Source organism: Ursus maritimus, unplaced genomic scaffold, assembly GCF_017311325.1.
Source record: "Ursus maritimus isolate PB19 unplaced genomic scaffold, ASM1731132v1 scaffold_15, whole genome shotgun sequence".
NCBI lineage: Eukaryota > Metazoa > Chordata > Mammalia > Carnivora > Ursidae > Ursus > Ursus maritimus.
In genome coordinates this window covers 15190253-15334431 of record NW_024423897.1, presented here as the reverse complement: position 1 = coordinate 15334431, position 144179 = coordinate 15190253, and the positions used below count along the sequence as shown (strand labels likewise).

At 38.1% G+C, this 144179-nt stretch overlaps 2 protein-coding genes across 4 annotated transcripts; one reads left to right on the top strand and one right to left on the bottom strand.

Annotated features, from left to right (window-relative positions):
- Window positions 1-23107: 23107 nt before the first annotated feature.
- Window positions 23108-119828, bottom strand: RNF145 (ring finger protein 145). Of its 3 annotated transcripts, XM_040630351.1 has the most exons (12): window positions 76307-76501; window positions 74395-74432; window positions 70348-70550; window positions 62158-62266; window positions 51075-51166; window positions 43983-44218; window positions 41300-41475; window positions 37848-37988; window positions 34882-35064; window positions 28256-28403; window positions 26997-27353; window positions 23108-24730 (listed from the first exon to the last, which is right to left on the bottom strand). In XM_040630351.1, the coding sequence occupies exons 3-12, from the start codon at window positions 70529-70531 to the stop codon at window positions 24347-24349; spliced, it is 2010 nt and encodes a 669-aa protein (XP_040486285.1). In that variant the 5' UTR covers window positions 70532-70550; window positions 74395-74432; window positions 76307-76501; the 3' UTR covers window positions 23108-24346. The 3 variants fall into 3 exon arrangements, with proteins under 3 accessions (XP_040486285.1, XP_008690660.2, XP_040486286.1); XM_008692438.2 differs by lacking the exons at window positions 74395-74432; window positions 76307-76501 and adding an exon at window positions 119533-119828; XM_040630352.1 differs by lacking the exon at window positions 74395-74432 and having other exon boundaries at window positions 76307-76502.
- A 40-nt stretch (window positions 119829-119868) lies between these two features.
- UBLCP1 (ubiquitin like domain containing CTD phosphatase 1) lies at window positions 119869-138615 on the top strand. Its single transcript, XM_008692437.2, has 11 exons — window positions 119869-120018; window positions 123048-123245; window positions 124042-124133; window positions 124537-124622; window positions 124706-124821; window positions 125845-125943; window positions 128263-128300; window positions 128821-128919; window positions 132093-132209; window positions 135841-135968; window positions 137504-138615. Exons 2-11 carry the CDS (start codon window positions 123092-123094, stop codon window positions 137529-137531), a joined length of 957 nt encoding a protein of 318 aa, XP_008690659.1. The 5' UTR covers window positions 119869-120018; window positions 123048-123091; the 3' UTR covers window positions 137532-138615.
- The last annotated feature ends 5564 nt before the right edge of the window (window positions 138616-144179 follow it).

The window sequence follows — 144179 nt, the reverse complement described above, 5'->3', positions numbered from 1 at the left end:
CGGGTAGACCTGTGCCAGGCCCTGGTTATCCCTACAAATAACTTTGCAAAGGGAAAGAAGGCAAGCGATGCAAGATTAGCCGAAACACAAGGAAATGCTACGTAATGAAACCCAGCAGAGCCCACAGAAAACACAAACACAGCAGCACTCTGTTCAGACTAAAATATCACCAAAATGTCCATGCTTAAAGAAACAAATGACAAACTAATAACATCTGCAGGGAACAGGTATATTATTGAAAACATTATACTGTAGCAAACTATGAAATTTGTCATAGCAAACTTGAAAAAGAAGCAGAACTTTTATTAATAAATACTAAAATAGCAAATGTTAAATAGTAACGGTGTTTAACAGCAGATTGGATAAAACAGAGGAAGAAGTGATAAACTGATAAACTAGGGAGGTTTTAGATATAAGATTATATCTAATTATACACCTAAATTAAATACAACATGATATATAATATATTAGAGATAAATTAGAATAAACTATCCAGTGTGAAACATGGAGTAGTAGATAAAGAGAGAGGAAGACACAAGGGGGATATAATGAGAAATCTGACATACATTTGATTAAGGCCTTAGAAAGAAAGGAAAGAGAAGATGAGGTGGAGGAAACGTTCAGGAGAAAATCACTAGGAATCTTCCAGAGCTGAAGAAACACATTCATCTATAGATCGAAAAGATCTATGGAACCCCAAGATAAAAATTTTTTAAATCTGCTAAGAGAGTAAATCCTAGAAGGTCTCATCACAAAGAAAAAAATTTTGTAACTATATGAAACGACGGATGTTAGGTAAACTTATTGTGGAAGCCATTTTATAGCATGTAGGAATGCCAAGTCATTAGGCTGTACACTTAAATATATACAGTGCTATATGTCAGTGATATCTCAATAAAATGGAAGGAAGGAAGAGAGGGAGGGAGGAAAATAAACCTCCAAGTAGATGCATGATAGTGAAATTGCAGAGGAACAAAGGTAAAGAGAAAAACCGCAAGCAGCCAGAGAAAAAAAGACAAGATACCTTTAAAAGCACGGCGGTTAGACTGACCTCTAACAGACGCTAGCGGTCTTTCCACAGCGAGAATGGGAGGCAGAAGACAGTGGACTGGTATTTTCAACGTATCTAATGAACACAATCGCCATCATAAATCGAATTCTGCACCCAGTGAAAACCCAACGAAACCTTCGAGAAGTTGTCACCAGCAGGTTCTCACGCCAGGATCTCTGAGAATGTGCTTCCGGCAGAAAGACGATGGTCCTGGAAAAAAAGATCGGTGATGCCAGAAAGTTGGTGGAACAAGGGAAGTGGAGAATGCGGTTCAATGAAATGAGCATGGACAGTATAAAACAGTAATGAAAATTTCTAGTGGGGGAAAAGGGGATTAACTTAAGGTATTAGACAATAAAAGCATGTGAGTTGGATAAGGGGGAAGGGATGAAAAGTTCTGGTCTGCAGTTTCCTTGTGCTCCTTATTTGTCCAGGAGAGGGGGAGGGCTCTTGGGACTTCACAGGTACATTAGTTATGCAGGCTGTGATTTCTAGGATGTATTAGACTGGAAGGGCTGCCATAACAGCTACCCCATACTGACTGGCTTGAAACATCGGAAATTTATTTTCTCAGTTCCGAAGGCTGGAAATCCCAAATCATGGTGTTGGCTGAGCCAAGCGCCCTCTGAAGGCTCTTTCCTTCAGTCTTTCCTTGGGCAGCCCCAGGCTTGCAGTAGCACTCCTCTGATCTCACCTCTGCCTTCACGCGGCCGTCTCCCTCCTGTGACTTTCTGTCTCTCCTCCTTGAAAGGACACCAGTTGTACTGGATTAGCACCCCCTCTAATGACCTCATCTCAACTTGATGACATCTCCAAGATCCATTCACAAATCAGGTCACGTTCACAGGTCCCAGGGGTTAAGACTTCAGTGTAATCGGGGGGTGGGGGAACACAATCCAAGCCATAAATAATGTAACAATGAAAACTGTAGAACTAGAGGCTGTTACTTCCAAACCAGTAGAAGAAAATGAGTTGAAGACTAAAAATAACATTGATAGCAAAACCTAACAAGAACATCGTAAGAAAGGAATATTACAGATTAGTCTCATTCAGGGACATAGATTTTTTTTTTTTAAGATTTATTTATTTATTTTAGAGAGCATGAGTGGGGGGAGGGGCAGAGGGAGAGAAGCAGACTTCCTGCTGAGCAGGGAGCCCCCCTAGGGGCTCAATCCCACAACCCTGAGATCATGACCTAAGCCAAAACCAAGAGTCTGAGGCTCAACCGAATGAGTCACCCAGGCACCCCTTTGAACACAGGTTTTTAAAAAATGTTAACAAAATATTAACAAATTGAATTTGCGCTACATAGAAAGGATAATATTTCATCTACAAGTAGGATTTAGCCTTTGATTTTGAGGCCAACGCAACATAATGAAAATCAAGCAACAGGGTTCACCACATTGATAGATTAAAAGAGTGAAGTCATGTTATCATCATCACAAAAGAGAAAATAGACATCGATACAGCTAATAGTACCTACCTTCCAGAGCTGTTGTGATGTTAGAGTGACTCTATACCCAGCACTTAGAACAGTGCCTGGCACACAGCAAACTCTCAGTTAACAGGTGATCTGTGCTTGCTCGGCATCAGCTCCGGCAGGCATTTCACACGCACACACGCACACACAACATTGGAATGACCGATACATAGATAAAAAGCGCACCTTCATTACAATTCAGGCAAATACAAAATAAAACCAGAATAAAATACTATTATACTCACCCAATAGCAGAAAGCTAAAAAGTCTGCTGATACCAAACGTTGCCTAATACCTGTAGGAACTCTCCCACGCTGCTGATTATACGACCACTTTGGAAAGCAGTCTAGCTTTATCTACAAATCTTTTTACCCTAAAATCCAGAAATTCCACTTCCAGGAATATGCTCTATAGAGGTGAATGTTAAATCAACCTAACATTCCAGGGATAAATCCCGCTTCGTCATAACCTATAATCCTTTTTATATATTGCTAAATTTAACTTGTTACTATTTTGTTAAGAATTTTTGTATCTATGTTCACAAGGAAAAATGGTCTGCAGTTTTCTTTTTCTGTGAGGTCTTTGTCTCATTTTGCTAACAGTAGCCCCATAGAATGAACTGAGAAGTGTTCCCTCCTCCTCTATTTTTGGAACAAGGTTGTGAAGGATTTGTATTATTTCTTCTTTAAATATTTGATACAACTTACCAGTAAAAATCAGCCGTTCTGGACTTTTTCTCTGTGGGAATATCCTTACTTGCTAATTCAATTTCTTTACTTCTCTCTTCTGAAAAATTTTGGGGGGACACAGATACAGAGTGACAAGTGTTGAAGTCTTGTGCTGTCCAAGCAGGCTTCTTTTTTCTTTCTTTTTTTTTAAATTGCGCTAAAATATACATAACATAAAACTTACCACCTTAACCATTTTTCAGTGCACAATTCAGTAGTGTTAAGTATATTGACATTGCTATGCAACCAAACTCCAAAACTTTTTTTGTCTTGTAAAAAATTGAAACCCATTAAACAACACCCCTTCTTCCCTCTCCTGGCCTCTGGAAACTACCATTTCACTCTCCATCCCTATGACTTCGACTACTCTAGCACCTCATAGAAATGTCTTTTTATCACTGACTTATTTCACTTAGCATAACGTCCTCAAGTTTCACCCACGTTGTAGCGTGTATCAGAACGTCCTCTACTGCAAGGCTGAACGATGCATGTATATGCCACATCTTGCTTATCCGTTCATTTTGTTAGTGAATGCTTGAGTTACTTCCACTTTATGGCAAATGGGAATAAAGCTGCGATGGACGTGAATGTTCAATTTCTTTATTTCTAATAGGTCTATCCACAGGCTCTATTTTTTTTCTTCAGTTTGGCAGTTTGTGTCTGTCTAGGAATGTGTCCATTGTATCTACATCTTCCAACTGGCAGAAAGTTATGCATTGGGGGCGCCTGGGCGGCACAGCGGTTAAGCGTCTGCCTTGGGCTCAGGGCGTGATCCTGGCGTTATGGGATCGAGCCCCACATCGGGCTCCTCTGCTATGAGCCTGCTTCTTCCTCTCCCACTCCCCCTTCTTGTGTTCCCTCTCTCACTGGCTGTCTCTATCTCTGTCGAATAAATAAATAAAATCTTTAAAAAAAAAAAAGAAAGTTATGCATTATATTACCATATCATCCTCTTCGTTTGTTTTAGGATTGGTAGTGATGTCTATTCTTTGTTCCTGATTTTTGGTAGTTTGTATCTTCTCTTTTATTTGTCGGACTTGCAAAGAATTTGCCAATTTTACTAGTATTACCAAAAATCGAACTTTTTGGGTTTCATTGACTTTTCTCTATTTTCTCTATTCTACTACATTGATTTCTGCTCTAATCTTTACTACTTACCTCCTCCTGCTTACAGTTTCTTAAGAAGGAAGCTTAGGTTATTGATTGGAGGCATTTATTCTTTTCTCATATAGGCATTTAAAGTAAAAATTTCCCCCGTAGGTCTTTTTTAATACATCCCATAAGTCCCATACATCCCTTTGTTATATTGTGTTTTCATTCTCAATCAATTGAAAAAAATATTTTAACTTCCCTTGTGTTTTCTTCTTTGACCCAGGGGCTACTTGGAAGTGTGTTGCTTAATTTCCCAGTATTTGAGGTTTACCCAGAATTCTGGACTTTTGTGGATCCCTAATTCGATTCTTTTCTGGTCAGGGAACAAACTTTGTATGATTTCAATCTTTTAAAATGTATTGAACCCACAGCTAACATCAATCATATTCAATGGGGAAAAACTGAACGCTTTCCCGCTAAGGTCAGGAACAAGACAATGATGTCTGCTCTCACCACTTTCATCCAACATATTACTGGAAGTCCTAGCCACAGCACTCAAAAAAGAAAAAGGGAATAAAAGGCATCCAAATTGGTAAGAAAGAAGTAAAACTTTCATTATTTGCAGATGTCATGATAATCTACATAGAAAACCCTGAAGACTCCACCAAAAAACTACTAGGACTGGTAAATGAATTCGGTAAGGGCACAGGCTATAAAATCAATGTACAGAAATTCATTGCATTCCTATACACTAATAATGAAGCAATAGAAAGAGAAATTAAGAAAACAATCTCATTTACAATTGCACCAAAATTAATGAAATGCCTAGGAATAAACTTAACCAAGGAGGTGAAAGACCTGTAGTCTGAAAACTAGAAAACACTGATGAAAGACAGTCAAGACAACACAAACAAATGGAAAGATATTCCATGATCATGGATTGGAAGAACTGTTAAAATGTCTGTAGTACCCAAAAGCAATCTACAGATTTAATACAATGCCTAACAAAATACCAACAGCATTTTTCACAGAAATAAAAAAATAGTCCTTAAATTTGTATGGAACACAAAAAGACCCACAGTAGCTAAAACAAACTAGAAAAAGAAAAACAAAGCTGGAGGTATCACAATTCCAGATTTCAAGTTATACTACAAAGCTGTAGCAATCAAAACAGTACGGTACTGGCACAAAAACAGACACATAGATCAATAGAACAGGGTACGAAGCCCAGAAACAAACCCATGATTATATGGTCAATTAATCTTTGACAAAAGAGGCAAGAATATGCAATGGGAAAAAGACAGTCTCTTCAACAAATGGTGTTGGGAAAACTGGACAGCTACATGCAAAAGAATGAATCTGGACCACTTTCTTACACCATACTCAAAAATAAACTCAAAATGGATTAAGGACCTAAATGTGAGACCTGAAACCACAAAAATCCTAGAAGAGAGCCCAGGCAATAATTTTTCTGACATCAGCTGTAGCAACATTTTCTAACTATGTCTCCTGAGGCAGGGGAAACAAAAGCAAAAACAAGCTATTGGGACTACATCAAAATAAAAAGCTTCTGCACAGTGAAGGAAACAATGAACCAAACTAAAAGACAAGCTAACAAACGGGAAAAGATATGTGCAAATGACGTATCTGATAAAGAGTTAGTATCCGAAATATATTTAAAAAGTCTACCACTCAACACCAGAAAAAAAGAAAACCAAATAATCCAATTAAAAAATGGGCAGAACACATGAACAGACATTTCTCCAAAGAGGACATCCAGATGGGCAACGGACACATGAAAAGATGCTCGGCATCACTCATCAGCAGGGACATGCAAATCAAAACTACAATGAGATGTCACCTCACACCTGTGAGAACAGCTAAAATCAAAAACACAAGAAACAACAAGCATAGGCGAGGATGTGGAGAAAAAAGAATGCTCATGCACTGTTGGTGGGAATGCAAACTGGTGCAGCCTCTGTGGAAGACAGTGTGGCGGTTCCTCAAAAAGTAAAATAGAACTCCCTACGATCCAGTAATCTCACTACTGGGCATTCACCTACAGAACACAAAAACACAAATTCAAAGGGATACACGCACCCCTATGTTTGTTGCAACGTAATTTACAATAGTCAAAATATGGAAGTAGCCCAAGTGTCCACTGATAGATGAATGGATAAAGAAGATGTGAGGCTGCCAGGTGCACAGTTCACCACACTGTGAAGCTATATATATTCAGCCATTTAAAGAATGAAATCTGACCATGTGGAATGACATGGATGGAGCTAAAAGGTATAAAGCTAAGCAGAGTAAGTCATCGGAGAAAAACAAATGCCATATGATTTCATTCATACGGAATTTAAGAAACCAAACAAAGCGGGGGGGTGGGGGAGAGACAAACCAAGAAACAAAGTCTTAAGTATAGAGAACAAACAAACTGATGGTTACGGCAGGGTGGGGATGGGGAAAATAGGGGGTGAGGATTAAAGAGTGCATTTGTTGTGGTGAGCACTGAGTACTGTATGGAATTGTTGTATCACTATTTCGTACACATGAAACTAATATAACACCGTATGTTAACTACACTGAAATGAAAATTAAAAAATACAATAAAAATCTAAAGTAAAATAAAATGCACTGAGATTTATCTTGTGATTCACTCTAGGATCTATTCTGGAGAACTTACATGTGCCTTTGAACAACACCTGCATTCTGCCCCTGCGGCTGTCTCACATAGGGACATCCCTGTTAAATCCTGGGCAGCCTGTTACACGGTTGCTTACCTCACGTAGGGCCATAAGCTCAGGTTAGTGGCCTGCTGCTGGCTCTCCCTGTCTGCTTGGCACCAAGATTGCCGCTTTAACTGACAATGCTCCAAATCCAGGAGCCCATTCTGTTGGCAGCAATAATGCTGCTGGCTCTCCTGGTCTGCCCTTCACACACCACCCCTCCCCCTCCGTTGCAGGACGACCACAGAACTGGGGCTCAGGGAGGGGGTGGGAGCAACTCCTGCAACAATGTTGCAGATTCATAGGGCTGTTACCCTGAGTTCAAGGGATTTCATCAGTGTGTGGTATGTTTCTGATCAATTGCCAGAGCACTGCAATTGTTTTGAACTTTTAACCAACTTAACAGTTGTTTTGGAGGACAAGATTTGTCAACCTTTCTCACTCCAGCATGCCAGAAATTGGAAGTCTAAAAACAGAATCTTGAATGAAATAACTAAGATGTGGGAGAGTACATGCAGTATAATTCTGTACGTATTGATTTCTAAGTGCAGGCAAAACTAAACTACATGGTTTAGGGATGAGCGTATAAGTGCTAATACTATGAAGAAAAGTAGGCAGATGATTATCCTAGAAGGGAGGATAGTAGTTACCTCTAGGGGAGCAGGGGTCATGGGTGGAAATGGATAGATGGAGCACGGAGATAGTTTCTGGGAAGCCAAACTGTTCTATTTCTTGACTTGGATGGTGGTTAACGAAGTTCACTCTACAACCGTTTCCTAAAGAATATGTAGAGTTTATGCGTGTTTCTTTATGTATGTTACACTTTACAATAAAATTTGTATAAAACATACTATTAATTTGCTAATTTGTTCAATAAATATTTATTGAGCAACTTTGGTATGAAAGGCACTGCTCCATACAATCAGAATACAGTAATGGAAAGATACATTCTCCAATTCTTATGGGGCTTACAGTTTAGTGGGAAGATAGACAGCAAAAAGTAAGCCTCCCAAGAAGGTATTTTTAGATGACAATAAAGAGTCTGAAAAACAGGGTGGTGGGTAGAGGGGGGCATCGAGGATGAGGACCTTGAGCCGGATTATCAGAGCAGGTCTCTCTGAAGAGATGACATCTGAACCAAGAACTGAAGACCAAGAAGGAGCGGGCCATAGAAAGATTTGGAGCAAATGCCTCTCACAGAGAGATGAGTTCAGGCTCAGAGCTGTCTGGAGAAGGAGAGAGTGACATGAGAGGAACTTGCAAGCTGCCATCCATCATCTGAAGGATTCGCCCTGGAGAGACTCAAGGAAGTAGAGGGAGATTAAGTGAGTGAAAACCGAGGGAGGCCAAACTCTGCTCAAAGAAAGGCAGGACTTGGAACTGTCAGAACTCGAGCAGACCCATCATACTTCGAGGTGAGGCTGCTGGGGGCAAGAAGCATTTTTATAGTCATCATTTACACCATGTGAAAGCAATTCTACACCTCTTCTTTTTTGGAATGGCTCTTTGAAAAGCACGTTAACGTCAGGAATGTCGGCCAGAATGCGTCATCCCTCTCAGTAGAATGGTTCTTTGCATTTGACTGTACAATGTACTGCATCGCAGGGTTAGAAGCACCAAGGAAACCAAACGAGGAAGGGCTGCCCGGCCTTTAGGAATGAGTTTGGATGGGCGTGCTGTTTATGACCCGAAATCACAACTTTCTTCCGTAGAAAGGAAGATGCAGATTACATCTCAGAGTATTTTTAAATGTCTTTTTCACCATCATGTACCAGGTAACTAATTTCACACTAAACTGATTAAATAGTGCATGTATGATCTAGAACAGCTTGTACTTACAGTTTTTTGTAAATATAAACTCTAATTTGTTGTCTATTTTGTATTTAAGGAAAGATCAGCCAGACTTTTTTGTTTTATTTAGAAAGCATCATAATATAAGGCCACCTGGCTGGCTCTGTCAGCAGAGTTTATTTAGAAAGCATCATAATATAAGGCCACCTGGCTGGCTCTGTCAGCAGAGTATGCAACTCTTGACCTCAGGGTCGTGAGTTCAAGCCCCACGTTGGGGGTAGAGATTACTAAAAATAAATAAATAAATAAATAAATAAATAAATAAATAAATCATAATATAAACAAATTAAATTATACCACTGTAATTTTCTTTTTGTACAAGTCTCATGATGCAAAGCTGAAGCCATCCTTGAGGACTGTGCTTCTCTAGAAAGCTGGGGGTTTTGTTTGTTTGTTTGTTTTTAAGATCTATTTATTTATTTGAGAGAGAGCGAGCGCGTGAGGGGGTAGGGGCAGAGGGAGAGGGAGAGAAGCAGGCTCCCCACTGAGCACGGAGCCCAAGGAGGCTTGCTAGATCTCATATCCCTGAGATCAGGACCTGAGCTGAAATCAAGAGTCAGACACTTAAGTGACTGAGCCACCCAGGTGCCCCTAGAAAGCTAGGTTTTTATAAAGAGAACATGGTGAACCATACATGATTAATAAAGATTTCCTTTGAGGCAAGAAAAAAAAAAGCCTTTCCTCCCCAGATTAATAATTATACACACATATTTGTATATGTGTTATTTTCAATAGTCAAAAATAGGAAATAAGTCAAATGTCCATAAAGAGGTGAATGGATAAACTAAGAGTGGTATATCCAAAGAATGTTACTAAAGAAAACAAAACAAAAAAGAATGAGCTAACTCATAGAATATCATTGATGAATCTCAAAAATTTTGATGTTAAAAACATCAAAGAAACCACACAAAAAAACAGTAAACATTTTAGGATTCCATCATACAAATTGTGCAAATGCATCTATTGTAAGTGGCAGCCTTATCATTTCTGTGTAGAAAGGGTGGGGGTGGCAATGTGGGTGAGGGCAAGTTTGGGGAGACAATTTTAAACTACTTTTACATAGCCTTTTGAATCAATGTAAGAAATCTCAACTGCCCAGACTAAGAAATCTCAACTGCCCAGACTAAGAACTGTCGAGGGGAACTTAAAGCTCCCCCCAAAATACCCTTGGACTCACCAATAGGTAATTCCTAAAGACATTGCAGTACCTGGTACCTCGATCCCCAGAGTCAACACAGGCTCGGAATTTTCTGAGCTGGTTCTTCGGATTTTTTTTTTTTTATAAGCTACCTTGGATTCATAAAATAAATACGCTTTTTGCTTTAACTCACCCAGAGTTGGTTTCTATTACTTGCACAGAAGGCTGATACCATGAGGACCTGGGCACCAGAGGGGATGAAGGAATCTTGAAAGCCTCTTTTGATAGCGTGGTCCTAAGATAAGCACAAATCTAATGAGTCCTCTCTCATAGGAATCAATAGTTATAGATCAGGATCACAAACAGACATGTTGCTTCTAGACACTTTTAAACAATGAAATAAAGTATAATTTGCAGCCCTGGGGATATGGTTCCAGAAACTGGCTCAAAGTACACTGACTAGTGATACTCAGCAAAACTTGGAAGGAGACTCTGCCAGAATACCGTCATCCATTCCTTTGAGAGTGAGGTCAACACATAATAAAATAATTGACTGAATGTTGTGGGGGGCAGGAATCTGTAAACAGAAAGAGGATAATGGAACCATAAACATGAATCAGCATTAGGAACAAATGGGGCTACAGGAAACCTGAAGAATTCTTGAACAAAGCTCAAGTAACTCTCTCACCAGAAAATAACCATGCTTCGTATCTGATTATCATTAGTATGTTCAGTGTATCTTCTATATATTGGGAAATCTTCTAATATCTGCTCACCGTGGTTTGGATTTCCACTTTGGTACAGTAATGAACAGAGGGGGAAAAGCAGGATTTTACTCTGAATTGAGGTGAGTGGGTGGTAAGTTCTACCAAATTTGGCATAGAAAAAAAAGTTTCTGGGGCACCTGGGTGGCTCAGTCGGTAAGTGTCTGCCTTCAGCCCTGGTAATGATCCCGGGGTCCTGGGATCGAGCCCCATGCTGGGCTCCTTGCGCAGCGGGGCGTCTGCTTCTCCCTCTCCCTCTGTGTGCTTTCTATCTCTCTCTCAAATAAATATTTTTTAAAAAGATGTTTCTGTTGATTCAAAATCAACATTTTAATGAAAATTTGTTCTGAAAAGAAATCCCTCTAGGTTTTTTTGCAGATAGGAACAGGGTTTCATGCGAGACAAAAAGCATTCTGTTCTGTGCAACAGTGAAACTGACCTCTCAGCTTTTGGGTTTCTAATGGCAAATTAAACTCACATCACCAAGGAAATTAAATTATGAAAAAATAACTTTTGTAATGCGGGAAATACTTGGTGTATGATCTTTATGAATTTCCTGATTTTTTTTTTTTACCCTTTAATAGTTTTCCTTAATGGCAACACCAGCATTCAGAAAACAAAACACATTTGATAGAAATTCTTTGTCTTCCCCTTTTAAATTATTTAGTAACATTGGGTAGCTAAGAAATTGTCTCTGCTCCTATAAAACTCCCTATGCTAATTGTGGCCAGCAAATTGGTAATTATAACTGATTATACAAAGCAGGAAAGGGCTACACGAATGCCAGGGAGTAAAGCGTGCAATTAGGTGGCTCAGCTTTAGACGTCTTCACTCTGAATCTCTGTGAAGAATGAAGAAGAAAGCTCTGTACCAAAATTGAAGGGGACCAGTTTTCTGATTGTGTCCTAGGGGATTTGGATGAAGCTCAAGCAATTTGAAGCATACCCTCGGGTTGTACTCAGCAGAATTCCTGACCTCTGCCACATCCTATCTATCATAAGCCTTTATCAGGAGAAGATGCCAAATCACAAACCATTTGGTGGCATGTAATTGCTTCGACATTGACAGCAGAGGGGTATATATCATTTCCTCTGTTAAAAAGGGAGGGAGTGTTTCAAATGGAAGAAGACAGACTACAAAAGCAAATTTAAATAAACACAAAAAGGAAGCGAAACCAATAGTAAACGGAAAGGAATATCAAAATAAAATGAAAGCTTAAATACAGATTGAAAAAAAAACCCAATAATGTATGATTTCTTATCATACTTTTTAGGGCCTATTAGAAATATTGAAGAATCAAGAGTTGAAAGAAAGGAAAACACGAACCAACTTAGAATGGCTTATGGAAGCATGGGACTGGTTTTAGATGGTATATGAAATATTGTGGTTAGTTCACAGATAACAGAATTAAGTAATACTGAACCACACAGACAGAAAGATCTACTCAGTCTCAATTCTTTTGCTTACATCAAGAGGGAAGTCTCAGGGCTATTCTGTCTTCAACTTCTCTTTAACACCCCAAACCTCAAAGGAAAAACAGAGCAGGCTACAGGCTCTGAGGCTTTGGCAGACAATAATTAAATTATGCTGTTTTTATTATATTTATTTTTGTGGTTACCCTCTATTTATGGCAAGTGAACTGGTTTCCATTCGTAATCGGCCTATAAATTATTTCCTTTATTTACATTTTTAAAAACCAAGTCAACTTAAAGACAAACATTAGATAAATTAGAGTACTGAGTGGAAAACAATAACAAAAAACGAAAAACAGAAAAACCAGTAGTGGGTCCAACATGGTTGAGCAAAAATCCTGCGAGGGGCCCTGAAATTATTTTAGTTGAGAAAACATCAGCTTAAATTCATAAACTCTTAGAGCTAGAGGTGACTAGGAGCCAGCAATCCAAATCCCCTCATTTTACAGACAGAGACCAAGACTCAAAAAGATAAGGCAGGGCTTGCCAGGAACTGCCATCAGTTTGTCATGGCAGAGACAAGCTCTCATCTAAGCCTATGGCCTCCTCCTCCACTGCTTTGCCACTATTTAACTTGTAGCCTTCTCAAAAGCTATCTGTGTTGGAATTGGCTACATGTGTCCAGTGCACAATAGTGTCAAAGTAGAGAGGCAGGCCGCAAAGGAATTTGTATTTACTGAAACAGTGAAAACTTGTGCAACTTGCAAAGCTACAGTGACATCTAGTGGTTTTCTTTGATAATGCAACTCCCGATGCAGCCCTTGGTTTGGGCAGGCTTCTCGTTAAAAAGCAAACATTTTACAGAACATCCCTGCTTCGGTTTGTGTCCTCATGAATGGATTGATTTTTAACAGGAACGCAACAACGTAAGTGAAGTTACGCCCTCTTTATACATCATATCAAGAGGCACGTACTGATCGTCTGTCCTATCGCCGATGATGTTCATTTTGCCTGCTTGGCTAAGAAGCTAACTCCCAGTTACTGTCCTTTCCTTTGTAATTAATAAGTGATTTGTGGGGCAATATTTTGAGGCTATATAAATATCTTCTTCTTCTTCAAGCTTTCTTCCACTAGGTTTTGTATCCATTGATGATTCTTGCCTGGATTCTTCATTATTGTAATGGTTGCAAAATGGGACTTCTCTAGTTCTGTCGTGCTGCTCTGCAATTTTATTAGTTACCATTTTACTGAAAGAAGAGTTTTCCCTCTCTCTTATTTATTTATGTTTGTAGATATTTATTAGTATGGACTCATGAATTCTTACATCACCTATAATCTACACAATCGATTATATGTATAGATATCCAATGTGGCTACCACAATTAGAGAAGATATATAAAATCTCTTTAGGTTCCCAACCAACCATGTCCTCTCTTGCCTCTGGGTCTCTGCTCTTGCTGCTCCCTCTCTTTGAAGACCTCTTCCCAGTGCATTCATGTATGTATCATAGTAGATGTGGTATGTAAAATATTAGGTATAGATTATGTATTCATGTATAGGTTATAGACTATATATATAATCAATAGATTACAGATTATGTACAGGTTCATACTCTATATTATTTATCACTATTGTTATTTATTCTTTTCAAAAATACAAATGTCTTGAAAGTCAAAAAGTATGAGGAATTGTTCCATTGTAAGAGATGGGACAATTCAGTGTAATGCATAATCCTGGATTAGATTCTGCACAGTGAGGAAAGGAGTTGTAAACAGCTATAAAAGACATTAACGAGGGGCCCCTAGATGGTGCAGTGGGTTGAGCACCAGACTCTTGGGTTCGGTTCAGGGCATGATCTCAGGGTCATGAGAGGCACCCCTCCCCGTGGGGCTCGGCACTCAGCGCGGAGTCCGCTGAAGTTTCTCTCTCTCCCTCCTTCCGCGCTTGCTCACTCTCTCTAAAATCAATACATAAATCTTTTTTAAAAAGACATTAATGGTATAATTGATTTGAATAATCCTGTGAACTGGGTACTGTGGACTAAATACTACTACTATGCCAGTGTTAAATTTCCTCTTTTGATCATTTTACTCCGATTATATAAGAAAATGTTCTTGTCTTGGAAAATGCACACTAAAACATTTAGGGATAAAGCAGGATTATGTCTGCAGCTTATTCCTAAGTGGTTCAAAAAATTATGTGTGTGTATGTTGACAGAGAAAATGATAAGCCCATGTGGCAAAATGGCAATGATGATGAATCCAGGGGAAGGGTACAGAGAGGTTCTTTGTACTGTTCCAGAAACTTCCCTGTAAGTTTGAAATTATAACCAAAAGAAAAAAAAAGGGAAAATAAAGTTTTATGAGATTTTAAATGTCTTATTCATTGAAAAACAAATGAAAAAAGAGCAAAGCAAATCAGTAAATCCGCACCTAGAGGCTTGAGAATTTCAAAGCTCAGCTACTAAGTGTCTTCCCATTGCTGCACAAGTCTCTTCCCACTGCTGCAGTTTGAGGTAAAGCGCCGCTCTCTTCATTAGGGAATTATCATGCTAGTCAAGGAAATCTATTATAAATTACTCGTTTAAATTCCCCAGGTGTCTGAAGAGTTCCTCAAAGGCACACATATTTTTATAAAAGCTCCCACATTTAATACCACCACGTACAAAGGACTCTTATCCAGGTCGGGTTCTGGCACTGAACCAACCAGCTGCGATTACCCTTCATTTGGAATAGAAGAGGGTACGAAAGAAAAATTGCTCTGCAATATCATTCTCATCCTAAAAGGAACAGAAAAGGGTGAGGATGCAGGTGGAGAAAGCGACTCACTGGCTGGGGGGGGGGAAGTTGTTGCGAACGTCGTATAGAGAGAAAAATAGAAAATAATCTCAGGATTTGGAACTAAACAGCCACGGGTTAGAATCAACGGTTGTGGAACCTACCAGCTGTGTGGGCTGTGGGATTGATTTATTTAACCACTCTGAGCCCCAGCGTCTCGCCTGCAGAATTAGAGCTGTCTCGAGTGGGTAGTCTACACCTGGCACTGTAAGTAATGACTGCCTTCTAGGTCCGCGGCCCAGCGTGATGTAGTGTTAGATAAATGGAGACTGTCTCATGGCTGGGGCCTCCTCGTCTCTTCCCTGCACTGCCACAGCCTCCTAACAGGGGCTCTACCATCCACTTCTGTGAATTCTCCCAATCCATTCTCCACATGACAGCAGCATGACCTTCCTAAAAGAAAATCTTCATTCCAAGCCCACGCTTCCAACTGTGGGCCGCCAGCCCCCTTGTGACCTCGTGGCCTTGTCCCCGAATATCTCTCTAGCCTATCTCCGGTTTCTAAGCTCTCCTACTGTCTGTAGACCTTTGTGCAATGGTAGACATGTTCTATATCTCGAAGTTCCAATATGGTAGCCACTAGCTAGACATGGCTACTGAGTGCTTGAAATGTGGCTAATGTGACTGAGAAACTGAATTTTTCGTTTTTGATATTTCACTCAAATTTGAATGTAAATAGCCACATGTGGCTAGTGGCTACCATATTGGATAGAGCAGACACATGAAGCTTCCTGAGGTTCCTAGCCAACTACGTCCTCTCCTGCGTCTGGGCCTTTGCCCTTGCTGTTCCCGCCCATTCAAAGTCCTTCTCTTTGTCCTTTGTCTCAGCCTACCCTTTGCCTGTTAAATGCTTTTATAGGATAGGATGCATATAATCTTTGCCACTGACATAATTTCAACCAACTTTATTTGTGAAATGCTCTATCTCAGAGCAATAATAACACTTTAACTGTGTCTTTCTATTTCCACTGACAGATGTGCAAGGTGTTTTTCTCTTTGCCCTTGGCTGCCCATTAATCCAATGGGTGGAGGGCATCGATGGGTGGTTACAGGCCACAATTCATGCCATCAGTGTGCTTTGTTTGGCTTTCACATTTTAAAAATGGAGCCAAAATTTTAAATGGAAGAGATTTCATTAAAAATCTGGATTCCTGGATGCTCTGGAAAAAACAGAACATCTGTTCATACTGGCTCCGCATTCACTTCTGCTCAACAATAATCAGCTAGACTCATTTCAATATGGTTATCACTAGCCACATACGGCTATTTAAATTTAAATTAATAAAAATTAAATAAAATTTAATATTCAGTTCTTCAGTCACACTAGCCACTGTTCAAGTGCTCAAGCCACACCTGGTAAAGGCTACCACCCTGCTGGACAGGGGAGAGACAGAACATTTCCGTCATCATAGAATGTTCTATTGAGCTGCATTACCTAGAGGGTAGTTAGGGGGCGAGGAGTGGATGCCACTTTAAGGGGCAGGAGGTCCTAAGCTTCTATTGAATATCACAATGGGAATGGACTTAGATTTTCTGGTTTTTTCAGAGAACTCAAGAATCCAGATTTTTTTATGTGAAATCTCACAATTTTTAAATGTGAGCTCAGATTTTTTAGAAACATTGTCTAAAGCAAAACCAAGCATGTTTGCCAACCAGACTGATCCCCCTAGGCACCAGTTTGCCAACTCTGAGCCCGAACGTTGGCAGAGGCATCAAAGACCGGCTTGCCCAAGACTGAGAAGAGGGGGCATTGAGAATACAAAGGTTCAGGGTGGGGTGGGAACCACACGTGGCGCTTCAGAAATCAACCCTCCGCCGTCAGCAACACGGAAACACAGAGGCTCCCATCTTCCGAGTTCCCTTCTTTGCGAGTTGTACGATAAAGCTCATGAGAACAAAAATGTAAGCGCGCCTTAAATTTTCAGCTGTGCCTCATCTTCTCTAAGGGAGAGGGAAGAGTTTCAGAGTAATTTAGGGAAAACGAGTGGGTTTTGGAAAAGATACAATGAACGACCAGAAGAAAACAGGAATGTATAATTCTATCTATCCCTCACGTGCTGCCCCTCAGTGATGTAATACTGCTCTTGGGAAGGAAGTCATTTTTATATTTTAAAATTCTCTAAACCATGACTTGACTCCCCAGTCCCAAACACCGCCCATCTCTTCCTGCAGACAGTGGGATCGCATGGTCTGCACCATTTGTGGCCTCTAATGACACCAAGATCATTTTCCTAGTAGTGGTACAAGGGCATTTTAGAGCCAACAGTTTCCAACTTTCATGTCCCGATGGACTGTGGCTTGCCATAGATCAAGATTCACTCTGCAGCCTAAAGTTTATTAACTCTTTTTCCCTTTTTAAGCAATTTATTTAGAAATTGATCAGGTTGATAGTTTTAAATATTATGCTATCTCAGAAACTTTCACCGTTTCATCTTTTCACCAAAGCTCATGTATAATAGCTTTCCATTTAACAAAGCAGCTCTCTTGAATACGACCTAATACACACGGGTGTTTCAATATTTTTTCAAGGTGAGCAGAAATAATAGGAAGAGCCCTGGACTGGACTTCAGAGATCTAAGAACTATTCCCAGCTCAGCCGTCAGCTGCGTGTGGCCTTGGACAAGCTGAATAGTTTGCTCTCTTGTAGAATAAGGCAAGTGTTCTAGATTTCTTAAAGGCTGGTTTACTTCCAAAATTCTATGGTTCTTTAATTCTGTATGTTTTTTTTTGGGAAAAAATGACAATGTAAAACCGAAAATATAAATAGTTGCAGACATTTCTGGGTGGCTGATCAACCCCAATGGTTGGTAGACGAGGTCAGGTCTCACACGTGCACCTGCACTGACGTGCCCGCCAGGCTTTGCTGCTTCCCTGCAGGAGCCCTGGGCGCTGCTGGAATCCTCATCCACAAATGTTCCCCAGAGGCACACATCTCTAGGTGTATTTCTTCTTTAAGAAACTTCTTCCATAAAAGCAATAGTTCCAGAAATAAGCCCCCCCCCCCACCAAAGTAGCGGAAATATTTGCCCTAGGTCAAAGGCTCCCACATTTCAACGGATCAGAATCATCCGCAAAATTTATAAAAAGAACAAGTACTCAGGCTCCATCCCAATGTACCCAGTCAGAATCTATGGGGTTGGACCCAGCGTCTGTAGTTTTCACACGCTTCTCACTGGCTTCCAGTGCCCAACAAAGAGGGAGGAACACAGGCCGAGGTCCACGCAATCATGTGCTAATAGCACAAACTTCAAGTGCGGACTCAAACTGAAAATACATTCAAATGAAACACTTGGTCACTAATTTTTTTTTAATGACTACTATAATTAAAGAAAAGTGAAAATACAGATTCTACGCTTTCACAAGTGAACATCAAATTTATCCACAGTGCTCCTGGTTCTCTTCTATTTCTTGCTTTGATCAATACAGAATATGTGCACTCTACAATGTGATTAAATGAGAAGCCAAGCTTGCCAGGAATCTGAGCTGTCATCTCCTACTTGGACAGAAGTTTGATGATAACAACCTCATTTCCGAGAGCAGGGAGTGATGGGAGGGGGTCTGGGGTGAATGAGAAAGCCCACTCGACCCCCTTCAGCTTCTGCCAACTGTGGCCAGGCAGGAATGAGTAACCTCATGCAGCCAGCTCTTCCAATTTTCCAAGAAAAGCCAGAAATTGGATTTGTATGTATTGGCTTGCAATTTTTAAATGGTTGGCAACTAATTCAAATGTTTTTTAAGAAGTCATTTAAAAGTGCACCTTTGAGGCCAAACAATGAAACTAAGAAAAAATTCATCAGCCTGGATTTCACCTGAATGCCCCAGGTTTGTCATTTCTATTCTAGAAAGCTCTGAGTTCTGTATCTGAATTTAGCTGAATAATCAAAAACCACTCACAGAAATGATCTCATCTCGCTGGCACGTAATGTTATGCTCTCTGCCCCTAGAAGTAACAGAATTCTCTGCCATTTTTGAACTATGGGGTTTATACAAGGAGCCACGTATTAAGTTCTTTTGTTCACTCAGATATTTAGAGAGCTCCTGCTCTGTCCCAGGCACTGGAAACACAGTAGTAACCCGAACCTTAGTTAAGCTTAATATCTGCCATAGCACATTAAAAAAAAAAAAAAATACATGAAGCTTATCACTCAGTCCACAGAAAAGATTAAAAATACAGAGGGGCAAAATCATAAGAGCAGAACGATACCTCAGAGATCGTTTTGTCAGATGAAGCTGAAGCCCAGAAAAACAAAGTCTGGCCAAGGATCACACAACTCAAACAGGAATAAAAATTATAGCCCAGAGCTCGAGCCTTTAGTCAAGCCTCCTCTCACCTCTTCTGTGCCGATCTGCCTAAATCCAAGGTGACTGGTAAATGATTGTCAGAGAAAACTAGCAGGCTTGGTACCACTCAGAGAGATGACTTCAGTTTGGCAAGTTCTCATTTGGAAAGTAATAGAATATTCCATCTAGAATTGCCACAGAAGTTCTTCTAGATTCATGGGGATTATTCTTTCCAGCTAGTCAGAAGTCATTTTCTTTTACCTTAGAACATATGAAATAATAAAAAAGCAAGGAGTTACTTGTATCTATTAAGAATAGAAAGAAAAACTAAGGGTCAAACAGCCAACATTCGTAAAAATTAGATTAGGAGAAGAACAGTTTTAGTAAGAGCAAGGAACGTGGATAGGACTCTAGAAGCATGGTTGATAGCAGGGTTTACTTAGTCTTTACTAGGAATGCCCCAACTTCGCTCTGAACCACACTGCAACCGAATGTCATATCTACTGGAGAAGGAAGTCTTTTTCTGAGTGGCCACAGGAATAATTAGTTCTGTAAGCTGCCCCTAGTATTTTTTATTATTTTCCAAGCAAGTGCTATCTATTAAATGCAACTTTTAGTCATAGCATTCTGTACCTTCAAAGTTGGGAGAAACAGGTACCTTAACGGATGAATTACAGAATTGTTTGGAATGTGTTTGAATTGCAGAAGCTGAACGAGAGGCAGCAGACTTTAAAAATAGAAGTAAAAATGACTCCTGGGTGAGTGGGGGTGTACTTGTCAGGGAGGGAGTTCTGTTAGCACTGACTCTAAAAGCAATTTGAAAAGACTAATTCCAAAAGTGACATTGTGGGTGATTTTTATTCTTTTTAAATACTTTGCTTTCATTGGGATGCCTGGGTGGTTCAGTTGGTGAAGCGTCTGCCTTCGGCTCAGGTCATGACCCCAGGGTCCTGGGATCGAGTCCCACGTCGGGCTCCCTGCTCAATGGGGACTCTGCTTCTCCCTCTGCCTCTGCCCCTGGCTTGTGCTCTATCTCTCGCTCACTCTCTCTTTCTCAAATAAACAGAATCTTAAAAAAAAAAAAAACTTCGCTTTCCAAATCATAAGCAGTGTTAAAAAAATGAAGAAAAAGTATTTTTAAAAATCGTATAGGATTTAAAAAAATAATCGAAACCTTATAATTCCTACCTTCAACTTGCCATGATTCTAAAATTGGACTCTCTTTTTTAAATGAAAGCCAGAGTAGAAGCAACTGGAATGTAAAACTTATTTTCTTAAAGGTGTGTTTTTTTCCCCCAAAACAGCATACTCAGGTTATTAATACTTAAATCTCTGTAAGGCTCTTGTCCCATTACCAGAGCCATAGGAAAAAAGGCCTCCCTTTTAAACTTGGAAACTACAGATTTTTTCCTTCTCCACCAACCCATTAAATTCACAACTTGACATAACGTCAAAATCGTTAGAAAGCAGAATGTTTCTGATGTAAAGTGCTCGTGAGAACATGGCATACTTCAAGACACAACACGGGAGCCCTAATGAGGGCATCTCAGAGCCTCGTGTTCGGGCCAGCGTTTGAAAATCAGACCTCTCGGGACATACTCCGCCAATAGCATGGCTTAGATCACTGGAACCAGTTTCATAACATGAAAACACCACGAAGTGGAAATGCATGTTAATAGCTAGTATGAGGGTTTAGTTTAGATGGTTAAGTACTAACTTTGATCTCAAAGTTCATAAGGTGATAAAAAGCTTTTTAAGAGAAAACTGATACAAATGAATATATGTACCCATGGTCTGAAAAACAGTGGCATCAGTAAGTGGACACAAAAAGGGCCCCGAAAGAATGTAATATTTTCTCACTTAAATCTGATTTAAGATTTAAGGAAGAGAAACTGAATCTTTGTTTTCTGTTCAATAGTAGAGATGGTTAAACTTTGTCTTCTTTCAGTCAAAAGTCTGAGTTGGAAACTATTACAAAAATGATCGGGAAACAGAAGTCGGAAATACGGGTGGCATCACGCAACGGTACAACGCCAGCATATCAGAACAAGTAGCAAATTAAGTCGGAGGTTCCCGGGCGGTACGCCTGGACCGGGTGTGCTCCCAAGAGTGTGAATACTGTGTAGGTAAGATTAGGTGTGGTTTCGGCTGAGGTGTGGTCGTCCTCAGCACTGCTCACGTGCTCTGTGCAGGCCCGAGTGGAGCCTGAACTTCTGCAGCCTCCTGTGCCGGTGAGGCCACAGTTCAGGCCATGGCGGGATGCGTGGAGAAGCGGGAGTCCACTGAATGGCTGATGGGCGGTCTTCCCCAGCCCCTCGTCTTGGCCATGACCCCCAGGAAGGCTCCGCAGTGGCTGTTCCAGCAGCCTCGATCCAAGCGTCTGCACAGAACAGAGCACGCTGCCAACTCCAGTCACGTACGCAGCGTGCGCGGGAGACAGAAACTTCGTTGCTTTAAAGCCACGCGAGAGTTGGAGGGGATTTGTTACTACAACATAATACAGCCCTCCGGGACGAAACAAAAGGATATATACACTCAACAGAATGCTACTTGCCCACCAGGCTGCTGAATGGAGAGGCTCATGTGACCTGGTAAGTAGAGCCGGGGTCTCTGTGCTAGCAGGAGGTAAAAAGTGTATTACGATGTGAAACTGATGCCAAAGAAATCTCTACTTTTATTAAAACAGTTGAGTACTTTTCCTGTGGTCTATACAGAGTCCTTTGGTCAGAAGTGTAAACAATGTTAAAAATGGCCAAGTTCACTATGCCATAAATGATTTCAACTTTAACTGTAATTTTATTCCTTCAAACAAAGCACCAGAAAGTTTAATATTTGAACACGCACCTTTTCCTCAGAGGATAAAAATCAGTTTTAAATCCGAGATCACTACCAGCCTACCACTAGAGGGGGCCATCTGCCAACGACAGGGAGCCACATTCGCTACACCCAGGGAGAAATGCATCCTAGTCTAGCTTTTCTCAACATAAAACTGCTGGTATGACCCAGGAAGCTTTGAAAAGCACATCCTCAGACACCCCCAAAGCCTGATTCAGTAGGTCCGAAGTCGGGTTCAGATACGTGTAACTTTCTAAAGTGTTTGTGGAGTATAGACGACACACAATGTTTAATGGGTTTCAGGTGTGCCCGGGTGACTCGACATCTTTTCTGTACCTTCCACGGTGCTCCGCGCAAGTGGAGCTCCCATTTATCACCACACAACGCTATTACAGCACCATCGACTACGTTCCCTGTGCTGTACCTCTCAGCCCTGTGATTTATTCATTCCCAAACCGGAAGCCTGTGCCTCCCACTCCCCTTCCCCCATTTGGCCCATCTCCCTATCTCCCCACTGTCTGGCAACCATCAGTTCTCTGAATTTATAGGTCTGATTCTGCTTTTGTTTGCTTATTCGTGTTTTTTTTTTATTTCACATAAGTGAAATCATATGGCATTTATCTTTCTCAGTCTGATTGATTTCACTTAGCATAATACCCTCTAGGTCCATCCATGAAATGTGTACTTTTTTTAAAAAGCTCCCCAAATGTTCCTAATGCAAACCTAGGTTTGCTTCCACTAGTGTAGATTTCAAAGAGCTGGTCATTTTCAATCAAGAAGTTTTGCCATCTGCAGGGCATTTTTGAGAGGGATCAGGAGATAAGAAACCTGGCTGGATAAAAACAAAACATCCTAGGAACAGAATTTCAAACACTTTACAGTAATAATCATTGCAGGAACAAAACATAGTTATCTTCAAATTTAAATTTATTAAGACATTCAGCTATGTCTGTCAGTCTACATCCAAATTTGCTACTAAAAATAAAATAAAGTCACATCCCACGTTAGGAATATCGAGTCTGAAAAACACTTTTTGAGCCAAGCCTATTGTATAAATAAATGACTAGTTTCTTTTCATATCAAAATTCCCATAAAAAATTACATTCCCCCCTCCCCAGTTCTACCTGTAGCCATGATGAATGTAAAAATTTAAATATGACACATCCTTGTCAAAGAAAAGGTGCAAAGTCTATTAACAGCTTTAAAAGTGGCATTTGCAGAGTGTGATCATACAGGTATGTACTCATTCCCAAAGTGCAAATATTGCCATAATTTAACACTGTTTTGATTCAGTTGCAAGAATTAAACATTACACAGGATTGAAAAGTACACTTAGGGCCTTTATCAGTGCCCTAAAGCCCCTCCCACTTTGGTCTCCTACACTAACGTGGACCCCAAAGTGTTCATCAGAGTTTTAGTTTACTTCACACAGCCAACACAGTATACAATATATTAACAAAAGTTCCATATACATCAAAATATTGAAGACTCCATCATAAAGTTCAAGAGTCTCAGATTACATGAATGCACCCGCAAGGCCCAAGTGCCCACCCACCCCTCCCCTAAAGCACATACCAAGTACAAGCGCGCTTCAGTCTTGGACTACAATCAATGCTCTTACGTCTCTGATTTCATTTCAGTGCTGTACAAAACTCAATTATCACCTGACTGAGTTCCAATTAACTGAGGGAAAGGGGGGTGGTGAAAAGAGCTGGTCACTACTCATACTCTGTAATAAGAATGATCCTGTCCCATGGAAAGTGAAATGTCAGTTCCGCTTCTGCCTGCTTCTTCCCACGCTGTCCTGATGCGTTTATCCTCCTTTCTTAAGCCCCTTTCAAGCACTCAAATCTGATTTTATTTATCCCTTACAAATCAGGGGCAGTTTCTGAAGTTGAGGTTGAATTTTCTTGGCAAACCTCTACAAAATATCAGCATAGGACATATAAATACATTTTGATTAGCATACATTGTAAAATTTCTCCCACAATGTCAAGGGGATGAAAGCAAGCAGTCTCCACTGAGAGTACTTCCTGGATCAGATCCTTGGAATGTCAAGTTTCCTGCCTCATCATCTCACACATTCATTCCTCAAATCTGAGCTCGAATTTCATAGTGAGTTAACCCCTTCTCCAGACTATCAAAGCGTTACTTCTGCTTCTTTTCTTCTAGGCTGACCTCAACAGGACATGCTTCATCTTTTGCACTAAAAGGATATTCCTTAGGATCACAAGTCCCTTCCTGGCTATCTGATCTAGTGTCAATGCACTCATTATTGTCCCTAGAACCCTCCTGCATCCCAGTCCCTGGAGGATGCTCTTGATCTGGAGGTTCAGTTCCTTCCTGAAGCATGTTTTGCTCGACTCCAGCAGGAGGCTGTGGAACCAGCTCAGTTCCTAACCCTGGAAGCTGGGAGGAGTTTTTGAGGTGGCAGTGGCACAGGGGGCAGGTCTCCTGGACATACAGCCACTTCTTGAGACAGCCTGCATGGAAGAAATGACTGCAAGGTGTGATCACAGCAGATTTCATGTCCTAGAACAGGGGGAAAGACATCTCAATAAATGCCTATTATCAAAAATCTTTGCTGCTAATCCCAAAAGTTCTAGTTCCAACACTTCTTTCCCACAAATTCCCCAACAGAAAATTTGTAACACAGATTTTAGAATAAAACTCATTTTAGATTACAGTGATAATCCTCCTGCCTTCAGAGACCCCTTTATACCAACAACGCAAGATCCATTGGCTAAACAGTTAAAAAAAGAAGTAAAAACCAAAAATGAGAAAGAAATGAACGTCTGAACTGGCTTCTGCCTTCGTACAAAACACGAGGATCACACAACTACTGCGGTGTGATTACTGGGACCCCCGGCATGGCAGAGTGTACTCAGAACCTCAGAAAATCTGACGAAGACAGGACTTTCCACAGTGATGCTTCAACACAGCTCGAGAGATTATTCCATAATGAAATTACTGGCAAGGAGACAAAATCAGCCCCATACACCAGGGTATTGGCAAGGAAGTGGCAATTTCATTAGGGACAATGTATGTAACGCAGTCTTCAAGATACAGTCTGTATAAGCCAGGGCTTCTCAATGTGCGTCACAGCCACCCAGAGTGCTTGCTAACCACACACATTCCTGCCCCCCCCGAACTGGGATATCTGAAGATGGCATTCACAAACCATAGTTACAGCAAGCCACCCATGTAACTTTCATGCACACTCAAGTCTGATAACCACCGAATTAAGAAGTGGTATTACTTTCCATTAACGTTCCTTGCAGAAGATATACTTGGGGAGGGAAGGCTGAGGACATGAGTTAATTGTTAAGAATATACATTTGGTGATTCAACCATTAATTTTGTTTAAAGTCCCCAAACAAGGAGTTGTAGTTGTCACAGAAATTCCTTGCCAAGAACTGGTAACACCTGGGAGTCAACTTTTAAGCAGAAAGCCATCCAAGGAAAAGCAGCCAGCTGGGAAGTGAAGCAATTTGACTTTAATTTTCTGTGTGGTATCAGCAGGTAGTTCTAGCACCTCAAAAAAAGTGATGTGACAACAGGAAATACAAAAAGGAGACTCTTAAATCCCAGAGATGGAATATTTAGATATCGGCTGCTGAAGTGGATGTGCCCTGTCTTCGACGTGCTGTCCTGCGTACGACGATGCTACCAAGCGCAAAGGAAGCAGAACCAAGACAACGACCACTTCACTTGGGGGGGACCTACAATATTCCTTAGTCCCTCAAATGCAAAAATAACCTGGAAAACATTATTTTGTGAGTACCCAAAAGTATGTTCTAGTAACAATAAAAAAGTGGTAGTTGCATTTTATTCTTAGACAAAATTCTTATACTAGATAGTCTTTAACACAAATAGATACACACCCCCATCTAAACTGTAAAGCAGCCTTGGACAAAGAACATTCCCTCATATTCACTGACACTATCTATAGTTTTATTTCACCAGCTTACACTCTTTTAAGAGCAATTTTAAAGTTTGTTGTTGCCCTTAATTTCTATCCATACTTCCAACAGTACAGTTTAGCTATAAAAGCTGCTACTTAACCATCCGCCTGCACAGGTTACTGGTGACTAAACTGTAGGCCTGTTTTTTGTTGTGATATTCCCAAACTCATTTAAATACTATCTTTCAATTTTAATAGAAAGCAGATGTCAGCTATTCATAACACCCATGCCAAAGATGCCAGGAAGGCCAACTACAATGGCACATGGATTGGCTACCTCCACCATATCCTCCCGCCCCCACTTCCAAACACACAGGCTTGTATCCACCTCAGATATCCACCAACCCACAGGTAAACACATACTCTCTCTACCCATGTTAAGTAAATGAATACTTCTTCCCGATCCTGGAAATACCAGAAGGAAAAGCATCAGAATCTTGGCACACCACTTTTCAGAAGTTGCTGACTCCTGAATGATAGTATATATTTGACAGTACATATATATATATATGTGTGTGTGTGTGTGTGTTTGTGTGTGTATTTGGGAGTAAATATAAAATACACCTGACCTGTTTTTCCTTTATTTATGGGTGAGCAATGTTGAAAATAACAATCAATTAGAACTTGAGGGACTAAATTTAAAACTTAGTTCAGAAATAAAATGGAAATATTCTACATATTCTATCAGGTCTTTAATAATTTCTGAGACCTATTTTTTTTTTAACCAAGGAAATAATTCTGCCTAGAAATTTAACTTAAATTTGGTTAATATGGTTAAAGTCCCAAGGGATACACCAACCACCCACCCAAATGGATTCTTAGTGTGCTAGTTACCTGATAACAGATGGCACAAATATCGTTGTGTTTCTCCAGCTGCTCTTTTGTAGCAATGGGTAATGATTTAATCTTATTCACAGCATCCCTACGGAGAAGGAAGCTCTTCCACCCCAGCTGTGCCCGAAGCCACACATTGTAATAGGAATGGATGAAGATGATCATTGAGCCCATTACGGTCCATTCTCCAAAGATGGTCTCTGAGACACCATAGGCCACCACACAGAGGGCCACAAGAAACTCCAGAAGGCGGTAAGTGCCATTCACATAGTAGATGACATCATCCATGTTTTCCACTGGCTCTTTTCGGAATTCCTCAACCATAAATAAGACATAAATAAAAAGTGTTCCCAAAACCTGGGGGGAAAATACATGCATTTTAAAACAGAGTATGACCACTAAGAAAGGCTTTTCAGAGACTTTAAGCACTAACAACATTCCTGATACTTAAAGGATGCCATATTTAATATCAGAGGAAACCATGGTATAATTAAAATGTGAGCTATCTCAGTAATCCAGGCATTCGATACGAAAAAGCCATATCCTGAGACGTAACTTTCTTAAAATAATTCTGATTAGTCATCCTTTTTCTCTGCATTTTATTTATTTTATTCCCCAGATCAGCAAAACCCATTAAAATTCTATTTAAATTCCCTAATTCTGTAGTCATACATGTTCCTCAACTTTCAAAGAACTGTTACCTTTACAAGGAACAATGAATAAATCTTTGTTGCCAGTGTTTTATTTTCTTTTACTTCTTACTGATCAGGCAGCAAAGATCCACTTTCAAGTTACAATAAGCTTATTATTTCCAGGCAATATTCTCTCTTGTGTGTATCTATGTGTGTTTTACACAAATAGGTCATATATTCATACACATCATGAAACTAAGGATATTTTCGAGTGGGTATTTAAAAAATATGCTCCAAACAAGCTATACAATCTTTTTAATATTTTTTAGTTACTTATCAACTTAAGCTTTACACGATAGCTCTATATCATTTTAAGCATTTGCAAAGTTTAATTACCTTGATAAAAAAATACAGTGACATAGATAGGTGGTAGGTAGATTATTTTAATAACCTACCATCTAACTTATATGCTCATATCCATGTAATGTTTTTCTGATAAGTAAGGTAGGAAGTAATCACCAAAATAGGCTACTTATAATCATTTATCTCGAAAAAGTTTAATTCCTTTTATGGAAGGAAAAATACGAAAATCAGCTGTTACATAAAGTTAATTATTCCCAGGCTTACCTGAAGAGAGGTGAGAATGCTGCTAGAAATAATGATAAGCAGCCAAAAATCCATGTGGAAAAACTGGCAAATCATGTAAGCCATGTAAGCAGGGAACACTAGTAAAAATAAACAAAGGCTCACAGCACGGAAGTGTTTCCATAAACTCCTAGAAAAAGAAAAATATTCCTTTAAAGCGCCACTCACCCAGGACCACAACAATCACGTTAGCAACTGATAGGTTGTAGGCCATGCTGACATTTCCCACACACTTTACTAAGCATCCTTCTCCTTGCCAGTCACTATACTAGATTTCAGGACAAGGGTCACAGACCTGGTATTTCAAAGCCACCTGAGTCACCTTTTCTCTTCTCTCCGCTCAGTCAAAATTGTCAAGCACCATCAATTCTTTTTTTTTTTTCTTTTTCAATAGTTAGCTTTCAGTTCCATCTTCATTCCTACCAATTTCAAAGTGACTTCAGGCTTTTGGAGCATTAAGCCTTAACAATAATGTGTGATGTTAAGTCATGAGACATCTTCTTCCCATCCGTTGCACTGTGATGAAAATCTTCTGCTACTGTGAGCGCAGTATTACCAAAAGAAATGGTTCTCCAAGAGCTATATTAATCCTCACATCTGTCAGGAATGGGGGCGGAAAAACTATGAACCACTGTGTTGTAGGACCTACGAGCTGGTCTTCCTCCCCTAGTCCCAATCTATCCTGGACACTGCCTGCCTGATTAATCTTCCTAAAGCTCTACTACTCCCCGTAATATTGTCAATGCCTTCTCTAAACTTCCTAGCCTGGCATCTGAGCTCTTAGACTCCCAATTTTTTGGTCCAAACTTGTTAATACCTGTTCCTCACTATAAGCAAAGATGGTTAATTAACTGTACTCCCAGAAAAACACCAGCCTCTTACATCCCACTAGAAATGCCTCTGTCCCAGTCTCTCTTGTTCTAAACCCTTTAGGCTAGCTCAAGCTGAACAAATCAGGTAACATGAATCCTTTCTCCAGGAATCACTGATCTTCTCAGAATTCTTAACACTGGTACCAGCCAATCATACACTAAAATTGTAGTCTTGTTTCAATGATATAGATATTTATATGTTGTATGCCTAAACATTTTTATTTAGAGTTATCGAAATAATATATATGTACACACACATAAAAATGTCTTATCACCCAAATTTAAACTCCTTGAAAAAAAACAATTCCTTCTTCACGTAGCTCAGCTTTTAAAGCTAAAGGCTTGTTTGAAATGCCAAATAAAACTTGAAAATTTATTTCTGCTTGATATTTTTCAAATTATTTTCCATCTATTACTACTTTTTTTTTTAAAAGATTCTTTTTTTTTTTAAGATTTTATTTATTTATTTGACAGAGATAGAGACAGCCAGCGAGAGAGGGAACACAAGCAGGGGGAGTGGGAGAGGAAGAAGCAGGCTCATAGCGGAAGAGCCTGATGTGGGGCTCGATCCCATCACGCCGGGATCACGCCCTGAGCTGAAGGCAGACGCTTAACCGCTGTGCCACCCAGGCGCCCCTACTTTTTTTTTTTTTTTTTTAAACCTATCTATCTACCCAAATGCAAAGCCCTATGATAAAAGCAGGACAAAAGTTATCATGATTGTCTCATGGGGGAACACTATATATATAAGTATATATATAACTTCATATATATATATAGTTTAATGTATACATATACTTTATATATAGCTTAGTGTGTGTATATATTATCTATATACTTTTTACATATAATACTACTATGCTTTTAAGACACCCAACAGATCAAGAGACTTCTTAGACTTAGATTTCAGTTTCTGATCCCACTTGAACCCCACCTGCCAAGGGTGGAATACATACACAGAAGCAGTCCCATAGTTATGGCAAAAGGAGAAGGAACACAATTTTTTTCTTTTGTGTCTTCATACATCAAAATATTCTAACAAATCATTCCTTTAAATACACCCAATTTAAGATAGATTGTATATCAAGTTCTAAAAGAGAAACAAAAACCTTCCCCAACAAGTGCCTTAAGTAGAACTTCGGAAAATCTTTCTGTACAATAGGAAAAAAGTGATTTCCACCCCCTGTAAGTTTACATATAGTTACTTTATAGACCCAATTTACAAACAAATAAAGATAGAGGGCTGCCACAAAAGATTTAAAAAAAAAAAGATATTAGATATTTCCATTTCCTGGGTAAATAAAAGCCAAAGGTGGAGTAACTTTTTAACACCGTGATCACAAATCTAGAAGAAATCAGTGTGAACCCAAAACAGATTTCCTCTTAAAACATAAAACTCAATTACAATCTATGTAAACTGAGTATCAAGACTTAAAATTATTAGATTTCCTATAAAACATGTACATTTATTCATTTAATCATTGAGGAAATGCAGATTTCAACCCAAAATTGTTTAGAGCTCACGGCTACAAAAAAAATTAATCTGTCTTAATTTAAAATCATTATCTGTGATCTCAAATCCATGCAGTCTCAAGGAGACCAAAAAAAGTGGCATAAATCACCCTTTCTATATTTAACTATAATAATATAGGTGAGGAAGAAAAATAACCACACACAAAGTTAAATGCTAGACTGTATGTGACTTTCTAAAATTAGTAATTCAGAGAAGAATTATTATTATGGTAAAAATTAAAGCTAGGTACTTTGGAACTGTTTTACAGCTTTTCTTGCAAACATTTTCTACCTTCAAAGTTATGGGACAAACATAAACTTGCCAGTAGTTCTGATTTGAGATTCAAAACATAAAAAGTTTTATTTTTTTAAAGAAAGGCAGGCAGGAATTACTCTAACAACAGTTATACTTTATTAGATGTTAAATTATAGATCACTTTCTTTAATAGGGTAATTTGCCTTAAAGCTTGAAATATATTTTTCAAAATCAAGTTATGATCCATTTATATAAAATAGGTATATATTTACGTTATAGACACAAGTGTATATTTTTATATACATACACAGAGAACCATAAACCCCATTATATGCCAAGAGTTATAATCTAATTTTGGCATAAATGTGTATACACACACACCAATATATATACACAAGCACGGGTGTGTATATTATATACACAAGTATATGTATTCTTATTTAAGCAGTGAAAATTCAATAAAAATCTAATTTAAAATTAAATCTAAAACGAATAGCAGAAAACGACACTGAAATCTTATCCCATTAATAGGCTAAGCACTATAAAATTTTTAAAAAATTTACATTCACCCCAATCCATTTTTTTCAGAAGTTTGTCCCTTGAAAATCTATGTAATTTAAGTAGACCATTATCCTAAAATTCCTTGTTAAAAACTGAAATAAAATTTATAGATAAAGGCAACAATTATCTCTATAGCTAAAACTGAGACACCTTAGTAAGTTAAACACTAGAAATTACCTCTAGTCCAAGCAACTCCAAAACATGTGAGGCTTTTCTCCCCCTAATAATTATTTCTTCAATGAAAGAGAGAAGCAGTGTTATATGAACTATCGATAGTATCTCTTAATTATTTCTCTAATTTGAGAATTAAGATACTTTTCATTTCTTTTCTCAATCCCCAGTACTCTGAATTAGACATAATCCTTGACTCAGGATACACTGTCACCATTGGTCTGTGGGTGCCTCTCTTTTGACTGAGCTAGTAATCTAATTCCTATCTTAAATACTGTAACAAGCCTTTACGAACCCGTCTCGCCATACAAAAGTGAGGGCCCGGACGATAACCCACATTTAACCATATAGCAGGCCTGCCTATTCCACGTCCTGCTTCCCTGCACCCATTGAAAGCATTAACTTGAATCTGTGTTCTTTACTCTCTTGCTTGCTTTCCCTTTTATAGTTTTATTAATCTGTACGTATTAAGAGTCTATTTTAAATTTTTGTTTTTAACATAAAAATAACATAAAAATACTGTCTTTTGGAATTTACTTTTTAACTTTATAATGCTATGAATCATGCATACTGTCTTCTGTGTCACTGTATTTCTAACATTCCACGATGACTATTATCACATTTACTCACCCACTTTCCTGTTCGATTGTTATTTGGGTTGTTCCCAGATTTTTGCTACTGTGAACTGTGCTATGAACATTATTACACCACTTTATACTCCCACCAGAAACCAGGGATACCATGTCATCTAGACCGTCTTCCACTCTAGATAATCAGCTGACTTTCCTCTCTCTCCCTTCTTTCTTCCTTCCTTCATTTATTCCTTGCCAATCCCACAGGTTTAAAACAGTACCTCAGTGTGGTATTGATATACACTTCTTTGACCACTAAAGACGCTGAACTTCTCTTCATATTCATGTGTCTCCTCTTTCACTAAAAGCCTAAAGATAAAAATGTATTTCATCCATTTCTCTTGCTCATTTGAGCTGTTTGTATATGATACCAATTCTTGGGCAAGTGAAATACTATGAATATCTTCTCCCAGTTTATAAAGTTAACTTTAGGTCTAAAAAGTTATTAACTGTAATTGTGAGATTTATCACTCTTTCCTTTCATAATCATAGTCATTCTTAATTCTTAGTCTCGCTCTTCCATACCAGTTCTGTCAGTTTAATAAACTGTTTCCTACTTCAAAGTCCAAAATTTATTAGCCTATGTGAGTTTTAATTTTTTGTTTTTGACATTTTAGGTCTCTAACACTCCAGAGTTGATCCTTTGTTTATAGTGTGAGATAGGAACCCATTCCATCCTTTTCCAAATAGAAACCATTTTTTCCAGCAACATTACAGAAAAGTACCACCTGTCCCCACTTATTGGACATGCCACCCCTGTCATATACCAAAGTCCAACATATATGGGTCTGTTTAGGGGCTCTCTGTTCCACTGCTCAAGCTGTCTATACTCCACCCAATATTACAAATCTGCATAGTTCCTCCTACTATGAGTGAAATAAAAGAGTATCTTTCTCAAGTTGTCTGATTTCAATACAGGGATTATACTCGCCTCACAGAATGAGTTGGGCAGTATTCTTTTCATTGTCTCGAAGTGTGTGTGTTTCAAATAGGGATAATCTATTCCTTCAAAGTCTGAACTTGCCTGTAATACCACCTGGGTCGAGATGTTTGCCATTTGTTTCCACTACTTTAACAGCTACAGAACTATCCAAGTTTTTAAATTCTTCTTGAGTCAGTTTAATAAGTTATATTTTTCTCATACTCTTCCATTTCATTTGTTTTAAAAAGTACTGGCATATAGTTGTTGATAGTACCCTCTTACTTACCGTAGGCGATGGTAGGAGAGAAGAACCTAACCCTAATGATCCATCCCTTTTCCATCCTTTCACAGCCAAGAGCACCTCTCGGCCTTAGGCGAATGCCGCAGCAGACACCAGCAAGAACACTGACATAGATGCAAAATAACCACCCCACACCCACACACAGGACTTCTCAGTTTTGCTCCTTTCCTTCTATATTTCCTATTTGACCTTGGAGGAAAAAGCCAGTAATGAGGCCACTTCAACATCCTCGTGGGAATCAGAACTGATTTATTGGTTCTTACGGCAGTGGAATTATAGATTTCTTTCTTTTTTCTAATACTTTCTATAGTATTATATTAGTCTTATCAGTATATGCTAAATTAATTTGTATAAGTAATACTACTAAATGATACTGCCAGAAATGACAAAATAGTGTTGTACTTAGGTCAAAAACAACCCATTTAAATGGCTACTTAACTGAGTTCACCACTGAGTTCAACATCTTAAATGCTACCATTTGAGAAAAATTTCAGAATGTTCAGCAATGTGGGATATGGGGATAAAAAGATAAATCTGATGAATTGTAACTAAAATGTTAATTTGGAATGTTTTAAAAATCTGGTGTCAAAATTCTATCTCCCAAAAGATTGCCTGTTCCCTTACTCATAAAACTCTACCGAAGAAGCAATAAATTCAGGTATTTCAAAAATCACCAGAAGGTCAACAGACACTGGAAAGAAACAGTGACTCTGAATTTTTAGTAATTCTTTATAGAATGCCCTTGTATAAACTACAGTAAGTTTAATTCTATCTTAAAGAGCTAAATAATAACTTGACTTTTATTCCTTAAGAGAACATCTGTAATATGGCATGAACATGAATGCAGCTATTAATTTCGCCTGGTTCCATAAGATGTCAAGAATCCCCACTAAAACCTCAGTAAGTTGCAACTGTCTAAAGGCCATCAGATGAGGCCATTATTCCATAAATGCCTATCTTTATGACTGCCTGAGAGCCTTTGTTTCTCTCTCCTTCACATGATTTTTCTCCGTTCTCTCAATGCTTTCTCTGCTTTAGGATTACACAGAATAAAATTATATTTTTTACTATATTTCCTGGACTAAATCTGATGCTCTCCATTCTTCATTTTAAAACTGAACAAATATAAAAGGTATTAATTAAATTTCTCTGAAGAAAAAGTTGACTTGTAATTACATGGCCTTTGATGTGATTTCTAACTATAAGAATCTGAGAGGAAAAAACAGAAAAGTCAAACATATAGAAAAAATAAAAAGGTAAACTTGTTACCTTAAGCTAATACCAATTATTCATCCATTTTCGGTCTCTAAACATTATCTAAATCCTCAGACAACACACTCATAAAGAATATTACAAAAATTTCTTTTAGGAAGTTTCTTACTTGTCTCTAGATGCTCCCAGCGCCAAAACAATAGGATCTGCAATCTCTAACATAGACTGTAGAATAGAAGCGACGACAATGAAAAGGATAATACTGAGCAGGAATGCCCGGTGAACAACCTGCAGCTCTATCAGACCAGTCTGCACTGCCAGGATTAACAGCGTGACTCCTTCCGTCATGCCCCTAAATTAAGCACATGTTTTCAGAAAAATAAACAATCAGAATCTCATCTCATTGCAAGAGAAAATAGTCCAAAGACTTACACTGTTGTTACATATTGGTGATCTAGTCTGACTTAGACAAAAAACCTGATCAGAATATTAACTTATATAGAACATCGATGTAACAGTAATACAGAGTCACAATACACCATTATATGTGCGCAAAACATTAACAGCTATTATTTTAGCCCACAATGAGGAGATAAAAAGCAACTTCCAAGATAAATAAAAGTGTTCTAACCAGGCTTTGCTAATGAGCCAGACACTCTACCATTCTTAGATAGCCACTGAATTATACATATTTTAACATGAGATATATTTTGATTATAAAAAATAAAATCATAGGTGAATGTCTTCATAATTTTGGGAGTAGAAAAGGTCTCTTTAAGCAGACCATAAGAACTAGAAGACACACATAAACTTTTTTGAAATTCAGTTTCTATATGGAAAATATACACAAAATCCTGAGATCTTTTTCATCTTATTGACTTGATTTATAAAGAACTCTCACAAATAAATGAACGAAGGATAAGTCCAGTTTTCAAAACCACAAATGAGCAAATATTTCGAAGTTTGAGGACCCAACCACTGACACGAAATTTTGAGAAAAATGGGGACACTAATGTTGAGATAAAACAGATAAAACCTTTCTGCAGAAAAACTTGCTAGTAAATTTAAAAATGTGTATACCCTTCAACTCAATAACCTTACTTTGTAATAATTTACTCTATGGATGCGCTACAAAAAATTTAAATGTAAGAGAAAATATAGTGAATAACAATATGTTATGTGATATCACAGGGACAGAATTGGCAAAATCCAGACTCTGAAAAATTAAACAGGACAATCTGGTGTCTTCAACAAATAAAATTTTTAGAAAGGGAAAAAAATATAACACAGCAGGGACCTAAATATTAAGAGACTTAAAAAATATTAACCAATTGCAATATGGGCCTTATATGGATATGAAGTTGAGCAAACAAAATGTTAAAAAAAAAAAAAAAGTCAGGGAAATATGAACACCAACTGGGAATTTGATGTGAAGGAATTCTCTTACTGGGAATGAATGTGCTATTGTAGCTATGCTTTTTCAAATGAGACTAAAATATTTATGGATAAAATGTATTATATCTGGAATTTGCACCAAACAAATGCAGCTGGAGATAATGGAGGGGACAAAGTAAGTGGAGTAGATAGGGGCATTCATGACAGAAGACTGGCTGTATTACTGGAGATGGGTGGCAGATATATGGAGGTTCATTTTACTATTCTTTCAACTGTGTTAATTTGAAAGTTTCCTGATTAAGAGTTTAAAAAAAAAAAGACATATACAAGGGTACCATTTTTTAATAGCAAAAAATGAAAAAAACACATCCATATTTTGGAATACTATGCCTTTATCAAAAAAAGAGTGAGGAGGTCTTTGTGTTGACATAAAAAAACATCTAAAATATATTTAAGTGAAAAACTAAGGTGCAGAACCATGTACAGTATCTGGAAATGAAACAAAAACAACAGTAGCAAAAATATATATATATGCGTACTTTTCCCTGTAAGAAACTTTAACCATTATAAGCTGTTACCTTCAGGGAGAGGAAATGGCAAGCAGGGGGAGGAAGAATTGTCACTTCCCATTTCATATTTTCTGAATGGTATGAATTTTGTGAACTTATACATGAATTATTTTTCTTTCTTGCCCTCCTCCCTCTTTTGCCATTATAAAGGTGTTAGCTGGGACTAGCAGGAAGATTATAAAGCATACTTTTTCTTTTTTTCCTCTTCTATCATAAAAAAAATAATGTACACCAAAAAAAATGTTTCCTCCAATTTACAAGGTATGCACCATCTACCGATTCTGAAACATTCCATAAAGATTTAAAGATTTTTTTTTTAAAGATTTTATTTATTTATTTGACAGAGAGATAGCCTGCGAGAGCAGGAGCACAAGCAGAGGTAGTGGGAGAGGAAGAAGCAGGCTCCCAGCGGAGGAGCCCGATGTGGGGCTCGATCCCAGAACACCGGGATCAAGCCCTGAGCCGAAGGCAGACGCTTAACGACTGCACCACCCAGGCACCCCATAAAGATTTTGAGATTATATAAATTTATATAAATGAAACCATTAAAAATTCCTATTAACAGAAATCATTGACAAGCTCTAGAAATAGAGTTTCCCAATATCTAATCTTAGTGATTTAATAATCAGATTAACTACTCTGCATTCTCATTAATGCACCCTTTGAAACTTCAATCAGTATCAAAATTATGTCCACACACAAAAAATTTTTAAGTATCAAATACAGAAATTTGATTTTAACAGGGCTACACTTAAACTTCAAATGGGAAAAAGCACGCTATTAAAAATCTCTGGTGGCTCAGCTGGTTAAGTGTCCAACTCTTGATTTCAGCTCATGACTCATCTTGGGGTCGTGAGACTGAGCCCCGTGTCAGGCTCTATGCAGGGTGTGGGGCCTGTTTATGATTCTCTCTTCCTCTGCCCCTCCCCACCCCCCCCAATCTCTTAAATCTAAGAAAGTGTCCAATAAATACTGATATGTACATACAGTAAAAATCCATCTTTTACATATGGAAATTCAGTTATATTTTCATAGTATTTTAAATCCAAATAGTTGCAACCATTCAAAAAAATAAAATCTCAAAATTCCATTTCCTCTGAAATTCATCATTACTTCTTCAAGTTATATATAATATTTACAAGTCTAGAGACATCCATAGTCAAGAACTTACCGATTCATGGCAGGATCATTCATGAAAGCTCGGTAACCCTGCAAGTAAAACTTGCAGAGTGTCAGAACACCCAAGGCAACAAAGGAAACCGTGAAGACCAAACCCAAAAGCGAATAAGGAGTGCTGCAGCATTCAGCAATACTAGAAAAAGGGGGGTGGGGAAATATTGACAGATAAAAATTTTCCATTTGAAATAAAACCATCTTAAGCCTTCAAATAACCACCAACCTTGATCTGATTCTCATCAATTAAACCACCCCAAACCAAAATTTGAGGTAAAAAAATCACCTAAGCACTCCATTAATAATTTAAATCCATTCTATTATCCTAATCTGCATTTTTAAAATCTCTTTAGCAAATATTCAGTACATAGTACCATATCTGAAACAATGTCTTCTCTATTTTTATATATCTATCACCTCTTTCAAAAGCAGTAAGGACTCAAATTTTCTTCAAACCCTAAGAAACACATAATTAACATGCTGATAATATTCAAAAAAGACTCGTATAGTTGCCCACAGTTCCTTCTGAAAAATGTTGGCTGCACAAATTGTTCATAGTCCAATTTGTGCTAATATGATTACTTGTCAAAACTCCTTATTTGGCCAAACTATTATCAGGGAAGGCCCATATTGACTTTGCAGTCCCCAACTCCTCTCAATACAACAGTATTTTCCATATTATTGATACTTTATATTTTAATTTAATTTAGGTTTACACGACTGCATATTTTCTGGGTTGTTTCAAAAGCATATCCAAGAATACAGCCAAAGACCATTTAAAAATAATTTTAGTATCAATTTTTAACATAAAAGTTCGCTACGAATACCACTTACAAGAAGAACTGGAAGACCTTACACTAACTAAAGATTGTAAATACTTTGACATTTTATGGAAATACATTCGATACTTTCACTGAACATATTAGATACTAAATTATTAACAAGTATTTTACAAACATATGTAATATTATGTACTAATAATTTGGATTTAGCATTTATACAGCATTTAACAAATGTTCAGAGAAGTTTTAAAATTCCAGTTAAGAATTTCATTTGTACCCATGAGGAATTCATTCAGGCAAATCACCCCCTGTCCTTTACTATGTAGCTCTGTGCTTCTACTACATAGTTACCCTTTCTAAACAACTAATTGCTTTTAAGTTTTTAAGTGAAAACATCTACTTTTCCATAGATCAATGCACAGTATGATGAGAAAAAAATGTCTGGTTTTCTTTTAGGAGTCAAAATATCTATGAGTCATGGTGGTTGATAGCCGAAAGAATGATTTTATGGCATTCTTACAAATCTAATTTCTGAAATGTGACATTTTCTCAGAGAAATCCTTATGTTTAAATCCTTATGTTTAAACAAATTGTCTAGTAACTAAACAGTGATAATCATGGCTAAAAATATACTAAAAATTTTACTTCGTTCTCACTGGAAAAGTCTGAAAATTTAATGATGATCCGTACTATTTCTCTATTCTTGTCTCCAGATTTAAAGAAATCTTGTACATCCAAGCAGTATGATTTAATTACATTTTCAAGAGGATATTTTTCAAAAGAGAACATACTTAAGAAAGCAAAAGGTTTCAACCTAACTTTGAGGAAGTGAAAGAATTTGGAAATTTTATAAAACTTTTCTTCCTCTCTCTCTTCAGTGAGATGTTTTATACTGAATTTTAGTTTCTATTTTCTGGCTGCAAAAGCAAACCTTTGTTTGCATGTGCTTTTTTAGTTGGTTTGTTTAGTCAGGGTATGCTGATAAACTTGCAATCTTCCTTTTGTAAATAAGTTGTTCTTTGGCAAGGCAACACACCAATGTAACCTGGCACAAAGGAGCATCAAGGACAACAATGCTTACAGAGATAGAAATTAACAGAAGAGCCATATGGGAACTTCTCTGTTAAAAACCAAATTTAAACATTCCTATTTTGAGAAAGAGTAATCCATTCCATGTCTAAAAAGGAATAGAGAGAAAAATCATTTTGGCAAGACACCTAAACCTCATCTAAAAATCTCAGTATTACTTTCCTACTTTGTAAGTAAATCCAAATTCATTCATGGCTTACTGACTTGTTAAGCCTATTACACTATGCTACACTTGATCTGATTGTACTTTTTAATGGCTAATAATCTGGTTTAAAACATGACCAATCCCAGTCCCACACTTAGGTTATTATCCTAACCAAAGGATTCTATTTCTCTTTCTCTTAAAATTGAATTACTTTTCGGATCATTTTAAAATTCTTCATAAAACTTCCATAATATTTACATTAAAAAACAACAGCAATGAAACTTCACTAATAATGAACTATTAAAATGTATTTGGTATCAATTTATTGCATGCTTACAGAAGCTACTTATCAACTCAAAGTGTTATTTTTAGAAAATACAAAATCTGACTCAGTGCCAGTAAGTTTATTCTGCTTATTTACTAAAATACGTACTACCCTGTGACATTTTTACTGATATTTAACACTGTGTAACATTTTCCCTACACCCCTTACAACCTGATCCCTGCATAGTGCTCCGTCATTTGGTTGGCTGAGAAACAATGGCTCTATTAACTAAAACTCAACACTTCTTGCTTATATGTACTCTCCTGAAGGACAGAGTTTCATTCTTGCCTGTATGTGCCAGGGAATGAAGATAGATAGCCATGTGCTAGATTCTGAGGACTTGAGATTCAAACTCAAGAGTGGAAAAATGACAAATGTGGATGTAGCATAAGCTCACAACAAAGATACTTTAGCAGAAAAAGGACTCTGATGACTTAAGACTATTTTTTTAAAAAACTAAATCTTAAAAACCAAGTCTCAGAATTCCTTTGGGGCAAACAGCAAAGCATTATGATATACTCACTTCTCCACTTATTTGACTATATCTGAATAATGAAGTAAAACATGAAAAATAACAGGGCATTAGCTGCAAGAGTTAAGTCACAGGGTTTGAACTCAGATGGGCTCTGACAACAGCAAGGTTTCTTTCAGCAGTGTCACCTTGGGCAAGGTACTCTCGGTACAGTCTCCCCAGCTATTAAAATGGTAAATGATAATAAAGGCACCTATCTCTCAGGGTTGCTGTCAAGATTAAGTCTGAAGAAAAGTGTTTAGCAATGTGGTTGGCACATATTAAATACTCAGTAATTGATAATTATTTTTAGTAACATGTTTTATTTACCCAACCAGTAATTTAACTCAGAATTTTAAAAAACTTTTTTAAATTTGCTATGTACCTTTCCACAAATCATTTGCTACAGCCAATATACCATTATTACCTTAGCACCTCCCTGCACTGCCAGCCCTAGGCATCCACCAAATGAAAATCCTATCTTAATTAAATATGGGGTACCCTAAACATAACTGGAGATTTGCAAAACTTGCTATTCCTAGATCAAAGTCTTCTCTTCCTAAGGTTATGTACAGTACCATACGTTCTTATTAATTACCTTGTCAGGAAAAGGAAAAGCAGCCTCTCACGTGATGCAGGCTGATCTCGAGTACTGAAATAGGAGTAAATCTGAAGAGCAAATAAGACGAGCCAGAAAACCATGAAAAGTACAGGGACTACGAGCTGATTCCACAGGGACATTCCCAAAGCCAGAAGGCCATACACCTCTACGACCTGAATAAGAAAATGAAAAAGGAAAACATCTTGTATCACTTCAATAAACACTTTAAACACAAAAGAGTTTAAAGTACTTAAAGAGAAAAATTAAATTGCTTTTCTTTCACTAAGATTGTTCCAACTAAATTCCTTTAAAGTTAGCTCTGTACAGTTAGTACATTTTCTAAAATTCACTGATTTTGCATTAACACTTGACACACACTCATCAAATGACAACCATAAACTGCCCTTACGGTTCAAAATGAAGTCACTTTCAGAGTAAAACTACATCAAAGGTAGGTTAACCAGACTTTGTATACTTACTCATCTCTAAATCAAAATGATCAGGACTACCATAAATAATGCAATAGTGCATGAATGGCTAGAAAAAGGGGCAAGGTAAAAGGAAGAATTTTTACAGGTTTATTCAGGAAATGTCACAGGGGAGAAACAGTTTGACGGAAGACAGAATAAACACTGGAGTTTACTCTACTGGAGAGCAAAGATAGTTAGCCAGTCTTTTCCCCCAGACAGATCAATTCCCCTTGCTCCTCCTGTGTATTTATCAAACAACATTTCTCAATTTATTTGATTTGCCTAGTGCATTAACACCAGGAAAAAAGGTTTAAAAAGTTTATTAATCTACTAATCAGTAAATTAGCTTTCCAGTTTGTAAAACAATCTCTTACGAGATTGATTAGGAGGAATCAATTCTCATAATCTGATTCAGCCTAACAAGCACACATGTAACCAAGTTTCTGGAGTTACTATGCCAGGGACCAGACCCTGGTAATACAACAGTGTTCTGCAAGGCAGGCTACAAACTCTAACCTATACAGCAGATCATCTTTGCTAGAACTCTCAATGTGATACCAGATTGTTTCAATAAAATACAAATATCCTAAATTAAAATACACTGACTTCAAGTTTTTCTGATTTCTAATTAACATCTATCTCTAGGTAGATGTAGATCTTTTAAGTATTAAGTTAAAATGCAAGGACTTGCAGGTTATTCTAAATTTGCTTTCTCTAAAATCCAGTCAAGATTAACTTCTATTTTTCCCCTACGAGAAAATATTTAAAGCAAAAGCAACTAGCTTTTTCAAGCTAAAACTAGCCACAAAATTATTATTAGCAGCAAACTAATCATTAAGAGGTAGAGAGTACTTTTCCTCCTTTCCATTCAAGGAACAGATGCCTAAAAAGCCTGATAGTTTCCATTTCTTACCTATCCAAGTCTTTCCAGGTTGTGGATTTCATAACCTAGAATTTATTTTCAACTACGATATTTAGTGATGCATGACTCTTAAGGCAACCAAGAAGGTAAACAGGACATTGAGAAATGAGGGCTCTGTCCTTATGGTGATTAAATAAACAGTAACCAATTAATGTTTACTGATTGTCTTCTGTTTCCCACAAACTAGGGTAGCTCCACAAGATTGAATTCAAAGAAAAAATACATATTTCAGTTTATTCTTACTCTGAATGTAACTATAACCCTTCCTCATAAAAAAGCTCTTCATTGAGTATGAAAATAATTTCCTCTTCTCTGAAAATTGCCCAACTTAATCATTACATAAGATGAACAAAGAAGGCAGAATCAGCCTAAAGCCAAGAGTTTAGGGAAATTTTTCTAGGAAATCTGCCCCTGGGGCCATAACAACAACAAAAAAGCCTATTTCACTTAGTAGTTTTAGTTTAGTCGATCTGAGAGCCTCCTGTACCTTAAGGTCATATACACACAGTCAAAAGGTAAAAAAGAACGTCCATTTTATCACTCTCTTTTTATATCAATGTCAGTTTTAATATCTATTTTATATACTGAAACTTATCAATCAAGTCAAATGGAAATATTTAAATATCTACTGTTTCTATCTGGAAATAATCTGTTTTAGAGCAAAGGCTAAAAAAAGTAGGATGGGCAGAAACATGTCATACTGGCAAAATCAGTATACCTAAACAAAATCCATCATATGACAGCCCAGAACTACTTAACTTCTCAGTTTACATAAGTTGGCAAATACAAGGAAAAAAACCGTAGTCACAGTAGGACTTTAATCAGAAGAGAAGTCCAGATTTTACCTCTAGGTTTTCAATTCTGTATTATTTTTGTCTTCATTGTAATAGTTAACACAGACTGAATACTGTCTGCCGCACTGAACTCATTTAAACCTCACAGCAACCCTACAAGTTAAGTACTGTTATTATTAGCTCCATTTTATGGATAAGCCAACTTAAGTGACTACCCACTATCCCCAGGTTACACAGCTAGTAAACAGTAGAGCCAGAGTAAAAAACCCAGACCCTCTGCTTCCACAGAATCCCACTTCACTGCCTCTCTGCAGAACACTTCATCATGAAGAATCGCAGATGCTCCTAATTAGGTTGAAAATAGTTGCTACTTAGAAACTGTCCAACAGGGGGATGAATGTTACCACGACCACGACTGTGAAATGAACTAAATCTTTAACAGAACTAATTTTTATGTAGAATTTTATCTACCTGTGTGTGATTGTCAGTCTTACCTGAACCAATTCTCTGTATGCAGACTTAGCAAGGTTATAAGGTACTAAAAGATTAGACCCAAGAAAGTAGAGAACTTCCAATCCAGTAAAAATCATAGCAAATTTGTTGATGATAACAATTGTCTCCAGAGGGACAAGGCAGAGTCGTGCCAGCAGGGGAAGCATGTGAGCTGAAAAGAGCCAAATCTGCTTCGTTTTCATGACACAGGAGCATAAAGTACACACCACCAACTGACCTAAAATGGGGAGGAGAACGCATTTAAGATTGGTATCCACAAAATAAAAACAAAAGACACTGCCAATAAAGATGATGGCACAGCTTTTGAAGAAGTCTAATTAAGATCTCTTAGATAATAATTTAAATCAAATTTTTACCTCATCTGACCATAATTACATATTCACATGTTCTGTCAATTTCGAGCACCGATTCCCTAGGTACTGATCTGAAAAAGGCAGCACAAATATCCACTGGTCTTCATCACATTTCGGATGACATATATAATACAGAAAAAGGTTTTTTTAATTTCTAATTCAATATTATAGTTACTCAGTTACTACTCTTTATACACAGCTCTTACAAAGGTCCTCAATATTTAACTGTTCTGGTCTATGGGTGAAAGCGTAAAATTCCAGAGATACAGTTACTTCCCTAAGACCATGTTGCAACAAAATTCGTTCTGAGATTTTCAAGCTTTAATTGCTTTTACAGGACCATGCAAGCCTTCTTTCCAAGTGACTCAAAAGTGAAAGTTAACACTAAAAAATTTAAGCAACATATTCTTCCCAGAGGATTATGTATGCTCATTATAGAAAACTTAGAAAATACAGAGAAATAAGGGGGAAAAAACTCAATCTCTTATAATCCTATAATACCTTTGGTCCATTAAAGGAAGCACTGCATAGAGAGCCTTCACATTGTATCTGAAACTTAGTTAAGTGCTCAAAAACAATTAGGTGTTCAGGGGCACCTGGGTGGCACAGGCGGCTGAGCATCTGACTCTTGGTTTCAGATCAGGCCATGATCTCAGGTTTGTGAGATCCAGCCCCCGCATCTGGCTCCATGCTCAGGGAAGAGTTGGCTTGAAATTGGCTCTCCCTCTCCCTCTGCCCTTCCCGCTCATTTAAATTTGCTCGCACACATGTTCTCTCTCTCTAATAATCTTTTCTAAAAATTAGGTATTCATACTGTTACCCTTTTCATATTTATTCTATGAGTGTGAATATACACAAATGTCTTCTAGGAGATTATAGTGTACATACTTTTTTACAATCAGTTTTTCTTAGTTAATACATAGAGTACATGTGTCTCTCTCTATACCAGAAAGTATATATACATGGTTGTTTTTAGTTGTATGGTATATTACACTGAATGCAAATGACACAGTTCTAACATATAGCTGTTTTCAAATAGTTAATAATTATAAAATATGTTATTATGAATAAGCCTATATGTGTATGACATCCTTGTATAAACTGCTTGGAGCACATTTCCCAATATCTTCTTAGACTAAATTCTTAAAAGTGGAATTACTGAATCAAAGAAATACTTCAGGCTTCTGACACATACTATCAGACTGCCCTATGGTACCCATTTTCCCACTGACTTGCCAGCAATAAAAATAATTTAAGGAAGGGTAGGGCAAGGAATATTTCCTAAACTTTTTAAAATTTGCATTTGTTGATTACTAATTACAAGTAAGTATGCAAAAATAATCTGCAATTATTTGTTCACATTCTTTGGCCATTTCTACTGGAGAATGTAGCCTTCTGGAATTCTTTGATCAAGATACCAATTTCCTTTGTCTTATGATATTTTCCCAATGTGTCATTTGACTATTTTAATAATTTTTTTCTCTTATAATAGTATAGGATATTTTACTATAAATGATCAAACCTATCAATCTTTTCCTTGATGGTTTCTACCTTTGGTGCCATGGTTAAATCATATGGGTCCCCCTACTCAAGACATACAAGTAATCACCTAGATTTTCTTTTAGTATTCTTTACTTTAAAAATTAATACATTTGAGTAGCACCTGGGTGGTTCAGTCGGTTAAGCATCCGATTCTTGACTTTGACTCAGGTCATGATTTTAGGGTCATGGGATCGAGCCTAGCTTCAGACTCCATGCTCAGCATGGAGTCTGCTTAAGATTCTCTCTTTCCCTCTCCCTCTGCCCCTCCCCTCACTCACGCTCTCTCTCTGTCTCTAAATAAATAAAATCTTTAAAAAAATTAACACATTTGGAATTTGTTTTAGAATAAGGTAAGAAGTAATGATCTAAGTTTGTTTTTCCAGATGTTTAGTCAGTTGTCTCAAAACTGGAGATTAGAATCATCCAATTCTTTTCTCATCACTTTGAAATGCCACTCTAATATACTTTTACATTTTTTGTATATTTGTGTCCACATCAGAACTTGCTATTTTTTTAAGATTTTGTTTATATATTTGAGAGAGCACGAGTAGAAAGAGGGGCTGCAGGAGAAGGAGAGGGAGAAGCAGACTCCCTGCCAAGCAGGGAGCCTGACATGGGGCTCAATTCTAGGACTCTAAGATCATGACCTGAGCCAAAGCCAGAAGCTCAACCAACTGAGCCACCCAAACACCCCCTTGCTATTTTTCTCAATGATCTACTCTGATGACAGTAAGTACCACACTGTCCCATTTCACTGATGAGACAAGCCTCCATAGATCCCTTTAGGATTTCTTTAAAGTTCTTGAACATGTTATCTACCAGATTAACTTAAGAGTCATTTAGTCAAATTCTCTTGGTGAGAATTCTTGCCAATAAAAAGCAAAACAATACTTTGAGATTTTAGTTTTGTGTTCAGTCTATATCACTATTAAAAGAATACAAAAATGGCATCCATTTTTACACAAAGCTGAACATTTATTAACAATCCACCATGATCTAACATGTATTTTCTCCCACAAAGTATTAATTTTAGCCTTTAAAGAATTGTTATCTAAATAATGTGCAAAATATTCATGAAGGCATAAAAGGAGGAAAACCCATAATACTAGAAACAACAACAACAAAACCAGGAAGAGAGGGCACCAAGTGAGTTATGAGAAAATTTTAAAGGACAGAGAATGAAGAGATAGGAGGCAACTAACTTAGCCAAGCCACTACTCTTTCCCTCACCCTGGAATGAAGACCAAATTTGCTCTCTGGAGAGAGTGACACAGGCTCCTGGACACCAGAGTAGAGGTGAGATGCCCAAATGAAAAGAGTCTGCACCAACCACTGCATCCAAGCACTGCTGCCATGGTTACTGTCACCCATTCTAGTCACTGACAACGGCCTCCCCTACAGGGGACAGAAAGATAACTCTCTGGGGAAAATGACCAAGTCCAAGTGAAAAAACATACAAATACTCAAAACCAGCCAATCCCACTTGAACATCAACTGTGAAACATACCAGCTGGTACACCCTAAAAGAGATTCCAATCAACAACTTAGCTTACTTGAATACAAATGATCCGTCAAGGACTCCCAGATATTTAAGTGAAACTTATGGTTTAATCAGATGAGGCCTAGGCATCAGTATTTACAAATCCCTGTTTAATACAACCAGGTGTTTCAAATCCAGGCTTGAGAAACACTACTATCCCATGACAGACAAAGACCAAAACAAACAGAAAAAAGATCTCAGGGGAAATGGATAATTCAAGGAACAAAAGAAACCTTCAAAGAGATACATGATATATCTAAGAAATAAGACGGTCATAGTAAAAAGAGGTATTCAATGAAAACAAGTTCCTGGATATTAAAAATATAAAACAAAAAAGGTACAATAAAAGGGTTGGAAGATAAAGTTGGGAAATCTCAGCAAGTAAAACAAAAGAGAGAGAGAGAGAAAAAAGAAAACAGAACAGTAAGGAAGTTAGGGGGTCAATGTAGGAGGAACATTACTCGGTTAACAGGACTTCCAGAGAAGGACAAAAGAGAAAATAGCAGGGAAGATATTATCGTGCCTAGGAAGGAGAAAGGCCTCTGGGGAATTGATACAGGAGTGTGGAGAGGAGTGGTGCAGGAGAGAGCCAATTTTCATCATAAAATTGTGGTATGTCTTGACTTTTAAAAATAAGTGTATTTCTTTGATTAAAAAACTAGCAAAAACTCCAATAGAAAGTACGTGGAGGAAATGCTTTAATACTAGGAATGATTAGGAATTTTCATTCTGGCATATCTTACTTCTGTCACTGTACTCAGAGCCGTGATATTTAAATTTCCTTGTTCGGCATGATGTAAACTTCCTCTACACATGATGAAAATTCCCCTAAGTCTATGCCAGCACATTCAGTGCTCAACTCTGGGGTTACAGGCTTCACTTATCTTCCTTCATAGAAGAATATGACTCATAGGCTATCATTCTCTTTAAGAGAAGACAACTTCTCCTTTTTAGGTGAAAAAAGGAGTGGAAATCTTTCCTGCAGCTCCAGAAAAACTAGCAGTTGTTTAAATTGATGTGCCTATTCCAATTAGTAATTCTGAACAAATCAAAATCACAATGTAATCTCTGGATGTCAGGATTCCACTATTAGAAATAGCTCCAAGAAGTCTGCAACTCTAAGAAATGATGGCATATCAATATTACTCAGGTTTTCATTGAAAAGTTCTTTAATGAAATGGAAGAAATGAGCAGAAAGTACCTTCAAAATCCAAATTGGAAGAAAAGATAGTACTTAATAATTTATGGATTTTATTTCCAATTAATTGAATCTTAGTTGAGGAAACAATATTATAGCCACTGACAGGAAAATTTAAGGAATGTTTCTATACTATATTACATCATCACAAAAAATAATACTTGACAAGCTTTGTAACCTAGCAAATATAAAAAAAATAATAATAATAACCTAGCTGACATCTAAACAATGCAAGGGGGCTAGGGGTGCCAACACCATGCACAGTTGAAAATGCTTGGCTCCCCAAAAACTTAACAGCCTACCGTTGACTGCAATTCTTACCAATAACATAAACAGTCAATTAATACACACTTTGTATTTTATATGTAATACATACTGTATTCTTACAATAATGTAAGCTAGGGAAAAGAAAATTTTATTAAGAAAATTATAAGGAAAAGCAAATACATTTACAGTACTGGATTGTAAGTGGACCCACACAGTTCAAACTCGTGTTGTTAAAGGGTCAGCTGTATTTTCACTTGAATGTTACCACTACTGAATACACCAAATCCTAGGATGCAGTCATAAAGCAACATTATTTTTTTTCTCCTACTGTCTTTTAAAATCCACTCTGTGAAGATTGGCGTTCTCCTGCCCCTAAGGCAAGTCCTGTAACTTTTCTACTCTAGCTTAGGTTACACAGTTTCAATTGAACAATAGCCAACACTATTTAGTTAAGGCTTTTCCCTTACTCTAGCTCAGGCCTCCTACAGGACTACAGATTGAAAACCCACAATTGTGAGAGAGGTGGAAAGGTTATGGCAGGTTTCATCTTCTTTCTCTGACAGCACCATTGCCTTCTCTTCCTGACTTATCCAGGGCTGAAGTATGTAGGGAAGAAGGAGAGAAGGGAAGTAGGAAATCCTTACTCGACTATGCTCCTAACAATGATAGGGTGTGGGTGCACCAAGCTGGAGCATAAAAAAAAATCCCCTTGGGGTGCCTGGGTGGCTCAGTCGGTTAAGCATCTGACTCTTGATTTCCACTCAGGTCATGATCTCAGGGTTGTGAGATCAAGCCCTGCACTGGGCTCTGCACTGATGGTGGAGCCTGCTTAAGATTAAGATTCTCTCTCCCTCGGCCCCTCCACCCCCCTTCCCATATGTACCCCCCCCAAATGTTTTTTTAATCTCATTGCTTTTCTCCTGTGCATTTTTATGGGTTCTTCTGAGATTGTTCTCAACACTGTGGCTCTCCCACCCTTAGCGCTTGTTATGTACCCTCCTCTGGCTGTTTTTGGTTCTTTGCTTAACTCCTGGAAATTCAATCCCCATTGGAGTCTTCTTATCCTTCTAAAGGCTCTCTTAGAAGGACCTAAAATCCCATAGACTCTTGGGGCCCTTATCTAGTTCATAAGCAACTAATACCCTTTGCCTACATAGATTAGAAGATACAAGAAAACTTCCCAAGACATTTTCACTATGTCCATAGTCAGAAAACTCAACAGCCAGCCAGCCCACTGTTGGCCTTGATATCACATTAGAATTATAATACAAGCCACATTTGTAATTCTTAAACTTCTGGTAGCCTTTTAAAAAGTAAAATAACAACAACAAAAAAAAACCAGGTGGAATTAATTAACAGCATATTTTATTCAACCTAATATGCCCCCAAAATTATCATATAAACAACCTACATTAAAAAATTAACAAGACACTTTGCATCCTTTTTTGTGCTAAGTCTTAGAAATTGGGTGTTTTAGACTTACAGTATATCTTAATTTGGATTAGCCACATTTCAAGAGCTCAATAGCTGCATGTGGCTAATTTTAGATGGTGCAGCTTGAGATTTCGCAGGCGCAGGTCAGACACCAGTTCACAGTACCCCCCAAGCCACAGAAGACATGTGACTCTCCAAATGGTCTACTGCTGAATTCTCCACATGTGAACGGTTGGGAAGGTATTTCAGGGAAAAGAGGTCTCTACAGAAATCCTCCTTAATCTCCAACATTCAACCTTTTATCACTCCCTATATGGGTGAGTTTAAGAGCCACAAAATAGGTTTTCTCTCACTTCTTTTTTTGCAATTCTGTCACGGTAGGTAGGGTCTAGTATGTCACTTAGGACTATATCTATACTGGTTTTTGGTCTTAGCCAACACTCGTATTTTTTAACATCCTGCTACCTAAATATTTCAATTGTGTCTCAAGTTCTTGAGGTTTCTGGCAATTTATTTTTGACTATAGTGACGGCTTTCAATAACAATAAATAACTTAAAAACATTACATATTTAATTTTAATCTTACAAAGTAAAAATTAGCTTTATTAACCTTCCAAATAGTTAAAATAGCATTAAAAAACACAAGCAACTATAGGCTATGTATGATTTTAAGCATGTAAAGAAGATAGTAAGACTGGTTGGTCCCCACCTACACTTTTAATTCTTTCATAATATTTACCTATTAAGGCTGTGGTAAACCGATTCATGGAGAGAGGTTCTAAATACATTGGTCCTTCATAGGCCGACTCCAGTTCACTCCTGACATAGTCCCTAAGTAAGTAAAATGGTAAAAATGCATTAGATACATTCCAAGCACATACGGAGAAAAGCAGCAGCTAAAGTACCGTATTCTTATAAATAGCGTATTATGTTAGTAACATCTCTCTCCACATGTATACTAAGAAAAAATTTAGGTATAAAGAATTAGGTAAGGATGGACTCATTTCTTTCTTCTATGCACTGGATCAGAATTTACTGAAAGTGAATTTTACTATGTAGAAAAGACAGCCAAAGCTCCACTTTATGAGATTTTCTTTCTTCCCAAGGCCTTATTAAAAACTATTCCCAGCAAAACAAAACAAAACAAAACAACCAGTTGAGAAGCCATCCCTCAACCCTACTACTTAACTGATAATACCCAATAATATTACATCAAATTTCCCCTCTTTTGGCTCTCTTCCACCATCCCGCCTATCTTATTTTCCCCAAAGTTTTATCCCCAATTGCATTTAGTTACAGGTAAAAAAAAAACTGGCTCACAGCAGAACAATCCTTAAAAACTATCACTTTCGACTCTATCAAGAATCTATAATTAAGGTTATAATATGTAAGTGGGCTACAGATTTATTTTGAAACAAATTTTAAATCACATCAAATATTCCTTTTACAATTTAATTCATTTAACATGTGATTACTGAGAAATAACAAGATTTAAATGGGAAAGACCCTTTACACACTGAGAAAACAGAACTTTCAGTGCACATCCAGGAAGCACTGGAAGGGAAAATTTAACTTATTATCAATAAGTAGTAACACTAGAAGACTATGGTCTTAAGTTCCTTCAACATCAGGTAGGGAAATGTGTAGAAAAAAATTCTCCTTTTCTTCAATTATTGAATGCTTTATTCATTGTATTTAAAACAGTTTGAATGTTGCCAGTATTTCTGAACCCACGGCTGTATTTACTTTTTCCATGAAATTACTTCCTATTAGGCAATCAAGTTGAAATCCTTCAGTGTAGCAGCACAGCCAAATAAAAAATGACCGTTGCATAATCCACAAGGAAAGTACTTCCAAAAAATCAAAATTAAAAACTAAAATATGTTTTATGAATGGGAGTAGTTTGGGGGCAATTATAAAAATCAATAATGGACCTAGATTCATGGGTGATTTAGCAATTCTCCTCTATCATTCTATGATGACTATTTCTAACAAATAATATTCTAATAGTCTTTTTACTGAAATTCTCAAAAAGAATGATTTTAATGCAGTGGTGGTCAACCAGGGGGTCCATCAGGTCAACCCTGATGGACATTTTGCAATGTCTGGAGACATTTTAAGTTGTCACAATTTAGAAGGATTGGGGCTGCTACGAGCACCCAGATCAAGATGCTGCCACAACATCTGACAGTGCATAGGACAGTCCCCACAACAAAGGACTACCCAATCTAGAGGTCAGTGGTTGAAACCCTGTGAGAGGCATAAATGCTACTACACATGCAAATTACGTGTACACATCTGATTACGACATTACTAGGTAACCATCAATGTAGAATTATCATATTTTATGAAGTTTTCGGACAGAAAACTGAAGAATTTAGAAAATTATAAAATTTAAAATAAAATACGCATATAAATACCACTTAACATTTATGAAGTCTTTGAGAAAGATATTTAAATTTGAAAGAGCTCTAACCTGAGTCCTAGGCTTCCAAAGACAAATAGTTTCTTTGTGGCCACAGCAGATCCCTCTCCAATAGGTCCAATTACAAAGAGGGAAAACCCACAAAGACAAAAAGCAGATTGATGTTTGCCAAGGGCTGGGGGTAGGAAAATGGAAAGGACACATAATGGGTACTGGGGTTTACCGTGGGGTGATGAAAATGTTCTGGAATTAGATAATGGTGATGGTTGCACAACATTATGAATGTAATGTATGCCAATGAATTGTTCACTTTAAAGGTTAATTTTATGTGAATTCAATAAAAAGAGAATAGAGGTGCCCACAAGAGCACTACCCCCAGGAAGAGGCAAACATTGCTCCCACAGGGATCAGGCCCCAGGAGATCTCAGGGGCGAGGGAGGAATTGCAGAGCTGCATTCCCTAACATGTTTTCTCTCCCTTGTTTGCTTTTGTCATCATATTACTGATGTTTTATATATAACTCAGCAAACACTATTCTAGAATTTCTCATTGTTGAAACATTCGTTAGTTGTTTTGTAGTATTTCCTAGCCTACTTTAGTTTATCTTCTTTTTTCACAGCTTCCGTCTTTCTTTTAAGAATTCTAACTTCAACGTAACAAAATTTGTAAGGAAAATCAACATTCTCTATACTTTTTCTTTTAACCTCAAAAAGAATTTACTGCAGACACTGTTGCTAGCACACTGCTCCACTCTAGGAGTACTACAGCAGACAAGAAGACACAATCCTGTCAGCATGGAGCTTAACAAACCAGGAGGAGAAACAAACACTAAACAAATTAATCTAAAATTAATTACAATTGTGATAAATGCTGTAAAAACAGAATTATTTTCTTTTTCAGTCTCCGTATTTCATGACTTTGTGATTTGACAAGATTATAGGACACTTAGGGAGATCTGTCTTCCAGAAGAATAATCAATATTTAGGCCCTAATGACAAAACCCTGGTGTTAAACAGCTTCCTCCCACTATTTCTCTGTGCTGCTGCTCTCCTCTAGGACCCTAAGAACAGCTTTCCTCAATGCTGTAACGTCCCCCATTAATGTGCGACCTGAGACACCGAACCAATCATCCTATCACAGAAATTAACACCTTCTCTAGGTACCTTAGACCCTTTCTCTTTTGCTCAACTCCTATCTATCAAGACAGTCCTTCAGAATCTTCCCTGTTTGGCTGACTCACCAGTAAGCCTCACCTCAGTAAAGACAGCCAGGCACAGAAAGCCTGTAGTCCCTCTTTGGGCCAGCAGCCGAGCTTGGCTTGCCAGAGCCAGGGCAGTGGCTTTGGGAGGGCTGAACTACTGGTCTAACCAAGTAGCCACTAAAGAGCTGTCCCTTCTGATAGGAGAATCTGGACACTGCATCCCAAACTATACAGAAGAACTGTAATAGGGATCGTTTGAACAAAGATCTCTATATCTAAGTTATGAACAACTTCATGGCATTCCATGCTGACAATGAAAACTTGATTACTCAAGTCTCTCAACAGAGTGGGTCATTCACAATGTAAATAAACAAGACAGTAAGCCAAATAAGAAGGATCCACAGAAGGAATTGTGCAAAATTCCATGAGTCATTTTATGCCAAAAATTAATGTGATGCAAGAGCCATGAAATTCTAATTTTTAACAAAATTTAATAACTATTTCAAGACTAAATCAGATGAAATGTTCAAAAGCGGTATTTGATTTTTCAATTTAGAAGATTTTTTTTAAAGCTCTTTTAATGCTTTTATTTTTTTATTTTTAATTTAGAAGATTTAAATAATAAAATGTGTTAAGCTGGTCAGAAGCAAGAATCCCTGCTGTCTACTTATCACTGAAAAAAAATCCTTCCTTTCTTAAACTTTTTTCATTTGTGCAATTTGTGAATACTAACGATCAACCCCTGAGTACTAATAAACTAATCACTTTGAAAATCTACTTCTCTAATCCCCTGCGCTAGCCTATTCTTGAGCGACTGAAACGGTCTGTGGGCATAAGAATGTGTGAGATATATGAAGAGGGCCTCGAGGATAGCTTGCTTAAAATTAAAAAAATTCTTGCTATAAGGAGAAGCATACAAGTTATAAAAAATAAATAACAACAAAATCTAGAATCTTACCAATTCATCAACTGACCTTATAACAATCTCTTGAGCAACCTGAACAACCTAGAACAATTTGTACATTCTGGCCACTTAAAGCTTTCAAACTGTTAATTCCAAAGAAACCTAATCTACTTTTACAGGGAATAAAGTAGTGAGCTCTCAAATATATCTTATGCAATATGTGCAAACAAAAGGCACTGCTCAATTTAAGGGATCCCAGATACTAGATGTTCTAACACCTGGACCTGAGTACCTACTACACCCTAAACAATGTGCTGGTAATTGAATAGTTCATTTACCCAGGGTTTAATTATCTAAATCATCTCTGCTACCCTGCTTCTCTCTTAGCTTCTTTCTGACCCCCTACTGAAATACTTAGTGTCTGTAGCTGATAATGTTCAAAAGAAGAAAATGTATCAAACACTGAAATGGGTCAATTTCATTCCAGTCAAAATTAAAAGCGGGGTATATGATAAAATTCATTTTAACAATTCCTTAACAGCAGTGGTTCTCAACTGAGGAAAATTTTGTTCCCCAGGAAAGCACATTTGGCAATTAGGGACACTCTGTGGTTTCACAACTGCTGGAGAGGGGGTGCTCTGTGATCTAGGGAGCAGAGGCACTAACATCCTAAAATACACAAGACTGCCCCCACAGCAAAGCATGACCTGGTCCAAAAGGCTAACAGTCCTGTAATACAGAAACCTTAAATGAGACAAACTTCTATGAAATGGGGAGCTAATTATCTGTATTTTACATATAAATAAGTCTTGGGAAAGTTTTACATTTGAAACCCTACCTACATACCTGAGACCAGGATGAAAAGGAGTATACTTCCAATCTTGTGAAACCCATGGGCTCTTAATTCAACTTATACACATACAAAACTGACATGCTGGTTCATAAATCTAACAATAAAACAGGGAATTTAAGAATACTAGAGTTTAAAAATTATAGAGAAAAACACACAACTGTGATGTAAACCAAGACCACACCCTCATTGGTCATGTCAGTGTCGAGTTTTTCTTTTTTCCCCTACAGTTCTGGATAGTCTCAATTTTAAAGTAGGATTGATACTGGAAAATATATTCCTTACATCACTCAAAATGAAAAAAAACAGTTTAGTAATTTTAAGAGTTAAGGAACCTGAAATATCAAATAGAATATTAAATGTTCATACTATATGAAATGAGGCCACGGATTTTCTAAAGTTTAACTCCTCTGAACTACAAGCAATATCCATCCTAGACATACTCTAAACAAGTTTTTATTCACTTAAGAGCAATCAGCTTCATTATTTGAGTACATGTCTCTCTCTTTTTTTTTTTTAAGATCTATTTATTTGACGGGGTGAGGGGGCCCAGAAGGAGAGGGAGAAGCAGACTCCCCACTGAGCAGGGAGCCCAACTTGGGGCTCCATCCCAGGCCCCTAGCATCATGACCTGAGCCGAAAGCCAGACGCTGAACCAACTGAGCCATCCAGGTGCCCCTATTTGAGTACATGTCTTAAGCGAAAACAGAAACCCAACTTTTCAAGAGCTTATGAATTTTCAATTTGCAATGACTTTTTATACAGCCAGTTTCTGAAGTACCAAAGTAATTATTTTAAATTATCCAAGTATTGATTCTTCTTCTTAGTACCATACTACTCTGCTTTGATATAACTAGACTGAATGGGGGAAAATACCTGTAAATCATATAACTGATAAAGGACTTATATCTAGAATTGAGATGTAATACAACTCAATAATAATAATAAAAGACAACCCAATTAAACAATTGGCAAAGGATCTGAATAAACATTTTTCTAAAAAAAAAAAGATTTACAAATGGTTAATGAACACATGAAAAGATGCTCAATATCATTAGCCATCTGGGAAGTGCAAATCAAAACCAGATGAAATATCACGTCACACTCACTACAATGGCTATACGAACAAAGACAGATATCAACAAGTGTTGGCAAGGATATGGAGAAACTGGAACCCTCACACATTGTTGGTAAGAACTGTACAGTTATTTTAGAAAACAGAATGGCAGGGGCACCTCGCTGGCTCAGTGGGTAGAGCATGCAACTCTTCATCTTGGGAGTATAGGTTCGAGCCCCATATGGTACAGAGATTACTTAAAGATCTTAAAAAAAAAAAAAAGAAAAGAAAGGAAAAGAAAAGAAAAGAAAAGAAAAGAAAAGAAAAGAAAAGAAAAGAAAAGAAAAGAGTTTGACAGCTCCTCAAAAGGCTAAACACAGGTACCATATGACCCAGCAATTCCACCCCAAAGTATATGCCCAAGAAAACAGTATGTCCACACAAAACCTACCCATAATGTTCACAGCACTACTCATAACAGCCAAAAAGTGGAAAGAACCTGTGTCCATCAATGGATAGATGAACAAAATGTGGTATATTCATACAACAGAATATGATTTGGACAGAAAAAGTACTGATACATGCTACAGTATGGATGAACCTTGAAAACATGTTAAGTGAAAGAAGCCAGGCACAAAGGACCACATACTGTGTCTATATGAAATGTCCACAATAGGCCAATCCATAGAGTCAGAAAATAGACTGACAGTTACCTAGGCTTGAGGGGAAGGGGACTGATGAAAAATAGGGAATGACTGCTTATGGGTACAGGGTTTATATCTGGAGTAATGAAAATGTTTAAAAATCAATCGTAGTGATGGTTTATACAGTTCTGTGAATGTACTAAAATTATTGAGCTATATCCTTGAAATAGGTATGTAAATTGTATCTCAATAAAGCTGTTATTTTAAAAGATACTTACTTATGAAGTCGCCACATGAAATCTGAACCATTACATTTTTTAAAACTAAAAACTGCAGCCTTAAAATTTTATAAATGTAATACATTCAAGCCTCAATATTTATAAATGTGACATATTATGAATAATTCAAGGATAACACATCTTTGCTAACCTTTCATGAGATAGCACCATATAGTATATACATTATGCTAAGAAAATTCTAAAACACGCCATTTCTTCAAATTTGTTAGTTTAATATCAAAACTAACTCCATAAAATGGGCATTATCTTCCTTTACATTTTCAAAAAAGCAACTTACTAAGGTAACATACTGACTAAATAGGGAAACTAGTTCATACCCAGTCTGATTCTAAAAACTCATTTTCTTTTCACTAACCATGCTGCCTCCCTAAGAGGAATAAGCTAGCAATCAGAAAACCTACATTCAAGTTAAAGTCTGAGATTGTTCCTTCCCAGCTATTTGCCCACTTTGGTTTTTTCTTCTACAAATCCAAAAGGATTAAGGATCAAAATGAAATTAAAAACAGGAAATGCTTTTGTACACTGTGAAATCTTATTATAATTCTTATTATTTAAAATAAGTTTGATTTTCTAATAATAAAAATAAACTTTAAACATTAGAAGAAACATTCCCTTAAGTTAAAAGTCAAAAGTTAAAAACTGCCACCAGAAGAATGGTCAGAAAAAGGCTTGTCTTTACCTCTAACACTGTCAGGGTTCCCTTTATCCTTAAATAACAGAATTCTGACCTCTAAAAAAGCCTGGATGATAATACTGTATATAAAAATAGAGCTACATGCTTTCAGCCATCACTACACCACTAAACCACATGGAAACCAAAAAAACATGAGGAAAAGGGCAAGATCATTGTTTTCTCACCCAGAACTGTAACTAATAAAAGCAACAATTTCCATACCTTTACCTTTAAGTTTAGGATTCTGAAGATTAATCAAAGAAATCACATCAACTCTAAAAGGCTATCATTATATAGCTGTACCATGAAATTCTCTGATTTAAAGTCATTTTTTAGGGGCGCCTGGGTGGCACAGCGGTTAAGCGTCTGCCTTCGGCTCAGGGCGTGATCCCGGCGTTCTGGGATCGAGCCCCACATCAGGCTCCTCTGCTATGAGCCTGCTTCTTCCTCTCCCACTCCCCCTGCTTGTGTTCCCTCTCTCACTGGCTGTCTCTATCTCTGTCAAATAAATAAATAAAATCTTAAAAAAAAAAAAAATAAAGTCATTTTTTAAAGAATGCTCATAAAACACTGCCTTGCACAATAAAAACAAAACATGAGAACGTTAAAATTCACTGAGCATGGGGCACCTGGGTGCTCAGTAGATTGAGCATCTGACTTGATTTTGGTTTGGTTCATGGTCTCGGGGGTCATTGGATGGAGCCCCATGGCAGGCTCCATGGTCTGTGTGGAGTCTGCTTGTCCCTTTCCTTCCCCCTCTGTCCCCCCCCCCCACCGTTTACTCACTTGAGCTCTTGCTCTCTAAAATAGAAAATTCACTGAGCACTACACCCAAAAAACAAATAATCCAATTAAAAAATGGGCAGAAGACATGAATAGTCATTTCTCCAAAGAAGACATACAGATAGCCAACGGACACACTAAAAGATGCTCAACGTCACTCATCAGCAGGGAAATGCAAATCAAAACTATAATGATTCACCTCACACCTGTCAGAATGGCTAAAATCAAAAACACAAAAAACAACAAGTGTTGGTTAGAATGTGGAGAAAAAAGAACCCTCTTGCACTGTTGGTGGGAATGCAAACTGGTACGGCCACTATGGAAGACAGTATGAGGTTCCTCAAAAAATTAAAAACAGAACTACCCTATGATCCAGTAAGCCCACTACTGAGTATTTATAGTAGAATACAAAGACAGTAATTCAAAAGGATATATGCACCCCTATGTTTATTGCATTATTATTTACAACAGCCAAATTACAGAAGAAGTCAAAGTGTCCATTGATAGATGAGTGGATAAAGATGATGTGTGTGTGCGCACACACACACACACACACACACTGGAGTATTATTCAGCCATAAAAGAGAATGAAATCTTGCCATTTGCAATAACATGGATGGTGCTAGAGAGTATAATGCTAAGCAAAATAGAGAAAGACAGATACCATATGGTTTCACTCATATGTGGCATTTACAAACCAAAACAAAGGGGAGAAAAGAGACAAACCAAGAAACAGACCCAACTATAGAGAACAAACTGAAAATTACCAGAGGGATTATGGGGAGGAGGAGGGAAGATGGGTGAAATAGGTGAATAGGTGATGGGGATTAAAGAGTACACTTATCATGATGAGCACTGAGTACTGTATAGAATTGCTGAATCACTATATCGTACACCTGAAACTAATATAAAACTGTATGTTATATCTGTATCGGAATTTAAAAACTTAAAAAAAAAAAGGAAAAAATTCACTTATATGAGCATTTATATGTCAAAAATTATGCTGAGAACTATCTTTCTAATAAGTGACACTGAGGTATAGAGTAGTAAATAAGGAACATGGAATTTGAAACTCCAGTCACCTGTCCACTTGTCCAAAAGACAAGGCACTCGTAGGTGGCAAGGCACTCATCTACACACAAAAATGATGAATCAGAAGCCTATATACTCTACTGTATTATACTCTATAGACAAAATTTTTGCTTAAAAATTAGAGAAGTGTCTCTACCTTGAGCTTGAGCTCAGATTCAGAGGTGTCCTGGGTAAGGCCACAGGAACAGACTGTCAGGGTTTGGGGCTGGTGGTGCTGCAATGGGAAGGACATCATGTTGTCTGTGTTAGTACTAGCCCTTGGACTCCCATTCTAAGCTATGTGGAGAAAGATGCTACAAATCTACTTCATGTTCCCATGAAGAAGTCCAAGACACAGGGACATACTTGTGTGACACAAAAGAAAACTCATGTCTTCACTTTAGAGTAAAACACAGCTCAGTCTGAAGCACTGTTAGGATTACCAGACATGCAGTATTACTCTGGCAGCTCCAGATTTTCCAACTTTGACACCCGAGGACATTCCCTGGGCAAAACAGAAGCTAATGAGCAAAACACCCCTTTCCAGGTACCATTTTGAGCAGAGGAAACTGACCAGACAGGAACAGAGGAGTGGAATGTGAGAAGACTGAGTTTCTGCAGAACACTGTGGAGCCTTTGAGAAATAAACCAGATGAAGTATTGAGGATGAAGGTCCTACCTCAACAACAAGGGCCAAGAGTCAGTGACTATTGTTATTTTCACTCTTTCATATCCACCAAAGTGGTGAAAACTGGAAGGTATTAAAAAAAAAAAAAAAAACAGAAGGAAATGCCAGAATCTTAACAGGTCTATCTCTGGATGGTATAATTTCAGGTGATTGTTATTGCCTTTAAATTTCCGTATTTCCCAAAACTCATCTACAATGAACAGTGTTACTTTATAATCAGAGAGTAAAAAAGGTTTCTATGTCAACCATTCAATTCTAGTAATATAAAAATGCTATTTTAAGATTTTCAACCCAACACCAAAATCTGTTTTTTAGACCTCAAACAGCTACATCTTGTTATATATGCAAAGTAACCATCACTCTTTTTAGGAATGGGACTATATCTCATTATGGTTATACATTTCAATCAAGACAAAAGAAATTAGGGGCGCCTGGGTGGCTCAGTCAGTTAAGTGTCTGACTCTTGATTTTGACTCAGGTCATGATCTCAGGGTTGTGAGATCGGGCCCCGCACGGGACTCCACATTGAGCGTGAATCTGCTTAAGATTCTCTCCCTCTCCCCCCCCCCCAATTTGCACATGCACTCTCTCTCAAAAAAAGAAAAGAAATTATGCCCTCCAGATTTATTTACACACCATTACATTTACTGTGTGGCTTTTAGTTCCCCTGTATTTTAACATTCTGTTCCAAAGTAGGAAGTTCATTTTCATTGGCAGACCACAGTCTTAAAATTTAGGACAAGCAGACCTAAGCAAACACAGTATTACTAAAGATGCAGAACTTCTGGGTTATACCATGAACCTCATCAAGTAATTTATATAAATCATCCACTATATATATGGTTGTGCCGATTCTCAAGCAGCATAAACTGACTTCCCAAAATGATGAAAGGATATCAAGTCCCTAATTGTTAAAATGTTCTATAGCCTGTCTTTGGAAATTCTTCTCTTAGGTAATATAGAAAAGCTCCTAAGTATCTCTGTAAACATAATCTTAAAGCCCATTTCATATTAAGATGGTTTTTAAAAGCAGAAATAAAATTTGAAGCATAACCCCAGCTATTAATTCTACACAACAATATTTACTTAGGAAACAAATATCAAAAAAACTGTTTTGGATACTTAGTAAAGCCTCAGCTTCTTAACAGTGTTCATGAAAAGCATGTTTCCAGTAATGAAAAACTTTAAATTCAGCCATACATTTCAAAAACGAGGTCACATTTTTACCTGGAGATTTGATGTCCAGCATAGAGGAGCAGGGCAGTTAAAAAATACAGGTAAAGCTGAACCAGATGCTGCCTGGGCAAGGTTAGTAGCACAACACTTAAGATATAACCTGTAGTAGAAATAAAAAGAGATAATAAATACAATGTGATTCTAATTTTGTCTCCCAATTAATTACACTAATAAAAAGAGCTTGAAGTAATTTCCAATTAGGTTTCAACAACTCTGAGGTTCTTTACTTCACTACCAAAGTAAGTTTAATACAGTAAAAATCACTATGGATTATCTGGTGAAAACAAAGCATTTTTCACTTTTTTTTTGTGGATTTTTCTACTTTATAATCAAGACCACACACAAAGGTACAACAGGACTCCTCTCATTATCTACCTTTCCTTGATGTCCACTGATTTGTTCTACACCAATTCTCTCATTCTCTAGTCCCAGGAGAAGAACTGTCCTTAACGTCCCTCTCTAATGCTGCCTCTTCCACTTGACTCAAGATGTTATTTTTCCAACTCCTAAACACCCTCTATCTCCTACATCTTCTATCATCCCCCTGACACCAGTGCTCACCTCTCTTTTCAAAGGATGTATAGGGCTCCTCCTCCAATCTTGAAGAAAAACATCTCTTTGTGTTGATTTTTTCTTTCTCTATTACCTATTTTTCTCATTCCACTGACAAATGTTATAAACTCTCTCTACCAATGCTTCCATTTTCTAACCATCCACTATTCCCTCTTCATCCTCTATAATCTACAAACTCTCTACAAGCCCTCTTTACTCTTCCACTCTAAAAAAACCTCAGAAGTCAACAACTGCCTACTTGTCAAATCGAAAACATCTTGCTTATCCTTGTCCCAGCTCCTGAAGCAACCACCCTCAAAACTGGCTCTGTGGATTTCCTTTAAACCTCCAAATTCTCCCCTCCACTTTCTTTTTATTCCCCCAAATGAGCCTAGGAAATTTAGTCCCTGAACAACTGCTTTTCTCGTTAGAAAGTATCTAGCTCAAAGAATTTATGTCGTTGCTTTAAATACCCCATCCCAAATGAGAATACTGAAAACCTACCTACTACGCATCACGAAAAAGTAATCATTTCTTATTCTAAGCAAACATTTTTTATCTCATGATGCCAGGGACACGTGCCACTTAAATGTTCTTATATACAAGTACAAACTGAGCTCCCGCCCTCCTCCCTCAACAGGCTAGCTCACCTTCTTTCTCTCCTAAATCCCATTCACTCTGACTCAAACCCAGTCATGTTTTCTTGTCATCACCAAGTCCTGCTGAGTCTTCCCCATTAAGTCTCTCATGTCACCCTTCCTTTCCAGTCCCTGTGCCCCATTCCAGTCCACTCTGTAATATGACAGTATACTAACTGCTATACTTGCGGTCTCTTTCCATCCTCATCCATCCTATACTTCAGTACAAAACCATCCCTTTCATCTAGACAACTCTCTTGCTCTAAAACCTTCAAAAATTCTTAACTTCTCAGTCTGACACTCTAGGTCTTACAAAATCTGGTTCCAGTCTAATCTTCTGTAACTATTTTCCACTTATTAAATGAGTCTTCATTAGGGCACGGATATCCCTTCTTAGTACCCAATGCTCCTCTCATGCTTAAAGCTATGGAAACAGGAGCAATATGCTAGGGACTAAAGAGGCAGAATTCAGATTTCCCATACATCCTAACTTGAAGAACAATCCAACAGAAACTTGACAAAAGTATTTCTATTTACTTTTAATTTCTTCAAATAATTTTTCCAATTTATCTTGTTAATCCCTATCTCAAAGGACTTAAGAGATATTTAAAAAGATGTTTATTATATTAAGCAGGCATTGAGTGTTTGTGGCTGAAGGATTCAATCTATTGCATGAAACCTCTCCTTAAATTCTCTCTTAATGAACTATCATTTTCCTTTCCAGATATTTTTATCTTTCCCTTTTCATGCACACCTCATAAAACAGCTGCCAAGTCCTCTAGACTGAACATATTGATTTATTCATTCCTTCAATTATCCAGTCACTCAACCAATTATTACATGTAAAGTGTGACCCATATGCATTCCTAAACATGGAAGATCCAAAGAATAAAGTAATCACAGTCTAGTGAAAAAATAAACATGGACAAAAATATGATACAATATTGGTGCTTCACTAAACAAATATTGGAAGAGCTATGGTTGATTAAATGATTAAGTCTGACCTGGACCTAGAAAGCTGAATGGATCTTTACCAGGCTAAAAAAAAGCAGCAGCATTCTAGGAAAAGAAAATAGCAGGCATGAAAACAATTTAAAAAAAAAAAAAAGGATATTTTCAGGAAACAATAATCTCTGTAGGCTACACTAGAACTTGGGTTGTAAATAAAAAAGTACTGGCAGATGATGTCGATAGAACTGGTGACTAACACCTCAATAACGTACACAATAATAAGGAGTTCAGACTGGGCCAACAGTTCTCAAATTCTTTAGATACACTCAAGGTGAGGTAAGAAGACAAAAAACAAAACAACAAAACCCCATGCCTCACCTCTACCCCCATTTTCACATTCCAGTGTAAAAATAACCCTGTGATAACAACAAAATATATCATACAAGAAGATTCTTAAGCAATTATGAATTCTGCTAAAGCAAGAACAGTATGAATAAATCATTTGAACGAAAATATGTATATAATCTAATTACTTGAAAAATAAAGGCCAAAACTATTGCTGACACAAATATGCATCACTATGTGCTCTAACAAACCACAACAAACTCAACTGATAATGATGAAGCTAACACAATAGTAATTTATAATTATAACGCAAGACCAGCAGCATTTAACAATGATGACCTAACTAAAATAACATTAGTGAATGTTCCTAACAAAATGTAGGAATTTCAGCTATTTAAGGGTGATTTTAGTAGTGGAGAAAAAAAGTGAGGACCTGGAATAAATCAGCAGCTTTGGTATGGAGTTGGCAAGGTCAACTATGAGATATTTAAATAACTCTTACTGGTGATCTATGGGTGAGTGGTTGAGAACAAGGAAGTGAAGATGATTCTGATGTTTAAGCTTAGATAGTAATCAAGAGGACAGCTTTGCTATTAAGACAGGAAACACAGGAGGAGGAGGAGGTTTGAGGTAAAGTAAAGATGATGAGTTCAGGGACCATAAATTGAAGTATCTACAGATTATTTAGGTGGAGATGTCTAACAGTATTAGAAATCCATTCAGTACCAAGCACTAGCTAGGTGCTAGGAATACTGAGATAACAGACAACCCCACTCCTACCTTAAAGGAGCTCACAATCTAGTTAAGAAGGCAGGCAGGGGAGCACAAGGACCCTTAGAATGCAGCATAAGTTCTATGGTAGAGGTATGAACTGGGTGCCAAGGGATAATACAGGAGGGACACTAACCCCAGACTAGAGTGGTCAAAACAGCAATGCAAAGTGGAGATAGAGATTTGCAAGCAAAACTATGTGAGATCACACAAACAACAAAAGATCAAAATTAAACACAAATTCTGGGCCCTATCAACACTTAAGATAGCAAGAGAGTCAGAAGGAATGGTCAGAAAGAAGAATCCAGAAACACTGTCCTGAGGAAGCAGTCAAGAAATTCATAAACATGGGAAGGTCTGCAGAATAAGGACACAAATGAAGCCTGAGTTTTACATTTGAGGTTTCTCTCTGGTTTCTCTACTTGCCCCTCCCCCACCCCCACCAATCCAGCAGCCTATATAACACTACCTAATCAAGCTTTTAAAATGCAGTTCACCTGCTCTAAATACTTCACTGACCCATCACTACTTACCAAATTAAGTGCAATACCTAATATATGTCTTCAGGTCTTTCCACAAATGGCCCCACTCTGCCTTCTCAATATTATTTATATTTCCCTTTTTATATCCTACACTTTGCGAAACAGTTCTATAATTAATATTCCACCAAATATATTTAAACAATCACTTCTTTTTGCTGTTCTCAGACAGGACCCACACTGGAAAGCTTCTCAATTTGAAGGTACAATTATATTCCATGAACATGAACTTTAACCACACCCTACTTTGATTTTTAAGCTCTTAACAATTAAAGGGGGGCGCCTGGGTGGCATAGCGGTTGAGCGTATGCCTTCGGCTCAGGGCGTGATCCCAGCATTCTGGGATCGAGCCCCACATCAGGCTCCTCCGCTATGAGCCTGCTTCTTCCACTCCCACTCCCCCTGCTTGTGTTCCCTCTCTCGCTGGCTGTGTCTATCTCTGTCAAATAAATAAATAAAATCTTAAAAAAAAAAAAAAACAATTAAAGGATAGAAAAGGGGGGAGAGTCACAATTGCAATAAAAAAATAAAATATCTAAGAATGAACTTAACAATAAATGCCCAAGACCTATATAATAAAAACTTTAAAACATTCTGGAAGGCTCAAAAGAAATCTGGAACATAGGAAAGGTCTCTATGTTCGTACACAAGGAAGAGTTAGCATCTTTAAGCTATCTCATCCTAAGCTAAACTAAGTAATTCTAAAGTTCACATAGCAAACAATATCAGAAAAACTCTGAAAGAGAAATAAAAAACAATGAAGGGACTAAGTTCAGACAGTAAAATATACTCTAGATATTCAATAAGACCACACATTGAAAGAACAAGAAAAAAATATTCAGAAATGAAACCAAATAGGTGTGATAATTTAGTATATAATAGGAAAAGTTGAACTATTTAATAAATACATGGAGACTACCAGATAGTTATCTGGGGAAAAAAATTTTACCTATAACACAATGTACATGCAGATCAAATCCTAAGTAAAGCAAAGATGTAAATAATGAAACAAAAATAATGGAATAAAACGTGATAGAGAAGTCTTTTCTAATAACTGAGTCAAAATTCTACGTTATAAAAAAAGAAATTCGACCGCATTAAAAACAAATTCTGCATGTCAAAAAAAAATCATAAACCAAAATCAAGACAACCAAAACTGGAAAAAACAATTTCAACCCAAACTGAAATTCAACCCAATAATTTCAACCCAAAGGGCTAATTTCCCTAATGTATACCAAACTCCCACAAATCAGCAAGAAAAGGCTAAAATCCAGAGGAGGCCAGCCTAACTACTCTCTGTTGATGCTGCGTCTCCCTTCAGCTTGAGCTGTAGCCCCAATAAATCCTTGCCTGTGCCTTTGGGGAAAAAAAGGGGAGGCTAAAATCCCATAGAAAAGTGGGCAAGGGACATGAACTGACAACTCTCAGAAGAGGAAACATACATATTTCTTAAATACAATAAATACAATCTCACTCATAATAAGAGAAATACAAATTAAAACTAGTTAGAACACATCTATTTTTCACCTACTAGAGTAGCCTAATATAAGAGTTTGATAACACTGTTTTGATAAGGATGTCAAACTGCAGGAACTCTCAGCCACTGTCTGTAGAGGTACAAAACAGTAAAACCCTATGGAGAGCAGTATCGATCAATATTACAAATGTGTATACTCTTTAACACAGAAACTTCACTTCTAGTAATTTATCTCAAGGCTATATCTGCACCTATCAAAATTATAGCGATATAAAATTATTTGGTGCAACACTAAATGAAAAAAGCAGAAGAAACTACCTAAAGTGTCCACCAAAAGAGTAATTAATTAGTTCAATAAATTATGGTATAGCCATACAAGGATACTATGCCACTATAAAACAGAACTGGAGGGCTGGGGGGGAGAATGAGGCCTTAACATTTAATCAGGATCTTAAAATGTGGCATAACAGAAAGTGTCAACATAAAAACAGAGTACAAAGCTTTATTTCACGAATATCTAAAAGCAGTAGTTATGGCTCTGTGATACATCATTAAGTTAAAACAAACAAAAGGTCGAGAACAGTGTATATTATCCTATCATCTGTACAAAAAGGAAGACATACATACATTTATAACTACATATTTATATTTGCCAATATCTTTATACTGACATACGTACATAAAAATAACTCGAGAATTTTTTCACAAGGAAATAAAAATAGCTATTTGCTGGGGCTCAGAAAACTTAGTGGATGACCAGAGATAGGAGGAACTTACTTTCGCACACTTTTTACGTTTTTATGATTTGATTTTTTAAACATAAATAAATGTATAAATACATTACTAATTTTTTAAAGTAAGAATTTTAAAGAAGTATTTAAGGGTGAAATTTGGAAAACTGGCACATTATGTAAATAATACCTAAATACTCTGACACAGAGGTTACTCTAACCAAAAAACTGTTCAAGCTGAAAATGTCTACTCGTGTAATCACTGAGCTTATTCTACCACAGCATGTAATAAGGGTATTTAAGAAGGCTCAGTTGAGTCCCCAAAGTTATAAGCCAGAGTATGAACTTCGATGTACAAGAATCCATTCAATTTCTAAAATTAATGTTTCTGGTTATTAGGCAGCGGTTTTTAAAATAAATATTTCAATCTATTCAGAAATAATATATGTGATAAGCATATTTTTTTTAAACCACAGTGTGAATTACTTTGCTGATGAAGCTAAAAATCTAAGCCAAGTACCCAATTGTTCTTCTATAACAGACTGGAATTATTTTCCATAAATTGGCTAACATACAAAGCCTTTAATAAAAGGGTGAGAATTATAGTGTTTTGCAGCATAAAAGAACCTTCTCATTTCACAGAATTTCCCAAGGTAGTGCCACCTAAGAGGGATGAATTTATTGTACCCAGATGTTCTGCTTCTAGTGCATTGCCTTTTCTACTATACCATACTTCACACCATGGCTTACTTAGTAATCTCTTAGAACTGTAAGGGGTTTTCAGGGCTAAGCTCTGGAACCCAAAAAGTCCTTCTATAGATAAAAATGAACAGAAACAGGACAAACCCTTCACAATGTTATGAAACACATATCTGCATGGGCAATTCTAATAATAAAAATATTATTACAACACTATAGTACATCCTTCGAACCCCATCTTGAGTTCTGCAATAGCAATGTCAAATGAAAATGTATTATTGCTATCATTACATATAAATGAAAAATTAACCTAAAAATTAAGGATCTTGACTTTCATTCCTGATGAATCTCTGTTTCCTGCATTTCTTTTTTTTTCTTTTTTCTAAGATTTTATTTTTAAAAATCTCTGCACCCAAGGAGGAGGGGCTCGAACTCAAAACCCTGAGATCAAGAGTCACATGCTCTACTGACTGAACGAGCCAGGCGCCCCTCCTGCCTATATTTCTTTTTTTTTTTTTTAAAGATTTTATTTATTTATTTGACAGAGATAGAGACAGCCAGCGAGAGAGGGAACACAAAGAGGGGGAGTGGGAGAGGAAGAAGCAGGCTCATAGCGGAGGAGCCTGATGTGGGGCTCGATCCCAGAATGCTGGGATCACGCCCTGAGCCGAAGGCATACGCTTAACCGCTGTGCCACCCAGGCGCCCCATATATTTCTTGATTTTAACTTCTTAAACCTCTCAATATTGCTTTTACTGCTAACTCCAAATCATATCAATTAAATTTCAAGGAGTACTTTTTTTAAATATTATAAACGTCATTTCCAACATTTTAACTGAAATAAATATCTTATGTTCAACTGATGTTAATGTTCTGGAACAATAAAGAATGTTGCATTTAAAAAGCTTTCTGAATTACAAACAAAATCCAAAACAGACAAATTAGAACAGGCCAAATGTCTGGAAAGGTAGTTCTTATTATCTACATTTTATCATATTAAAATCTAAAATGTTTCCTTCTGCCTTCTAGCTTCATCCAGTAAAATAAACTCAACACTGTCTGTTTTCCTCTAGCCCTAATAACTCATACGTAATGGTAAGACAAATTACACTACAAACAAGATTCCTAAGCATTCATCAATGACTGTATCAGATATCTCAATGTAACCAAATTTCATTTTACTCGAGTTTAAAAAACTACAAAGACATAAATCAGAATGGTCACTAAAGGATTAGAAAAGGTAATACAGGGGTGCCTGATGGCTCAGTCGGTTAAGCATCTGACTCTTGATTTTAGCTCAGGTCACAATCTCAGGGTCTTGAGATGGAGCCCTACGCTGAGTATGGAGTCTACTTAAGATTCTGCCTCCTTCTCCTCCTGCCCCCCCCCCACATGTGCTCTCTCAAAAAAAAAAAAAAGAAGAAGAAGAAGAAGAACAATAACAACAACAACAAAGAAAAGGTAATGTAGACACTTACCTACATAATGCATATTAAGAGCCAAATACTTATACTGGAAAAGAGGGTTGTTACTGAGGCTACTTCTTTGGATCTGCTGGAAGAAAGAGCTGACATCCCACCTATACAAGACATCCAACAGCATGATGCTTGGCACCCTCAGGGCCACATTTAACACTGCTTCCAGTTTTTCCTTTGCAGCCATGTTTTTTCTTGGAGCAGACCTAAATTCAGGAGACATAATATATAAAAGTAAGTCAGCTCAAATAGCTTTTAGATATCCTCCTATGAATCTAATGCTTTGTCACATACTACACAAAAACTATGTAACAACGTATAAAACTCTTTAGCCACATCTACTACTTCCAGGTATTCATGAAATAATCCTTGTATTGGGTTTTCACATTGACTCTTTCAGGTCTTCCCAATCTGATTAAGTGTTAAGACCTCAAAATTTATTTTTAAAAAGCTTAACTCCAACTCTAGGCACTAGCAATAAAACACCCTAATAATACTATAGCTTTTGTCCAATTAACTTGAAAGGAAAAATTCACTCCTATAAAATTGAGATTTATGTAGCTCTTTAAAAACAGCAAATTTTAAGTGGTTATATGAAAAAGCCTAAGCTAGTCAATAAAAATTTGATAACTACATATTTAGATTGCAGCATCTCACAGTCTATCCTTTTCTGTATTACTTACAACCAAAACTGAAGTACTGAATTTACATAATATAGATGTAATTCAGAGAATTCATGATACAGGTAAAGAAAACATAGTTTGCAATATTGTTTCCTTGAATCATTAAAGTTAAAATCTCCATCTGAAATTCCCATAATCTGCCTTCAAAGTGGGGAAATAATGCTCATCAAATTCTTCCTGTGATTCAGATATGCTGGCACATGGAAGAAGTCAGGCTTTGGAGTTTGCAGCCCGTCTTTGCTCAGCTGTTGGTGAGTTGCAGGAATAGAATTTAAAAAGGGGGGGGGGGGATAAAAGATCTCCAGGACAATTCATTATTTAAAAGGACAATTCTGTGCAACACTACTTTATATGATAGAGCTTTAAATTAATCCAAGGAATTATGAGAATAAGGCAAACAGATGTGGGTTAAAGACAATTTTAAGAGTAATGATAATTCTGGATTGTTGGCTCTGACAATATCCTTTTAAGAATTTTGCTGAGAAAGCTAAACAAATTTCCAGCTTTGGCAGTAATTTCAGACATTACAGGACAAATGAAAACATTTATTTCTGAAGAAAATTACAGTGACAGATTGCTATGCTATGGTTAAATATTTGTCAGTATTTCCATTTTACCCTCTAATTTTCATAGCTTCCTAGCTCAGTTAAAAAAAAGAAAAAAAAGGAGTTCAACTTGACAAACCATTATTACAAGTTTTCAATCACTGAAAAACTGATTCATTGTATTGATCATTGAATGACCATGTATCATTCCCATTACTCAAAAGTGATATATCCTAAAAATGCAAAATAAACATTTTCATAAATAAACACTAAATTCTATTTTAAATGAACAAGACCACTTTAACAATTTTCCTACGTAAGAAAAAAATATTGTGAGAGAATCAAAACTGAGTAGTTGTGTCCAAAGGAGAAAAAAGCACTGAAAAATAAAAACTCTAATCAACATTTATTGCAAATTATAGCATTCAGGAACCTCAATTTCTCAAAGCTCATGATATTATTAAAAAAAAAATCTTGAGAAGACATACACCAAAATATCACATTAACATCCTTTCAACAGTAGGGCTAAGGTGATTTTTATTCCCTTCTTTTTCTGTTTGCAAATGTTGTAGAATATCCATTATTGGGGATTAAAAAAAGAAATTCCTTTGTAAGAAGTGTTAATACATCAAAGCTATCTAGATGACTAAGGAAACACACAGAACATTACTCAGGTGGTCAAACAGGTAACTCAGTTTGGTTTATTTCAAAGTACACAGACAACAGATCTTTTTCACAAACCACCAGTCATGTGTGAAAATCATCACAGACTGAGATAATAACATCACTGACAGGCTTTATACTATAATGGAAAAGTAACTCTTTTCCCATATTCTAGAATCCAAAATAAATCACTACTGCTTTTGTAGGGACTACTACTGAGTTACTACTTGTGGTCTACATTTATTTCATCTGACTTGGAGCCTTCCCCTTTTTTAATGTTTTGCTATTTTTAAATGTACCCACTTTCACCATTTTTTGTAGCTCTCAAAAGGGTCAAGAAAAAAAATTTAAACTAAACAAATAACCAGTCCTGCATCAGAAATCAAGATCTGAAGAACTAGGGGGGAAAATCTCCCTAATTCTTATGGAAGACCATCTCTATTACAAAAGAGGTCCATTAGCGGAAGGGACAAATTCCCACTCAATTACCACTATTCTTGCCTCACAAATAGAATAAAAAGAAAATCTTGAATTCCTAAAGCTCTCATTACAGAAGAATATCAGAGAATGATCCCCAAATTCTACTGTACAGTAAATCCAAGACAAAAATGTCTGAATTAAGTAGGATCTTGGATAGAATGAAATATGCCCACCTAATAACAACTCTACTGCTCACTAAACATTTCATTCATTTCTGTGAGTGATATTTTAGCAAGTCATTGGCAAGCTGGCCCTGTATATGGACATGAGGGAAACAAACTCAATAAATGGAAAACCAAATCTAAAATGCTACCCACAAGGGGCAGCTGGGTGGGTGCCTCAGTCAGTTAAGCATCTGACAGGATGTCAGCTCAGGTCTTGTAATCAGGGTGGTGAGTTCAAGCCCAGCATTGGATGTTGAGCCTACTTAAAAAAAAAAAAGAAAGAAAAAAAAAAGGTTTAAAATGCTACCCACAAAAGCTGTGGAAAGACAAAAAACAAAAACAAAAATCCCCCCCTCAAACTTTGTAATTTTGAACCTTTCTAAAGTAAGAGCCACATAGAAAGGGTGATCACCATCACAAATAAATACACTACACTCCAGCACCCCCCACTAAATTAACGTCTAAACAAAATGTGGAAACTACCTGGTTTAAATGATAGAAATCAGGTGCTTGAGTGGCTCAGCTGGTTAAGTGTCTGACTCTTGATTTTGGCTGTCATGATCTCAGGGTTCTGAGATCCAGTCTAGCATGGAGCCCCCACTCAGGGCTCCCCACTCAGTAGTGAATCTGCTTGAGATTCTCTCTCCCTCTTTCTCTGCTCCTTGTCCCCTTCTCTCTCTCTCAAATAAACAAAATAAATCTTTAAAAAAATAAAATAAAATCATTGAAATCATTCACATTTGCCAAGCCACTCTCTTAGAAGCATGAAGTAAAAATGGAGATTTCTATCCTGGGGTAAAAAGATTACATTTCTATGATGTTTAGTTTAAGCCTAATTTATTTTTTTCCGAGATTTATTACCAGAGCTAATGAGCATATTCCAAGTCAGAGGAAGCTTAAAATTCTCTTAAAATCAAAACAAACAAAAATAAGCAGAGGACCTGAATGCAAAGAAAATTTAAAGCCCTGGCACTCCTACAGCCAAATATATAAGCGACTTCCTGCCCTGCACAGTTACACAAATTTTCTCCTCCATGAAAGATTTTTATATTTCCTCCTTAAATGTATTAAGAACTGGGAAAGTAATATGCCAAAACAACGTCTCAGCAAGTAATGTAAACTAAATGTGACTCAAACTTAAAGATGCTTTACACAGTGGAACAGCTTTAAAAAAAACCTTTCCAAAAACAGCAAAAAAAAGACTCAACAAATGCTAGCCAGAAACAGGACCACAATGATTTCATTAAATTACTTTCTCAGGCTTGGAAGCAGCAATCACTACTTACACAGTAATGTCCTGTACCAGTATAACGTTGCACAGTTCACCATTCATATTTGTGGGTTAGGAAACACAGGAGTCTCATTCTACACTTTCCTGAAAACACTGCGTTTGGTTTTAAATATGAAGAAATCAAACAATCACCCTGAACAATTCAGAAAATGTACGTTTTTAAAGTAATAGTTTATCTGTTGAAGAATTATGTTAAGAAAAAGAAACGGAAAATTCGATCTTACCAAAAAAAGAAGGGTATTCACATCTCCTAGATAAACTCCTTAAAAAAAAAAAAAAGCAAAAATAAGAAAGCTGTATGATCCAATTTTAAATTCAGCACAATAGAAAATTTAAGGCTGGAAGTTTCTACACCTTTTTCTCCCATCAAAAGAAAAAAATCACCATTTTTCTTTGTCCAATCCAATGGGAAAAAAAAAAAAAATCTACCATCCGCTAAAACCAATCTCAAGAAAGGTTTTCCGGCTGTCCGTATGTTAAGATGGTAAGCCCTGAAAACGTTAGAGGGCAAAACTAGAGGCTAAAATCATAAGTAAACTCAGCCCAAAACCGAGATACCCGGGAGGAGAACGCACTTCTTACATAAGCATTGGCACATGTTTTAAATATAGCTGGTCCTCCCCACTCCCACACTATTGGTAGCTAACTTTGTATGTACCTGATTTCCACATAAACTACTAGCAATTCTGTGGTTTCTCGGTATTTCCAAAGTGGTAAAGATATGGAGTCCACTCTGAATAACCGGACCATCTTTTCAACTCTTAAGGGGCCAGATAGAAGGAATAAAAACTGCTATCTCTGCCATTGGGCGCTCAGCCTGGGTCACGACTGCAGCACAGACAGCTCATCCTTTGGGCATGATTCAAGATTCAGTAGAACGGCACAGTCCGTATTTTAAAAAATAAAGACACACAGTCCTCTCCTTTCCTTTCAAACTAGTTTCCTGTTTACTGCAGACTGCGATGCAAAGCCATCCATTAATCTTTGATGCCTTCTCACTGCAAAGCCCCCTTCCTCTCTCCCCGCACCTCCTCCCCCGCCCCCCCCCGCCCTGCCTGCTGATCTCAGCTGCGTTTGAACTATAGTAACCCCAACCCAGCTCGCTGCAAAGCACGCAGCGCAGCAGCAGGGCCGCTGCCGCCGCGGGGCTAGGGGATTACGTTCGCAAAAACTCTGCCAGTACAGAGGCCCGTGCCAGGGAGCTCCCCTCTTGTCTGGCCAAGGGTGCTGGCTCCGCGACGCCACGCACCAAAAAGCTTCCAAAGACAGACGTGAGCGAAGTTCATCAACCCCGAGCAGAAAGGGGACTCATTCCTAAAGGGAGGGCAAGGGCCTTGGGTGGAAAAGCAGAACAGAAGCAGGGTGGAGAAGGGATGGCAAGAGAGAGAGTAAGCGATGGGGACAAAAAGGAAAGGATGGGGTGCGCTCTCATGGTAAAACAGGGCTGACAGATGAGATGCAGAGCAAATGGGCCCCCATTCGAAGAATGGCTTGGCAGGCCTTTCCGCACCCCCAAAAAACCTCAAACCGCATAAAAAGAGGGAGGAGGAGGCTGGGTAGACCAAAGAAGGATAAGTCAAAAGAAAAATGGGAGGGAAGCTTGGAAGTAAAGTGGACAAAGACGCAAAAGAGGGAAAGTTGGGAGTGGAACTGGAGAAAAGGAGCTGGAAAGGAGCAGCTAGGAAACGAGTTGCTCAGGAAGAGGCGTAGAAAAAGCCTCGAAATGGGGTCCTGGGGAGGCGATGGGGCAGAGCTCAGAGAGAGGGTATCTTAGGAATGCCGGGGTAGGTGAGGGATGTCTCCAGAAGGGTGGGTAGTTGGGAAGGCGGCGCACAAGGCCCGAGAGCTGGGGGAGGGGGCTCTGTGCCGGGCCCGGGGGGGAAGGCAGAGTCGGAGAGCCGGTGGGGGGCCAGGAGGTCCGCGGAAGGGACAGACGGTTAGGAGGGAGGGGGCGCAACGGGTGAAGAGGGGATGGGGACGCCGCCGACGATAGGAGGAAGGAGGGAGGTGAACCAGGGAAGGGGAGAAGAGGAAGGAGCGGGCAAAGGAGTGGGGGAGGGGAGAAGAGAGGATGTGCGGGGGGGGGGGGACGCGCCGGGACAAGAAGAGGCCGGCTGGGGCGGATGGCTCGGTCACCTCGGGCTGTGGCCTCCCTCCCCGCAGGGCTGCGCCGCCGGCGGGCAGGCGGGCTCCGCAACTCCCCGGCTTTCTCGCCCGCCCTCCCGTTCTCCTCGGGCAACGGCGGCGGGGGCCGGGACGGCGCGGCTCACAGCGGCGGTTCCTCCGCGCCGGGCCTTGGTTGCAGCGTCTTGGGAGGCGGCGGCAGCGGCGGCGGCAGCGGCCCGACGCGTGCGGTCACCATCGTCCGCGGCGGCAGGCGCTCACGGGCCAGCCCCTCAGCAGCCAGCGGCGGCCATGGCCTACTGCGCTCGCTCCTCCCGCCCCCAGCACTCTGCGGCGGCCGCTGTCCGCTCTCGCGCTGTGCGCCTGCGCGCGACGCGCCCCTCCCCCTCGACTCCGCCCGCGCGCGCGCGCGCGCGCGCGCTCCCGCGCTCACTCACAATCACACCGGCCGGGTGGTTCCCGTGCCGCCCCCAGTACGTGGGCGAGAGACACGCGCCTCCCGCAGCCCACGCCGCCAGGCTCAGGCAGCTATGGAGACGCATACCACGCCGACACCTGCACGCGCACTGTGACACGCGCCATTCTGACACACGTGCGCTCGCACACTCCTCAAACACCGGGAGCCACACGCGCTCACACCCACACTCACCTGCCGGGACCACGTGGGACAATTGGAGGGGCTGATCCTCACTCGGTGCAACCGCAGTAGCAATGAAACCAGAATATTTTTTTTTAACTCCCTCACTGACGACTAGACTGTCAACTCCATGGCGGCAGGGACCAAGTCTGTGATGGCTCAGCAATGCCTAGCACAGAATAGGCGCTCCATAAGCCTCTGTTGAATAAGTGAGTGAATGCATGAGTAAGTGAATTGAAAATGTTCACTGACTATCTTTAATTTTAAATTTCCGCCCGTTGGTTTAAAGAATTTGTTCAAAGAATTTTACTGTAGTATGAAATTAAATGGCATTTATGTGTTTTTTGGCTCAAGGTTCAAAACAGAGATTAATGTATACACCCCCTTCCCTAGGGCCTCACTGACCAGCATTCCTACCTTAATTTAAATGTCAACATACCTTTTAAGGCAGAAACTGTTCCCCCACTTCCCAAAACAAAGCCTGAAGCACGTCGTGTGTGCACAGAACAAAACAAGGATGTTACTAGTCTTCTGAGCTTCGGCAGGACTCATTCCCCAGTTTTTCTAGGACCTCAACCACTCTCCACGAATTCTTCACCCCCACCTGTCCCCCCCCCCCCCGGGGAAAAAAACAAACAAGCAAACCCTACACTGTCCCTTGCTGTGTCTTTGGTTAGTTCCTGGAGAGCCAGTCACTACTAGAAACCAGTCTGGCCTTTGATGTTGGCAGCGACCTACTACACAGAAGATAACACACCCAGTAGGAGGTAAAATGTTGCAACTATACTGGATCATCCTGAACTTGTGAAAACTCAACTTCTGCATGTTACAAGAGACATTAATGCACTTTAATCTAGATTTCTGTGGGGCCCTCTTGGAAATTCAAGTCTCTGTCCTCTGTATTTTAAATGGTAAACCTCCAATTCCCCACGACCTTTGTATCTTGCTAAAATTGTATAAGCAAGTTCTACATTTAGCAAATGGAATTCCTGGAGGCATCAGTCAATCAGATTCAGAGGAACTTCCCTTCCACTAGCTTGATAGCTCTATAGAAATGAAGCTTTAAAAATTTCTGGGAAGTGTGTTCCTAACTCTCCATAGTCACCTTTCATCCTGGTGCCTTAGACGACTTTAGAATAATCAAGCCTGCTACATCCTAGAGAGGCAGTTTTATGCGTCTCTTTATATGTAGCCTGGTAAGAAATTACAGAGGCCACATGACTAATGACTAGAATAGAAAACTGCCCAAGATAGTAAAGCCTTATTCCTTGGTTTCCTCCCCATTTTAACACCTTTACTACTGACTCAGGCAAGAAAATGTAAGGCCAGAAACAGATTACAAAGAAGTCAAAATCTACATAACCGTAAATTCTAATTGGATTTATTTATTCTTTTAGGGTAAATTTTCTAATTGGATTTATTTATTCTTTTAGGGTAAAGAACCTTGAAAATATTCTTTTAATATTGTTACTGGATTTGTGTATCTTATTTAAATGGAGAAAAAGATTACCTCAGCTCTCACATTTCCTTTTTTAAAGGGGAAAAAAATTGGCTTCAAAGTCCTATAACCCTCACTAATAAGTACTCTGGACTTGTAAAAGCAGGAAAAAGTCACGTACATGTCTTTTTTGATGAGGGAACAGAAGGCTGGCTGAAGGCAAAGCAGAAGCTGACACCCTGCAACCCCCCCCCCATGTATGCAACATTCCTTGGCACTCCTAAAACTAAGGAAAGGAAAAAACAAATGGTTAACCGACAGAGATCACAGCCCTGCAAGACCGATAATTCAGTTTCCTGAAGCCCTAACATTACCATCCCCTCCCTAAAATTGAGGGAAGCTGAGGCAGAAGGAAATGTAAATAAAACGGAATTTCTTTGGACCTGCAGCTCATTGATAAGGGCACAGTGATAGTGTGGACAGCCTTGGCTTGACGGTGGCAGAGCCTCCAATATCCTGCGAGTCTTCTTTGACATATGAAGGTACCTGCAGCTCATTGATAAGGACACAGTGATAGTGTGGACAGCCTGGGCTTGACTATGGCGGGGCCTCCAGTGTCCTGCGAGTCTTCTTTGACATATGAAAGTGCTTTCTCAGCCTCCCTTTTTCCTTACCTCCCCCAACCCCATAGTATATAATCAGCCAACCCTCACAACTGCATTGCAGCTCTTTCTGCCCACGGGTCCTGTCCCCGTGCTTTAATAAACCACTATTTTACACCAAAGACGCCTCAAGAATTCTTTCTTGGTCATCGGCTCCGGACTCCACCCCACTGAACCTCACCTATATTCCCAACCTCATCATTTTTCACCTTTGAATTTTACAGCAGCTGCCTATAAATGCTAAAGTTCAAAACAAGTAAAGAAAATTACTCTGGTAATGAAAGGGTTACTGCTATTATATTGCTGCTAATCCAGTTTTGGGAAAGCTCCACGTTGCCAGATACAGGTAACCAAATCAAACTAATAAGAAAAAAAGCAGAGAGAAAAACTGGGGGTGGGGCGGATTGCTCAAAAGCAGTCACAGTGTAGAAAGTACTTTCTAGAGGCACCCAAACTCACCCAAAACAGCAAAGGTCAGGAGCAAAACTTATTGTAAGTACCTGGAGCCAGGCTTAGAAAAATGCCCAAATGCCACAACCCGGCCATAAAAGGAATTAGTTTCAGGGCTAGAAGGAGAGAACTGGAATCTTTATGACTGTGGAATGGGAGACCATTCAGGATTCCAAAGGTTATCTTCCTGTTCGCTAAATGTATCCAACATAGAGGAGGAAGTCAGCATTAAGTTTGGAAGAGTAGATGTTGGTTACAGCCCTAGCCATTCGAAAAGACTAATCCCTGAATTCTTTATAAAACCAACTATTGCTAATAATCCCCTAGAAATTGTCCTCTGTTGCAAATCTGCAGATAATTGATAGCCAATTCACGATGCCTTCTAGATTGAGGGATAAGAGCTCATACAACAGACTTCATATAATGGGGCCCAAATCCAAAAAATCTCAGATAACCAACACTGGAAATATGGGGGAAAGAAGACTTATCATGTATTCATTTATTCACACACTTTATTCCTATGGGCACTTTGAGGTTTTCTCTATGTAATTCCATAGTTAACTTTCTTGAATAGAAGAGTCTAAATGATATATAAAAATTTCATTCCACCTGACTACCCTCATGGTTTGATTTTGAAAGTCAGTTCTAAGAGGAAAACTATAGTTTTCTTCAGCAACATGGTTCAATAAAGGAGAAATTAACTCTTTTTTGAGATATAATTCACATACCCTACAATACACTTTTAAAATGTGCACTTCAATGGTTTTTAGTCGATCCACAGACTTGTGTGACCATCACAATAAATTCTAGAACATTTACATCACCACCTCCTTTCCAAAAAACAAACAAAAAACCCCCCAAAACCACTGTATCCCTTAGCAGTAACCCTCTTTCCCTCTAGCCTTAGGCACCTACTAATCCTTCTGTGTCTTACAGATTTGCCTATTCTAGACATTTCATATAAATTAAGTCATACAAGATGCGGTCTTTTGTGTCTGCCTTATTTCCCTTAGCAACATGTTTTCAAGGTCCATCCATGTTGTAGCATGTATAATTATTTGATTTCTTTTTATTGCCAAACAACATTCCTTTGTATGGCCATATCACATTTTGTCTAGCTATTCATCAGTTGATAGACACTTGGGTGGTTTCCATGTTTTCGCTCTTATGAATAGTGCTACTATAAACATTCAGGTACAAGTTTCTGTGTAGACACATGTTTTCATTGGTCTTGGCTATATACTTAGGAGTAGAATTGAATTACCTGGTCATATGGTAACTCTATGTTTAACTTTCCGAGGAACTGCCAGACTGTTTTCCAAAGTGGATGCTCCATTTTACATTCTCACCAGCATTGTATGAAGAGAGATTTACTCTTAGATTCAGATACCCTACCGTTAGATATGGGACCCTGTGCCAAGTGTTCATAATTTACAAACATCTCCATGTGTCATCTGTAAAACGGCGATAATGACTATCTATTTCACAGGATTACAATAAAAAATAAAACAATGTATGCTAATATTCCTAGTACAAAATAAGCCCTCAATATATGTTATTAGTGGCTCCTTCTGTCTTTGGTATCTGGTTGGCAACATTTATTCTGTAATAAAATCAGATAGAGATAAAATTATAAGTCCCTATTAACAGTAAGAAATGCATACACATAGTTGGTGCTGAATAAATATTTTTCACGGATAACTGGAAAAGCAATAGAACTTATACTGTTTTAATAACAAAATAAATTTATCTTTTTCTACCTCCCGTAGACCTAAATCCTGAGACTACAGGAAGAAAAAATATAGAAGCAGGTCTTATTTTTGTTTGGTCTGGATTTTTCAGATTTTTCCCCAAACATTTTTTTATTTCTCCAACTTTTTATCTTGAAGAGTTTCAAACTGCAAATCTAAAATTGCAATCATGACTCATAAACTCACCATCTAGATTCTACAATTATTAAAGTTTCGAATATTTGCTTTATCTATGTGTGTGTGGTGTGTGTTAGGCTACTTGAGAGTAAGTTGCAGACATCATCACACTGCACCCTTTAATTAAACTCCAGCCTGCCTCTTCTAAAAATAACAGCTTTTTCCAATATTCCCAAATGACCTTACCACACCTAAGAAAATGAATTAGAATTCCCTAATCTTTTCCTAATTCCGTGCTACTTTTTACTACTTAACTACCAGAGCTCTCCCTGAAATACCTTTTACAGGTAGCTTTTTTCCTAACCAAGATCCAAACAAGTTTCACTCGTTGCCTTAGTTGTTATGCCTTGCAAACCAGCTTTCCTTTCAACCAATCTGAGTGCTTGTGTCTGTTTTGAATCTCTAACATCAGCAGGGCAGAAAATGTATTATTGCCCTTGTTTTCAGATTTAAGCTCTGCTGATGTACCTCTACCCTACCCTGTCACTTTCTCTGTATGGATTCTGATAGAGACTGAGATGGGTAGTAATACAAAATTGTGTGTTGCTTTTCAAGCATGATGATATTCAGCTAAATAGAATGGATACTGATTGTCATAGACGGCTGATAGTTGCCTCCCCAATATCTATTATTCTCTTTTTAATACCATCTTGAACATTCTAGCCATGTAGTCTATTGGTGGATTAATCAGCGTATCCTCTCTCCCACAGTGATTAGTCCAGGGAAGGACCCATGACCTGAGTCAATCAGGGCAAGACTCAACACCAGAGCTTCTGACTGAACTATCGAGAGAACAAAGTTTCTCTTTCCTGTTAGATCTAAAAAAAGAATCCTATAATTTCAGGGACTACAGGCAGTCATCTTAGATCCAAAAGGTAAGAACCTGAAAATTGCTCAAAGCTGGTAAAAGAGCATAAAAAGAAACCAGGACTTGGTCACAGTGTCTGAGTCGTGTTCTAAGCCTCACCTGAAGCCAGCATGTCCACATCCTGTTCATTAACTATATTGGCCAATAAATTACCTTTTTTTGTTTAGCCAGTGTGGGTTGTGTTTCCTGTTATTTGCAGTTAAAAGCATCCTAAGGCATTCAATCCTTTTAATTTGTAAGAGTAATATGCTGTTATAGACATAGGATGTAACTTAAAAAAAATAATTATGGTAAGTAGAAATACAGTTGTACAACTGAACAAATTATTATAAAACACAACTATTTAACCACTCCCCAGAAATAGAAGCTTGCTAATATCCCCAGAAAATCCCCACATACTCTTTCCCATCACAACTCTCTCACCACAAAGGCAACCATTTTTCTGACTTTAATATAGTCACTTCCTCTTCTTTGTTTAACCACCTAAGGATGAATCTCTAAATGTTGTTTAGTTTTGCCTGTACCTGAATTTTATATACATGGAATCATACGGTACGTATTCTTTGGTGACCAGCTTTTTCTGCTTAACATTGTGTTTGAGAGTCGATTATATTCCCGTGTGAAACTGTAGTTCAGTCATTTTCATTGCGGTATAGAATTCTCTCACATGCAGAGAACATTATTTATTCATTCTGCTGGATATGAACAGTTGGGTTCATGAACACCCAAATTCCAGTTTGGGGCTACTACAAATTACACTGCTATCGACATTTTTGCACTTGTCTCGCAGTGCACAAGGACACACATTTCTTTAGAAGAGCATTGCTGGGCCATAGTCTGCAGGTATTCAACTTCCTTAGATGACTCCCAGCTGTCTTCCCAGGAGTTTGCACGAATTTACACTCCCAACAGCAATCCGTCAGACTTCCTATTGCTCTATGTTCTGGCCTACAATTGATATTGTCAGTCTTTTAAATTTTTAACACTCTAGTGGGGGTTTTAACTTGCATTTCCCCAATTGCTGATGAGGTTAAGTACCTTTTCATATGTTTACTGGCCTTTCAGGACTTCCTCTTTTGTGAATTGTTCAAGCCTCTTGCCCAATTTTCTCCTGGGTTGTTTGTCTTTTGCTTTTTGTTTTATAATCCTTTATATTCTGAATGCAAGCCCTTTGTCAAATATATGCACTGCAAAAAATCTCTTGTTCCATAACTTCCCTTTCTTTCTTTAAACGGTGTTTTTAATGAACATAAATTCTTAATTTAGTAGTTGGGTTTTGTTTTTTTTTTTTAAATGTTGAATGCTCCTTTTAAGCCTGCTTCCCCCCTGCTCCACAGGGCCATCCCAAGTCAGGTATGTATGTTTGAGTAGGTCTGTTTCTGAACTTACTATTCCATCCCCCTTGTTCGTCTGTCTATCCTTGTGTGGATACCAAACTGTTTCCATTACTATAGCTAAATAAGAAGTCTTGGTAGGTGGTAAAGCAAGTCCTCTCCCTTGAGTTTCTTTGTTTTTATTTTTTCTTCAAGAGAATCTTGGCTTTTTGCATTTCCTTATCAATTTTGGAATCAAATTTGGAATTTTGGCTTATCAAGTTTCCTAAGATCTAGTTGAGGTTTTTAGTTCTCAATATGGAGGTCTTACATTACCTTTCATTACATTAATTCCCAGATATTTTATGTTTTTGATGCTGCTGCTGCTACATTTTATGTTTGTCTTTGAATATGTAGCAGTAAATCTCAAGAGTCTCTGTCCCCAAGAACTTCCAATGTCTTGGGCTTGGGGACAGATACATAAATGGTTTTAATATAAAGTGAAATGGATTGGTTATGCTAAGGTGGGCAAAAGTTACCGTGGAAATACAAATGGGATGGATTTGCCCATTCCGTGGGGTCACGGGGTGGAAGGAAGAGAAAGGCATTCTAAGTGTTGAAAAACAGATAGGAATCAGCTGGTGAGTAAAGAGTGAGGCAAAGAGGAGAAGAGCACACATTTCACATACACATTTCAGGATGTTAGGTGGGACACTTCCTGCCTCAGAGTCAAGTGATGTGCCAAAACAATAGATTCAGATGTCAGCATGGGTGTGAAGCAAATTCTCCTACGGGTATAATTTACAAAAGGAATGTGAGCAAACTGGTTTCAAGACTCCTGGACCCATTTAGCCAGACAAGGTTATTAAATGGTTTAAAAGTGTGAGCAGAGAGAGGATTTGAGAAAGGTTTCTTTGGAGAGAGCTGTTCCTGTCAGTACTGCCAAGCAAAGGAGACATCATGGGGGACACTGCCTCCTCCTCTGGTCTAATGGTGGTGAGATCTTTCATGGGACCACTCACAGAATTTGAAATGTGTTCCCTGCAAAGGGCTGGTGCCTGCTGCACACCTGAGAGAGTGAAAGCAACCTGCGGCTGTCTTGGGACAGATGATCATTGCTAGAGTTTGTCAAAGGAAGCAAGAGGTGTGTGGGTGTTTCCATGGGGCATATGTGCACCACACGGGAAACAGGGCTGGCCCCAGTTGTCTGGGGTCCTGTACAATAGGACTAACTAGAAGGGCAGAGGGGCCTGATAGTAAGACGTTGGATGAGATAAAAACCCAATTCCAAGGGTCACATGTGACCACCTAGAATAGAGATGTATCCACCCAGGTCATTGATAGTATAATTAAGAATCTTCAAACAACCCATGGAGGGTCACCAGCTTCCTGCCTCTGTTGATCAGATATAAAAAGCGAGTTAGCTTCTCCTAGTTGATATACCAGTAGCAGCCTGGTGCTGATTGTTCAGATTCTACAAAATAACCACTGTGGAAGCAGCCTAAGCGCTCTCGCAGCCAGGTCCCCCTTCTAAGTCTCTGCATGCACTAGTATTCTGGAGCCATTAGCAAATCAGTGATATTGTGGGTCCTCTCTCATCAATTATGTCACTTTCTGGTGTATTATCCATATATCTTTCTCAATCAACTTCTATTTAAAAAAAAAAAAAAAAAAAGAATGTGCACCAGGCACCAGGAGAGAAAGATTGAGGTTTAGGAACCTGACAGATCCAGAGAAATTGAAGGCCACCAACAAGTCCTTCCCCATCCCTGACCTGTCCTGCTTCGGGCAGCTTCCATCCAGGTGGGGTGTGATGCGGCTGCTGGTACACAGGAAGAAAGGAAGTGGGGGCAGAGCAGAAGTCCACCACTTCACATATGGAGAGAACTCTCACTGTTTGAAGGGAGATTGAAGCATTTAATTAATCTCTTGACTGGACACATTCTAATTACCAAATCAAGACTGTGGTTTGTAACTTAAAGTGAGTAGGACTGCCCATCAATTAAGAAGTCTTGAAATCTGTCCAAGTTTGCACTGGACAGCAGGGAAAGTAAAATAAACTTTCCGAATAAAAATGTTAAGGGCTAGTGGGTAACCAAATCTGATACCCCCAGAGTGTAAAGTACATGCAAGAAATGAAAAGCAATACAATTATGACCGGATCTAAGATTTACAGAGAGAAAGCAGGGAGAGATGAAGTAAACTGGGTCTATTCAGGAGCTGGGGAAACTTTCCATGACATGCTATGGAGTCTGGACTTTGACAGGAAATGAAGCAATACTGAGGAGTTTGTGTAGGAGAGTTTAATAGTTATTGGGCATTTACTGTGTTCTTGGCTCTGTACTAGGTGGTTCATATGAATTATCACACTGTATCCAGCTTCCTATCAGACTAGCCATACCAGAAGAAGTAATGAGTTTGCTCACAGAGTCCCATCTCTGGGTCTATTTTTAAATTTTTTTAATTTTTTAAAAGATTTTTATTTATTTGAAAGAGAGAGCACGACAGGTGGAGAAGCAGAGGGAGAGGGACAAGCAGACTGTGCTCAGCATGGAGTCCGACACACGAGGCTCGATCCCAGGACCCCTGAGATCATGACCTGAGCCAAAACCAAGAGTCGGACGCTACTGACGGAGACTTCCAGGTGCCTCCACATCTCAGAGTCCAGAACTCAAACTCCAGTTAAATCTAAGCTTTACTCTTAACTAGTTGTGTGACACTGGGCAAGTTACTTGACCTCTTCTATACCTCAGTTCCCTCATTTTTAGGATGAAGATAATTATCCTATTTACTTCATAGAGTTTTTGTAGGATTAAATGTGTCCTTATTCTTGGTGACTTCAACATAGATAATCCATGTGGGGTTTTTTTCTTTTTTTTTAAATTGTGGTGAAATTTACGTAACATCAAATTAGCCCTTTTAAAGTGAACAATTGAGTGGATTTGTATATTCCCAATGTTGTGCAAACACCACCTCTACCTAGTTCTAAAACATTTTCATTGCCCCAAAATGGAACGCCATGCCTGTTAAGCAGCTGTTTCTCATTCTCTCCTTCCTAATCTCCTCCTTTAACCCTCTCACTTAAATGATCTTTTCCTCGCTCCCATTTTTCTCTAATAGTTACATCTTAAACTGTCATTAACATCAACTTCCAAACCCTCAATTTTGAGCATCTTTCTCTCCCATCACTCCTACAAATACTGTGATTCTTTCTTTTTTATAATACTCATGTGTTCTTCTTAGCTTCAAGCTTCCAATCCACTGACCCTACCAACTCTTTACATATCCTTCTTATGTCCTTACATCTCTCTTTACCCAGCATAGACTCTACAGTGCATTATTTAAGTTTCTCACTTATAAATGTTCTTAACTTTCTTCCCCACCATCTGCTCAGCACCTGCACCTGAGATGCTGATATTGCTGGATAAGCCACACGAGCAATCATGAATCTCAAAGCTTAGCCTTCAGCACAACTCCACAAACCCACCGCATTGTCCTGGTAAGACTGTTCTCAACTCCCCAGAGTGGCTCACTCTGCTTTCTTTCTCAAACCTCCAATATCACCCATTCTGCCCACTCACTTTCAGCTGAGCGAGTAGCTAAGAAGATGGATGCAGTCAATCAAATTTCTTTCTGCTATGATCTACCAGCCTTTGTGGTGATATCCTAGGTCTTCCTTCTCCTCCGTGGGAGAGGGTTCCCTGCTCCTTTCAAAGGTCACGTCCTCCACTAGCCATCTGTATCACAGCTCTCTTGCTGTCTCAAGGACTTAAAACCTGCAGTAATTCCTCTGTTCCCTGTACCATCAACTTCTCTTCCTTCTCTCATGGATTACTGCCACTAGCACGCAAATATGCTTAGGATGGCAATCTTTAAAAAATCCCTCCCTTAACTTCATGTCCTGCAATCATCACCCCCATTTCAGTGCAAAGACTTTCTGAGAAATCATCTATAGAGATTGTCTCGACTTCCTCACCCTCCTTTTGCTCCTCAACCTACTCCACTTGGAAGTCCACCGTAAATACCTCACTGAAGCCATTCCTGGCAAGGTCATCAAAGACTTCCTCATCAAAAGTTCCAACAGTCCCTGGCCAGTCCTCATCTTATTCACTCCTACTACCAATAGCATTCCAGAGAGTCCGTCATCTTCTTCATAAAACACTCCAATCCTTGATTTCTGCAGTGGATTCCTAGGCCTGCTATAACAAAGTACCACAAGTCGGAAGGCTGAAAAACCACAGAAACTTATTCTCTCACAGTTCTGGAGACTTGGGAGTCCAAAATCAAGGTATCAGCCGGGCTGTGTTCCGTCTGAAGGCTCCAGGGAAGAAGGCTCCAGGGAAGAACCATTCCTCACCTCTTCCAGCTTCTGGTGGCTCCCAGAAATCCTTGGCATTCCTCAACTTATAGATGACACATCACTCCAATCTCTACCTCTGTCACACATGGCCTTCTTACATCAGTCATTTGATTCAGGGGCCACCATTATCCCATTATCCAATATGACCTTATCTGAATTAACTAACTGCATGTGCAGAAACCATATTTCCAAATATGGTCACATTCTGAGATTCTAAATGTACATGAATTTGGGGGGCACTATTCAACTCAGTATAACTTCTGCGACTACACACTGCTGGTTTTCCTCCTTCGTCCTGGCTGCTCCTCCCCACTCTCTTTTTGGGGCTACTTTGCTTCCCCTGCCTCAGCTCTAAACGTAGGGACCTAAGGCGTGGCCCAGGGCCCCTTGCCTTCTCTAAATACATTCTTTCCTGAGGGGATATCATCTAATCCCACAGGTATAAAATTCCATTGAGGACTCCCAAATTTATGTTCCAGCCCTTACCTGTACCCATATTGATAATAGTAAATGCTCTGATACGTGTCAGACTTGATTGTAAGCTTGGAATTAATTGTGTATTACTTAATCTAATCATTACAACAACTTTGTGGGGTATTATTTTTATCCCCCATGAAGAAAGTGAAGCATAAGGAGGTTAAGTAAATAGTTCAAGCCCACATAGAGAGAAGGAGCCAGGATTTGAAACTGGGTAAACTGGTTCCAGAGCCTCTTCTCTTGACCACTACATACTCTGGCTTTCCATTGGGCTCCAGGCCCATATATTCAACTTCAAACTTGACATCTGTACCTACATGTCTAGTAGGCATCTTAGGCATGAACTAAATAGAATGCTTGACCCCCTCCCCCATTCCCATCTTAATCTTCCTTTCCTTGCTTCTACATCTTAGTATATGGCAAGGAAACCTATTAGCTTTACCTCTAGAATACCTCTCCAATGTGTCTGCTCCATTCTCACTACCACCTTAGTTCTCTCTCTCGAGTGACTGCAACTACTTTCTGCCTGGCCTTTCTGTTTCCACTTGTGCAGTCTGTATAACCAGCCAATTGAGTTTTTTGAAACATAAATCAGACCACGACATGCCCAAGTTTCAAAGCCTCCAAAATGCCCGCTTACGCTGAGAATAAAATGCACACTCCTGTTCTTAGCCTACAGGTCCCTGCTTGATCTGACGCTGCCCGCCTCTCTACCCTGACTCCTACCACTCTTTCTTGCTCACGCAAGAAAGTCATGATCTCACCCCTGCTTTCCCAGGAGTACTTTATGCCTGTCTCAGGCACTTCGTACCTGTTCACCTGCATACCAGAAATATTGTTGAAAATGCTCCACCCTCACATCTTCTTCCCATCAGCTCGAACATCACCTCATCAAAAAGTTCTTTCCTAAATCCTGACCTAATGTTGTGCCCCAGTCACTTTCTAACACACCATCCTACATTTATGTTTTAAAAGCATTCACGAGGGGCGCCTGGGTGGCTCAGTTGTTTTAAGCGTCTGTCTTCAGCTCAGTCATGATCCCAGGGTCCTGGGATGGAGCCCCGAGTCAGGATCCCTGCTCGGCGGGAAGCCTGCTTCTCCCTCTCCCACTCCCCCTGCTTGTGTTCCCTCTCTCACTGTCTCTCTCTCTGTCAAATAAATAAAATCTTTTAAAAAAATGAAATAAAATAAAAGCATTCACTACCATTTGGAAATACCTTAATTATGTATTTGGTTATTTGAGTAAAGACTTTCTCCATCTTATTTTTATTTCTGTCTCCAATACCCCAAATGGTATCTAATACACAGTAACTGTTTAATATATATATTTTAAAAGGAGCAATGAATGAAACTGAGTGAATAGACAAGTAAGGTCAATCACAGAAGGTTCTTTGGAGGACAGTTTTAAAGCATAGTTTGAAAGGAGAAAAGATGATTAACTATTAGAGAGGAGAGATAATATTATTAGCAAGGAAAACAAAATATTCAAAAAAGTGATAGTAGTCTTGAATAAGTGACAAACAGAGGCTTTAACTACACTACTTCAGGTGACATGGAAGGTTGGTCAATACAGAAGTAAAATTAGCTTATCAAATCAAGGAGTTATCATCATTTGGTTAAACATACTGAATATCAACCTAAGGGGTTTAAGTTTATTTATGCCTTCAACAAATATTTATTGAGTTTCTACTGTGTGCTAGGTACTATTCTAGGTAATTTTTAATACAATAATAAACAACAAAGACATGATCTCTGCCCTCATGGTGTTTATAACCTAGTGGAAGACTGACATCAAATATTAATATTCCATGAACTTTTGGAATTGCCAAACAAACTGCCAAAGTGTGTACTGAGTTAACATTTTTGTAACATTAACCAATGTGGCTTTTATCCCTAGACTGTTTCCCTTTGGCCCTTACCCATTCATTTAGCTCAGTATTCTGTATGTAATGACTTAGAAAAGGTATGACACAGTGGAATCCAATACATAACTAACAAGACTCTTGTTCTAGCTCTTGAGTTTCAAAATCTCGGCTTCAGAAGGCATGGAACATAACTCTGGGATGGAGAGTGATTGAGGAAAATACTTGATGAGTCAGAAAGGCTTCTGGGTCTAGAGACTAGAAACATTTCGAAAGGTTGGAGGAGAGGAGGGTCAGAGGGAAGTGATTAGAGCTTAGGTGCTGTTGGATCTCTGGAAAAGGGAGCCTCTATCCTATCTCATTGCCCATGCCATGTTCCAGTAAGTGACGGAAATCCAAGATAGGTCTGTGGCACATGAGAGCAGAGGAGAACAGTGCTCCCCTTCTCAGCAAGTTGTCCAACCTCAGAGAAGAAATGGCTTTGTGATAGGTCTAAGCACTTGACCTTTGAAGCCTCACAGAATCACCTGTGCTACTCCTTGGTGCAGAAAAGCAAAGTGATCTAAAGAGGAGTAATATTCCGAAGAAGCATAGTATTGTTTTGTTGACAGCAAGGCTGTCATTTTCTGACAATGACTAATTCTCTAATTCTTTGATATTCACTGGGTATCCAACAATCAAATTCAAGTTTGATATGAACTACCTAGAATTAGCCAGACTCACAAGTTGAGAGCTCAGTCCCACAAAAATGCTCCTACTTCACATGCCTGCCACAAATGGGGTCCCCAAGCTACTTACACCAGCCCAGCTGACTATCCATTTGGGAGTTCCCGTGACCCCTCCCCACCCAGGTTTGATAATTCACTGGAATGACTCAAGGAACTTAGGAAACTGCTACAGTAGTCCCCCTTATCCATAGGGGATACATTCTAAGACCCCAGTGGAAGCCTGAAACCACAGATAGTACTGACCCCTATATATACTATGTTTTTCCTGTACATACATACCTACGATAAAGTTTGATTTATAAATTAGGCACAGTAAGAAATTAACAACAATAAAATAGAACAATTACAACAATATACTGTAAAAAAGTTATGTAACTGTGGTTTCTTTCTCAAAATATCTTATTGTACTACACTCACCATTCTTCTTGTGATCATGTGAGATGATGATACGCCTATGTGATGAGATGAAATGAGGTGAAGGACATAGGCATTGTGATGTAGCGTTAGGCTACTATTGACCTATGATTCATCAGAAGGAGGACCATCTGCTTTCAGACTGTCGTTAGCACCACAGTTGACCACGGGTAACTGAAGCCACAAAAAGTAAAATAACAGATAAGGGCGGGACTATTGTATACTTACCATTACAGTTTTATTATAAAGGATGTAATTCAGGAACAGCTAAATGAAAGAGATGCATAGGGCAAGGAGTGGGGAGTGGTACACAGAGCTTCTATGTCCTCTCCAGGCATGCCACCCTCCAAGCACAACGATGTGCTTACCAACCGGGAAGATCCCCAAACCTTGTTGTTCTAGAGATTTTACTGAAGTTTAACGATGAGGCATGATTGATTAAATCACTGGCCATTGGCAATTGAACTCAAATCTCCAGTCCCTCTCCTCTGACCAGGGTTAGGGCTGGGGCGGAAAGTTCCAACCTTCTAATCATGTGGTTGGTTCCTCTGTTAACCAGCCCCCATACTGGAGCTATCTGAAGGCCAAGAAGCAGCTCATTAGAATAAATTCAGGTACGGTGGAAAGGGGCTTGTTAGGAATGACAAAATACACTAACTACTATTAGGAACTTTCTAGAGTTTTAGGAGCACTGTGCCAGGGATCAGAAACAAAGACCAAATACATATATATACTTTATTTATCATATCACACATTGGGTGTTAGAAGGATTTTCTGAGAATTTTCCATAGCTCAGCATGGTGCAGGAACAGCAGAATGGATTGTTTCAGGTCTACAGGGTATTTAGAAGGAACAAGGCAGAGCAGTGCCTGGAGGGCCCTCTGGACAGGAGCCACGAGGTGACAGCAGAGGCCAGTATGTAGGCTGTTCCTGTGAAACTGAGGGGACGAGGAACTTCACAGCAGAGATTAGCTTGAATGGATGCTGTCAGAGACCAGATTCCTCTCTCCTAATGTCATGACACTCAATAAGCTCCCTGGAACCGAGATAAAACCCCAGGAAGAAAAGGAGGGGTGAGTACTGACTCGAATATTGTTATCAATTCCTGGTTGAATGGAGAGTCAAATTATCGATTAAGGTGAGAGTGGCACAGCGGTTGGGCGTCTGCCTTAGGCTCAGGGCGTGATCCCGGCATTATGGGATCGAGCCCCACATCAGGCTCCTCCGCTATGAGCCTGCTTCTTCCTCTCCCACTCCCCCTGCTTGTGTTCCCTCTTTTGCTGGCTGTCTCTATCTCTGTCAAATAAATAAATAAAATCTTTAAAAAAATATATAAAAAAGAGCTGAGTCTGGCCAGCTAGGAAGAATAAGAATTTAGAAATAACTTCATTTAGAAGACAATTTAAGAGATTAAATGAACCCAATCATAAAGTGAAACATCCTGGGTGAGGGGCTATAGATTCAAATTTGACTAGAATTAGAGAAGTGCACATGGGACACTTGCTGGCTATGGAATCCCTGTTACCATGGACACAGATAGGCCATGTTGTGTTGGGAGAACACAAAATCTTGAGTTCCAGCCAAAGCATGGGTCAATGTGTATCTTCAGTGCCCTCCTTCTCGAAAGACAACCCTAAATTGTTTGGTATAGTATAATTGTCTGCTTCATATGTCCATTTTAATTCCAGGGAGATTTAGAATTGAGACTAAAGATAATAGAGTAAATGATGATAACTGATTAATTCAAACCTATTGTATTTATATATCTGTGGTAAGTAGAGGAATAATAGGGGTATGCTTACTATTTGAAATACTTGTTATGTTTTAGAGAATATAGTATATTAACGAATCAAACACAACTGCCTTGTGGTTTCAATTTATACTATATAATTGAACAATTGATTAGACTTGTGATTTTAAGTTCAATTAATAACAAAATTTTATTAAATTTAAAGACAGTACTGGAATGTTTAAGAGAACCTAATATTCACCATATCTATGTGTTTAATATATTACAGTTATTTAAGGTATTTTTGTTAGGCATTGAATGTCTTAAAGTAAAAACAATTACATTAAATTTATAAATGTAATTTAAATGTTTGAGAAACTAAAATTAAGTTTGTAAATGGGCTTACACATTAATCAAGTCCCCCTTAAAAGTGAATGTTAATAATGTATAACCTTGTCAAATCACTAAGTTGTACATCTGAAACTAAAATAACATTGTGTGTCGGCTATTAAAAAAAAACAACTTTTTAATAAAGAGGAATGTTAGAAGTCTCACTTACTTATAAATAGAATGATACCATTTTTATTTTGAATTTAGAAGCTTATGGATGAATAGATTTTTGATCTTATAACCTTAAGGGCAGTTATTAATTTTTAAAACCAAACTAATCATACATAATCTTTTCTGGGCATAAAACTGCCATTGACACCAAAAAACTCACACTGACAGTACCCACTCTACTGCCTTGAAGGGAAAGAATATGGTGTCATGAAAGAGACTAATAGGAAAAAAATTCCTAGATTGTATTATATTTTTAAAGATTTTATTTTTAAGCAATCTCTACACCCAACACGGGGCTTGAACTCACAACCTCAAGATCAAGAGTCACAGGCTCCACTGACTGAGCCAGCCAGGCACCCCTGCATTCATTTTAACTTAAATGTGAGAATTGACAACAGTAAACTACAATGCCTTCTCTTATGAAAATAAAAAAATATTATTCATATTTTTAATAAATAGTCTTTGTCTAGAAGAAAAAGAAGGCTCATTGAAGGGACTTAATTTAGATTAGGAAAGCTTCTCTGAGAAAGTGCCTTGTGAGCAGAGACTTCAGAAAAAGGGTCACCATGGGAAGATCAAGGAGAGGAGAGTTCCAGGTGGGGTCCTGGGAAGGGCCTGATGTGCTAGAACAGAACAGAGGGAGCTGGATTGAGAGGAGGCTTAGGTCAGATCAGATAGACCCTCAGAGGCCATGTTATACCATCCACTACGCAAATACAAATATTATATAAATCCTAGAGGGTCATGAAAAACCACCAAGGATTTTAAGCAGAGGCCAGAGGTGCTAAGTAAGGCTGATTGTACAGCCTGGGCACTACAGAACTTCATGGAACACAGCTGGCAGAGTCCCTGGTACGGCACAACATGGCCTCCCTGCAGGTGACATGATCAAATGAGGAGTTTTAAAAGATCACTCTGGGTGCTGTGTGGAGAAGAATTTTAGGGCCAGAGTGGAAGCAGGGTGATCATTTAAATGGCTAATGCAGTCTTCAATCGAGTGGCCTAGCATAGTACTTGTGATAGAGAAAAGTGAACAGACCATATTTGTGATTTCCACAATCAGCATTAGAGGTCCAGGTAGATTCCTGAATTTGAGAGTAGCCTGATTTAAATAGTGCTCGAGAAAAATTAATCTTCAAGACAGTAGTGTGCTAGAGCCGACCTGTAGCAGCTTGCACTGGTTCGTGAAAGCTGAACGTATGCACCGCTCTCCAACTCTTCCTTCAATGACATCAAGTTGGTAGCTTGAAATCTGCCCCCGGTGGGAGTATTTACACCATGGAAATTGGCAAGTGCTACAAACAGAGCTTCCTTCCCCAAAGAGTCGGTTGTGATACATTTACTAGCACGCCACTGCTTCCAGCTTTTTAAAAATATTTCAAACGAAATAATCACTACATAAGATATAGTAAGAAGTGGTGGAACATTCATAAGGCGGCTGCAGTTAAAATACATGGCATAGTTATAGAGACACTGGGAGGGAAAAAAATCTGTAAGACTTGGTGGTTTGTTGATGGCAGCAATAGGAAAAGAGGGACAGATTGCATTTTCTCCCCTGGAGAAAGGACTCATTTCCAAGCACATCTCTTTGGAGAAGACTGCCAAGAGAACATTGCAGAGTTTGGTTCCCTGTCATGTGTATTTTAAATGTCCCTGCTTCAGCTGTCAAGGATTTCAAGTGTCTCTTTAAAATTCTGCCTTATTGTAGCTCAGAATTCTGAATTCTCTCACCATTTACTGGTATAGTTAAATGAATGGAATAATAATGAAATCCCAAGCTCTCAGTCATTGAGCGTACTGTCTTGTTTAAACAAAAGCTCTGTAGAGATATGAAGAAGAACGTTCTTAAAAACTCAAAAATGTCTTCCAGTTTGCGAATGCTGCAGAATCATGGCAGCCTGTGTGGTGACTCACCCGGGCCTTAAAAAGATATGTGGAAAGTTCATATAAGGGTTTCTAAAAGGTATCAGGAAAGGAAGTGGAAGAAGATACTACGAGATTGCTCCACATATTTTTTTCCATGAAAATAAGTGTTCTGTAGAATTTATAACTTATGTCATAAGAATAATACTAAACACCCTTTATCATTAGTTTGTACATCTAATGGTTCAGAAACACTAATGTTAACCCTTAATCAATATAAAAAAGTGAAATATAAAAAATGATTTCATCTTTTCATTCTTTCAATAAACCTCTGTTAAAGGTATACTAAATGACAAGTATTTCCCTAGATCCTGGAGATATAAAAATGGATAAGACTACCTTGGTTTTGTGCATAATAACTGAGGAAGACAGAGTCATGAACAGATTAGAGTACAATGTGGACAATGCAGTGGCTCAGTAGTTAGGAAGCCCAAGAAGGGGCCCAAGACTCAGAGTCGAGTGAGCAGAGGCAACTTCCTGGAGGAGGTGACACTAAACTGAATCTTAAAGAGTAAGGAAAAACCAGATGAAGTATGTGTATGGAATGCGGGAATTTCAGGCAGAGGAGAGAGCATGACAAAAACCACAGAAGTAAGAAATAGCAGAGCAATCTTTAGATCCTTACCTGAAAGGCAGAAAAGAATAAGGAAAGGTGGCTGGAGACTTCCAAACTCTCAGCGGCACACCAAGGAGAAGGCAACTATAATGGTCCACCCTGGGTGTAGACAAAAACGGGGTGCATTGTCTGTGGAGTATTTGAAAACAATAAGAATGACTACATTGCCAACAATTCTAAACAATGATAAAATACTCCCTCTGTCAAGCGGCCACTCCCATGGGTAGACCACTGCATGTTCTTCCTCAAGACGTGGAACAAAGAAGTTACGTGGTCAGGTTCCTGAGCTGTGCAGGTATAGAAATGCCGCTGCAGTTGTATCTAAGTGAGAAATCCTTTCTTTGCATCCCCATTCCCTATCTCAAACAAATGGTTCCATTGAACATTCTCGGAGCACTAAGCACTTTTCCTTAGTAACCTCATCAGTTTATAATCATATCTACCGGGGTGCCTGGATGGCTCAGTCGGTTAAGCAACTGCTTTTGGTTCAGGACATGATCTCAGGGTCCTGGGAGCAAGCCCCACATGGGGCTCCCTGCTCAGCGGGGAGCCTGCTTCTCTCTCTCCCTCTGCTGCTCCCCCTGCTTATTACTCTCTCTTTCTCTCGTGCTCTATCTCTCAAATAAGTAATAAAAATCTTTAAAAAAATCATATCTACCAAGTGAGAGAGGGGGAGAGAGAGAGAAAAATGTGCAGGAGAAAGAGAGAAAGAACAGGTTTCTAGAAGATACATAGAGTTTGGGATAAGTTGAGTTTTTATTGGCTTGTGGGAGATCAAAAAGAGATATATAGCAACTGGAAATTGATTCTGGGCTGGAACTGTACATTCAGGAGTCAGCACGGAAGTGGTAGTTAAATCTCGGGGAGTGGAAGAGGAACCTGGAAAAACAGATGGTGGGCCAATGATGGAATGGTAGGAAGCTGAATATTGCATGGACAGAAGACAGAATGAAAGTCTAAGAAAGAGACAGTGAAGGGATACTCAGAAGCTTACCGCAAAATTGGGGCAAGACTTCCCAGGGCCAAGACGGGGCAGAGAAAATTGGAGATAATGCAAAAGAGATAAATATTCGTTAAGTATCCTTGGAAAAGAAACCGGAAGAACTCACAGTATGTGTTGGGAGGTAGCTAGGGAGTTGAAGATGCAATGGCAGAAATCCTAGAAAGAATCGAGAGTGACAGATTCTCATCTGGTATTTTAAGTGGATTTATGGGCCTCTACCCCAATCCCATATTAAGCTCTGAAGGTGACAAGACCCCAGAGTTTACCCACAGCCCAGTGTGGTAGGGAGTAAAGTAGACACAGTGAGTGTCCTTCTTGCCTCAAAAACAGCATGGCCCTAGCAAAGAAACTCACCAGACCAGAAAAGACAGGAATGTGGGTAGACAGACGACCAAAGACCAGATGGGATGATGCACATCTCAGAAGATGCCACTGTCCTAAGAACTGAGGCCCACATGGGCCTCCATATGACTCACATTAACTAAGCCTGTGCTTACCCCCTACCTCCACTTAAATGTTACCTCAGGAAACTTGCAGCATCTGCCACCGGTAGAATAATTACAAAAGAATAAAAATTAAGTTCAAAGATAGAAAAATAAAGTCATATTTCTTGCATACTTCAGTTTGTGAACTGGAGTCTATATGTTTATTACAGAAAACAATAAACTATAAATCCTAGACTCACTGGGTCTTTTCTCTATATGGACATTGCATTCAAAAAAGTACAGTCTTGGGGCACCTGGGTGGCTCAGTCGTTAAGCGTCTGCCTTCGGCTCAGGGCATGATCCCAGGTTCCTGGGATGGAGCCCCGTATCAGGCTCCCTGCTCCCCTGGGAGCCTGCTTCTTCCTCTCCCACTCCCCCTGCTTGTGTTCCCTCTCTCACTGGCTGTCTCTCTGTCAAATAAATAAATAAAATCTTTAAAAAAAAAAAAAGTACAGTCTAAGAATGATTAAAAAACAAAATGAATTTCTGAGCTTTAATTTGCATTGCTCAAAAATCTTTACAGAGGATCCCATTTCTTTTGTGTGTGTGTTTTATTGTTATTATTCTTCCAGAGTTTTTATTTTTAAGTAAGGTCTAGGCCCACCGTCTTGAGCTCATGACCCCAAAATCAAGAGTCATGTGCTATACCAACTGAGCCAGCCAGGCACCCCCAGAGGATCTCATTTCTAACCCCCAGGTACATTTTTCCTATGTTCTTTTTCTTTTTTCCACACTTCTCCCACAACCCGTATTGCTTTGGATTCTCTCATTCACAGCTCTACCTCCCCAAAACTTTTCCCCCCTATGGTTTACACTGATACTTTACTTTCTAAATTCCCTAATCTTTGTATTCTAGTTCTTTAATTAATTTAACTTCCCTTTCTTTCTTCCCCTCCTCTTCTCCCTCCTCCTCTTTCTTCCTTCCTCCTTCCCAAGATAGGAGGGATTGTGAATCTAACCAAGCAAAGAGAGTATCCTCTTTATAAGAGACTACTAGGNAAAGAAAACTAGAAACACTGGTTAATTTTTAAACCACATCACTTAAGAGAAGGTGGATAAACTAAAAGATGAAAATGTGAATTACCTAAAATTCTATTTTAAATATGTCTACTATACTTTCAGATTTTCTCCTATGCATTTATAACACACATACATTTAAGCTGAAAAAAAAAAATAGCTTTGTCATAGCTCTTGCAGCCCCCTTTAATGTAATTATATTGTGAATATCTTTTTCTCTCAAGCATTATATGTACATTACTGTTAAAAGCTATATGACATCCCACTGTTTGAATATACCATAATTGATGGACTTGGTGTCCCACTGTTAAGACACTCAGGTTATTTCCCATTATACAATTGTGAACACTATTGCTGTCCTTTGTTCATTCGTGCAATTATTTTCAAAGAATTAATTACTAGGTGTGATAATTCTGGTCAAAGAGTACACATATTTATAATCGTTTTCTAGGCTGCTGGAACAGAATGTCACAAGCCAAGAGGCTTAAACAATAGAATGTTATTGTCTCACAGTCCTGGAGGCCAGAAATTGAAGATCAAGCCGTCAGAAGGTTGCCTTCTTCTGCAGGCTGTGCGTGAGAATCTGTTCCATGACTCTCTCCTGACTTCTGGTGGTTTGCTGGCAATCTTTGGCCACCCTTGGCTTCTGCTGCATTACCCCGAACTCTGTCTTTATCTTCCCATGACATTCTCCCTATTTGCCTGCCCGTATCCAAAATTTCCCATTTTATGAGGACACCAGCCATATTGTATTAGGGGGTCACCCTACTCCAGTATGACCTCACTTACAATAACCCTATCTCTAAATAAAATGACATTCTTAAGCGTTAAATGTTAGGACTCCAACATATGAATTTGGGGAAGACACAATTCAACCCATAATATATCTTTAAGACTTATAATATATGTTGCCAAACTTTTAGAGCACAACTTTGAGAAATGTAAGTGGGGTAGCACTGATGGGACTTGGTATGTTGATTATAATTGGGGAAGGAATCAGAGGAAAGGAGTAGCATTGGGTGATTTCTAAATATTGGCCATGGGCAACTGAGTAGAAGTATATAGTAGAAGTATACCAGGAGAGGGAATTTGGTAGTTAAGCTTTAGACATACTGAGTCTGAGGCATTATAAAAAAGGCGAGTGGAGATGTCTAATCACTAGCTATATATGTGGGTCTGGCGTTTAGGAAAGACACAATTTGTGAATCATCACTACTTCAGTGGAAGTTGAAAGTCACGGGGATGGATGAAATCACCCACTAAGGTCACCCAGTAACATGAGATAAAAAGAGGACCAAAGACAGAATCCTAGGAACCCCAATACTTAAAGGATGTTTAGAGGGTGAGAAACTTACAAATATGACTGGAAAGAAAGGTTTCAACGATGAGGACATAAACTAATATTTGAAGGATGAGTAAGACTTCAAGGGAAACAAGCTGAGGGGATGGTTTGAACAAAGGGCTAAAGAATGGGAATGTGCACAGCATAGCCTAGAAATAACCTGACATGACTGAGACAACAGTAAAAGGGAGTGGTGGAAATAAGAAGGAAGATACATTGGGGGGGGGGAATGGGATAGGCCGGTGATGGGTAGTAAGGAGGGCACGTATTGCATGGTGCACTGGGTGTTATACGCAACTCATGAATCATCGAACTTTACATCAGAAACCAGGGATGTACTGTATGGTGACTAACATAATATAATAAAAAATCATTAATAAATAAATAAATAAATAAGAAGGAAGATACATTAGGGCCACATGTAAGGGGTGTCTTGTGCCTGTCATTGGCCTCAGAACCATTCCCTACCCTTTTCTGTTTACCTCTGTATCACAGGGTGCTGACCTTGGTAGCCCACATATCTCAGGCTACCTTGCCCACTGGCTTCTGGTTAGGTTTGGCCAACAGAGGCACAGATGGTTGACTAGAGGGCAGGACGAGGGGGAGAAAGCAGAGTATTTCTCCTTCTCCGTCTGCTTTGGGCAGCATCTCTTGCAGTGACTGTGTCTTCTCCATGGTCCAGCTCTTGCTTCAAACCCTACCATGGCTCCAGCTTTTTTGGGTAACTCTGGCTGCATAGTCAGGCTCCAGTGATGCTGGAGGCTCTTCCTCTAACTTCCAGATCCTTCTATATACCCTGGTTCCTAGATTCTNCTCTTTCTTCCTTTTGTCTTCTTCCCTAGGGATGGCTGCAGCTCCCTGTAGTTGCTGATTTCTGAGATGCCCCACCTTCTCATATTCAGCTCTGCCAATGCTCTATAACTAGTTAAATTCCTTCTGTTGTTTCCAGGCCTTTTTTTCCCCTCTTATGAATAATGTTATAATGAACTTGTTCCTGTCACCTGGTGCATCCATCTAGTAGTCTCTTTCCAGGGCATATACCTTGGAGTAGCATTGCCTACCTTCAGACTTGTTTTATACAAGAGACAAACAAGCCCATGTGAAAATGGATTCCTACCTAATACCACAGCCAAAATTTAATTTCCATGGATCAAATATAAAAGGCAAACTTGAAAGCTTTAAAAGAAAATAGAGAACAACTTTATGACCCGTGCTAAGGAAAAATTTCTTATACAAGATACAAAGAGAGCAACCCATAATGGAAAAGGTAAAACATTAAACATACTCAGAATTAAGAACTTCTGTTCAACAAGACATGATAAAGAGAATGAAAAGGAAAAGCATAATTGGAAGAAGATAGTTCACAACACATATAATGCACAACGTATTAGTATGCATAATCTACAACTCCTATTAACCAGTAAGAAAAAGACAAACAACAAAAAAGAAAACAGGCAAAAAGATTCTTCACAGAAGCAGAAATCCAAATGCCCAGAAATGGGGGGAAAAAAAAGCTTAATCCCATCGGTAATCAAGGAAGTGCAAATTAAAACCGTAATGAGAAACCATTCAACTCACTAGACTGGCACAAATCAGACACTACCATGGTTTTGACAAGAATGTAGAACAGGGTAAACTCATATTCTCTTCATGGAGATATAGTTCAGTACAACTATGGAAAGCAATTTGGCATCACCCAGTAGAGTCAAACGAGCACAGATCATAGGCCAAGCAATTCAATTCCTAAGTAAAAAATCAAAATATCTGTTCACATTTAAAGCAGAAGACACCTATAAGAAACTCCAATGTATAATAGCCCATAATAGTTCCCAATAGGCAAAAACTATGGCAAGATTCAAATTTCTATCGACAATAAAATGAATAATAAAACTGTGATCTATCTATGTCGTGGATTTCTTACACAGCTGTGAGAATTAATACAAGCACACACATAAAATGGCTGAACCCCAGAAGAGTAAAAGTAATCACAGAATGCCATATATGATTTAATTGATGTAGTTGAATAGACAAAACCAAATAATAGTTTAGAGGTGTGTGTGTGTGTGTGTGTGTGTGTATAAAGTGTGCTCTAAAGCAAAGAAGGGCATGCTTAACACCAAATTCAGGATGACAGCTATCTCTGGGTGGAGATGGGGCATGTGACTATGAATTATGATAGGTTTCTGAAGGAAAGGATTGTGTTTCTCTAGATTTCATAATCCAGGGCCTCATCTAGTCTGTGAGTTCACAAAAGCCTACATGAGGAATGGGCATTTGAGCTGATAGCTGAAGAATAAAAGTCAATTAGAACAATGCTTCTCACAGATCCCCACCGGTAGGTTGTTTAGGTTGTTTCCACTTTTTGGCTATAATGAATAATGCTATGAACATTCACATACAAATTTTTGTTTCAAAATATGTTTTTAATTCTCTTGGGTATACGTCTAAGAGTGTAATTGCTGGATCATACGGTAACTCTATGTTTAGCATTTTCAGGAAGTGCCAAATTGTTTCCCTAGCTGCACCATTTTTCATTCTAACCAATAGTTTACAAGGGTCCATTTCCTCCACATCCTTGCCAACATTTATCCTTTTTTTTTTAATAGCCATCATAATGAGCGTGAAGTCTCATTGTGGTTTTGATTTGCATTTCCCTAACAACTAATAATGTTGAGCATCTTTTTGTAAGTTTTGTAAGTTTATTGGCCATCTATATATCTTCTTTGGAGAAATATTTAGCTCCTTTGCACATCTGTAATTGAGTTATTTGTCTTTATGTTGTTGAGTTGTAAGAGTTCCTTGTATATTCTGGATACTAGACTGTTATGAGATAAAGGATTTGCAAATATTTTCTCCTATTTTGTGGATTGTCTTTTTACTTTCTAGTAAAAATCTAGTGTCCTTGATTAAGGTTTTTACTTTTGGTGAAATGAAAATTATCAATATTTTCTTTTTTTTTCTTTTTTTTTTTTTTAAGATTTTATTTATTTATTCGACAGAGATAGAGACAGCCAGAGAGAGAGGGAACACAAGCAGGGGGAGTGGGAGAGGAAGAAGCAGGCTCATAGCGGAGGAGCCTGATGTGGGGCTCGATCCCATAACGCTGGGATCACACCCTGAGCCGAAGGCAGACGCCTAACCGCTGTGCCACCCAGGCGCCCCGCAAATTATCAATATTTTCTTTTGTTGCTTGTGCTTTTGGTATCATATTTAAGAAAACATTGCCTAATCCAAGGTCATGAGGATTTACTTATGTTAGCCAAATGGAGTTTTGAAGAAACTGGATTTATGTGGCTAAAGTAGATGTGCTTTTAAAGACTGTTAAAGAAAAAAAAGCAACCAAATATACATTAAATTATCTGAAGAAGTAAAAATAATAAATGTACTTAGAGATCATATTAAATAGTCACAAAAACTCACAAGCTTCACTGCAGTCAGAAAAATCCAGTTGTGGGGATGCCTGGGTGGCTCAATTCGCTAAGCACCTGCCTTCAGCTCTGGTCATGATCCCAGGGTCCTGCGATAGAGACCCGTGTCAGACTGCCTGCTCAGTGGGGAGCCTGCTTCTCCCTCTGCCTGCCTCTCTCTCTCTCTCTCTCTAACAAATAAATAAAATCTTTAAAAAAAGGAAAATCCAGTTTTAAAGTGAGATTCCAGAGCTTCAGCAGAAACTTACTCATTTCTAAACTGCATCAATAAAGTAAAATGAGTATGGAGCACTCCACCTAAAGTGATTTACTTTGGAAAGGAAGAAAAGAATCTGTCCAAAGCAGATGAAAAGATCCTTTATGCATGTGAAGAGGTGAACACCTACAGAATACAAGCCCAATCCTTTCAGAAAATCAGAAAGAACCTTTGGGTCTTTGATTATCAATTATCATGAGGAAAAAAGGCTCATGATAATTTGGTGAGATATCTGTTGGCTGAAAAAAAGCTTTGATAAGAAAATAAAATCTATACTTCAGAGAAATAATGATTTAGGAAGAATCTAAATCTCAACTTTGCAAAAAGTATCTTTCTGTCCCTGAGGTTCCAAAAGAGGCATTTGGCAGAAGTTCAAAAAGGTGCTGGAATTCCCTGGTATGAGGAAGGAGGCCCCTTACATTGGGATGACTCAAAGATCCAGAATCTTGTGCCTATGTGGAGCACATCAGTCAGGCCAACTCCATCCTGACAGAGCATTTCCTCCACAACAGCAAGACAGAGCTTGTCCTGGTGCTCCTCATGCTGACAGATTCTCGAGACCTTCCTTGGACAATGCTAAGACACATACATTTTCAGAAATACAGGCCAATAGAATGATACCACATATGATCTTGGCCATTTAATTATGCCAGATTCAATCTTCTCACCTGAATGGAAGGCAACCAACCCAGGTTCTGTTCTTCTAAGTCATCTGCCTATCAGAGGTCAGATATCACAGGTGGGTCCCAGGAAACAGTTCCTGACAAGAGACCTCCTGTCATGTTCTTTTTTCTGGAAAGCCAGTTTGGGCCTCCCCAAGAATCTTTTCCACAGAGGGATATTCATAGCCTAGCACATTCTCCACTGGCAACAAGAAACATCTGTAAACAAATGCTGGATTTTGGGTTTTTGTCCAGATAACATGAAAACAGAAGAGGCACATTCATACTTGACCTAGCCTTCTAATGAGCCTATTTCCCAAGATCAAAATCACAGGAAAAATCCATTTTTGCTTTCTCCTAAAGTAATTTTGATATTTTCTTTTAGTTGCACTGTTATTAAGTGATCATTCCATCCCTCAAGTGGAAGATGGAGAGAATTATCATTCTTAAGGTATTGCTTTATCACTGTAGATTATTTAAACATGAATCTTAAAAGGAAATTGCTTCCATTTTATTCTGTTTGTAGGTACGGTTATTACAGTATTTTTGTTGTTGTTGCTAACAAGCCCACTAAAATAATCCAGGAACACAGCAAGAATTTTGCCTCACAAAATAATTTTGAGAATTTTCTCTTTTACTTTCATTACTATTAGTAAAGTGATATACAAGTGCTCAAATGGAAACATGATAGACTCACAATTCTCAGGACAGTGTTTCACAAATATATATTACATAAATGGGAGTTTCATTAGTAAATTGCTTGAATTTTATTCAATTTCTACATAAAGTATAGTATTGTTGATGTTCCTATTAAACAAGTCTCTTCTACTGATTCAGAAAAACACAATAATTTTGTCTCCTAAAGTATTTTTCAATTTTCTCTTTAGTCTTTGTGCTGTCATTATGTGATTACACAATTGCTCAAATGGAAGCTCAAAAGAACTGTAATTTTTAAGATAGTGTTTATAAATTTATTTAAAAGTGAATGTCATTTTCTCTGTAGATAGTCTGAAGATAGTATTTCAATTGTTTAACTTAAACTTCCCAATAACATGATCATAAAAGTATCATGTTCATATCAATTGTTACAGAAGAAATCTGGAGGGGATGGTATCAGACATCAGATGTGCTAACTGTTGATTGTAAAAAAAAAAAAAAAAGTCAATACATGTAAAAAGCAATGCCAATGAGATGTCTGTGGATGTTAACTGGAGTCCTAAGGTTGCATTCCCCAGGAGAAACTGAGTTAAACTGAGGTCAGAGGTAGAGCACCAAGCAACAGATTCTAGTTTTGTTTTGTTTAATAATTTTTTATTATGTTATGTTAGTCACCATACAGTACATCCCAAGTTTTTGATGTAAAGTTCCATGATTCATTACTTGCATATAACACCCAGTGCACCATGCAATACGTGCCCCCCTTAATATCCATTACTGGCCTATCCCAATCCCCCACCCCCTCCCCTCTAAAGCCCTCAGTTTGTTTCCCAGAGTCCATAGTCTCTCATGGTTCATTCCCCCTTCACAACAGATTCTAGTTTTAAACAGACTGCTGCCAATGATTTTCTCAAACCACGAGCCAAATGCAGAACATAGTTTGCCCTTTTTCTGTTTCAGAACAAAAAAGTTTTAATCAGACATCCATAATGTTGTTGTGAGAATTAAATTAAATAACACATCTACGGTGCTTGCAGGAATATCATCATTAGATCTATCATTATTAGAAATATTATTATGGTAAAGTAATGAAGAGAAAAAAACAACAGGTCAGATTCACTATACGTAAAAGAGAATAGTAATCGTGACTCATGTCAAAATGGCAACTAATCTTTGATAAAGCAGGAAAAAACATCCAGTGGAAAAAAGACAATCTCTTCAATAAATAGTGCTGGGAAAATTGGACAGCTACATGCAAAAGAATGAAACTTGACCACTCTCTTACACCATACACAAAGATAAACTCCAAATGGATGAAAGGCCTCGAGCTACATGCAAAAGAATGAAACTTGACCACTCTCTTACACCATACACAAAGATAAACTCCAAATGGATGAAAGGCCTCGATGTGAGACAGGAATCCATCAAAATCCTAGAGGAGAACATAGGCAGCGACCTCTACGACATCGGCCAAAGCAACCTTTTTCATGACACATCTCCAAAGGCAAGAGAAACAAAAGATAAAATGAACTTGTGGGACTTCATCAAGATAAAAAGCTTCTGCACAGCCAAGGAAACAGTCAGAAAAACTAAGAGGCAGCCCACGGAATGGGAGAATATATTTGCAAATGACACTACAGATAAAGGACTGGTATCCAAGATCTACAAAGAACTTCTCAAACTCAATAAACAAATAAACAAATCATAAAATGGGCAGACGATATGAACAGACACTTTTCCAATGAAGACATACAAATGGCTAACAGACACATGAAAAAATGTTCAAAATCATTAGCCATCAAGGAAATTCAAATCAAAACCACACTGAGATACCACCTTACGCCAGTTAGAATGGCAAAAATAGACAAGGCAAGAAACAACAATTGTTGGAGAGGATGTGGAGAAAGGGGATCCCTCCTACATTGTTGGTGGGAATGCAAGTTGGTACAGCCACTCTGGAAAACAGTGTGGAGGTCCCTTAAAAAGTTAAAAATTGAGCTACCCTATGATCCAGCCATTGCACTACTGGGTATTTACCCCAAAGATACAGACGTAGTGAAGAGAAGGGCCATATGCACCCCAATGTTCATAGCAGCATTGTCCACAATAGCTAAATTGTGGAAGGAGCTGAGATGCCCTTCAAAAGATGACTGGATTAAGAAGTTGTGGTCCATATATACAATGGAATATTACTCAGCTATCAGAAAGAACGAGTTCTCAACATTTGGTGCAACACGGACGGCACTGGAGGAGATAATGCTAAGTGAAATAAGTCAAGAAGAGAAAGACAATTATCATATGATTTCTCTCATCTATGGAACATAAGAACTAGGAAGATCGGTAGGGGAAAAAAGGGATAAAGAAAGGGGGGGTAATCAGAAGGGGGAATGAAGCATGAGAGACCATGGACTCTGAGAAACAAACTGAGGGCTTCAGAGAGGAGGGGGGTGGGGGAATGGGATAGACCGGTGATGGGTAGTAAGGAGGGCACGTATTGCATGGTGCACTGGGTGTTATACGCAACTAATGAATCATCGAAATTTACATCAGAAACCAGGGATGTACTGTATGGTGACTAACATAATATAATAAAAAACATTTACAAAAATTGCAGTTATTAAAATGTAATCAAATTCAGAGGGTGCAATTCCAAGAAAAAGTTAATGGAGAGACTCACATTAATTTAAAATATGAAACATTTCAATATTTGAGAACCATGAACTAATTTGGAATGGTTTAATACTTCTTATAAATGCTAGTAACAGTGATAGCATAAAATACATTTGCAGGTGGCAAAATTTAAAACTAATGTAAATCCAAAGAGCTGCGATATGGGTGGAGAGAACGAAAATGAATGATTTGCTTATTGATAAAATGTGACTATCATTAAATGAGAGAGTGGATAAATGAATACTGAATTAGCTAGAATGTTAAGAAGAGAAAAAGAGTAGGGGCGCCTGGGTGGTACAGTCGTTAAGCGTCTGCCTTCGGCTCCCGGAGTGATCCCAGAGTCCTGGGATCGAGCCCCACGTCATGCTACTCCGCTGGGAGCCTGCTTCTTCCTCTCCCACTCCCCTGCCTGTGTTCCCTCTCTCGGTGGCTGGCTGTCTCTCTGTCAAATGAATAAATACAATCTAAAAAAAAAAAAAAAAAAAAGAGAGAAGAGAAAAAAAGTAATACTGAGAGTGGTCAGGAAGAGAACTGACACCATTAACTGTCAGTGTAGAGGACACCTGGGGAGTGGCTCTTTGGCCTACAGAGAGGCCTCTTCCCTAAGAACCCTCTCTGGTAGACAGGGGCAGGCTCAGGCAGAGCCTGATATACTTTGCAGAGTTGATCAGTCCAGAGATAACGTGACATAAATTAGGACACTAAGATCTTATCTCAGAATTTGGGGATTTGGAGCTGAGTGACAGAGAGACTGGGAATCAGAGTCATATTAGTAGCGGTACTCTAGAGACAAATAAGTTCTGTAGATTTATTGTTATGGACCTTAAACTTGCCTTGGCTCCTGGTTCAACAACATTCAACTAATTCCCTATGCCAGGTACTGTGCCCTCCTGACACCTCCCTTCCCTCCCCAGCCCCATCTTTTTGGCTCAAGCTAGCTGATTAAGTTTCTATTATTTAAAATCAGAAAAAAATATTTCAAAACATATCACTTGAAGTAATATTTATACAGCATCAAAAAATGTACCACTTTTACATTATCAGTGAAATTCTAAATAGTAAATGTAGATTCTCTGTGAAATTTATTTCACTGTGAATAATGAAGCTCTGGAAATTCCAGGAAAGATATATGCAGACAAGAGAGGTAATAATAGTTCTCAATAAAAAGAAAGAATATGGTTTTTTGGTTTTATGACCAATGCACTACATGATCTTTTTATTTCTCATTTTGTAAGCAGAAGACTGATGTAAACTATGTCACAATCTAGTACGGGTCTATACCCTGTTGTTTGGGAACTATTAAATTAAACCCTAGAGATTCTGAAATACAGAATTAAAAAAAATTTTTTTGGTTATTCAATAAGCTCATTTTTATAAACAGGGAATGAGGTCAGGGGAAACTGATTACCTCAAGGACAGGAGGATAATTTTAGGCAAGGCTGCTTTTAGAACCCTGTCTAATGCTCTTTGGACATAAACACATTGTTAAAGAAATGTTTCCTGACAATTAGAAGTATAATGAATAAAGTAATGGTAGCCTATTCATTACAGATAGCTTATTGGTGATGAAAGCTTGCTTTGTCATGCTGTAAATGTTTAGATTGTAACAGTCTAGACATTTCATTAATATTTCTTGAAGAAGGGGAGATATTAATTTATCCACTTAGGAGTCACCATGGATATAAAAGACAAATAAATGGAACTGCCCTCATAATGTGAAATGCTGCAACATAATAACAATTTGATGTTCTTGTTTAAGTTTTCAAATTGAATGTTGATTAGTTAGCAATATATTATACTAAAATTTTCATTTCAGAAATAGCTCATTAGTCTAGAATTGGTGGATAGGGATGTTTGTAATTATTTCACCCACGACTGAAAAGATATTATCTCCTATGCACGAACTTTGGATATAAACAAGAAGCTTTGCCATTAACATTGGGTATGGGAGACTGCCTGCAGGGCCAGCTATAGAGGCCTGTTTAAGTTCTATACTTCAACTACAGGGAAATTTCTCCTCTTGATGTTTTCCCTATAAGATGATGGCAAAGTTAAATGAATCTGGATCTTCTTTTTTTTTTTTTTTTTTAAGATTTTATTTATTTATTTGACGGAGAGGGAGAGACAGCGAGAGAGGGAACACAAGCAGGGGGAGTGGGAGAGGAAGAAGCAGGCTCCCAGCAGAGGAGCCTGATATGGGGCTCGATCCCAGGACTCTGGGATCACGCCCTGAGCTGAAGGCAGATGCTCAACGACTGAGCCACCCAGGCACCCCCAAATCTGGATCTTCTGCCACCCTGTAACCTTTATTGACTTTAAAAGTCTCATTTCCATTTACTAAATAAAGAGAAATAAAGTCAACTTTCTATAATGAATACATATTATTTTCATAATTGGGAGAAATAAACTTAACTGTTAGAATAAGTAGAACCAGGGGCGCCTGGGTGGCACAATGGTTAAGCGTCTGCCTTCGGCTCAGGGCGTGATCCCAGCATTGTGGGATCGAGCCCCACATCAGGCTCCTCCGCTATGAGCCTGCTTCTTCCTCTCCCACTCCTCCTGCTTGTGTTCCCTCTCTCGCTGGCTCTCTCTATCTGTGTTAAATAAATAAACAAAATCTTAAAAAAAAAAAAAAAAAAAAAAGAATAAGTAGAACCAAATCATGATTTTTTTCCCCTACAGCTGGTAATTTTTGGACTCTATATTAAATTAAGCCTACAATTTCAGGCTTAAAATTAAGTTCTAGGGATCTACTGTACAACTTTGTGCCTTTAGTTAACAATACTATATGGTACACTTAAAAATGTTTTTAAGAGAAGAGCTATCAAGTTAAGTGTTCTTAATTCAATACAAAAATTAAATCAATGTCATATACATGTTTTGTTTTCAATGAAAACCATGAAAAATTTTTAACTCTCTTTTTTTCCTAGTAATACAAAGACTTCCAGGTTGGGACAAGACAGAGTCATTGCACATCTCCCCATTCCTTCTGCTAAGTACAACTTAAAAACCCTGGATGGTATTACGAAACAAATACATAAAGACTCTGGAAGTTACAGAAAAAGGCAGATTGGCTAGTTACCTCAAAAGACATGGCAGTGAGCTCCCTGGGTTTTCCTTTTGCTTCATATTCCTCAGACTGGGTGCTGGAGATGCAGGCAACCTAGAAATGCCAGCAGACTCGGACAAAAACTGCCCCCAAAAGCCTGCTCTCTCTAGACAAAGGACCAGGAAAGGCACAGCCTAGCAAGGAAAAAAAAAAAATTCAGTTTATAACCACTCATGCAGAAAAAAGTTAACGTGGGAGGCCTGAGCCATAGAAAGTCTTGCTTGAAGATTGACCTTTGGCTACCACCTAGAAGCTTCACTGATAAAACAGTTCCCTACATTAATATTAAACTTTCCCTAAATGATATGGATGTGCCTAGACTGTTCATGCAAGTGATAATGGTTTACGCTGTACACCTGCTTTCCTTCTGGGGGTCTGGAATTGGTGCTAGGCAGTGGGTACCTATATGACCAGCGCAAAAAACCTTGGGCACTGAGTCTCTAATAAACTTCCCTGGAATACAATACTTAATACCTGTTGTCACAATTCACTGATGAAAAAATTAAGTACATCCCGGGCAGTTCTGTTGGGAGAGAACTCTTAGAATCTTGGGCCTGGTTTTCACTAGACATCACTCTACAGAACTTTTCTCTTTGTTGACTTTGCTTTGTAACCTTTTGCTGAAAATATTGTCAGTGAATACAACTGTACATTGAGTTCAGTGAGTACTCTTAGTGAATCACTGAACATGAAAGTGTTCGTGGAGACCCCCAACATAGTGCCATACTCTAACCAAGTATCACAGAAAAAGTGGTGGTCCCACCCCCACCTCTGTCAGGAATAGCCCAATGGGAAACCTAGACTTTCACCCATGCCAGAATATAATGAGTTACCCCAACCCCTCTGCCAGGATGGTGTCAGAGAAAGCTGAGTGGGAAGCCAGAACTTTTACCATCTACCAGTGGTAATGAGGTCCTCCCCCACACCACCCATAATGTCAGTGGAGGCCATGTAGGGAGTAGTGATGACGCATCCTTCTACCTCCCAACTGGGGGGGTATCAGTGGAAGCCTGGTGGAACTCCCACTCCTACGCAACAGGATGAGGTGCCCTTTCCTGCCCACATGGGGTAACAAAGAAGCCTAATGGGGATATGAGCTTATACCCCAACCAGGAAGTTATAAGGTGGAATCTCTCTAACCCCACTCTGCAGTATCAGAGAAGGCCTATTTAAACAGAAGATTAACAGAAGATTTAAATAAGATCCAGAGTATCATAATATTATACCCAAAATGTTCAGGCTACAAAAGAAAGGTACTTGTCATACTAACAACCAGGAATATCTCAATTTGAATGAGAAAGACATCAACAGATGTCAACACTGAGATAAGACAGATGTTGGAATTATCGGAAAAGGATTTTAAAACAGCCAGCACTGGGGCGCCTGGGTGGCTCAGTCCTTAAGCGTCTGCCTTCGGCTCAGGGTGTGATCCTGGAGTCCTGGGATCGAGCCCCACATCAGGCTCCTCCGCTGGGAGCCTGCTTCTTCCTCTTCCACTGCCCCTGCCTGTGTTCCCTCTCTCGCTAGCTGTCTCTCTCTCTGTCAAATAAATAAATAAAATCTTTAAAAAAATAAAAATAAAAATAAATAAAACAGCCAGCATAAAAATGTTTCAATAAACAATTATGAACATGTTTGAAACAAACAGAAAAGTTTCAGCAAAGAAATATGTTTCAATAAACAATTATGAACATGTTTGAAACAAACAGAAGAGTTTCAGCAAAGACATGGAAGATACAAAGATTAACAAATGGAAATTTTAGAACTGAAAAATTATAATATCCTAAAATAAAATTTAAAAAAAATTAGTGGATGGGCTCAAAAGAAGAATGGAGGATTATAGAAGAATCAGTGACCAGAACACAGATAACAGAAATGATCCAATCGGAACAATAAAGAAAATAGATTTAAAAAAATTAACAGTTCTGGGGACCTGTGGGCTACACTAAAAGATCTGACATTTGTTCCAGTAGAGTCCTAGAAGGAGAGGAGAAAGAGGGTGGACCTGAAAAAGTATTTAAAGAAATAATTTCTGAAAAACTTTCCAAATTTGGCAGAAGACATAAACCAACAGATTAAGGAGCTAAGTGAACCTCAGACAATAAACCTAAATACATCTCCACCAGCACACATCATAGTCAAACGTCTGAAGACCAAAGACAACAACAACAACAAAATCCTGAAGCAGCAAGAAACAAACAACAGCTTACAAAGAGTAGGAAAGAACAATTCAGATGAGATTTCTCTTCTGAAACTATGGAGGCCGAAAGGAAGTAGTACATTTTTCAAGTGCCAAAAGAACTACCAATCCAGATTCTGTATCCAGTGAAATTACCCTTCAGTAATAAAGGGGAAGCCAAGACATTCTCAAATGAAGGAAGTCTCAAAGCATTTGTCACCAGCAGACTTATCCTAATAGAATGGCTAAAAGAAGTTCTCTGAACAAGGGAATGACAGAAGGAACTTGGGTCATTAGGAAGAAAGAACAATGGAAGGAGTGAAAATACAGGTAAAAACGATAGACTTTCCTTCTCTAATTTTCTAAATTATAATTGATGATTGAAGCCAACATTATAATATTGTTTGATATGGTTTTCAATGTATGTAGAAGAAATGTTTAAGACAATTATAAACTGTGGAGAGCAAAGAAACAAATGAAGCTAAGTTTTTGGGTTTTTTTTTTTAGGATTTTATATATTTATTTGAGAAAGAAAATAACAAGCAAGACAGCATAGCAGCAGGAGAGACAGAGGGAGAGGGAAAAGCAGGCTCCCCGCTGAACAGGGAGCCTGATGCAGGGCTCATCCCAGGACCCTGGGATCATGACCTGAGCCAAAGGCAGACGCTTAATGAACTGAGCCACCCAGGCACCCCAGAGTTGGGTTTTATACTTCACTCAAACTAGTAAAATGCCATCACCAGTAGACTGTGATAAGTTAGGTATATATAATGGAATACCTAGAGCAACCACTGAAAAATTCATACGAAGAGATAATGCTTGAAAACACTACAAAGTGGAATTGTAAAATCATGTTCAAATAACCAACAGAAAGACATGAAAAAGAAAACAGAAAAACCAAAAACAGAAGGAACAAAGAGAAAACAATATTGGCAGACTGAAGCCTTAACATATCAATAATTATATTACATGCAAATGGTCTATGTTGTTTGTAAAAGCCAAAAACTGAAGAAAAGAATTCTGAACAGGCGAATAATTAGACAAATTGTGGTAAATCCATACCAGGAAATGCTACTCAGCCATAAAAGGGTATGGACTGTTGCTACAAACAATAGTTTGAATAGATAGCAAGTGTCTTATGCTGAGTGGAAAAAAAAAGTCTCAGAAGGCATATATGTAGGATTCCATTTATATAATACTCTGGAAATGACAAAGCATAAAGATGGAAAACATTAATGACTAAGGGTTAGGAATGGTAAGAGGAATGGGAGTGGAGGTGGGTATAAATGGGTAGCAAAGGGCACCTTTGTAGTGATGGAAGAGTTCTGTATCTTGACTGTAGTGGTTATATGAATCCATATGTGATAACATGTGGCATAGAATTATATGCAAACACATTGTACCATGTCAAAGTTTTGACACTGTACTAAGGCTATGAAAGACATAATCATTAGAAAAAGACTCGGTGAAGGGTGCACACGATCTCTCTTTTTACAACCTCCTAGAAGTCTACAATATTTTTTTAAAAGTATATATAAACTGTATATACAAATGTATATACATCTAAAGCATAGAAGAGACTTGCAGGGATAGACATAAACATTATGTGGTAAGGATATATCTGTATTATTTGAATTTTTTAAAAAAATGCCTTCATGAATTTCTTATATTAAAAAGAAAAAAAAAATGCAAAATTACTGTAAAAAATCCAAATACCGAAAAACATAAACAAGATGAAAAACACTGGCTCTATGATGCCGTCAAGAGATAATTTCAAGGGGCACCTGGGTGGCTCAGTCATTAAGCGTCTGCCTTTGGCTCAGGGCGTGATCCCGGCGTTCTGGGATCGAGCCCCACATCAGGCTCCTCCGCTGGGAGCCTGCTTCTTCCTCTCTCACTTCCCCTGCTTGTGTTCCCTCTCTCGCTGGCTTTCTCTCTCTCTCTCTGTCAAATAAGTAAATAAAATCTTTTAAAAAAATAGAGATAATTTCAATTCACTCACTTAACAAATACTGAGTGTATCCTAAGGTGCCATGAACTGTTAACATTTTGGTGTATATTTCAGAACTTTCCTGTGCATCCAGAGCCATATACAAATTATAATCATTCATGGATATGCATTATTATATGCATAATATATAACAAGCTCTCATTACTTGATGTTCTATTCATTAATATTCATCCATTCAGCAAATATTTGATTACCTGCCTTAGCCAAGATCATGCTAGACTCTGAGAATATAATGGTGAATTAATCAGACATGGTCTGGTTCCTCACAAAGCTTACAGAACAGTGAGAGACTGTCACTAAAAAAATCTTCTGAAATAAATACACAATTACAGATTGTGTCAAGTTTAGACAAATGTAAACAATGTTTTGAAATGCCCAACTGTGAAAGGAAAGGTATCTTGAAGGCAAGATACCATGGAATGCTTATCATTCATGGAAATGAACCAGTAGAGAGAAAGATTAAAAATACAGGTGCCAGAAAGGATACTAGAATTAAAGAAGGCTGACAAGGAAGGAGCCAGAGCACAAGTATAAGGGTCGGCTTCAGGTAGAAGGAACTTGCCACATAAAAACAGAAGCAAAATAAGCAAAGACAGGTGCAGATGTAACTTAGTTCATAGATTCAGAGGTCTGAAGTTCAGGCAATTCCTCTTTGAGATCTTCTATTTTCTTTTTTCTTTTTTGACTGTGTGGGGAGAGGCAAAGGGAAAGGGGAAGAGAGAACCTCAAGCAGACTCCCTGCTGAGCACGGAGTTCGACATGGGGCTCAACCCCATGACCCTGAGATCATGACCGGAACCGAAATCAAGAGTCAGACACTTCACTGATTGAGCCACCCAGGCGCTCAGAGACCTTCTACTTTCTTATCAAAAATATAAGACAGGGGCGCCTGGGTGGCACAGCGGTTAAGCGTCTGCCTTCGGCTCAGGGCATGATCCCGGTGTTATGGGATCGAGCCCCACATCAGGCTCCTCCACTATGAGCCTGCTTCTTCCTCTCCCACTCCCCCTGCTTGTGTTCCCTCTCTCGCTGGCTGTCTCTATCTCTGTCAAATAAATAAATAAAATCAAAAAAATATATATAAGACAAAGTCATCTGCCAAGAACAAGCATGTAAACTGGAAGATTTGAAGTTTAAAGAGAGTTGTGGTTTTAAGTTGTCATTTGGGAAAGCAAGCTAAATAGATAAAGATAGTAAACTTGCCCGGCTGAATTAAGAGCCTGCAGAGTGTGCCCTATGGGGCAGATTCTAATCAGTTTTCAGCACACTGACTGCAGTCAGGGAAAAGGCAAAGGAAGTATTGGGAGAGTATTGGGAAGTATTGGGAGAGTATTGGGAAGTGTTGGGAGAAACAAAGTGCTATAGTAACTAATAGAAAGAAAGAAAGAAAGAAAGAAAGAAAGAAAGAAAGAAAGAAAGAAAGAAAGAAAGAAAGAAAGAAAGAAAGACAGGGAGAGAGAGGGAGAGAGAGGGAGGGAGGGAGGGGAAGGGGAAGAGGAAGGGAAGGGGAAGAGGAAGGGAAGGGGGAAGAAAAGATAGTTTTTCAACTGGGAGGAGAGAGAAAATGTCCTGAGAGAAAAGGGGAAGGAAGAAAACAGGTCAGGGGAACGTGGGGATAAAAGCAAGGTGGTGGTGGATCTCTGGCTGGGGTGCAGGAAAGTCCTTTAGCCTTCTAATCCAAACATGATCACAGCTATGGCAGCAGTTTATCATCTGATTCTTTGAAATTGGTTCCGTATTTCTTTTAGACCTAACATTTTCTCTTAGACCTAACAACCTATCAAAACCCTAGGGAAGAATTCCCAGGCATCTTTAGTTGCTGCAAAGAATTATGAGTGAGGCACAAGTATATTATTCTCCACACATTAGAAGGGAAGATCTAGTGAGCAACAGGAGGCAGAAATTTATTCTCTTCCCAATGACACTTGTGAGTTGTTCTGAGCACTTTTTTAAAGTCCAGTTTGTATTTACTCCTAGTTACCAGGAGTCCAGCTCCTTTATTCTTTTTTTTTTAAATTCAGTTAGCCAACATATAGTACATCACTAGTTTCAGATGTAGAGTTCAATGATTCATCAGTTGCGTATAACACCCAGTGCTCATCACATCACGTGCCCTCCTTAATGCCCATCACCCAATTACCCCATCCCCCTACCCACCTCCCCTCCAGCAACCCTCGGTTTGTTTCCTATAGTTAAGAGTCTCTTGTGGTTTGTCTCCCTCTCTGACGACTTCCCATTCAGTTTTCCCTCCTTTTCCCTATGATCCTCTGTGCTGTTTCTTATATTCCACATATGGGTGAAACCATATAATTGCCTTTCTCTGATTGACTTATTTCACTCAGCATAATACCCTCCAGTTCCATCCACATCAATGTAATTGTAAGTATTCATTCTTTCTGACAGCTGAGTAATATTCCATTGTATATATCTATACCACATCTTCTTTATCCATTAATCTGATGATAGACATCTGGGCTCTTTACATAGTTTGGCTATTGTGGACATTGCTGCTATAAACATCAGACTGCATGTGCCCCTTCAGATCATTACATTTTTATCTTTGGGGTAAATACCTAGTAGTGCAATTGCTGGGTGGGTAGCTCTATTTTTAACCTCTTGAGGAACCTCCATATTGTCTTCCACAGTGACTGTATCTGCTTACATTCCCACTAACAGTGTAAGAGGGTTCCCCTTTCTCCACATCCACACCAACATTTGTTTCCTGACTTCTTCATTTTCCAGCTCCTTTATTCTTAAGATAATTTTTTATTTCACGATTGTTTAGCTAAATAGAAATGGACTTGGAAGAACTGAGATATGGGCAAATCGTCTGTTAAATGGACTATTTGTCCAAAAATACTCTGCTACCATTATTCTCTAAGAAATACCACTGTTCAAGACTTACAATTATTAAATTATCTACACTTGAGTAACATCATACTTATCAGATTCTTCATACAATGGCTATTTTATCATTAAAAAGAAGAATTTCTTTATGCATCCTTTTGCTTAAAAATTTAAAATGTCTTAGTTGACATTTATGATGAACAAAAACAAGCTTCTCTAGAAACAGTAAAAAATATAAAGTGGCCAAGCAGCTGGTTAGCACATGAACGAGGAACAGACTGGATTGAAAGAAAATTATAATTCATTCTGGAGTTCAGTCCCTTGTTTTTTGACCATCTCTTTGGCTGGATTGCTAATGTGTGATTTTTGTACAAATTCTTTTAATTTTGGGTTTTCCTCTTTATTTTTTTTTTGAGAGCGAGAGAGAGAGAGAGCGAGAGCACGCACGCATGTGTGTGTGTGTGTGGTATGTGGAAGCCAGAGTGGAGGTGCTGACGGAGAGAGAGAATCTTAAGGAGGCTCCAGGCCCATCATGGAGGCTGGGGGGCTCTGTCTCACCACCCTGAGATCATGACCTAACCTGGAATCAAGAGTGGGATGCTTAATCAACTGAGCCACCCAGGCACTCCCTCCCCGCTTTTTTTTTTTTTTTTTTTTTTTTAAGGAAAGAGGGTGTACTTTTTTTTTTTTCACTGAAAATGTTTCATTTTTATGGGTCACCTGGGTGGTTCAGTTGTTAAGTGTCTGCCTTCGGTTCAGGTCATGATCCCAGGGCCCTTGAGTAGGGGCTCCCTGCTCCGCGGGGAGCCTGCTTCTCCCTCTCCCACTCCCCCTGCTTGTGTTCCATCTCTCGCTGTCTCTCTCTCTCAAATAAATAATAAATAAATCTTAAAAAAAAGAAAATGTTTCATTTTTAAAAATGAGCAGCTTTTCACGCATTATTAAACAATTAAAAATTACCAAGAGAGATAAGGAGAACATAAAATAGTGTTTGTCTTAATTAAAAACCTGTAAAGACACAAAACTTGGCTCTTTGCTTCCCTTCCATCACAGCCAAAAGGGAAACATAAATCATTTACATCACGGTCAAGTAGAAGGGAAAATACGTAATCCAAAGACTGGTGCGTATCAGAGGACAATATTTTGTTCGCATTTTCCCTTTCTTTTCAAAATCTAAGTTTTGTTTGGTGCCATATAGAACAATCTAGCAGCAATGACTTTTCTCTTCTGCCTAAAAGCAAAGTGATGTACGTTGAGAGCTCGCGTTATGAATCAGATAAAGACTGCTCTGAATTTCCACTAAAGTCTACAATTCCTTTGTAGGGTTTGTAATTGGCTTTCCTCGCATTCAGACGGGAGGTGGGGATGGGCAGGTGGAGATAAAATTCCATACAGTACTTCAGTGACCTAGATGGCAGCTCTCGTATTGAGATTTGCTTCTTTGGTTTTCTGAGTGACTTAGGCTTGCCCCTTCCCTTTCCGGCAGGTCCTCAGTTTACCCTTGCGTTGGATAAAATGGGTATAAGTCTAAGTTCCTAAATTACTAGTGTTGGAGGTCCCTGGTGCGGGGGAGGGAGGGTCCCAAGTCTTCATTCTTAAAGGTCACCTTTTAGCTCTCATCCGGAACATGACAAAGCCACAGGAGTCCTAGTCTCGAGTCCTACGAAGGTCTCAGCACACCTGGGAAGGCAGGGTAAAACCACCGACCGACCTCCGGCTTCGGCGAAACAATAACAGAAACGTCATACGCCTGAAGCACCAGCCCAGCTCGGCGCCCACTGGCGGACGCATGCGCAAAGCAGGCGAAGGCAGGCAGCCGTCCAGCGACCCTAGGTATCTGCACAGTCATTAAAGTCTCGGAAGCCCTGGCTCCCTCGCCGGGTGAGGCGATTCCTGGCAGTGGTTATCTAGGATTACCCCCCACCAAAGACCAACACGGGAAGGAGCCGTGCGGTCTCCAGGGCGTTTCCGTTTCAAACCTGAACTTCCGGTTCGTTAGCCGGTTCCGGTCCCCGTTTTTCACTTCCGGTCGCCCTCGGTTCCGCTGCGGCCGGTTCTTGCGTCCTCTGTTGCGGGTTCCGCCGCGCTCCAGGTGAGGGGACGCAGGGCACTCCGGGGCGCTGCCCACGGAGAGGCCGTTGGGGCCGGGGGACCGCAGCGCAGCCCTGCTGTTCGCGCTACGCGGCCTGCACTGCGGCCGGCCGCGGCGGGCTGGAGGCTGCTTGTGGACGCCCTGGGCCGCGTCTGCCCCAATCTGCGGCCCAGGCCTCCGGCTCCGGCCAGCTCGTCGGAGGAGCCTCCGCCCTCCCATCCGGCCTTCTGGCTTGTGTCGCGGGCTTCCCGAGCCCCAGTGGGTTTTGCGTCCCCTGACTTCATTCCTCCTCCTCTGGGGTTTGTCCATCCCTCCTCCTCACCCTCCCTAGTGAAGGCATCGGGCCTCTGGGGTTTTTGAGGCTCTCCTGTGCTTGTATGCTGTCCCAGACCATTCACTTCCCATAGCTGTCGCCTCTGCACTACCTCGCGGTTGCTGCGTCTGTGCTGTAGGCTTATCGAAAAGTTAACCTCTGAATTCCCAAGGTGTTAACTTTTGCTGCTATTAGTTTCAAATTTTCGCCTTTGCTACTTTTTAGTCGTGTATTTGGACAAGTTGTTTTCTTTTTCAGTTTTCTACTGTGTATAATGAAGACGACAGTTGTTAGATCAGGATTGGGAAAATCAAGTGAGATAAATTGTTTAGCATGTTGTCTTTATTCTGTCATCGCCACCATTCGTCTTGCTCTTTAGAGTTTACGAAGTGCTGTCACAGGTGTTATCTCGCGCGTTAACACTGTTCTTGTTAAGTAAATATCGCCTCATTTTGAGGTAGGAATTTTGGAATTGAGTAGGCAAGTCAGTACAGTATGGTAGACAGAAGAACTAACCCCAACAGCTGTTCTTGACCCTAGGTTCACCATAAAGTTGCGATCCTTACTTGTGTGGGTTTAATTGCCAACCACTCCCACCCCCAAATCATTTTTCGGTTTATAAATCTGATAGGGTCTAGAATGATACAAAGTATTAGAATTGTGTGAGAAAGAAGGTTAAATGTGAAAACATAAAAGGACTTAGGCATTTGCATTGTGTGTTCCATTGTGAATGATCTGAATATTGAAGAAATGAGGTTCAAAAGCAGTTTTAAGGACTATGCATTTAAAATTTTGATGGTGTTTGTTTTGTTATGCTTGGTCCTTTAGAGCAATTGCCAACTTGGAATCCCACTAGTGGTGTAGGTGTACAATGTATAACATTTGTATACTACTTTACTAAGCATGCAGAGCCCATGCCATCTGGCATATTTTCTTTTTTAGCTGAGAAAATTGAAGAGTCTAGAGCACTGGCTCTCAAACTTTTAGTATGTCTCAGAAATGGGGTGAGGGGAAGGCTGGGACAGGGATTGTTAAAAAACAAATTGCTAGGTCCTTTCTCTCCAACCCCAATTATATTTTTAACAAGTTACCAAATAGGGTCATGCTGTTGATTGATCTGAGACCACACTTTGAGAATACTGGTCTAGAGGTGAAATGACTTGTCCAGGCTTATCTGGAGCTCAGGTGATCTCCAAACTCTCTTCCCGACCCCCAACACAACATAAACTGTTTTAGTGCTATTTGCATTCTCAGCTCATGTAAATTTTCATTTTTATTCCCACTGTCACAGAGAAGTAATATTTAAACCATATTTTAATTTGGCTCAAAAGGTCTCTTTGGCTCTTTATTGAGGATCATAACATTTGTTAGAGCAAGTTATCTCTAACAGAATACATTGCCCTAAATTAGCACTTTATTTAAATTTCAGTAGAGCAGGTATAAACATAAGAGCATAAGTATAAGTGATTTTATGGTGCTCTCTTCTAGTGGACATGTTGAAGACACCTTAAGTTTCTAAGTAATTTTTGCATATTATGATTCACGATTTGCCTTCTTGCAGTTGGTCATAATCCAGGGAGAATGCAATCAAATGTTTCATTAAACAAGCAATAGCATTTGGAAACGGGGATTAGGAAATTCAATTCTCTGACCTGGGCGGGGGGGATGGACTTAGGAAAACTGATAGTAAGTTTTAGAAGGGAAGAGACCTACATGCTATTGTTGATGAGAATAGCAGCCAGTATTTAATCTTTGTGTGCTTATATCTGTGCCTGTGGGTTTTGTATTTACTGATCTTTGGCACCTTGCCTCCTGTAGGTTCCAATTCAAGAGAGGCAGTTGTGTTGTAGGGGAAGAAACATGAGATTTAGTCAGAAGACCTGTTCTGTTACCAACTATGTGCGCATGAGCAGATTACTTAACCTCTCTGAAGTCCCATTTCCTTAATTGTAAAAGAGGGACAATTCTTATATACCTTGTTAAAGGACTTTGCATAAAAACTGTACAATTTGTTAAATATAAAACACATAATGGCAGTACTTTTTATTTAGCACAGTGCCTGGAACACTTCAGCTCAAGTTTTTAAGACAACTTATTTAGCCAGTACTTAATTTATGTAGTGCTTACTATGTGCCAGGTCTATGTGACTTATAAATATTAGCTAATTTAACTCTCATAAGAACTCCAAAGTAGGTAGTATTCTCATCCTTAGTTTACAGATGAGGAAACCTAGACATTAAGAGTCTGATAACTTTCAAAAGTCAAATAGCTAATAAATGGGATAGCTGAGATCTGAACCCAGGTACTCTGGCTCTAGAGTTTTCATTTTAACAGCTCACTGTGCTACTTCTCAAGTGTTAAATGAATACGACTAGTCCATCATGGAGGAATTTACCTGTAGCATAAACCTGGTCAAACAGAGAGGGAGGGATAGGTAGCTGATCATTGCAGCTTAACAGTCGAACAGGGAGAATCGGACAGAGTATTAGAAGTAGTAACTTTAAGCCAAAAATTGGGAGGGTAGGAGAATTTTAACTTTGAGTCCTAATTACTTTTGGTGTTCTGGCGTTTCTGTAAGGAGAAAATGTTATTTCTCCACCATCAAGTTGTAAAGTAGGACTCAAACTGCATTGCTCCTTAAAGTTAGTTCCAAGTTTGGCTACATCTTTGATACATCTATTTTAACTTGTTTACTTGTATATCCCTTACTTTTTAGGTATCTTTTTCTGAGTGAAAGCTGCTTGATCATATGTTTCAAGGATGGCTCTCCCTATCATCGTAAAATGGGGTGGACAGGAATATTCAGTGACCACACTTTCAGAAGATGATACCGTGCTAGATCTCAAACAGTTTCTTAAGACCCTTACAGGAGTGCTGCCAGAACGCCAAAAGTTACTTGGACTCAAAGTTAAAGGTAATTCTCTACTCACTTTAAATTTTTTGCATTGATATACTTATGAATTTTTATATTAGTTATTTTTTTCTCTTTAATAAGTCTTTCTCCTTGGAGATTCCTTTGTTAAGGATATTCCTAAAATTGTTTTATGATGAAAATAAGAATATTAAAAATTACTTGAAAATACCACCACTATTAAGATTACTTTTGATTCCTCTGACAGTTGGTGTTTGCGTGTTAAACTTTTGGCTCGGAAGTCTCAGGTAAAGCAGTGTAATTTCTGACATCTGTGTTCTAGCACAGCTTTTTCATTACAGCTTTGTTCTTATACTCTCCCTAAATTATCTTTTCTGCTTCAAAAGTAATGATTTAAAATGATGATTTAAAAATTATAGGCAGTGTTCATATCCAGTCCGAAAGGGACTTTCATGGTGTTTGTCATATCATTGAAGGGTGAATTAGGGGTAGCAATAAATCTCTAGTTTTATCTTAGGTGCTCAGTGTTCAAGACTTTGTGGAAAACATCTTCATCTTGAACAACAAAATAAAACATGAATTTATTTTGTTCAGCTGGTTGGATAAAGGTGTTCCTCTGAGATGGAGTTGGGGAAAGAATCAAACCTTGTATTAGTTGCTACTTCTTAGTGTGTTAGACATTGCTAATTCAGCAGTGACAGTTTGTTAATTTAAGGAAAAAAGAAAAAACTGCTGTGGAATTTGTACCAAACCTTTTAATGTTAGGGTTTTGTATAATGGAATAGTGAAACCAGCACCTGAACTTTAGTGAGAAAACAGTCATTTGCTTGTATTGTAGGCAAACCTGCAGAAAATGATGTTAAGCTTGGAGCTCTCAAACTGAAACCAAATACTAAAATCATGATGATGGGAACTCGTGAGGAGAGCTTGGTAAATGTTTACTTTTGTTACCATTTGTCCCTTTGAAGATATGATTTATATTACACTGTTGTATCATGGTTTTAATTGTGGTAAAATTGTCAGTTTGGCAGTCAGTGAAAAATAAAAACTTCACAGTGTATGTGGTGTTAACTCAGCGGAAAACAAATACTAGGGAACTTGTTAGTATATAGTTAGCCATAAGCATAGTAGTAGTGCAAATGGTCAAATTTAACATGGTAAATCTGCCCAGTGAACATATATAATGAATTATAAAATGTGGAAATTTTCTCACAGTGTGTGTTTGAAAGATTCTTGAACTCAGACTGTATCTCTTATTTGCTTTTTATGTTATGCATGTATTTGTTACGTTAAAGACAATCTGGTAAAACAAAGCTGTTTTTCATCTTAATAGGAAGATGTCTTAGGTCCACCTCCTGACAATGATGATGTCGTCAACGACTTTGATATTGAAGATGAAGTAGTTGAAGTAGAAAATAGGTAAGTGCTTTATACTATCAAAGGAAATGGGTTGTAATGTGAGCAAAAAGTGAATATTTCACCTGATTTTATTTTTCCATTAGGGAAGAAAACCTATTGAAAATTTCTCGCAGAGTAAAAGAGTATAAAGTGGAAATTTTGAATCCTCCCAGGGAAGGGAAAAAGCTTTTGGTACTAGATGTTGATTATACATTATTTGGTAAGTCATCTAAAATTGTGCTTCATCTTCTGTTACCCATAACCACTCTTTTTTTTTTCCTTTTGTTCGTTTATTTTTTCCTTCCAATATGAAATATTTGAAAGCTTTTCTTATTATTATAGAAAGTATATCATTCATTGTAGAAAATACTGAAGTCATTTGTAATCCCAAACCCCCAAAATAACTGTTCTTATATTCTGAAGTGTATCTTTCAGGGTGTGTTTGTATGTATATCCTTTTTACCTTTGCTTAATGATATTTTGAATATCTCAGTCATTTGCTATTATTCATTGTGAATTAAAGATACATATTTTTTGGTCACCACTACTTTAATTTATGGATGTATCTTAATTTAACCACATCATTCTCTATTAATTATTACATTTTTGGGGGAATTATTTAAAAATCATTTTTGATATTTCATCCCTGGTTTTTCATTTAATTGTGTTCAAGGCAAAATCTTACTTTAAAATTTCTCATGTCAGCAAAAAAGAAAGATGTTTATTTCATCCTCTAATATTGCTAAGAACTGATTAGTTAACTCCTGATATTAACATGAATTTATTTACGTCTAATCCTAAACTTTAAGTACAGGTCATAAGTTAATGTATACTTATTTTAAAATTTGATTATGAAGTTAGTTGTGCCTATCATTCTGGTGAAATGTGATTATATCTGGAAGGTGAATGGCTTAAGTGAGTATAGGTGGCTCTAGTTTGTTTTTCTTGTCACAAAATAACATCTGTATTTTAAAGACTACATGAAAACTTAATTTACAGTTTACTATAGAAGCCTGAATTCTGGGTATTGCCTTTTCCAAATTAAACAAAATCAGTTAATTAAAATTGAATCACAGTGGTATTAAATTGTGTGCTTTGAAAGACATCCATTTGTCAACCAATGTAATTCAGTCTCAGGTAGTTTGCATTTGAATGTTTATATTACATTTCATAATTTTCATTGATATCAGGTACTTGTCCATGATAACAAACTAGTAATCATCTATGACTGATTTCCTTTTAGATCATAGGTCTTGTGCAGAGACTGGAGTAGAATTAATGCGACCATATCTTCACGAATTCCTCACATCTGCATATGAGGATTATGACATTGTTATTTGGTGTAAGCTATATTTTTTGCTTAGATTTCCATGGAAATAATCTTGTTCTGTCAATTATTCTGCTTTATAAAATGTGACTTCAAATGTCTTGTGGTTAAATATGATACATGTTTCATTTGTTTTAGCAAATTTATGATGAAACGTGTTTGACTTTCTTGCATCACAATATACACTTACATGTATATTTGCCAATACCACTGAAGTAGTTAAATACAGGAAGAGAGTAGGTTATGGTGTCAGAATAAAAATGATCTTATTTTCGTAAGACCCCACCTTGATTAGGAATTTTTCTTTCTGATCTTTGCTGTAGAATCTTTGATGCTTCAGGATATTGTTGCTTTATCCTTTCTTTATCACTCTAGTTTCAAAACACTTGGAGAAAGACGTATAAAAAAATCACAGTGATGTTGTTCTTCAGAAATAAAGGAATATGAATTAACTTAAGGAAAATTAAACGGACTAAAGCAGTATTACTCAAATTGTGGTCTGTGGACCATTCCAGGAACTTACAGGTCTGTGATAAGATCATGAGTTTGCTTCCAAAAAGTAAATTTACTACATTACTGATCACACTGTTTAGTTCAATGGACATTTTGTTGTGGCAAGACTTTATTGAGAAAGGAAGCAGTGTATTAATTTATATCTTATCTCCTCCCAAACATTTAAAGTTGCTTCTTGGCAAGCCGTAGGCAGAAAAGAGCTATCCTGATTGTGAATTAAATAAAATCTCATCATGAAAAATAATACGTTTAATTGTACTAGGTTTTGATGAGTGAGCACAAATTTGTTATTTCAATCTTTAAATTTCCTTTGTACTTTTCCTTTTAATCAGAGTATCTCCATTATTCAGTATTAATATAAGTTCACAGCCATTTAGATTAAATATATAGTTAAATACATGTCATAAAATACGTATTTAAGATAAGATACAAGGAAGAAAGCTTCCTGGGAACAAATTTTTGTTCAACTGACACCTGAGATGACATTTGAGAAAAAAGTTTTTCCTCTAAATGTTATTAAAGTAGACTTAGAAATTTAAAGAATTTTTTTACAATCATATATTTAAAATAAGTTATTTTTGTAAATTATGATATTTTATGGTAGTATGTTGAAAAGGGCACTTCACTTTGGAGCTAAATAAGCTAGAGTTTTAATTCCGACTTTGTCCTTACTTTGTGATTCTGGGCAGGTCAATTAATATCTCTGAACTTTAAGTTCCTCATCAGAAATGAGCATAAGTAAACCTGTGTTACAGGGTAGTTATAAGAATAAAAGTATCAGCATAGCAACTAGTACCATGTCTGACATATCATAATCACTTAATTGGAAACCCTTTTTATTAGCTATGAATATTATTTTTTTCATCTGGGGATTGTAGACCTAAAAGAGATACTGAGTTTAAAAGGTTGTTTTTCCCTATCTCATGATGGTTGTCATTGTAGATATATCAGTCTCTAAAATTTTAGTTCAGCTGACTAGTTTTCAGTATAAGGTGATTCTTCCAGTTTGTGTGTGCCTGTGTGCTAAAGATTTTTATTTTGAGAACTTGGGTACCTCTTTTGTCTTTTAAAAAATACATACACATTCATACACATGCTGTAAACAATTAAACTCCTTTTCCCTTTTTAAACATTTTACTTGATAATAGCCATGTAGTTTAGTCTAGTAACTTGGGACCAGAAGGGCATATAAAACTGAGGGTTGAATTTTAATATCAGTGATCTCAAAACCAATGGGTGTCTGACAATGAGCAGATACATAACAGATAGAATTTATGAATTTAGTTGTCTCCGTCTCATTGTTAAAAGCTTCTAGACTCAGTGAGCACTAAGTTTCCTGAGTCTGGCAAAATGTTGATTTTCATTGTACCTAGCGATCTTTAACATCAGCTTTTGGCACATGACATTAACGTGCTTATATTGACATATATGCCAGTGCATTGCGTGGCTGTGGGAACATGGAAGTAAATTGGAGATCCAGGCACCCTATATTTAAATGTGGATTCATAGAGAATAGTGTCAGGGTTGTTTTTAAACAGGAATTTAGGTCCTGATTTATAAATTTCCTAGATTCAGAATTCTTTTGAACATTGGTTACCTGTATCTTTTAGATAAACGTTGTTAAAATTCTTAGTTCTCTGTTGATGTACTAAAAGTAAGTTTATTTTTATAAATACTTAAAATTACCATAAGTATGTTAGGAATTATTTGTGATGCATTTGAACTTTTAATCTTGCTTCGAAAACTTATACAGAAGAAAAAAATTTTTAAATGAAGTTCAGGCTTTTCATTTGTATCATATTATCATTCTTCATATTTTAGCTGCAACAAATATGAAGTGGATTGAAGCTAAAATGAAAGTAAGTGTTAGACAATCCATTTAAGAATGTTTTGAAATTGCATTTGTCTTTTTAGAAGTTCCAAGTCGAATTAATTTCATTCTCATTGGAGGGTGTTTAATAGATAAACAAATGCCATTATCAGGAGTAGAGGTGTGTTTAAAGTCTGATTAATGGTGGAATATATTGTGTAATTAAGTCTTTTTCAAGAAAAAGTACAGCAGAGCTCCATCTCCTTCCCCCCCCCCATTTTACAATAATGCTTCCCCCCTCCCCCCGCCCCTTCTTTTGCTTTGGTGTGTAATAAAGAAGTGATGTTCTTCTGAAATATATAATGGAAAGTAATCTGTTTCTAGTTTATTTTCTTTGGACTACCATTTGTTGGCTTAAACGAAACTAAAACCTTGGTAGTTGTTGAGCAAGGTGTGGTAGCCAGTAGGGTAGAAAGTTGGCATTGGGGGAAATTGTAGCTGGAATATCCAGAAAGCCTGGAATTTTTCATATTATTATATTTTAACCACATGAATATTTGTATTTATAGGAGCTGGGAGTGAGCACAAATGCGAATTATAAGATTACCTTCATGTTGGACAGTGCTGCTATGATAACAGTGCATACTCCAAGGAGAGGATTAATAGATGTAAGAAATCATTTTACTTTTGTTTAAAGACTTGTTTATTTTCTCATATACTTTTTGTGTATATATATATATATTGATGGAGAAAAGTAGAGAAAGAGTTGAGAAGTACATCTGAGTGGATAGTAAAGTATCAGTTGAGTTTGACTTAGGAAGATGTATGTAAGGTTAATAGATTGGAGTTTAATGATAGAATTAAGGATCTTGAGCAAGACTGTCAAGAATGGTCATGGATAATTGTCCCATGATGATGGCAGCACAGTGTTGCTCAAATCAGAGTAGGTGAGAAAAAATACTGAATATCATCAAGGAAGATACTAGAAGCAAACCAAAACATACTCACCCTGCCCTATATAAAACTGAGAAGTAAAAGCAGATACCATGATGCATGTACTTTGGTATGATGTCTGTGTAACCCTGGAGAAGAGGAACAAAAACCATCAGAGAAAAGGGTTGGGCTAAAAAGATTAGAGTTCTTTGTCTACTCATCAAGTAACTATAAAGAGTAAGAACTCTTACTCGAAGGTGTTGTGATAGTCACTGTTGGAGATGAGGAGACATGGTCTATACCTTTGGGAAGCACACGAACTAATAGGAATTGGGGAGAACTTAGCAAACTATGAAGGCGTGGAGGAGACTGTATTAAAATTGTCAAAATCATAAACAGAATCCTTTAAGCGCATGGAGATTTATTCAATAAAGGAAATACTTCATACATCAAGGGAAAAACATTATTACTTACTAAAGTACTACATTTATAAAATCTAAACACTAAAAAAAAGTTTGGGGAATGTTAAACATAGTCGTGTGAAAAATTAGAGAAATAAAAATAAATCTGGTGGTTGCCAAAGAGGAGATAGGTAAGGGGATGAGTGAAAAAGATGAAGGGGATTAAGAAAGACAAATTTCTAGTTGTGAAATAAGTAATGGAGATAAAAGCACAGAGTAAGGAATATAGTCAATAATGTGATAACGTTGTATGGTGACAGATGGTGACTATACTTATCGTGGTGAGGACTGAGTAGTGTATAGAATTGTCAAATCACTATGTTGTACACGTGAAACTGATATAACACTGTATGATAATTATATAAGAAAAAATGAATAAATCCTCAATATCTAATATAGGGAATTGGATATAAAAATTTTTGTTCATCCATAAAATGGAATGCAGCCATTTGATGTAAAAGAATATTTAGTGATTTAAAAATTTATGATACATCATTAAAGTTTAAGAATTACTTAGCAGTATTTGCAGGCTGTTAGAAATAGTTTTTAACCCTTACTTGGTTCAGGTTTCCCCTTAACAAAAAATCTGTGAACTCTAAAGTTGTTGATGTTTATAAAAAAGACTGGAGGAGGGGCACCTGGATGGCTCAGTTGGTTAAGCTTGGACTCTTGGTTTCGGTTCAGGTCATGATCTCTGGCCTGGGCTTGAGCCCCACATAGGGGCTGCTAGGTGCAGAGTTTGCTTGGGATTCTCTCTCTTCTGCTCCCTCTGCCCCGCTCTCTGCTCTTGCAGTCTCTCTCTCTCTAAAATTAATAAAATCTTAAAAAAAAAAAAAAGACTGGAGGTAAATATATCCTTGGTAATGACTGGATTATAGGTAATTTAAAATTTTCTTGTGTGCTTTTCTGTGTTTTCAGGTTTTTTCCCTACAGTCAGCGAGTATTATTTCTTTAATTGAGAAGAAAGTAGTCCATGTTTTAGGGAACAAATGGCACTTGACATAATTAGAAAATGACAGCACTGGGGCGCCTGGGTGGCGCAGTCGTTAAGCGTCTGCTTCCGGCTCAGGGCGTGATCCTGGTGTTCTGGGATGAACCCCACGTCAGGCTCCCCTGCTGGCAGCCTGCTTCTTCCTCTCCCACTCCCCCTGCTTGTGTTCCCTCTTTCACTGGCTGTCTCTCTCTGTGTCAAATAAATAAATAAAATCTTTAAAAAAAAAAAAAAGAAAATGACAGCACTATTTAAGAGGATGTAGGATTTTAACCCTGGGTGTTATAAACTAAAGCTCTTGTCCTATTTCTTTAAGCTTTTGTTAGCTAAGAAAATGAAGAATCTGGCTTACTGTGTCAGTTTCATATTTGTCTTGAAGTATTTAGGGGCTTTGTTTCAGTAGTAAAAAAAGAGTAAAAACTAAGGCAAATAAAATTAAAATATTTTAAATAATAAAATAATTTCAGTAACATTCTTTGCAATAGCTAGGACACTAAAAAAAAGGCTTTTTCTATATTAAAAGACGTTCTAGAAAGAAAAAGAAAAACATTTTTAAATGACAACTTTTGTTACCAGTTATTTTTTACCATTTAATCTCCTATAATTATTATCATATAATCTCATATTACCATAAAAGAGACTCCTGTCTTCAGCAAAAAGTACTTCTAAAAATTTATTTAAAAAATTCTCTGAATGTGTGAAATAAACTTATATGATTCAAAAATAAAAATAAAGTATGTAATGAAAAGTCTTCCTCCCCTGGCCCTTTAGCCACTTAGTCTTCTCTTTCTACTGTTCTTGTGTGGTCTTACAGAGACTTTATGCAAGTACCAACAGATATGAATATGTAAGGAGTTATCTTTTTGAAGGCTCATTTTAACAACTCTGAAATAAAAGTAAGAATTTACAAATTATAATGCTTTTGAAGTTAACCAGTTGCTCTAGAAATTGTGTACCTGTGCCACTGAATTTAAGACAATCTGTTTTCCTCTACAAAATATTTAAATTCTGTATTAATAGAACCAGGCACATTGTTCGTTATTAAGGTTTTCTAGTTTTGAAAACAGACCCATGTGACCCTCAAGCTCTGAGGAGCATGTATTAGCCCAGGAAGTCATGTGACTGTTCAGCAGACAATTAAACAATTACTTTAAATTCTTACATTTTAAATAATTCCTTCTCCTTTGACACCAAATCTTCACGTTAAAACTAGGGAAAGTCTTATAGCGGGTTTAGTTAGACATGAGCAGACCTTTCAGAAGTTAACACTGTGAGATCCGTTGTGCTTTAAAGTGTGTTGCATCTCAGCTGTGGTCTGTTCACGCAGCCAGCCGTCACTGTCCTGCAGGGGGAAAGGAGTGCTCTGACGTGGTTTGGGCATGTTGAGCTAGCTCTGCTTTTAAGAAAGGATGAGCTATTGATAAAATTTGAATTAAATGTAAAATTTTGTTCTAAGGTAAAGCCTCTTGGTGTTATATGGGGAAAGTTTTCGGAGTTTTACAGCAAAAAAAACACCATAATGTTTGATGACATAGGAAGAAATTTTCTAATGAACCCACAGAATGGACTAAAGGTAAGACGTAATTTTACTTGCTAGGATTATGTAATCCGGAATTTGTGGTAGAGCTTGAGCACTGTTGAATTTGATAAATTTTCGGAAGTACTGTATTATGGTCACAGGCAAGAAAGCTTACATATTTCGAAAAATTGATATATAGTTGAACATTCTCTCTCCCACATTGATATCTTCTTGGTTTGCCAACTCATCCAGGTGTTTTCTGTTTAGTTAGCTCTATGGAACAACGTGGGCTTACTCACATTGACTTTCGGCATCACTTTGTAAAAGCAACAGGCATTTTATTAGGGATACAAATCTTAGGATTTCTGATGTTCTGGTTAGCTGGAAAGCTGGTAGTGTGGATTTATTTTTTCCTTTTTAACTGAAACTAAGGTTTTTTGAAAATTCATACAGGGCAATTAGAGATCTTAGAGTTATAAAATACCAGAGCTAGAAATCTCTGTCATCTTGTCTACCTTCGTAACTTTATATATAAACAGTCTGATGATCAGAAAATATGTAACTTGCCCAAAATCAGGTATGTAACTGGTTAATGACAGAATTTGAGTTAGAATCTAAGTGACTCAATTCCTAGGCCAGTGGTGATCTTAGCATGAAGTCATATGCAAATTTGTATAGGCACGATAGTAACAGTTAATCCTAGGAGCCATGTAAAATTGGTAAGATAAAAATTTGAAACTTTGCATTTCTGGATGTGGTCTTTAGTGTATGAGGATAGGTTAGAGACAGAATGCTGATCTTCGTAGTGAATTGCCGCAATTATAGAAGCTATTGACTTGGAAGAAAAGTACTTGAGGTGGATTGGTGGTTATGTTCCTCTTTAAAAACGGTTTCTGTTTGAGGCTTTGGGAGAAGTGTTTTTCTTGTGTGTAGTTTACCAAGTGTGAGGTATAGGAATAAATTCTTGAGAAAAGATTCAATTGCTCTAAACCTAATTCTCTATGAAACCAATGGTTATGATGTTCAAGAATGATTTTTTGAGGAAAGTTTTAACTTAAAAAAAATACAATCATTAGTTTCATATCTGTTTAGAAGAAAGTTCATTTTCCCAGCCCACATTTGGGCCCTACTTACCTCTGGATGCAGAGATGATATGAATTTCTAGTTCTTCATGTTACTTTAGAGCAGGATTTTTTTCTTTTTTAAACTAGACATTCCATAGAATCACTGAAGGAATTTCTCAAAATACAAGTCTACAACCCTCCAAATTTTAATTCAGGAGAGGTATTTTTAAACATTCCACTGATAATTTCTCCCATGTCTCCTTTTGAAAACCTCTTTTAAGAAGGTAGCTATTAATGATTTGCCCACATCGACATAGAAGCAGTTTTGAAATTGAGAACTGTTCTTACTGTGTTTTGTTGTCATGGTTTCATAATGTTCTTGACAGAAGTCTCAAAAAAGATTTCACAGAGATCTTAAAGATGACTGCTTATTTTTAGAACAGTAAACTTCTAATAATATAAGTTTGCTAATCTTAAGGTTTGACATAGAATATAGAAGGCATTGTGAATTATGAATACAGTATTGAACTAAAAAAACTTTCGTTTTGGTCATGGATAAATCGATACTCTGAAATTTTCATTTTTATTTATACAAGGGAACGATGCTGTAAGAGAACGCAGATAATCTAGACCATCTTAAGTTCCTAAAACTGTTTCTTTGATAGGAGACTACAGTGGTCATATATATTGTCTGCCCTGCTAGTGAGATCATTTTTCAAGAATGGTACAGTAAGAAGTGATTATGCTAGAACAAGTGAAGTTAGTTAAGTAAATAGTAGACTTTTTTCCACCTAACTAGTTTAACTTTTAGATCCAGAGTCATAGGAGTATTTTAGTTTCACAGTTTAATAGTGCTTACAACCACATGTTTCAAAAGGAAAAGTAACTTAGCAGGGCCTTGGTAAACTAGGAATTACATTGTACATTGTATGTTAATAGTTTAAAAGTTAACATGTTGTCTTTACAATTTTTATTTGAATGAAAGAATACTTTGAAATATTATAGTATTGCCCAAGATTATGCAGAAACTCATTTCACTACGTCATGATCTCATTCCTCTGTGCTTCCAGCCCCAGGGCTTAAGCAGGGTCTGATTCGTCAAGAGAATCTTCTCTTAATCTCCCACATTCATGGCTACTGCTGTGAAACAGCAGTGCCCACCCTGCCTGTTTGGGAGCGGGAGCACCTACAAGTGCTCACTTCTGCACAGGTTCACTCTGGTGCCCTTCACGGTTGTGGGAGCCTGGCTCACCGACAGCCGTGGAGATCCCTGGCAGCAAGCTGTTCTGATGCGAGTAGAACATATGGAAAAATGGTGGTGCGTTTTTCCAGTAACAGAAAAGTGTATAAGAAATATTTAAAACCTTTCCTGTTCTTGATAGGGTATGGACTTCTTTGGGTTCATTGTTCTCAACCAGTGACATCTGCTTTTCAGTGTTACTGTGTAAAATTCATAACTAATAAGCAGTTTGCATTTTCTCTAAATCAAAGTAAGGGTATATTAATACTTTACTAAGTACAATTTATTCAGTCCTTATATGTGTTTTAGGAGTGTGATTTTTAAAAAAATATCTTTTATAAAATGAAAAAATCCAAATATAAATAGAACTGTAGGAATTAAATAAGGAACTCCTACATATGCATCATTCAGTTTAAACAACTTATTAATTCATAGATGATTATGTTTGCTCTGTACCCTACCTACTTCCCTCTCTAATATTTTGAAGCAAATCCCAGAATATCATTTCATCTGAAATTAATTAAAAACTTTTGGAAGGCTGTCTTGAGTTTTATAAAGATATTTGAGCTGATGTCAGAAAAAGCAGAACTCCTTATTGAAACTGTGACATAAAGGAAAGTGCTTAAAATTTATTATTTAACAAATCGTTATAAAGATAACACATGTAATTACCACCCAAGTCAAGGTATTAATAGCCCTTACTAATTACAGTTCTCTACTCTGTCTACCATCTACTTTTATGCTTTTGAAGTGAATAGTTTTCATCATAAAACATATCATCCGTAAAATTTTGGAAAATAGACTTTTTATGGGAAAACTCTTGTGTAATTAAAAAATATTTTTATGGAGACTTTAATGATAAAAATGCTTGCGATAAAATGTGAGAGGACATGTTACATAAATGTATAATATCTTAGCTATATAAAATTTTATAGAAAAATACTGAAATGAAGATCATTGTTAAAATTTATCTCACTCCCCTGTTGGATCAAGCTTGTATTTAGATTAACTTTTTATAAATTGGGTGGCGTAATTTATCTATTTAGTAAAAAGCAGCTGCATTGTTAGAAGGGGAAAAAATCTAGCAGTTTTGCAAAGTAAGAAGCCATGGAGGGCCCAAGTGCTGGAAGAAAGTTGGTGTTTTCAGGTTCAGACAGAAAAGATAACACAAGGTACATAGGGTGGAAGGGCTCTTAACTTGACACGGTAAACGTTAGACACAGACTATCAGTTTATTACACTGAGATAGTGCAAAAGTCATTTTTAGTACTAATACCCTTAGTAATATTTTCATCTCATTAACTGAGTTTGAATGAGAGGTGTAGATTTGTGGTAGTTTCCTTATTGCAATGTGAAGTGTTGCATGTTTGTTTTCTAACAGATAAGGCCTTTTATGAAAGCGCACCTAAATCGAGATAAAGACAAAGAACTTTTAAAATTAACTCAGTACCTCAAGGAGATAGCAAAATTAGATGACTTTTTGGACCTAAATCACAAATATTGGGAAAGGTAAGTGCTAATTGCTTATTCATTTTCTTTTCACAGTAGTGAATGAAAACATTGTCTGGTGACCCTGGTATACACAGTTATGAACTTTTATTTAAGATGGGTGAATTCTAAAACTATTTTCTAGTGCAGTGACATCTCCCCTGAAAGTATTTTTCCCTTTCATCTTAACCTCTACCTTGTTCATAGCCTGTATCTCTTAAGATCTTTAATACTTCTAGGAGAGAGGATTTGAGACTGGTACACATTCGTGTTGCTACTTATAAATTATTTTGTGACACTGGGTAGGTCACTCTTCTGTGAATCATATGGGAAGCTAGTCTCTGTTCTCATACTATAAAATAAAGACAGGATAAAGTAAAACACACTAAAAAGTTTCCTTTTAAAAATCACTCTATAAGTAATCTCTCTGTACAGCAGAAAAATTAGAAGACTAGAATCCAGTAGAGGAACAATTAGTTAATGATTTTCCTTTCCAAACAGAACCACCATTACCATCTTGATGTGTGGTCTTCTGGTCTTTTTTCTAAGCACAAACGTATGCACACATCTACAGATGGCCTGCATATGAACATCAAGATTCTGAAGCAGGGAAAACCTCTGAGGAGGTGGACAGGATTCCCTAGTGTACTGCAAGTAATTTTTTGGAATTTGATTTTTAGAGATCTACTTGCTTTAATGCAGCAACAAAAGAAACTGTTCATGTAATAACAACAGTTTGGCTTTTCAGATCACTCTGACATATAGCTTCTTATTAGATGATTCTCCTAATCCTGTTAGGAAGGTAAGGCAGGCATTTTTATCCTCATCTCCAAATTACTGATGGTGTAACAAAGACATGGAGATAATAAATGCCACAAAGTGAGCAAGTTTTGCACTGTTAAAACATGTCCCCGTCTTCTGATTTTAAGAGCTCTTTCCCCACCCCTCACACTACTGAGTATAGTAGTTTGTAAATGTGAGAAATAGAAATGTAAAAATTTGAATTTAATGGTAGATTCCTATAAAATAATACGAAGGGAAAATTGTTTACTTAGTAAATTAACGTCTTTGTATCTTTACATTCTTGATCAGAGTCCTTTAGTGTCTGTTTCCCATAGTCTTTCCGCAAGAAAAATAAGATCTTTAAATGAGTTTGAGGTTCTTTTGGGCAGTTACACTGTTAAGATAATCACTTTCACATTAGGTGGTCAGGCAGTACGAAGGGAGAGTGCAGTCTCCAGAGCCTTGTTTTGAATCTGAGCTCTGCCGCTTTCTAGCCGGTTGAACTTGGGTAAGTTGTTAGCCTCTTCGTGCTGGTAAAATAGGAAGAAGGTCTAAAAGAAAGCTCTTCTTCGAGCTGTTTGTGAGGACTGAATGAATTAATACCTGTACTTAAACGAGTGGCTGGCACATAATCAACAGATATTAGCAATTACTAACAATTATTACTGATTTGGAGGAGTTTTGTTATTAAAATGAATTGCTTTTGGGAGGAGAGATTGTTATTGTGAATTTATCATGACACAGCTTAGACATCTTTATTTTATTTCTTGCAGGTATCTGTCAAAGAAGCAAGGACAGTAGTTACAAGTTATACTAACAGTTATTGAGGATACTTGAGATCACAAACTTCTTGCTTTTATGCTAGAAATCATTATGATAGTGCTGGACACTGCAGCGAATATCAGACTGCTTATACTTGGTCTTCCAGTTTTTTGTAAATTTAATTTTATATTTTTTGAAGATCTTAGCAATATGCTAAAACAAAAATCCTTTTTTCCCCTATATGAATATCCTGTTACTCTTGAAAAATAATTTTTCCAGCATTGAGTACTGAGTTCCCCCCCGCCCTGACACACACACAAAAGTGGACAAAAATGTATACTCAACATTGTCATTTCGTGGCTTTGGAAATGAGTTATGTCTTGTGTTTTTGTCTCATTGTGTTGTTGTCTGACTAAATCTAAGACCAAACCCATCTTGAAACTACTGCTTTTCCCTTTAAAACCCAAAAAAAAAAAAAAGTTTTTGCGTAAGGAACCTAGTTTGGTATGCTTAAAATCACCAGAGTTTTTTTTATTCCTTTGTCATAGACACAGTTTCTCTTCTCACTGTGTACTATTTTCATCTCTTAAGTTTTGAGCTGTCTCAGTTTGGTCTATATGTGTGTCTGTGTTCTTTGAGTAAAACTGGAAAACGTCAGCTGTGATACAAGTGTGTCTCATAGTATGAGAAATAGAAAACATAAGACTGAAGAGTAAAAACTAAGGAACAAAAGTTATTTCTTTTTGGTGGCTAAGTGGAGGCACTTCTGCCTAAAATCATTGTCAGAAAAGCAATTAAAGGCAATACATTCTTAAGGGGCCATATCACTGGTTCAGCCCTAAAAAGCATGAACAAAAAGTTTTTGTTCTGTTCCAGCTGTATCTTGTCTAAGTGCAAACACTGTGTTTCAGTGAAAATATTTAGCCATAAGATTAAAAAAAAATTATTTGCAATGCTTACGCCTGCAGATATGTAATGTGACCACTGTTTTGTGTTGACAGTATTGCTTTACACAGTTCTTGTGTTTGAAAGGAATCTGATCCTTTCAAATAAACATGATGTATATTGTTCTTACGGGACTATTTCAGTGGTGTAAATAATAAATACTTTTTCTTAAAACATTGGTTTTGCTCTCTACTGTCCCAAATATTTTGCCTCTTTGTTGACTCACAAAGTGAAGCAAACAGTAGGCTGAGGCAAGGACCCCTTGAAAACACTAAACACGTATGGTTTAAAAGTGTGCATATCACTGTTCATTCAGAATTGGTTTTAGCAGCTACTTAGATATATTAAATTACTTAGTTCTAATAAGTACCATGTTTTCAGGAAGATAAGCTGTTTTCTTTGTGACTGGTTATTATAAAGATACGCAGTGCAGAAGCGTTTGAGAACCTTAAATAATTAAAATGATTCAATTAAAAACATATTTCTAAATTATGAGAACCTTAAATAATTAAAATGATTCAATTAAAAACATATTTCTAAATTAGGCTAAATTTAAAATTTTTTTTTAAAGATTTTATTTATTTATTCGACAGAGATAGAGACAGCCAGCGAGAGAGGGAACACAAGCAGGGGGAGTGGGAGAGGAAGAAGCAGGCTCATAGCGGAGGAGCCTGATGTGGGGCTCGATCCCATAACGCCGGGATCACGCCCTGAGCCTAAGGCAGACGCCCAACCGCTGTGCCACCCAGGCGCCCCTAAATTTAAATATTTAAGGATGGAGTAGAGTTTTTTGGAATATTCATTTCACTGGGGCATTTTCCCATTATAAAAGGCAGTTTATCCTTCCAAGGTAGGCATGGAAAGGACTTAATCTTGTTAAAACTGGACACTTTAAGAGCTCTTTCAATAGAACTGTTTAGTTCAATAAAGAGCAGAACATTTTCTAAATCAATATAAAATATGAAAGTGAGCAAGCCTCAGAAAGCGAAGTAGGATTTTTAAAAAAACATTATTTGCCATTAGGTGGGGCTCAAACCAAAGTTTATTAGCCGGTATGCAAAAGTTAGCAGTTCTGGGAGAACATTGTCACTGCTGGGCTTACTGAGATCGCATGTGTTTCCTAATAGAGTGTTGGGAGTTTTACTTCGTCTTCTGCATCTCATGGTTTATCTCTGTGTATGTGGCTCACACAACAGAACCAGGAGATGACTTTTAATTCAGATACATATGCTGATGAAGCAGCAAGTTAGTTCTACGATATATATGTTCCAAACTTTTAAGCAGTTGGTTCTTAGTAAAGTATATTTAATCTAAAAATTGCAGGACATCACTAAACCTCTGATTCAGAGGGCGCTTTGAGATCTAGTGACCCCTCAGGTCCTTTATGAAAATCACTTACTGGACTAATGATACCTATACGGGTTACTCAGTTTTAAAGGCAAGGAATATATATATGGGTCATTACAGTGAGTGACTGAAACGTTCTTTACTCACAGAAAGGAAAACTACAGTTTTGTGGAGGAGGTGGAGCTGTGTAGGGAGAGGAGACTGGGATAGAAGGAGGGGCAAAAAGAAAGAAAGGAAAACGCAAGGTACTTAGATATTGCTTGGTTTTTAAATGACTTGGTTGTGAAGAATAGTAGTAAAACGTGAATAGTGAATAAACTGGTTGAGGGATTTTTCTCATCCCAAGTAACCAACAGAACTTTCAAGGAAGAAATTGTTACAGTTTCCCCTAAGTATTCTTTACATCAAAATGTATTCTTATTAGCTGGAATAGCAGCTCAAGAGGCGTCTCTAGAGATTTAACACTTAGGTATCTATGTAAGGGTATGCTCGGTTTGGAACTGCTTTGGAGAAGCCTTCGGCCTTGATGGGAATGCTAAGTATTTAGAGCTTAAGGAGAAATCCTTGAAGATTAGGTTGACAGATTTATCAAAGACTTAGAGAAATTAATGCATGGTAAGAACTAGAACAGAAATAACAGGCATCCTGTGGGTTTAAAAAAGGCTATCAATTAACTGGTATCAATGAGTTTCCATGTAGAATGTAAAATCACAAAATCTCTGACACGTGATTTTTTAAAACTCTGTGGAAGTAAGCAAGTATTTCTTAAGTGCTGGTATAAAGATACTTCCTGATATAAAGTGTTACTTATTAAAACCTGTTTTCCTTCTGAAAAGCTTTAAAAGTTCAACCTATCGCTTATAAAACCATTTATAAACAGTGGGAACACAATCATTAAAAATATCAAAACCAAAAAATATCCAAAAGAGATTGTTTAAACATTAATGATATTTCCATAAGTCAATATGGCTACAACAGATAAGTTACACTGTATGTGTGTAATTTTTTTTTTAAGATTTTATTTATTTATTTGACAGAGAGCCAGCGAGAGGGAACACAGGCAGGGGCAGTGGGAGAGGAAGAAGCAGGCTCCCAGCGGAGGAGCCTGATGCGGGGATTGATCCCAGAACACTGGGATCACGCCCTGAGCCAAAGGCAGATGCTTAACGACTACGCCACCCAGGTGCCCCTGTATGTGTGTAATTTGTGACAGTAAAGGCCAAACTGAGGACCTCTTAGGAACATACAGATTATTAAAATAGAGTAAACAGTTTTAGTTGAATACAAATCCCTCTTAATCCTATTACCAACTCTTAATTCCCTGGAGCACTTTCGATTGCTAATACTTCTTGTTACATAATATGTAGGAACAGCTACAGTTTCCCAGATGAGGCCTTAAGAAGAAAAGGCAAGTGATTTGTCAGAAGAACCCTTGGCTAGAATCCCTCCTTACTAACAAGTGGGATCTTGCACAAGTCTAATTCTTTGAACTTTTGTTTCCTCCTCAAAAAAGTACTAATAATAACACTTCTCTTTCCCGTAGGCTGTTGCAAAGGTCAAATGAGAATTCATGGGGAAGTACCTTGAAGCAGCTCAAGCTTATGTGACTCTGGCTATGATTGAGCTATATCATTCTTGAAATTATAATTACCAAGAGTGCGGTAGTAAAAGGAAAACTCTTTGTAATTACGTATGTATTTTACAAACATTACCATGGCTTTCTGAGAGTTCTAAACAAGGAAAGTAAAATGAGAATGACTTCTTATGGCCTACGTGTTTTTGTAAGGATCCAGCTGCTTTTAGTAATCATCTGGACTAGAAGACCTGCCAACCCTGTTCCTAACCCCCCGAAGTAAGTAGGTTTGAAACTTTAGGGGCATTATAATTACAGCTTGTATAGTGGAATATTAACATTTTAATTTTAATTCCTAGCTCTTCCTAGACAGAAGCTGGCTAGTTTTGCCATGCATGTAAAAAAATAATCATTCCAAAGCAGTAAGAATTTTTTAAAATGTTTTTTTCCATATAAAGCTGTACTAAGGTAGATACTAGTTTTTTCCTGGCAGGCTTGGCAGAATGAACTGTCTGTGCAAGAACCAGGCAGTCAACATTTAATGGACATTTGTTAGTACCTACTCTGTGCCTCAGATGCTGTTCTTCAGAGGTAAACACAAAAAGATTTTCTTCCCTCACAGAATTTGTGTTTGGGTAAAGGAAACAATATAATTTTCAGAGAGTGAGAAGTGCTATAAAAACATGATAGAAAGTGGAGCTGAGGGTGGGTGTTTGGCAATAGCATGGGCTGGGGCGGGAAGACCTGAATGCTAAGAGGTATCACTCAGAATATTATGGGGAAGAGTAGCGTGGGTAGAGCTAGGAGCACGAGCAAGGCCTTAAGGCCTAGTGGGAGGTAGGTGGTGGCTGGTGGGAGGAGAGGATGGAGAGGTAGGCAGAGCCCATGGGATAGGATTTTGCGGGTCACCATAAGTAACCTGGTGAATCCTAGTGAAGCAGGAGGAACCAGTGGAGGGTTTTAAGTAGGGGAATGACAATTTTTTAATAGCCTTATTGAGATCAAATTTACACACCCTAAAATTCACCCATTTGAATTGTGCAAGTCAGTGATTTTTAGTCTATTTACAGAATTGTGCAGCCATCACCACGATCTAATTTTAGAACCTTATTTGTTTTTAAAAAGGTCATTCTGGGTCTTGTATGAAGAATGAACTATAGAGGGGCAAAAGTAGGAAGGACAAGATCAGTGAGGAGGTTACTGTTATTATCCAGGTGAGAGGTTTCCAAAGTCATGGAGGGAAAGTCTGCTTTCCTTCTCTCCTTCACTGCATCACTTCCTAACTACTTAGAGGCCCCGGCGTGTGCTAGGTACTGTCTGAGGTGCTAGGTCTCCAGTGGTGAATGAGGCAGACGTGATCCCTGGCCCACGGAGCGTGCGGGTGAACAGAACCACTTCCTCCCCAGCCTCTAATGGGGCTACAACGTGTGCCCTGAATCAGTGGCTGAATTCCGCTGCCGTTCCCCATCTCTCAATCCCGGAAACCCTTCCTCCCACGCTCGTGCAAACCGGTTCAAAGGTGCTGCGTTACAATCCAATCTTTCAGAGAATGCACTCCTAGAAAATTTTTCAAGTTTTAGTCGAAGCATAAACAAAATAAGTTAAGCCTGAGCTGCTGCTGAGGGGAAAATAATGAAGGAACGCTTAAGTGCTATTGCCGATATTACTGTTTTAAGAAGACATAATTAAAAAGAAAGAATATGGGACTGTGAATATTCTTTATTTCCCCCTAAATGCTTCTTTGCTCAAAGAATGAGTGTACATCCATTGTTTTGGTGGATTTGGTGAATCTGTTTAGTCAGTGTTAGACGTAATTATTTAAAAGAGCTTTCATTTTTATTTTTAAGGACTATTTTTATTTGAGAAATAAAAATAATTTTTAAAAATTACATATAATCTCACCATCTCGGGGTGACCCAGTTAACATTGTGATGCACTTCCTTCCAGGCTTTTCTCTGTGTCCATGTATACTGATGAAATATTTGTGTAAGAATGGCTAGACATGTCTCAGTGGCTGGCTGTGCCTTGAATTAGGCTGTGTGGTTATTTTTAGATCCATATAATTGAAAGCCTCTGGAAGCAGAGATCCTATTTCTATTACCTTTGTATTCTTTCCAGGTACATAGTAAGTTTCTGTACTTGGTAGACCTGTGACAAATAAGAATTAAGCTACCAAATGTGTGAATAAACAAGCTATAAAATATGCACTTGTTTAATGTCATTATTTTTAACATTTGCTTCTTGAAATGCTTCCAACTATAACAAGACTCATGACAAAATAGAATACATGAATTTATTTCCCTTTTCTTTTTGTATCCCTACAAAAGAATCAATCCCTGTATTGATTTTTTCCATCTACCTTAATAGGAGGATATAGTGAAATAAGGAAAATATTTTCACAAAAGCTTATTGTAAAGAGAAATTTGTGAGTTCTGGTTGCTGATACAATGATATTGGGTGGGTGAACTACTCTACTATAGTCTTACGTCTCCTTGATATACAAGAGCTATTTCCATCTGTCTCTTAGATAACATTTTGCCTTTATTGTAGTAAATTGATTCATGTGGTTTGCAAATGCCTTCACCAGACAGTAATAGAAGTGCAGAGCACCATATCTAATGCCGTAATTATTTCTCATACGTTGATATTCTCAGGGAATTCTGGGAGCAGAAGACTAGACGATTGTCCACTCTGATTAATAGGACACGGATGGGTATTATACTGATGCCACTGAACAGCAAATCATTGAAAGCAAAGTGCTACAATTTGCCTGCTGCCAACCAGTTCACCGAGTACCTAACTAAGCGTCCACACCTCCAGCC

What these genes read in the sequence shown, in the direction of transcription:
- RNF145 (XM_008692438.2), bottom strand. Translation starts at nt 119,555, where the DNA reads ATGTTCCGGATGAGAGCTAAAAG. An exon ending in TCTTAATATGCATTATGTAG is followed by an intron (nt 62,267 to 70,347) that starts GTAAGTGTCTAC and finishes TTTCTACTACAG; the next exon opens with GTTATATCTTAAGTGTTGTG. An exon ending in CTGGGAGCATCTAGAGACAA is followed by an intron (nt 28,404 to 34,881) that starts GTAAGAAACTTC and finishes TTCTTTTTCTAG; the next exon opens with GAGTTTATGGAAACACTTCC.
- UBLCP1 (XM_008692437.2), top strand. Translation starts at nt 123,092, where the DNA reads ATGGCTCTCCCTATCATCGTAAAATGGGGTGGACAGGAATATTCAGTG. An exon ending in ACTTGGACTCAAAGTTAAAG is followed by an intron (nt 123,246 to 124,041) that starts GTAATTCTCTAC and finishes CTTGTATTGTAG; the next exon opens with GCAAACCTGCAGAAAATGAT. An exon ending in AATCACAAATATTGGGAAAG is followed by an intron (nt 135,969 to 137,503) that starts GTAAGTGCTAAT and finishes TATTTCTTGCAG; the next exon opens with GTATCTGTCAAAGAAGCAAG.